Source organism: Furipterus horrens, unplaced genomic scaffold (genome assembly GCF_987537825.1).
Source record: "Furipterus horrens unplaced genomic scaffold, mFurHor1.1.pri manual_scaffold_6, whole genome shotgun sequence".
Classification (NCBI taxonomy): Eukaryota; Metazoa; Chordata; class Mammalia; order Chiroptera; family Furipteridae; genus Furipterus; species Furipterus horrens.
Genome location: NW_028327176.1, coordinates 170,001,994 through 170,146,172, shown reverse-complemented (window position 1 = coordinate 170,146,172; position 144,179 = coordinate 170,001,994). Strand labels below are relative to the sequence as shown.

The window sequence follows — 144,179 nt, the reverse complement described above, 5'->3', positions numbered from 1 at the left end:
AAAAATTATACTGACCAAAAAAACTTTCACTGCTGCTCTAGTTCTATTTAGCAAATACTTAATAAATGCCTCTAAATATAATGTACTGTGTTAATTATGGCAGGAGTACATGATTGTTGGAAATGAGCCTTGCTTAGTCTGTAGAGGCTTAAAATCCAGATTACCGTGTTGCCTACAGCCCCAGGTCCTTCACTTGCTAGCTGTGTGGACTTTGAGCCTTAACTTCTCTGTTATAGCTTCTTTATCTGTAAGATGAGATAAATAATGTTAGCTATCGCAAAATTTTTTAGAAGGATTAAAACAGTTATATGCAGTGTGCTTAGAATAGCATTTGGCATTTATTAAAGTGCTAATATGTGTTTATTAAGCAACATATAAATAGATACTCATATACAGGGTGGGCCAAAAGTAGGCTTACAGTTGTGGGTACATGAAACACAAAAGTCTATTCTTATAGTATTATTTATTGCATTATTTTCCATACGAACAACAGTAAACCTACTTTTGCCGCACCCTGTGTATATAAACAATCTAGTGGCTAATTATGCATTGTTGATAGTGTTCACTGAAGAACTAGTGGTCTACATCTTTGAATTTTGTACATGTGTAATTCCTTCTAGCCACACTCACATTTCTCTCAAGCAAGGTTCCTTTGCAAACATTGAACTAGCTTGTACCTTTTTACAGTATCCTCCACTTGATTACAGTATCTGAATAATAGGATGAGTGAAGTTACCAAACTCATCGGTTCACTGGTTAGGTTAAATGGTAAAAAAATATTTGAAAAACTTTTCTATTAAAAATATGTACTTATGTTAGTTTGGATCAGCCAGTTGTCTTTTCAGTAGCTTTCTTTAAATACAGAAGTTTAAGAGAAAAATAAAGGACTAAAAATCATAATTAGGATCAAATCTAGAATTGACTCTTACAACATTATAGTTCCTAAGTGTCTGAGAGCCTGTTTCTTTTTAATATATTCCAGATACACATGAAAATGTGAATTAATATTTTCTAAAATTTTAAAGAATTCTGTGAGAAGGTATCAGGGGTGAGTTTTATTTTTGTACTTTAGTATGCTTGAACATCAGCCTTTTAATGAGTTTGTGACATTATACAAAGTTCTGACTACATATACTACCTAGATTGGCAGGTACAAAGTATATATTAGTACACTTATAAAGTCAGAAAGGACAGGTCTATTTCATAAATAATAAAAGTTATTAAACAAACATGAAGAAACAGAGGAGTAGTGACTTGGTTAAGCACATGGTGTAAATTAGTAGCAGTGTTAATTAATTACTAAAATTCTTAGCAAAGTATTGTTTTCTGCCCACTGAGTCAAATAACATTGTTAAAGTACATATGCAAAAATACACACTTTCTCTCTCTGTTTGCTTTATTTTTCTATGGTTTCATTATAATTCAAAAAGATCACATTGAACAACAAATTATGATGTGCTAAGTACTATGGTGATGTGTAGAATTACAAAAGAGAGTAAGAACCACACACTCAGGAGATAATCTGGTCTTTGGAGGCTATGCTTTCATTTTTCTTTAGAGTATTTCAGGTTATTTCCTTATTTATAAATAATTAGGCATAAAAAAATTAAATTCCATTACTTAGTGCAGAGTTCAGTTGCATCCAATCTCCTATCAGATGAATTCACTCATTAGTGAACGTATGTGGTAGTGAGACTATCTGAAGTGGTTAGTATCTCAGAAGATTCTCAGCCTCAGGCCAGGCCATTTTCACTTACAATTTAACAGTAATCATGCACATGTCAAAACTCATTTACTATAAAACTGATATTGGTTTTGAAATAGGTTAATATTTGTTTAAGTAGAGGCATTGAAAATATTTCGTAGACTTTTCTCTCTCTTTGCTTTTCTTTACAGGCTCATTACTTAAAATACACTGGAATAGCATTTTTATAATATATCTTTAAAAATTCTGCTTTATAGCTAACGTGCTATTAAAAAAACATTTTTATTCTTTCCAGAAATGATCAAGAATAAAAATTCAAAATACATCCTGTATTACAAAAGTGTAACCAAGTCTCACATTAGATTTGAAAGACTCATACTATTTAATCTTATTTACATTAAACAATGGAATAAAAATCCAACAAAGCCTCAAGGGTTTCAAAAATTGTTTTTGGAAATTTAAAAAAAAAAAAAAGCTTAATTTAAGCAGTAAAGATAATTATCTCATGCTTAAAAAATAAGTTGCAGTGAATCACCAAGGACAATTTTACTATGAGTCATAATGATATGTGGTCAGAGTCTTTAGTAGGTGTACTTTTTTTTTTTTTAAGACTACCCTTTGGTGGTTTTCTTCTGATTTTGGAGTTTTCATAATTTGGCATTGCTTTCTGGGGCTGAGACTTTTCATGTCTAGAAGATTCACTACACTATAAATACAGTTTTTGTGGTTCACATGGTACAACAGAGTTGATCATACAGATGAGTCCCCTTCAGGGTCACCCACTCAGCTTCTTTCCACCCCATCCTGTCTCATGTGCAGAAACATAAAATGTTCACTTGATAAACAGGATGGTTTAAGGTGAAGGGTGAGAAGGAAAAAAGGATTCTATGAAGTTTTTTAGAGTATTATATTACATCTTTGTAACCCCCTCTTGTTACTAGCACAGTTACTCTGTCAATAATAAGACATCACATCAGTAAATATTTGTTGACAAACAGAATGAATGGATAAATGAGTAATCTTTGAGAATGGTTTGCAGCTTCTTTTACTGTAATTGAGAAAATATTATAAATAAGGACATTGTAATAATAAATAACATGTTAATAGTATATTATAAAACATATAAAACACTTTCACATATTATAATGTATCTTATTTAAACATCACAAAACTCTTAATAAGGAGGCAAGTGTTATTACAGATGGAAAATATAAAGTTCAGGATTAAAAGATGACAGACAGTGTTTTCCCTCAATATCTCACTAACAAAGTACCAACCTCTGGGAGTGTCTGTCTCTGGATAGTGTATCATTAGTTGTGGTCATTGTGGTGAGTAACAAACCATTCCAAAGATAGCATTATTCCAGTTTAGGGATGAAATAAGTAGTCCAACAAGTAGCCTTTATGTGTACATGGTGAGAATGGGATGGGACAGAAGCTTATAAACTAATATTATACAAACAGTAAACATGTAATGAAGACTTACTATGGGTCAGGCACTTTGATAGATCTATTGTCCTACATTTTCTTCATTTTGCAAATGAAAAAATGAAGCTCTTAGAATCTGAATGACTTTCCCAAGGCCATTCAGCAAATATGTGAGAGGCGTAGAATTCTAATATTCAAAAAGTATGATAAAGGTTCCTGTCTCGAAGTACTAGAAATTTGGTTGTAGGAAAAACCATGAGTTACACACAGCAACTAGGTAAACAGAAATATAGCACAAAACAGACACATGTTTAAATTACTGACTCAAACACTGGATACCTATGCTTTGAGCTAAATTTGTAAAGCTCTTTCTAGAGGTAGAAAAGTTGAGCTGACCCTTAAAAGGTGAGTAGAATTCAGACAGTTTACAGGTCAGGGAAAAGGGTTTCAGGCAAAATGAAATGCATCAGTAAGCCACCAATAAAGGGTGAACACGACAGAGTTAAGGGACAATAAATCACCAGGGAAGATCTTCAGATCATCACAACTGCCATGTTACATGATTTAGGGCATGGTGCCAGATAAGTCAGAAAATTCAGAGGCATTTGACATGTGATACAGGGGTCAGAGAGGGCAATCGAGGCCTGAGTTGGCCAAAGGTTTCATCGATAAGCTGGATTTTCAGCTTAATTCTATCAAATTCCTAGAACTTAGATATGCATAGGAGAGTAACAAGAGAATGCTCTCAGTAGACACAGTGGGTTTATGGTGTATCTGTGGAGAACAACATTGCTTTAAAAAGACATCTTTTTCTATTATCTTACACATCCCACACCAAGGGGTTTGTGCTTTTTCAGTCGAAATTTAGAGCCATTAAAAGTTTGGAGTTGCTTGTCAAGAGAGACAGAGAGATAAGACTTTGCATAACCAACAGAAGTAGAGAAACAGCAGCTAGAGTTAGAATCATTAGGAGGCTATGAAAATAATTAAGCTGCAGCATGCGGAGTGGGCGGTGAAAAAAGAAAAGATAGATGGAAAGATCTAAGTCCCTATTGGACAAGGATTGAGGAGGGAAAAGAGAGGAAAAAAAAAAGGCTGCTAAAGATTCCAATCTGGTAACTAGTGGTCTCAGGGCATCTTGATCATCTGCATGTTACTCTGTAATATTCACACGTCTCCATATTTATGATGTTATTTCACCCTTCGCCCTTTTTCTGAACCTGTAGAGTGGATGTCATTTTTCCTGTCTACAAAAGAGGAAACTGAGAGGTTCAACCAGGGACCCAGAGGCCAGGCAAGTAATGCCAGTGAGCACAGGAAGTTGGTGGTAGGGAGTGGTGGAGATTGTGAAGAAATGAAAAGCACAATTCCTATCATCTTAACATTTCTGAAGTTGGGGTGCATCTTACAATCCTACAATTTGAGGTGTCAATTGTAGCTGTCTTTGCCTGAGCATGCACAAACTTGTCATAGCTGTTTCTATTATGGATGACTCAATTTAATTACATGCATTGTTGACACTACATGTATATAAGATGTCTTTTAAAAGAGTATTATATTATTTGGCATTGGAAGTAAAGGTAAATCTGTCCCAAAAAAGGCATGTAAACTAAGCAGTGAGGCATGCATTTGATAATAGCTTTCTATTGCTTCTATAACAAATGTAAAGAAATTTAGTGGCTTAAAATAAGACAAATTTATTATCTTATGGTTCTGTAGATCAGAAAAGTCTGACACAGATTTCCCCAGGCTGAAATTAGTTGTTGGTAAGGCTGCATTTCCTTCTCGAGCCTCTAGAAGAAAATCTGCTTCCAGCTTCTAGGGCTGCTCCCATTCCTTGGGGCACAGGTCTCTTCCTCCATCTTCAAACCAGCAACGGTAGATTGACTCCTCAGATCACATTTCTCTAACCCTTCTTCCATATTCACATCTCCTTCTGACTCTGATCTCAGCTGGGAAGTGTTCTCTGCTTTTATGGACGCATGTGATTGCATTGGATCTACATGGATAATCCAGGATAAACCACCCATCTCAAGGTCCTTAACCTTAATCTTTACATCTTTATACCTTAGTCTTTACATCTGTAAAGTGCCTTTTTCCCCCCTTGTAAACTAAACACATTCACAGGTTCAGGAGATTAGAACTTGGACATCTATGGAGGCCATTAATCTGTTTTACCACAGTCTGTAACATAAATATTTATGTTTTGAGAAATGACCATAGCTCCAAATTTTCTTGCAAAACAACCACCAGCACGTTAGGGGACCCAAAGAAGGAAGTTATCACAAAGTAGATGCAACTATATTGTATTTGGTTACTGAGATATTTGCAGAAAATTTTATAAGCCAAGCAGTGAAACTAAGCGAAGGAAGAAGTGCCCGATACCTCAGAATGGATATAAAATATTTCAAAGTTGAGAGGCTATCCTGATGGAGATTTAGAATATCAGAAGGACGATAATTTTCCAGACTGTTTAAAATCTGAGCCACATAACTTCTCACTGTTGTAGTGTCTGCATTTGTTCAGCATTTTTTGCCCAGTTAAGTTCTAACATATTTCAACCTGACTTTATTAGAACTGTAAATTGTCCTCTCTCTGCCCCTTGACCTCTTACTATTATAAAAGAACCAGACAAACTTTACAAGTCAGTGTATGTGTTATTCCTGGGCAAGAGTACGTTAGTGACAATTTCCAGTGTGGGTGGATTTGAACTTCTGAAGGATGACTATTTTCCAGTTTGACTTTCTAGAGACATCAAAGGCTCTAGTGTCTTATCTGTCCTCATTTACAGCTTTAGTTTTGTACCTACTATATGTTCTCAACCTTAAGATCTTTTATAGAGGTCTTGTTTTATATATTTCAGTTTATAGTTAATCAAATGAAGGCTTTTTGAGCACATACCTGTGCTAGAGGCTTTAACATGTGTCAGTGTACAGCATTTACTCCTTAGAGGTGTCCACGAGGTTTATATCCCGTTATGGGGACCTGGATCTCATTTGTTCCCAGTAGTACCCACCAGGTTAATACTCATTTACTGTTATACCTGGCTACACATGATATTGGCTGTACTCAGTAATCAATCCTCTTCCAATGTCAAACTCAAAAATTTGCTTACATGGAGGTTATTGAAAGCTCCAAAACCTCCAGTAAATATTAGAAATATTGTAATACATATAGAGCCCCCCAAGATAACTGCTTTTAAGAAAACAATAGTCATTTAAATAATTGGCTTCCAGTGCTTTTATTTAGCAAAAACAATGTTAATTTTTAATCATATTGGTGTGAGAGTTGCAAATAATTAAAACAAACATTTTTAGATCTAAATCTCTAGCTCCTATAGATTCTCTCAACAAATATGATTGCTCAATAAATATTAGCATAGATACATGACTAAAAAGTAAAATACTAAGTGTTGCAAAAATCTAGAGAGGTCATTGGCTACATTGTGAAGAAAGAAATAAATAATAAATGTATAGCAGATAACCTGTTTATGCAAATTTCCAATTCCCCTTCCTGTACTTCTGCTTCCCTATACTGGGGCCCACTGAGCCCATTTCTGCTGGTTCTTATTCTCACTTGCATTGAAGATGTTGGCTGATAAAGGATGAAAGTGCCAGTATTTGGAGAGCTGGTTTATCAGCTCTCTATCGCCATGGGTAATTCCTATTTTCCAAAGAAAGAAATATGCACTATTCTTCAGTTAATACTTACTCACTTCATCTCAGCTGACCCCAAGCCAAGTCAGCTGAGCTATCACTTTAAGAGCATGTAAGATTGCAGGTAATATAAAGACCTGCCATTGTTAACAAATACATATTGAGTGCCTGCTCTACACCATGGGTACAGCGATGACCAAAGTCAGACAAAGTCCCTGCTCTCATGATGCTTAAACCTTGGTAGAGGAGATGGATGTTATTCAAAGAAGAACATAAATAAATGTAAAATTCAGCCTGGTGAGAGCCGGGAAGGAGAGATACACAGTACTACCAGCATGTGTAATAAATAGGAGGATTTCACCTGGCCGGGAAAGGAAGAAAAGGCCTTTCTAAGTGATGAGTCCCTGAGACTTAAAGAAAGAGCATGATTCAAACACACAAAACTGGAGAAGTACACAGTATCTGACACACAGTAGGTGCTCATTAAAATTAATGGTAGGTAAATTGTGTACTGCTTATGTACTGGAACCTCTGTTCAACTTGGATAGCAATTTTCTGGGAAACCTGGGTTTCTTCCAATTTCAAAAGCATCTCATTCTGGGACAAGAGTTAGAGGTATCTTTTTGACCCCTCTATGGTCTCTTTTAAAAACTGTTTTCAGGGTCCGTTAGCACCTGCTCACTGGAAGTACTCCAGCTCCGTGCAAGATCATGTGATAGGAGAGATATGGCCTTTAGCTACACACCAACCACACAAGTGGCTGTGGTTTGCCTAGTTTAAAAAAAAAAAACACAAAGAAACCCTACTTTAGAAGCCCAGAAACTGCCAGCCACTGGAGTTGTTGTGACGCTGTCTGTCTTCATGTCTGGCTGTTTGGCTCTTGGTTCCCATGTGTCCTGTGACTTGTGTCCTGTCTTGTCCCTTTGTCTTATGGTTTACAGAGGTAAAGTTTCCTTAAGAAAAAAAACAACCATCACCACATGAGCATTATTAAGGTAGTGGAACTTAGGATTTGAATGTAATTATATGTGGGATTCCAGAATATTTTGCTTAAAGAAATAAAACGTAATCATAATAAATAGTAAAGGTGTTTACTACTGTTAGTGAAAGGGCAGGAATATGTGGAAAGGAGGCAGGACACAAGTGTTATTAGGTGGAAGTCATTGGTAGATATGCCACCTGAGACCTGTTGTGGGAGATTGTAGCTGTCTCATGAATGAACAGGGCTCATGCAGAGAGCCACAGGTTCTCAGGTTTATGGGTTAGGAAGGGGAAGGAGATGGTTGTCCTCAACCATCTGTTCCAGTTGTGTAATTTAACCACCACTGCCCTGATGGTTAGCCCTCAGCACTCCCAGCTTCTTCTTTTTTTTATTGAGTCCCCCCAAAGGATAAGAAAGGTTTATGTCTTCATTCCCATGACCATGACATTGACATAGAACCCAAAGTCTTTCTACATAGTCTTCATCAATACTCTGGTCTGGTTCTCAATCACTGTCCATATCATGAGCAGAAAGAGGCCCTCCTCTTACTAATAGCACCCATATATTGAGTATATGCCTTAGGCCAAGTATTAGAGTTCACCCATCATGCTGTACTTCTCACAGCAATGCCTTGAAGAAGGTATCATCTCCATTTTATAGATAAGGAAACAGAAATGTAATGATATTAAAAAGCTTAACAAAATGAGCTTACCCAGGGATTTGTGTCTATATGTGGCCCTAAAGCCTGTATTCTTTCTACTGTGCTAAAACAGTATTTTTCTTTTTCTGGTTTTTTGTTTTTTGTTTTTTTAGTTGTTGTTTGTCTTTTGGTGGGGCAGAGCCTAGTCATTATGGATAAGAATTTGGAAATAAATTATTTAGCTGCTGTTTCCAAATTTCAGACCAATTTTCTCCAGTTTCAGCAATTAAGTAACCACTATAATATTTTAGTGATGCATTGAGAGTAAATTTCCTTATCCTCCTCCAAATATTGCTGAAATCACTAAAAACGAGTCATTTTTGGAACGCATCATTTAAATATAAAGATATTTAATGGTTTATGAGAACCTGGCATTTTCAAGTGAAAGTTATCTGTGCAGAGTTCCTTTTAAACAGAGCTGCTGACACTGACTTACCGTGATTATGTTTGAGGCTTTACAATCCAGAGTGGAGAACCACAAAATAGTAACAGACAAAAGGTGTGTAATATAGAAACACAAAATTGAGAGACTTTATCAAATTCATAATAAACTTACAACCCAATGAGTGTGGAGGAAATTGTTACATAAACAAACAAAATGCATTAAGAACACTAATGTGGAAAAGCAAAGTGAAAGCAGCTGAATTTGTCTTTCTATAGTATAATTACATGTGCAGAAACACATTAAAGCATCATGCTGAATTAGGCAACTTTGATCAGGTCATCCTTAGAGTCAGTCCATGGCAGCACACCAGTCTGTGTTTGTGGTCATGGATAACAGGGGTAAGAAATGTGCCAGCGATGTCCAATGGGCATATACCATCCCAGATCCCCTGCTGAGGGGCTCCCTGCTGGCCTCAAGGAGGATAAATCAGATCTTCTGAAATACACTAAGGACTGCCAGGCCTAAGCCAAGAGCTTAATTGGAAGTAATTTTAAAGCCTGGCTTATTTATTTGTGGAGAGCAGGGAGTTCCAAGTTTGACTCACAGACACATAACAATGTTGCTGTTTTAAAAAATGTGTTGTAATCATCATCCTCCACCTCTTATTTATCCTGGATAATCATTGCTTTTACAATCCAAAGCCAATAACATAGATTGTGTTCTTTTTTAGGGTTTTCATGGTAAAATATTTCCTATATATACTTTTTAGTAAAAGGCACCTCTAAGGTTATAGTGATTTTGCACCTGCTTATTTTGATGATCTTGACCAAATTTATGAGATTTTTCATTAATTTTGATTTTTTTTGAGGAGCCCATGCTTTAAATTTGCAGCATATATTGCATTCTCAACAAGTTGGGTAGAGTGAAGATTGAATTTCAGAAACTGCCATTCATTCATTCATTCATTCACTCATTCAAATTATGGTTTCCTCTATTTGATTACTATAAACACTACTTCTAATTAGGTTGTTTTCATGGCTATTCCATCATAGATAAAATATGTTAATTTTAAGTATTTGTTTGGGACTTTTCTTCTGAATCGGTGAAAGGTTAACCAGCTATAAATAAAACATACAAAATGTTGAAGAAAATATTCATTTTTTGCCATCATATTTACTGAAATTAGTTGGATATAATGATCAAATGTATGAAGACACTCAAAAATTGTTATTGTATACTTCCTTCATTGCAGGAATCATGCTGATATCTTCAGTGATTAGACTGAAAGGTTTCCTTGAGTGTTACCTCAATGAATAGTTCTAAGAATTTTGAGTCTTGGCTGGTGTGGCTCAGTGGATTGAGCGCCAGCCTGCGAACCAAAGGGTCACCAGTTCTTTTCCCAGTCAGGGCACATGCTAGGGTTGCAGATCAGGTCCCCAGTTGGGGGCGCATGAGAGGCAATCACACATTGATGTTTCTCTCCCTCTCTTTCTCCCTCCCTTCCCCTCTCTCTAAAAATAAATAAATAAAATCTTTAAAAAACAAGGATTTTGAGTACTTATAAGAACACCTAATAGTCTGGGATTGCTGAATTAGAAATTAGTTATCTCTGAAGAATGCACTTAGCATTAATTTTCAATTTATCCTTATATAAACTCTTTGGTTCATAGCAAAGCTGAGGAAATATCATATTTCTGAGAAATGAACACTAGAGCAGAATGAGCATATTTCAGGCAAGGAGTTATCAGTAAAATAAAAACTAAAAAGGAGTTTCATTATAATGATAAATTTTAAAATATTAGAAAAAGACATAATCCACTTGTTTTCACAGTCTATGCTCTGTGCCCCTCTCTAAGCCCCCATTTAAGGCATTTGTTACTGCTAACATCCCCTCTTCATCAGATGTTCCAAGTGACTTATTTATAAGAGAAAAAACCATATTCACTGCAGTTAATGACTATGCAAAAGTGACTTATTTTTTGAGTTTCTTTATGTCTTTGTGCTTTTTTCTCTCTCCTAGGTCTTCCAGATAGTAGTTGTTCTAAGAATGTGCTATAAATCAGTCTTCTCACATGTCAAGCCTTAGGAAGATAACTGTTACTACGCTGTTGGTGGCCTTGCAGATGATCTGACCAGAACACTTCTTTACTTTTATTTTTATTAGAGAGGTAATCATACATTTCTTCAAAGGGCAATAAAGTCAACAGAGCAATAAGAATAGGCTTTTGATATGATACCCAGTGATAAAATAGATAATTTCAGATTGCATCAAACAGTAAATGCATGCATGAAAGAATGTGATACAAGGAGGTATATGGCAATCATAGTCATCTTGTCACCTTTTGGAATAAAATTGCCTTTTTTTTTTTCCTTTTAAGGAAGTAATATTGGGAGAGAAATAGACACCAGAGTTTTTTAAAAAGTTAGTAATAGGTTAAATAGCTACATTGCTATATTTGAATAAATTCTATTGAATAAGTTATGAAAGTTTTCTGACAATATAGTAGCCATAGTTGCATGTCCACTATGAAAATTCAAAAGGAACAAACACTAATGTTGCACACTGTGGATACCTCTTCTCACAGCTTTAACAAATAAAAACAAAGCTTCAGAAAGAGTAAAGAAGTTTTCACTGGACAGTAATAGATATTTAGATTTTAAATTTTTCAGCAAATATACTATGAGATCTGGAAATAAAATATGATTGATGTACTATATATTCCTTTACTGAAATAGGTTTCTCCCATTAGTCTGAGAAACCCACTCATCTAGCTTAAACAAAGTGTAGATGTACCACCAACTCACCACTCACCAATTGGTTACATCCATTTTATTTTATGCTATTACAAATGAGAACTACAATCAACATCTTTGTACATCTCGCTTATACTGGTTATGAAATAGATTCCCGGAAGTGAGATTGCTGAACTAAAAAGTATGTATATTTTAATTTAAATCTTAATAGATGCTATCAAAATACTTTCCAAAAAGGTGTCAGTAATTCACATTTCCAAATACAATTAATTTCTCTGCATCCTCACCAGTAGTAAGCATTAGTACTTCCAAATTTTAGCCTTATCTGGCAGGATAAATGAAATCTCTTAAAACTACTAGAACTAATAAGGGAATTTATCAAGGTTGCAGAATATAAGGTCAGTATAAGAAAAATCAATTTTATACATTAGCAATAAACAAGTTGGAAACATACCAATTACAATAGCATGAAACACATAAGGGTAAGTTTAACAATATATATGAAAAATTTATGTAATAAAATTATAAAACAGTTCTACTCAAATTGTTCTATAAAGCCAATTAAATCCCAAACAAAATATTCACTTGGTGGTAGTGGCCATATTTGAATAACTAAAAGTAACTTTTCATAATCAGAGTATGTCAGAATGTTAAAACACAATGTTTAATTTGCCCTAGGAGTTAATATTCAAATATGAATACCAAGCAATATTTGATACAATATAAATTAAATTTATTATTCAAAATACCTAAACATTTCTCTTAAAAGTAATGTGATCTTATGTCCTGGTTAGACAGAGAGAGTTCCAATGTATACTGCTTGCCTTGACATAATTATTAATAATGTTCTCTGTCACTCTCAAAACTATTGGGTTGGCCAGAAAGTCCATTTAGTTTTTTGTATGAAATAAAAGACACGTTTTAAATTTTCACCAATAACTTTTTTGATCTGGATATTTTGAGTATGTTGGCTCTCTCCTGTGTGTTATAATGTTGATTGTTCTCAATTAATGTCTCAATTTGATCACTATCAACTTCAATTGGTCTATCTCACCGTGGAGCATCTTCCAGCAAGAAATCTCCAGCACAATATCACAAACCATATTTTTTAAGATTTTATTTATTTACTTTCAGAGAGAGGGAAATGAAGGGAGAAAGAGGGGAAGAGAAATATCCATGTGTGGTTGCCTCTCACACACCCCCAAGTGGGGGCCCAGCCTACAGCCCAGGCATGCGCCCCGACCGGGAACTGAACCGGTGACCCCTTGGATCACAGGACAGTGCTCAATGCACTAAGCCACCCCAGCCAGGTCATATCACAAATCATTTTTAACATGTTTAATCAGTCACAGTACCTTCTCCATACACTGCATAAATCTTTTTTTGTGTTTCAGTTGCATTTTTATCTTTGTTGAAATAATAAACACAATATGTCAAAAATGTTGCATATTTTCTTCCATCTTCAATATTAAAATGGCTACACAACTCACCAATTTTGATAAGTTTTTTTAAATGCACGCTGATATGACACAATACAATCTAAGGTGTCACAATACAATCTAACAAAATTGTTTCTAATGAAGTTAAAGACAACTAAACGCTACTAAAGCCATCATATGGAAAAAACCAAATGAACTTTTTGGTCAACCCAATACTTTGATTTTAATGAAAAATTACATAGTCATCTTACCTAATGGGAGTAATGTTTTAATTTCACCATATTAAGCCAAAAAGTTGAATTAAATTTAATCAAAATTACCTGTTTTATGTTAAATTTCTATAACTCATGTAACATTTTAATTCCCTTGCTGTGTGTATATACAAGGTGGGGTAAAATTCAGTTTACAGTTGAGAGTACATGAAACACAGAACTTATTCTTAAAAATTTTTTTTAATTCATTGATTATACATATATCTGAAATCAATGAATTTAAAATATATATATATATAGAGAGAGAGAGACATCAATTTGTTGTTCCACTTATTTATGTATTCATTGGTTGTTTCTTGTATGTTCCCTGATTGAGGATTAAACCTGCAACCTTAGCATATCAGGATGATGCTCTAAACAACTGAGTTACCTGGCCAGAGCTTTCAGAGTTTATTCTTGTATTATTATTTATTGATTGCCATATTATTTTTCATACAAACTGTAAAACTACTTTTGCACTACCCTGTATATGTGTTGTGTGCATTTGTTATTTTCTTAGTGCTTTCCCTGGAGATTATTATTAGCATGTAAATTTAAAACCATATTTTTGTATTAAGAGTGACTTAATTTCAATCATATACAAAAATTTTGCTTCAGTGTAGCTCTGTTCCCTCCACCTTCATTGTACTGTTATTGTGTTAGAAATGACATCTTTACAGATTATAAGTCCATCAGCATGGTTGTGTGATTGTTGTTTATACAGCTGTGTTTTAAATCAAATAGAAGAAAAAAGTTAACAAAAAAATGCACATATGCTGTCTTTTATATTTACCTATATATTTTCCTTTACTGGTGCTTTTATTGCTTCATGTGGCTTAGAATTATTGTCTAGTTTCTTTCATTTCAGTTCAATGGCCTACTTTTAGTTTTTCTTTTGTGTGTGTATTTTGTTTATTTTATAATTTCTTAATTTCTTCTTCATTTTTGAAGAACACTTTTGCTGGGTATAGAACTCCTGGTTGACAGTCTTTCTCTTTCCTCACCTTGAATATGTTATTACACTGCCTCCAGCACTCATAAGTCATGACTGGAAATCAGATGTTTTTCTGAGGAGCCCTTGTACATGTTGCTTTTCCCCTGTGCTTTCAAGATTCTTCTTTAATCTTTGACTTTTGACAGTTTGATAATGATTTACCTAGGTCTTGATCTTTTTGAGTTTATCCTACTTGAGATTTATTGAGATTTTTGAATGTGCAGTTTTCCATCAGATTTGGAAAGTTTATAACAATTATTTATTCAAATATTCCTTCTGCTACTTTCTCTGTCTCCATTCCTTCTGGAGCTTCCATTTTATTTATCTTGGTACAATTGATGTTGTCACACAAGCTACTAAGGCTTTGTTTAATTTTTTTTCATTCTTTTTTCCTCTCTGATCTTTAGGCTGGATAATCTCAATTGATTTATTTTCAAGCTCACTAATTCTTCCTTCTGCTAGTTCAAATCTGATATTGAGCCCTTCTCGTGAATTTTCATTTCATTTATTGTACTTTTCAACTCCAGAATTTCTACTTGGCTCATTTTTCATAATTTCGACTTCTTTATTGATATTCCTGATTTGATGAGACATCATTGTCATACTTCTTAAATTTTTAATGTGATTTCCTTTAGTTCTTTAAACATAGTTATAATATTTAAAGTCTGTCTAGGTAATCCAATATCTGTGCTCCCTCAGGGGTAGTTTTTATTGACTACTTATATCCTGTATATGAAACAAAAATTTCTATTTTATGTGTCTTGTAATTTTTTTATATTGAAAACAGAACATTTCAAATAATATTGTGGGGCAACTGTGGAAATCTTGGAAGCCGAGATTTTGTTGTTACTGTTTTTACTACTATTTGTGTATTTAGTGACTTTCCAAACTCATTCTATGAAGCCTATATATTTTGTTGTGTGGCCAATAAAGTTCCTGCTCAGTTAACTTGGTGGTCAGCAAGCAACTGGTTGCAGATTTTTAAGAAGCCTCAACTAAAAAATTTCTACCCTCTGCTGAGAGGCTGTGTGTGTGTGTGTGTGTGTGTGTGTGGTGAGGCATACTTGCAACACTCAGGCAGGGAGTTTTTATTATGTAAAAAAGGAATTACTTTTGTACCATATCATATACCTTCTGTGCTTTTGGTTAAAAGCAATGTAAAAATCCCTAAAACATTTTTAAATAACAAAACTCAATGCTACGTCTTTCTAGTCTATGCATTGGCTTTATTTTCTAATTAAAAAAAAAAAAAAGAAAAGACTCTCTTACTGTGTTCAGGCATTAAGGACCATGTGGCAATGCTTACAAACACCTTCTTTCTACAGAAAAATAATTGCTGTTCACAGAAATAAATGTGTTATGCTTACATTAGAATAGAGTGTAACAATTGAGCAGGCAAAAATCTTGAACAGATTGTTTGTTTAAATATCATTATTAGCATAAAAAATCTTACACGGAAACCATGCTTCCAACAATTCACTATAATACTGCAATATGCCCTCTGGCATATGGAATGGCGATGTTTCAGAATGTTTTTAAATGTTCTGTTGCATTTGATGTCTTTTTTGAATATACCCCAAAACATGATTAGACTTTAATGTTGTTTAAATTAATAAAAATTCTGAAGACACAAACTATGAAAAGCATCCATAAAGGCTTATTTTATCTAATTGAAATTTAAAAGATTTGCAGGGAAACTCGTGTTTAGAATTTGGTGGAACAGCTTCCATGTTCCTTTTTGGACATTTTAGCACACCATGTTTTACAGTAAAACACATGCTTATTGCATAGAAGCTGATGGCTTTTGCAGTTCCTTATGTGTGAGACTCAGTGGGAGAATGGCCTCCCCTAAAACAAGGCATATTGTAAGTACAAGAATGATATTATATTAGCTTCAATATTTGTGATTTTAATTTCCCATAATTAAAAATGTCTAATTTAATTATCACATATTTTAACTGAATCAAAATTTCGTACCAGGGATGTATATTATCAATGGGGACCTACAAAGGTTCCTGAATCTCATCCAAGAGTTTGTGCTTTAAAAATTATTTTTTATTTTAATCAACCTATTTAATAAATAAATATATTTTAGTCTTTATATTTTAGTCTTTATAAACGTTGAACTGCATCTATTCATTTGTTAATTTAAGAATTATTTATTGATCACTTTTTGGGCCTGTAAATGTGCAAGCTACAAGGGATATTGTAGCAAAAAAAATCAAGATGTTTTCTGCTTTTAATTTCTAATGATAGACATAATAAAATCGTTGGGTTTCATTATAAGGAAAAATTGTGAGTTTATAACTGGTATACCTAGCCAAGTTTATGGAGCTGGAGAAGATCTTTTTGAGGGTGATGTTTAATTGAAACCTGAAGGAGGAATAGGAACTAAACAAGTGATGAGAAGTGGGGTGGGGAAGTGGAGGAGGAAGTGGGGCAGTGTGAGTGAACTGGGAGGGACTCAAGAGAAAGGGGGGTGGAAAAGAATACTCCAGATAGAGAGCAGTTCATATTCATTGATACTATGTTTTCTCTAGATGACAGTCTCCTCATAGTTTTACAGTATTTTTCAGTTTGTATCTCCAGCTTCTACGGAAAAGCTTGTTATATAGTAGGTGTTCAATAAATGAATGAAAATAAATGAATGAATGTGTTTTCCCTTTTCCAAAAATATTGAAACTCACCGATATATATGTATTATTTGTGACCAAGATACCAACTACTAGGCCCTCACAGCTTTAGGTTTTGGCATTTGTGTTTTAGGAAGCCCAGTTTAAAATCCAGAGAGCTCACCCCCCTAAAAAGAAATAATATATTGAGTCATATTCAGTCAATAATAGAAAAATTTGAGACAATACTACCATTTTAGTATTTTCTGAGGCAATAGAGGTTTAGGACTTCAAAGATAAAATCAGATGTTGTCATCTTTTAGCTATATTTAAAACTTTCAAATATAAAGTATCGATATAATTTGCTCACTTCCCTAAAATGGAATTAGAAAACACTGCAGCTAATTCATTTAATATTTTTTATGATTGCTTTTTAAATGGACATAGTAATGGAAAGTTATTTATTAGTCTGTATGTGAACTTTTCTAAAAAATTTTAAAAATGTATAAGGTGAAATGTTATTAATTCTATGAATATAATAATAAAAATAACATGTGAACTCTTTCGCAGCTCCATACAATCAAATTGCTAACTAGACTAAACAATTATGCACAAGCAAACACTAACAAACTAAAAAAATATTAAAAAGCAAAACAAAACAAGTTCTTTAGTTAAATTTCTAACTTCTTAACTAGAGTAAGTAATGAAGAAGGAAGGAAGGAAGGAAGGAAGGAAGGAAGGGAGGGAGGAAGGAAAGAAGGAACAAAAGAACTTGGGAAGGAAAGATAACTTCACTTTCTGTTACCTAATATTGTGGTAAAATCAAATCAAGTTCAAGCAGATGTGAGAAAATTTCAGGTGAAGAGCAATTAATTATACATTTACAAAGTAAGGATAACAGCCTAATTTACTATAATTTAAAAAAAATGTAAGCCCCTGAAAATAGTACAGTACCCTGACCAATATATCAAATAATACTTGTGTTTGCCTGTGCCTGTGTGGATCTGGTTTCTGAGGTATTGAGAGGCTGGTTGAATTAATTAAGAAAAATGTGGCTTTGGGGAGCTGGACTTTGCAAACTTTTAAATATGTTCCTATCTTAGAATTATTTAATTAGCTTGCCAAGGAGCAGTTTCTTGAGTAAAATTGGACATAGCTAACTTAAAGTGTACTATTAAAGTATTAAAGATTATGTAAAAAATAACCTTCACTACCAATCACAGGCTTTTCGACTTGGTCAATGGTTTCTACAGGTAAAATTATATTAGAATGTATTCACAAATAACTAAAGATTCTGAGCAAGAAAATAGAATAAACTGAGGAAACATTGGGGAGAGAGAATACATTTTCTGCAAGTATAGAGACAGCTCTTCCTTCACACTAGTATACAAAATTGACTATAATGTTTGAAGCAAGGAACAGTTATATTCCTAATTTCAAAAATAATCATTTAAGAATGAGTCAGAACAATATGTATAACCTTAATTTTAAAATAATGTTAAAGGCCAAAGTAAATAAAACAGTCTTAAGTTTTACTAATTTTTCAGGCAAATTGACAGTTTGTCTCTTTGTACTCTTGTAATAAAGTCTTCAAAAAACGTATTAGACAATTTTTGCTTGGAAGTTTAAAAAAATGTTTCATTTCATCTTGTGGCTAATGTTTTCCTATTATCAAGACTTTGCATGTTTTAGCACCCACCCAGCCCCATCACATTATTTTTGGGGGGGTTGAGGTCTGAGTGACAAGTACATTGATACAACTGAATCATCCTTCTGCAGGCATGTCTTTGTTATCAGATTGGTTTTCAAGTAGATTTACATTTTAAAAGTGTATCCGTTGAACAAGATTAGTCTTAGCAAGATGTGACATTTATCCTAGCAATGGGTGATAGAATTTTATACTTTAGACATGTGAACCAAACTAGATAGTAAGCTGACATGTTTTTAAGTAGTTCCTTTCTTTCTGGTTATCAGATTAAACCACCAAAACGAAGCTGAAAGGGTGCTATCATGAAAGTTAATTGGATTAGGGCCAACTTTCCACCCTCCTAGGATGTGAGGATTTTCCAACAACCAAGCCAAGTTACATCTTGCCTTAATATAATAGAGAATTCAGAAAAACTGACAACTGAGATGTGGAGTAAAGAAGCGAGCAGAAGTTGATTGTTCTTGAATTTCTATGGTGAGCCTAAAAAGCATTCCAAGGGGAACCAAATAAAATACAAGGAAAGTTGAAAGTTGCTTTCTATCATTTTAGGAAAGAAGACACCTTGCTATATATAAAAATAATCATGTTAAAGTGTATTTCCTAATCATGATGCTCTATAAACAAATATTACTAACATAATAAAGATCCAAAATGTTATGGCTGGGGAAAAAGCTAACAAACTAACTCTAAGAGTATTTTGTGAGGACTATAAAGAGTCCACGCACTTTTAAACATCTAAGAATTACATTTTACTGCATAGTATGAACAACTCTAGACATATTTTATTAGCTTTTAAGGAAGTAAAAGGACTTCCTTTTTTAAGGAGTAAAGACTTCCTTCAGTTGAATAGCAGAGGATTTAGGCATGGAGAATAAAATTGTTTGACTTGAAATTTGACCAGGATGTGAGGGTGTTAGTACACCTTCCTCTTGATGTAGTGTGTAATCTTTAATAAATACAAATGTGTGAAGGGCTCAGATTTGACTTACTTCTTATTCACTTATTTAAGCATTTCTGTCTCCCCAGTTCAGAGGAGGTTCTCAAAAAATAAAAGATATGGTAGAACCCATATACTAATCTTAAGTATTTTCATGAAAAGTATTGCTTAGCTCATAATAATTATTACCAAATTCTTCATTAAATACAAAAGTATCAACTGCCATGATTAATACTGTTGGATTCTGTAGCTACCTTCCATACACTGGTGTTCTATACAGTCAATATTGTTGGTTTTGCTAGTGTTCAGTTTTAACAAACCACACTGCAGACACTTAAAAATACATGACAAATAAGTGACTTATCTTTGCTGCACTTGGAAGCTGTTCATTCTCTAGTAGTTATGGATGCTTGAGCAAGTAATTTGACTTATGAGGACCTCAGTTTCCTAAAATGTATATAGCAAGGGGTCCAGACAAGATTATTTTTGTCGTATTTATTTACTTATGTATTTATTTATTTGTCCATAAATCCCAATCCTTTCCTTTATTCTGTGATGACCACTTACTTTAAGACAATTCCAAGACATTTTTCCTATATGAATTCATTCCACCACAATCATCCCTTTAGTATTCTAACATTTTATATAAAGCTATATTGTACTTATAGAGTTAATACACATATCTTATTGCCTTAAGAGAGGGCTGATGTTTTTAATTTTATCATGAAGCATAAATGCACGTGAAAGATGCATATAGAAAGAATGTTGAAGATGCCAACAAATAAGAATTTAAAGTAGGTCTTCCAGAAATCTGAACTCACCCAAACTACAAATTCATCTGATGCCACCTGGTAGTATATGATGCCAGGTACATAACAAACTTTTAAAAATAATTCTTGAAAAAATTACACAAATGCAAAGGAGAGAAACAGGCAAATTTACCATGAAATTAATAAGATTAAGCTTCAGGACTCCTAAATTTCACAGGCTCCTTTCTACGCTTTGGGAGAGGCCCTATTAAGTCATTCACACTTTCATAGGTTTTTGTGAAATTTCAAAAGTGAAATTTAACCTAATTGGTTAAGGCCTCTGGCTCTCTCCACTTAGACTTTCCCTCCAACAGAGAGACTTAAAAAACCCATGTTTTTTTGTTTTTTTTTTCTTAATTCCTTTACCTTTTTCATGCGCCCCCTCAAACCTCCTCCTCTCTGACAGCTGTCAGTCTGTTCTCTGTATCTGTGAGTCTGTTTCTGTTTTGTTTGTTAGTTTATTTTGTTCATTAGATTCCACATGTAAGTGAGGTCATATGGTATTTTTCTTTCTCTGATTGGCTTATTTTACTTAGTATAATGTTCTCCAGGCTCATCCATGCTATCATAAAGGTTAGATTCCTTCTTTTTTATAGCTGAGTAGTATTCCATTGTGTAAATGTACCACGGCTGTTTTATCCACTTATCTATTGATGGGCACTTGGGCTGTCTCCAAATCTTGGCTATTGAAACTAATGCTGCAATGAACATAGGGGTGTATATATTCTTTCAAATTAGTGTTTTGGATTCCTGTGGATGTACTTCCAGAAGTGGAATGACTGGGTCATAAGGCAGTTCCATTTTTAAATTTTTTTGAGATAACTTCATACTGCTTTCTACAGTGGCTACACCAATCTACATTCCCACCCATAGGAATACAGAGGGTTTCTTTTTCTCCACATCCTCCCCAACACTCATTATTAGTTTGATTTATTGATGACAGGTGTGAGGTGATAGCTATCTCATTGTGGTTTTAATTTGCATTTCTCTGATGATTAGTGATGTTGAGCATCTTTTCATATGTCTATTGGCCATCTGTAGATACTCTTTGAGAAGTGTTTATTCAGGTCCTTTGTCCATCTTTTAATTGGATGGGTTTTTTTTTGTTTGTTTTTTTGTTTTTGTTTTGGTGTTGAGGTTTGTTTTTTTGGTGCTGAGTTGTATAATTTCTTTATAAATTTTGTATATTTACCCTTATCTGATGTATCATTAGCAAATATGTTCTCCCATTCAGTGGATTGTCTTTTCATTTTGTTGATAGTATCCTTTGCTGTCCAAAGACATTTTAGTTTAATGTAGTTCCATTTGTTTATTTTTTTTCCTTTTGTTTCACTTGCCGTAGGTGATATATCAGAAAGAGTATTGCTATGAGAAATGTCTGAGATTTTACTGCCTATGTTTTCTTCTAGGAGTTTTTATGGTTTTTGCTCATATGTCTAATATTCCCAACACCATTTATTGAATAGATTATCTTTAGTCCATTGTATGTTCTTGCATCCTTTGTCAAATATTAATTGACCATAGAGACATGGGTTTATTTCCAGGCTCTCTATTCCGTTCCATTGGCCTACATTTCTGTTTTTAAGCCAGTATCATGCTGTTTTGATTACTATGTCCTTGTAGTATAGTTTGATATCTGGCAGTGTGATTCCTCAAACTCTGTTCTTTCTCAAGATTGCTGTGGCTCTTTGGGGTCTTTCATGGTTCCATGTGAATTTTTGGAATATTTGTTCCAGTTCTGTAAAATGCACTACTTATATCTTGATATTAATTGAGTTCAATCAATAGATTGCTTTAGGTAGTATTACAGAGCGAAAGGGGGATGGGAGAAGGTAGAAGAAGGTAAATGGGGTATAAATAATGATGTAAGGAGACCTGACTTGGGGTGGTGATCACACAATATAATATGCAGATGATGTATTGTATTACAGGAGTGTAGGCCTGAAGCCTATATAATTTTATTAAGCAGTGTGACCCAGTGAGTTCAATAAAAAAGATAGGGTGGGGATCAGAGTTGAAGGTTCAATTGGGATTAGAGACCAGGCAACTGTAATGATTCTAATATGTTCCAGCTTTCTCCATTGACTGAGGCCATATACTCTGAGCATGAAGACAGTTGCCAATCATTGCAAATATTCCCGTGAAAATACGTTGAGAATATTTAAAGGGAGAGCACAAATGGTTGGTGTGAAGTCTAAGCTAAATAGGGAAGGAAGAGAAGGTCTTGAGCAAGGTTGATGGAGAAGAAGTAAAGGGTTAAAGGTAACAGGAGACCTCAGTGTGGTCAGAACAAGTGTACTATGAATGATTGCTGTAGCTGGAAGCAGATACAAAGGATAGGAAGATATGGAGAGTGGAACTTTTGAATTTAAAAATTTGCCTTCGGATATTTTGGAAAAAGATAAAATGTTAATTTCTATACATATAAATCAATGAAACTCTAAAAACTCCATGTAGACAAGGAACTGTATTATAGTCAATATTCAATATATATCTTGAGTCATTTCTCTTCTCTATCTCAATTAAAGCATTTTAAAGTTAAAATCCCCAGCTTTATGGATATATAATTAACATACTATATAATTCACCCATTTAAAGTGTACTATTTTTTAAAGTAGTTTTTGGCATATTTATAGTTTATAGAAATAGCATCATGATTTTAGAACATTTCCATCACTCCCCATAAAAACCCCCTGTCCATTAGCAGTCACTCTGTATTTGCCCCAACTATCCTAGCCCTATGAAACCACTGATCTATTGATACTTTCTGTCTCTACAGATTTACCACGCTTGACATTTTATATAAATGGAATCATGTAATATGTGTTTACTTTGTAATCAGCTTCTTTCACTTAGCATGTCTTAAAGTCTCATCCATATTGTAGCATATTATCAGTACTTCATTCCTTTTAATATTAAATGATATTCTAATTTATGGATAACCACATTTATCTATTCATCAGCTGATAGACATTACAGTTGTTCCTATCTTTTAAATATTATGAATAATGCTGCTATGACCATTTGTGTATAAGTTTACATGTGAATATATGTTTCATTTATTCTGGGTATATATAAAAGAGACCTTTGTAATCTAGATATTTCTACTCACAGCCTTTATTTCCACATTACCCACCCTTTCTCTCATTTCTTGCAGTTTCTTTCTCTAGAATCTTATTGATATTGATGTCTCCCTAGTCATAAAATTCTTCTACTTTACAAATATATTTATTTTACCTGTTATACATTTATTCAAGTCATTCAACAAAATGTATTTTATTTATTCTAATTTTGTACTAACAATTATATTGGATGCTGAAGATATAAGATAAACTTAAGAGTGTCCAGCTTTTAAGGAATTTATATCTAGTTGGAGAGGTGGAGAAGAATTTAAGCTAACAAATATTGTAGTAGAGACAGAGGATATTTTGAGGCCACAGATGGAGGTTGCTTATTTTGTCTGAGTCATGGAGGTGTCATTTGATGTGTGATACTATTGGGTCCCCTAAGCAATTTAAGAGGAGATGAAGATGGAGGGGCATGCTAGGGAGAAGGAATAGCATCCAGCTGTCTTGGGGCAGGAAGAACATGGCTGGTCTTGAAACCCTAAAAGCATAGAGTGCCTCAGGTAGGGTGGTGGAGTGGTGAAAGATGGGAAACTAAACAGCAGTGAAATCACAAGAGACTCCTCTGTCTTTCTAAGGATTTGGACTTACTTCTTAAGTAATGAGGCTCCACTGAAAGATTTTAAACTGGAACAACATGAACAAGGTGAACCTTTGAAAGTGAACCTTGCAAAGAACTCCTGGACTGTATTTATTTTATTATTATATTTCATAATAAAGTGCTTGACAGCCAAATAACCCTGGACTGGTGGTTAAAAGGACCTACCTGTGGAGGAAGAAGATTTTTCCCAGGTATTATTGCTTTGCTGGTATTTCCTATTTAGTAGTCATATCTATATAAAACTCTTGACTTCCTTTTTTTTTGTTCTTGAGAATCATTCTGAGTTATGAAGTTCATGACCTTACCATTGACTTTCCAAGGTTTTGTTATGTTCTGCATTAAGCTCTATAATACCACACAGAAATTAAAAATCACCCACTGAATCTCCTTTGAAGATCCTGTTTCAGCTTCCCTGAATACTGTCTTGTTTGTTTAGTTCTGCTGTCACTGCTTCTGTCAAGCATGGAATCCCTGGATGGCCTCAAGCCCTTTGGGAGCAAAGTTTTGTCTTGATGAAGGACCTATTCACTGGATCTTGCCAGTCTTCACTCAACTAAATTTCTGCCTTAAATAAAAGAAGAAGAAAGGAAAAAATAAATAATATGTGAAGAAATTCAAGGGAAATTCCATATAGGAGGGGAAGAATATCATTAGGTCAGAGTTATAGAACTAAGTTAGAAGATCAGCAAGAAAAGTAAGTCATCTCTTTATAGGTTTTACAGATATCTGGGAATAATAATCAGAATGAAAAGATTTGTTATGAATGTATAATCACAAGCACAGAACTCCTAAGGATCACAGAAGGATCCTTCTACACACCTATGTGGTTTTATAATTTGTAGTATAGGCCATAACTTCCTGGGCTTTTCATTAGAAAACTTTAGCACCTTTCTTGTATGAAGCGTTTAATGTCACAATTACAATTATCTTCCCTCCCTCCCTCTCTTCCTTTCCCCAATGATTAAGATCGATTTTGTTATGCTTTTTAAAAATCATTGAGGACAAAAGTCCCCATAATTTATTTACCAAAACTCCTATAAGTGTTTAAGTAGCTGCCAAGAGCAACAACAGAAAATTTTAAATTTAAGTCCAAATGGGTCAGTAATTGTTTAGTTTAAAACAGAAAATAAGGAATAGATTGCACTCTGGGAAATACTGATATATTGCTGAATGAATTCTAACCCAGTTATATAAAAGTTCTTAGCTTTTATTTATTTTTAGAACAGGACACTATGAAGGCATAGAGAAAACACTTGAAATATACATACTCATATATTTTCCCATTTAATTTTAATTGTAGTTTTTTCATTACCATTTACCCCCTTATACTCTTGTCCCCTTGCAATCACCACACTGTTGTATGAACAACATGAGTCCTCATACATATATTTTTGATATCAAAGATAGTTTGAAAATGCCATTGAAGGATTTTTTCATTTTCTTTTTATTTAGTATTTTTTAATGAGGTACAACATACACTTCAAGGTGCATAAGTCTTAAATATACAGAACAATGAAAATTTACATAGGTATAAAACCTCCCTTGTGGTTTTTCAATGCTATAGTTTCCTATTGAATGGGTTCAATTAATTTATTATTGATAAACATTTGGTTTGTTTATATTTGAGGGTTACTATGAATAATATTTCTATAAGCATTTTTGTACACAAGCACTAATTTTTGTTGGGTTTGCCCTTAGGACTGGCATTTTTGTTGTATCACACATACTTTTAGTATTGGGACATACTGCCAGAAGTTTTCAAAGTGGTTGGACCAATATGCACACGCACTAGTCATGTCTGAGGTTTCCAGTGGCTACACACCCCTGCCACCACTCACTATTGTCAATCCTTTTAATTTTGATCATGCTTGTTGGGGTATACTCATTATTATTTTAACTACATTTTTTTCAGTGGTAAGTGATGCTGAGGGCCTTTTCAAATGCTCAGTGCCCATGTGGATATTCTTTTTTGTGATATGTCTATTTGGGACTTTTACATATTAAAAAATATTTTTCATTTGATAAATATTTAGAGGGGGTGCATAAGCTCATTTGTATATTCTACATATGAGTTCTCTGTGAGATATACATGCTGCATATATCTTCTCCTGGGCTGCAACTTGCCCTTATACTTTCTTAATGCTGTCTTTTGATGAACAGAAGTAATATTTTAATTGAGATATAATTGACACATTATATTAGTTTCAGGTGTACAACATAATTTGATATTTGTATATATTGCTAAATCATTACAACAATAAATCTAGCTAATACTCATCACCGCACATTGTTACAATTTTGTTTTCCTGTGATGAAAACTTTTAATATCTATTCTCTTAGATCATTCTAAGATCTAACTTTCAAATATACAATACAGTATTATCACAGAAGTTCTTAATTTTAATGAAGTTCAATTTGTAGATTTTTTTTTTATGGTTAGTGCTTTTTGTGCCCTGCTTACCTCACGGTTGTACAGATATTCTCCTTTTTTCTCTCTTTAGATTCATAATCAAACAATTTATTGACAAGACTACCTTTTCTCCTCCTGGAGAACTGCAGAACTGCACTGGTGCTGTAGTAATAAACTGGGTGATCACATATGTGTGGATCTGTTTCTGAACTCTCCACATGTTTCATTGTTATATTTGTCTATCCTTGTATTGATATCACATTGTCTCACTACTGCATCAAAGCAAGTCTTAGTGATAGTGTAAGTTCTCTAACTTCATTCGTTTTTGACATTGTCTTAACCCTTCTAGGATTTTTGCTGCTCCATTTAAATTACAGAATCTGACCATCAATTTCCACCAAAACTGCTAAACTTTGACTAGGATAACATTGAACACAGATTAAATTGGGAGTAATTGACATCTCTTCCATTTAACATAATAATAGTGAGTCTTCCAATCCACTAACATAGTATATATCTCCATGTAATGTGGGTTTCTCTATTTTTCTCAGCAATGTTTTCTAGTTTTGGTTTAGGCTTGTACATATTTCTTTATATTTATCCTAGTATTTGATCATTTTTTAAATAACATAGCTAATTTATTTTTAACTTTTATGTTCCAAATGCTTGTCCCTGTTATATACAATTTTTTTGTGTATTATGGTACTAATTAACTTATTAATTTTAATAGTTTAATTATATACTTTGAAAATTTTTAAAATATTTACAATAGAATAAAAATATATGGATTTTGATATTTATGACGTTACAAGAATCAATACAAGAATCAGTTAATTCCTTCTTGTTGCTGAGTAGTATTTCTTGAGAGACATTCCCATTATGCCCAGTTTTTGTCTATTATGAATAAAGTGCTGTTCTTGTAAAAAAAAAATGGAATAATTATAATTAAATCTTTAGCACAAGACAGTCACTGAAAACTAGAAAGCATTATTAAGAGAAGTTAAAGAAAATATGTCAATGGCGAGATATATGATATGCATGTGTTGAAATACTGCATGTTTGTAGCAATTTTAAATGTCAGTTTTCCTACAGATTATCTATAGATTCAACAAAATACCAGTCAAACTTCCAATAGGAATATCTGTAGTAATTGATAACATTATTTTAAGATGTATATGGAAATTCCAATGACCTAAAATAGCTAAAAGAACTTTGAAAAATAACAAAATTGGAGGATTGATACTACCTCATTTTAAGATTTATGAAGCTACAATAATTATGACATCATGGTATCAGTGTCAAGCTAGGTCAATAAATCAATTGTTCGATGAAAGAGAATGGATAATCCAGAAATAGACCATACATGTATGGGCAACTTATTTTTGATATAGATGCAATTCAGTGGAGAAAGGACCTTCTTTTCAACAATGGTGCTGGGAAGTTGAATATATACATATGTAAAAATTAACTTGATTCAAACCTTATATACAAAAATCAACTGAAAGTGGATCATAAATCTAAATTAAAAACCCAACACTGTGAAAATATTTTTAAAAAGGAGAAAAATTTTGTGACCTTGGGATAGGCAAAGATTTCTTAGATACAGAATCAATAGCACGATCCCATATTTAAAAAATTTATAAACTGGAGTTCATCCAAACTAAAAATTTTTGCTATTTAAATGACACTATTAAAAATGAAAGGAACAGTTACAAACTGGGGAAAATATTTCTAAATTATATATCAGATAAAGAAATTATATCCAGAATATAAAAAGAACTTTCCAAAATTAAAAAAAAAAAAAGAAAACAAACACCCCATTAAAAAGTGACAAAAAGATTCAGACACCATACCAAGAAGACATAGAAATGTGAAATAAACATAATACCTTTAGACCATACCAAGTGATGGTGAGGTGGAGGAAGAGGAATTACACTGATGGTGGGAATATAAAATGTTACTGCCACTTTGGAAAAGTTTGGCAGTTTCTTAAAAATCTAAAGATAACTTGTCATGCTACACAGCCATCTTGCTCCTAGGTATTTACCCAGGATGAATTAAAGCTATGTTCATACAAAAAGTTGTGCATGAATGATCATAGCGGTCTTATTTATTGTAACTAAAACTGAAATTCTGAATATCTATCCATAGGTGAATGGAAAAACAAATTGTGGTATAGCTATACAATGGAATTCCCCTCTGCAATAAAAAGGAATGACTATTGATTAATGTACCTACATGAATAAATATAAAAATTATTATACTGAGTGAATGAAATCAGGTAAAAAGAATACATATTATGTGATTTCCTCTATATAACATTTTAGAAAATACAAACTAATCTATAGTAACACCTAACGTTATTACATCCATCGCTTTATTTACTTTTCACCAAATAGTAGCCATATCTTCATATATCCGTTTTACAGATGAAAAAATTGAGCCCAAAGAAGTTACCATACAGAATGTGGCAGAATGGTACTAAAATCCTGGTCTGTGTGACCCCAAAGTTATGGTACTTTCCATCAAACCACAATACAACACTTACAAGCACATCTAAATAGATCTGGGTGCACAGGATAAAATCCCTAAAACTTTTTGAGGAAATTGGTGAGGGCTTTGCTACTGAAATCTTAATGCTGGAGATGCAAAGGCTCTCGAGTAGTTAGAATTTTAAGGGCGGGTATTATTGATGACTCAGCGGCAAATTATATAGTATCTTCAGGTAGAAGTAATAGTTTCTTCATTTTTGCTCCTACAGTTCTGTTGGTGTGGTCAACGTATAACTCTTCTATTTCATATCTGTGAGTTATACTGAAGTTTGTATTTGACAATGACAGTGGTCTGGCGGTGCCATTTGTATTTTAATAACATCTGAAATTTTAAAGCACCTATATAAAATCATCTTACATAGGTAGATTTATTATTCATAACTTTACAAGTTATACACTATCTCTATTTTATTGATAGATTAATATAAAAATAACCTACAAGTGTAAAATAAACAAAACACTTAAGCCATATAAAATTAGAAACTACTTTTTTTTTTTGGTAAAATTTTGTATTGGAGCTACAGTAAACAACAATTATAGTTCAGGACAAATTTTTAGTAGTCAGACACATTCAAGTGAATGTATAAGTTACACTTCAAGCCACTTGTGAATTGAATTTGTATTTTTATTTCTTACTATTACGGATAATAAAAAGCTGATTAAGCTTTTAATTCATTTCTAGAATTTGAGAACTTATCTTTTATGTAAAGTATCACCATTTCAAAAAGTGTAGTTTGTTCAGTAAGATATTGAGATTTTTTTTTACATAGCATGATTCACTGTGTTCAAAGAAATGAGGACATTTACTAGCAGGTTGCAGATTAATTCATCAATATTCATCATTACCACAAGTGGCCTTACACTTGCTATATCTAAAAAGCTATATTTAATACTTCAGCATGTTACACAGGATTACGTGTTAAATGAAGGCTCAGTGAATCTTTTTTTATAATGCAGATAATCCTTTATTTAGACAGCCAATGACAGTTTACTTGAGGTATTAACGCAGGACTCATGTACATGAAACCATGAATTTCATGAAAGCCTGGTGATTTATTGTAGCCAGATTCTCAATTTTACTATATATACCCACTTAAAAAGAGTATATTTTTTCCCCGTCTAAAGTTTCGGCTAATTCGTTAAAAAGTATACACAAGTTTATTAGTGCTTATTATGGGCCTAAAGAAGCCTCAAAGATTAAAGTTGTAAAAGACATGTTGCTGGCTCTTATTCCACACACAGTCAGCTTTTCCCCTACATTATCAGAAACCAAACTTGGAAAATAACCTGGAACGCCGATGCAGGCCTAGGATACTCGCTAGTAACACTTGGTCCAAACCAACAAATCCTGAGCAGTGGAACTCCGCCTCTTTGGAACTCCAGTCAGTCAACCTGCGTGTAGGCGGGGCCACGCCAAAACAGACCACGCCCCGACTCCCGCAATCTGCACGAGTGCGCATGCGTTCCCAGGCAGGCGGTTGACCCTGAGAGGTTGCCGTCGCGCAGTGCGCAGACTATACGTTGGGCGTGCGCAGAGGCCTGCCGGAAGCTAAAATGGCGTTTAGGTGTTCTCCAGGCCGGAGTTGGCGCCTTATCAGTTTCTGAGCAGTTGTTTTGTAGAGGGCTGTGGCGACCGCCCTCTTCGCCGCCATGGCTCGACATCGGAATGTTCGAGGCTATAACTACGATGAAGGTAGGTGACAGGCTTATGCCGATGTCATTTTCTCCGTTCCAGCCGGGATCTCATCTTATTGGCTTCCTCTTCTGTGTGCGAGTTCCTCGTCAGTGGTGTCTACCTGGAATCCATAGCAGGCTCAGCTGGAGAAAATAATAGGCTCTCTGCGTGCCAGAGAATGGCGTTGTTTTATGTCGTGATTTCTGCTTTCTGGGACTGCTCTTATTTAGGGCGAAGGAGGTGCCATACGGCGTCATATGGGAAGGACTCTTGGCGAGGTTGGGACCCGGTGGTTTTTATGCGCGTAAGCATTGTCACGTCTCCATCGCTTTGTTTCCTCCCAGATTCGGTAAACACTGCCTACTTTTAGTTCCTTTTCCCGACCCCTTAACTCCTTTTCAAAAATGCTCTTGAAACGTTGCTTACTTGTAAGACACGGATTGACTTAGTGGTTCCATATTGAACAGTTTTGCTGCTACTGTTTTAGATATACATGGTAAAGCTTTTGTGTTTTCATACCTATTAAGTACAGAATCTGGCTTGAACCAACTGGTTAATTTTCTGAGTTTCAAGTTAAATTGGAAATTTAAGAGACGGTAGAAAAGATACATATTAAAAAGGCCCAAAGAACAAGTCGATTAGGTATTAGGTGGATACTTAATTCTTGATTGATAATTCTCAATATAAATGTATTTTGGAATGGAAAGAAAAGCAATACTAGAAGAAAGAGGGCTTCTTCATAAAGGACTTACTGATTTGAAAAAAATGAGAAAAGATGTGAACGTTTTCTAGGAGTTTAAAAGAAGTTAGAATTAGTTTAGAACAAGCACAACATCTCTGTGCAGTAAATAATTATGGACAACGCTAAGCCTCATACAAACTAAAATTATAGACAAATATGATCGCGTGCAAAAGAGGCATAAAGACCTATTGCTTTGTAAAGTTCAAAGCATGTAGTGTGCTTAATATGTTGGTGGTTATTATTGGCATTCCCAGCAGGGTACTGCAGGACATCAGAATGCTCTAACCATAGTGGAGGGTAGCTAATACCCTGTTCTACGTTTGGAGACTGTACCTGAACCAACCTGACATATGTTAGTTAGGGTCCTGGTGTTTCCTTCAGAATGGAGGTTGTTTTAAGTATTGCAGTGGATGTAAGTATTGGGTGTGGATCACTGTTACGTAGAAATGACTTTAGCCTGGGAGATATTTTTGCAGATATGCTATAGACATGAACAGGCCTAATTAATAAAGTAATTTGTTTCTTTAATAAATATCATTTCCTCCACAAGTATTAATTGAGTGCATATTCTTCATTAATTGAATCCCTGGAGTACAGATCTAAGCTTTGGGAGCGAAGTCTAAAGGGGGAGAGACACAAGTCATAGATGATTAGAGTATGAGATGCTTCAAGAAGTACAATTCTGTGGAAGCTAGGGACGTTCCAGCACCTTATTCAGAGTGGGTTTGAGTAGGAATTCTATGTGAGGGAAAGCGTCATGGAGAAGTGCTTGGCCTGAGGGAGGGAGTGCGAAGCACCTTCTTAGCAACCCCAGGTTAGGTTGTTAGGTTTCTTTGGAACAATTGATGACATCATAACCAAGCTCCTCCTGTAGCATCAGAGGCTCATGCCCTTTTCCTGCTTACAAAATTTCTACTCATTTTACGAGTTCAATTTATTTCTCTTCTGCCAAGTTAAGCATTCCCTTGTCTCTCAGAATAATTTAAAAATTCTCAAAACTAATATAACTTCATTGGAGAGAGTTTGTGATTTGGATAGCACTTTACATGACTGCCTTAACTACTAATTTAAAAGTGCCAGGAAGGCGAAGTTCATACTTGATATTTACTTCAGTAGCTGCCACATTAATTGCGTGAAGTAAATACTCCCAAATTTTTTTGAGAAAAAGAACCACTTTACAAAAATCCGAGGAAAGAATTCCCTGTCTTTTTTATATTGTGTTACTTTTAGGCTCAATTTAAGTATTGAGAAACTGATCTAGTAAAAAAGATGCTTGTTGGTTTTTATATCTAAAAATATTTTTTTGTCAGTGGCTCTTCATTTATTTGCTAATTATCATTAATTTGGGATTGTCATCTAATTTATTGAATTACACATTTTAATCCAGTAGTAGCATTTACCTAACTTCTCTTTGCCCTAGACATTTGCTTTCAGCCATTGAACATGCCTTCTTGCTGCATGAATACCCTCGGAAACTAGCTAACTGTCCTTTGGAATTCATTTAAATATCCCTGGGATCTTTCCCTAATTACCCCATTCCCAATTCTGTTTTTATTGTTCATATGTGTGTTCCCCAATAGCTCTGTATTTCTCATGTCAAACACTTGTCATATGCTTTTGTAATTGTCCATTTTCTTTACTGTTCCCTGTTAGATTTCAAGTTTGTAGAGATCTGGGAATGTGCCTGTCACTCACTGTTTTACTGCAAACGTCTCTAATAGTCCCTGACATAGTGTCAGTATTTGTCAGATGAATAAAAACTTTATGTGAACATTGATGTTCTTTGTGGGCTTTTAGTGTTAAATGGTTTGATTCATTAATTTATAATAAAACAAGTATTAATTTAGTGCCAAACATGTGCCAGGTAGTTGGCTAGACAGAGTCTTGTGCTAGAAGCTTATGGTCTCATGGAGTGAAATGGATATACGTAATGCTCTGAAGACTTTTGATTGGAAGAGTGTACTAGAGAGTAAAGATGGCGGGGGGGGTGGGGGGGGCGGGGGCTTCCTGCTTTTTACCCAGAGTGATCAGGGAAGACTTCTGCAAATAGGTGACGTCTGAGTGGGAACTTTAACCATGAGGAGGAAACAGCCTTAGAAAAATTTGGTTAAAAACATACTCTAGTCAGTAGGAAAAAAGACCAATTAGCCCAAGCACAATGACCTCAAGGGAGTTTCGAATAAGCTGGTTTTTATAGAGATTACCTTGTTCTGCATGAAGAAAAACTGCTTTCATGGTGATTATATACCCTGTGCTAGTTATTTGTAGGAAAAATAAATGCTTTGCTTATAGAGGGCATTTGGTGAAAAAAGTGGATGGATTTCATTTTGGATGTTTGTCAACACTGGAAAGACAATTCCAAGTATGTGATCTGTGGGATTTTATATTACTTTTGATCACATGAGGTGAAAAATTGGAATAACTTAATAAAACCCAATTAACTAAAAACTGAAGAACCACGTATGTCTCTATAAATATAAAGTCAGTAAATACCTACTTTGTAAGCAAAATTTTTAGACTTTTGGAAAAGTGGACATTCCAAGTTCTAATTCTTTTTTGAAGATTTTATTTATTTATTTGTAGAGAGAGGAGGAGGGAGGGAGAAAAAGAGAGAGAGAAACATCGATCAGTTGCCTCTTGTATACCTCCCCAGCCAGACACCAAACCCGTAACCCAGGCGTGTGCCCTGATCAGGAATGGAACCAGTGACCTTTCACTTTGCAAAACGAAGCTCAACCAACTGAGCCACACTGATTGGAGTCCAAGTTCCTTTAATTTTGATAACCAATTTAATATCTTTTGGAAAAAATTCAGATGCTTTCTTGTTAATTACAAAGAATATAAGAACTTGTAAATGAATTGATCTCTTGTGGTTTTATTTTAGATTTTGAAGATGATGATCTCTATGGCCAGTCTGTAGAGGATGATTATTGTATTTCACCATCAACAGGTGGGAAATAATTTGATTTTCATTATTTAGGTGTTTAAAAATGTTAAGTACATATTATTGTCATTCTAATACTACAGTGTTCCATAAGACCGTAATACTATGTAACATTTAAAAAGATAATTATATGTTTCCTTTTAAAGGTGTGAATAGAATTTAAAGTTTTGATTCCATCATTTAGCTTTAAACAATTTGAAAAAAACTCAGAAAACTGGCTTTTCCAATATTCATTCTAATATACAGCTTATCTAAATTGTACTAAAATGGTGATTCTTATCTAAAACTAAAACTTCTGAAAGCAGACAAGTTACTTATATAGTCTCAGGAATCTCCTGAACATTAGAAACATTGAAGTGTTGTGCACAGAATCCCTTTGTACAGTGTTTTACTCTATCTCTTGTTAAACAATTGGGTAAATAAATCAGCTACATGGAGTTCAGACTTCTGATGAAGCCATAGATTGATTTAGAGTTCAGATTCCTTTAGGATTCCACATCAGAGCTGCATCTTCTGTTGAATCTGCCAAGTTTTCTTTTTTGCCAGTGTATGAAGAAAACATTCATATGTTCTATCCAGCAAAGATTAAATCTTTGATTCCAACTTTTCTTTTACTAATTTCTCTAACAATACATCTATCTTCAAATTTCAATCTACTCTATAAACAATTAGTTAAAATGCCCTGCAAAATTTTACTATGTCATAAAAGAGAGGTACAATGAAATATAGTTAGGTACAGCATAAATGTAATTCATAAAACTCATTTTCCACAAGTTTAAAGGCTTAATGTGATTAACATTTTCATCAAAGTCTGCCTTTTCTTTAATACATTGTGGTCTGCTGAGCTGTCCTCTAAGCATGTACCATTTTAGACCAAATATGTCTCTTCTGACTTTTTAGAATTCCCATTTTCTTTATAAAGCCGTAGGCCCTCTGGAAGTTGTCTTAGTACTTCTGTTCTTTCCATCATCATTTTTTTCTTGTTAATGTGAAATACATGGACTTCCGGCCAAGATGGAGGCCTAGACTGACACGCTCTGTCTCCCTCCACAACTAAGAAGGAATACAACTACTGCAAAACCAGAAATAACCAGAAGTTCCAGAAAATAAAGCTACATGGAAGTTCAATGTATGAAGTTATAAAGAAGTGGTGCTTGTCTTGATGGGTAGGAGGGGCGAAGCCTGGGTGGAGAGGTCAAGCTGTGTTGGCGGTGGCAGCTGCAGCGACGGTGGTGGGACGATGGTCATCACAGACATCCATATTTAAAAGAGGCGAGGAACACCTGGTGAGCACCCCTGGCTGCAGACCAGACCTGTCAGCTCACGATTCTAATGCTGGGGAAGGCAGACCCCCATTGCCTCGGATTGTGAGGGCCAGAGAGGGTGGGGATGGAGGAGGAGGCTCCTGGTCTCTCAGCAGAGAGTGAATGACAGGAATCCATCGTGGACCCCCGCCCCCACACAGAGCACCACAGCGTGGTGAGAAGGGTTGCCTGGTAGTGATGAGTGCACGGGGCTCTGCCCCCTATAGCATAGGAGGTGTGATGGCCCTGCCCAGGAAGCAAAGGTAAACACAAAACTGTCGGGATGGCACAGATCATGGTAGAGATCCTGGTGACGCAGCTGACCAGGCAGCAAATATCTAATCTAACAAAGTAGCACATAGGGAATCTTTCTGAGGCAGGAAATCTTTCTGAGGCACAGTTCAGAGCTTTGGTTATAAAAATGCTTACAAACCTAACAGCAGATCTTAAATAAGATGGGGAAGGAATGAAGGCTGGCCCTGCTGAAATGAATGAAAACACATACAAAACTAATGGTGAGGGAAAGAAAACCAGGGATCAAATCAACAAATCGGAACATAGGGAAGGAACAAACAGTCAACCAGTGCAGAAAGAGGAAACGAGAAGTGAGGAAAATGAGGAGAGGCTCAGAAACCTATGAGATAGCTATAAGCGGGCTAACATCCAAATCATAGGGTTGCCAGAAGGTGAAGAAGAAGAACTAGAAATTGAAAAGTTATGTGAAAAAATAATGAAGCAGAACTTCCCTAACTTGGGGAAGGAAATAGACTTACAGGTCCAGGAAGCACAGAGTTCAAAAAAACTGGACCCAGGGAGAACCACACCAAGACACATTATAATCAAAATGTCAAAAATTAAGGCTAAAGAGAGAATCTTAAAAGCAGCAAGAGAGAAGAAGAGAATTATATAAAAAGGGGTCCTAATAAGACGATCAGCTGATTTCTTCAAAAGAAACTGCAGGCAAGAAGGGACTGGCAGGAAATATTCAAAGTAATGAAAAGCAAAAACCTACAACCACGATTACTCTATCCAGCAAAGCTGTCATTCAGAATAGAAGGGCAGAGAAAGTGCTTCCAGGACAAAGTAAAACAGAAGGAGTTCATCAGATCCAAATCACTGTTATATGAAATGTTAAAGAGGATCAAAGTATGAACATTAAAATGAAAACTATCACAACAACCAACAACAGAAGCTAGGGAACTGAAACAAAGGCAAACTAAGTAGGCAGTGAGAGTGGGAAAAGAACTATAGGTATGGGGAACATTTTGGGAGGAGGTCAGCAGGGAGGGCGATGGGGGGAAAGGGAGGGTGATGGTACAGGAATTAAGAAGCATAGTAGGAGGAAGTGGAGTAGACAGGAAGATGTTGAGAAGAACTATATGCACAACCATTGGGCATGGACTAAGGTGTGTGGGGGGGTGGACGACTAGAGGGAGGAGGGGGTCACTGGGTGGAGGGAAACCAAGGGAAAAGAAGTTGGGACAACCGTAACAGCATAATCAATAAAGCATATTAAAAAAAGAAATACATGTAGCTCTTTTTAAATACTTTCCTCATTTAGCATAACTAATTAGGGCCTTTCCACTTTTCCTTTAATATTACACTGTTTCCAGTCAGTATCCTGTTAGACAGAAATTGCATCAGTTATTTTTCCAGAGAATTTAATGTGAAAAGTTGTTAACTAGGTAGGTATTAGAGAACAAAAAATGCAAAAAGAACAACAAAAGTACCGAGGAGGTAGTAACTTCAGGAAGCATTTCCCATCCTATTTCCTAGTGGAACAAATGAATGAAGTTGAAACCAACCTTTTAGAAGCATATGAAGGGGCTCCTTGTTGCTGGGACTTAGACCTGCGTTGAGATCATTGTACTTTGTTCTCTGCCTTTGAAGTTCAAAAGAGAGACTGTAGAGTTGAGACTCAGACCTCTGAGGAGGGGGACACAGCATGGCTGGTACTGGTGTCTCCGAAGAGTACCTCTGAAACTGGTATTCAGTGTCTCCGAAGAGTACCTGTGAAGCTGGAATTCAGCCTTTGAAGAGGCAATTCTAGACAACTGGCTGATTATAGTGTCTGAGGATTGGGCGGAGGGTGGAGTACATTGAAGCTGGTTCTGGGAGTTCTGGAAAACTGCAAACTGATAATTAATTGCTGTTACTGGAACAAACTGCTTCTTTAAGATGAAGTGCTGCTGGGGTGACAGTTACTGGATAAGAAGCAAAAAGGGAAGGAGCATTTGGTTTTCATCCTCCAGCCTTCCAGTCTTCCTTTAGCATCTGCCTGTTGGCTGGTTCTAAAAGGAAGCCACCTGTCAAAGAAGAAATGTGCTTTACATGGCCTTCAACCCTAGCTTCATAAAACAGAGTAAAGAAGGCTGGTTAGAAGCTGGAGGTAGCTTTATCAGCATTTGTTTAAACTCATTCAGGGGTTCAAAAGATCACATTTTGTAGAGATTGAGGATAACCCTTTGGACTCTGACAATTCATTATCACAGTTGACTAGGTGATAGTGATGTCTCACAGCACTTATTTGATCACTCATAAGTATAGTAGAAAGCATGTCATGCTCATGAAACTGAGATGATGATGTCGCTGTGATAATTAGGAGATTTTAAAAAATTATTCTACATAGTAGTCTGGATTGAAGGTGGTACATAAGTATATGTAGGTAGATAGGAGAATATTACACTGATTTGGAAGACATGAAGATGTTTTAGAGCATGTTTTTAAAATGTGGTCCATGTACCTTTAGCATAATTCAGAATTTGTTAGAAAAGCAGTTCTTGACCTTATCCTGGAGTTAAAGTCTCTGAGGGCAGGGTGTAGCTACCCTTTTAATAAGACCTCCAGGGTATTCTTAGACTTGTTTTGAGAACCCTTTGTTTAGGACAAAGGTGAAAGCATTGGATTTGGAAATACGAGGTCTGTGCAGAAAAAGTTCAACCATTGTTAATATTAATGAGAACGGTTTGTGCGACCTTGATGTAACCTGGCAGCTGAGGAGAGTGGACTAGAATGAGCATGCGTGAACAATGATGACTTCACTGTATTAGTCAGTGGGGGTGGGAGAAGCCTTTGAGTGAGCATGTGTATAGTGTGGCTGTTGAATTCAAAATGGCAGAGTGAGTAGAGCAATGAATTTGCATCAGATTTTGCATTAAGCTTGAACATTCCTGCACGGAAGCTATTTGAGTGATTTAGAAGGCCACAGCAGTGGGCAACTGGTGATTCGCAGCTTCATCACAACACGCCTGCTCATGCGTCACGTCTCGTGCAGAGTTTTTTGGCAAAACATTAAATCAGCCAGGTGACTCAGCCTCCCTACAGCCCAGATTTGGCGCTCTGTGACATCTGGCTTTTCCCAAAACTAAAGTCACTTTTGAAAGGGAAGAGATTTAGGACTGTAAATAAGATTCAGGGAAATATGGGGTAGCTGATGGTGATTGGGCCAAGGTGCCTACTTTGAAGGGTACATCATTGTCCTGTGTACAGTGTTTCTTGTATCTTATATCTTCTTCAATAAATGTCTATTTTTCATAGCACATGGCTGGATACTTTCTGGACAGACGTTGTAGGTTCAAAGAGATAATTATAGGCCTCCAGGACTTGGGAGTTGGTTGAGTATGGCTTGCACAAGGGTGAAAACCTTCATAGAGAGAGGGACTACTGAAAAACATCTTACTATTTCAGGTTAACACATTCATTTATCTAGTCTTATGTGGAGAAGTCATGCTTAATCTTGAATAATGAGAGAAGTACACAAGGTTGGGCATTGTGAGAGTGTTTTTCTGACATTTGCATTTGTGGCCTAGTTTTCTTGGGGTCAGAATTTACCCTTGTCTCTCCCAGTTCTTGATGTGTGTCTTGTGTGTGGTTCACGTCCAGGACAGTCTGACTCTGAGAGTTACTTTTGTACACACGAAGATGTCAAGCAGCTTTATCAAAGCAAGAGATAAATGGTGTTGAGTTTCTTCTATGACAAACTGATATTTTTAAAGCATGTGGTTTTTGGTTTTTTAGATTTTTCGAAACACATACATAATAATGTTTCAGTCAATGACAGACCACATATATGAAGTTGGTATACCAGATAGCTTAGGTGTGTAATAGGCTAGCTATATAATCTAAGTTTGTGTAAGTACATTACGATGCTTGCAGAACGACAGAATCTAATGATGCAATTTTCAGAATGTATTCCTGTTGTAAAGCAGCACCTGTCTGACTATATAAAATAGCAATATAATATCAGAAACTCTTCTTTTTTAGGGCATATTTTCCAAGTGATTTTTAATGGAAAATTAGTAGTTTTAGAAGGATATATTCTTATAGAAGCAGGTAATGCCATTGAAGAGATGATTACATTTTTGGTCTAATAAATTTTGATAATTAAGTGATTTTATCAATAGGAATTTCTAAAATTCATCAGCAAATGTATATATTTTTTAACTCTCTTAAGCAGTTTTCCTGTTGAGATGGTGATTTCTAAATGTTAAGCTTTTTTCCCTTTTAGTAGGATTGACTGTGATACTGAATATTGAATATACATCCTGGAGCTTGGGATAGCAGAAAGAGGCTATATATATAAAGCTTTATTTGAATGGTTCTGAATTTGTTTCAACTAATGCAATTAGAGGTGTCAAAAGATAAAGTAAGGCATATTAATTTTTTTAAGAGTTTTTTGGAGCAGACAATTTGAATTAGGCAACTCCAAACTGCAAGTGGTCAGGAGTGCTCCACTATAGGAGATGGGAGCAAGGTTTTTATAGAGAAGACACAAAGTAAAGCAAGGAAGTTAATTTGCTTGTCTGTAGCTTAAGTGGTTATAGGATATGTGGACGAACTGAGCCAAAGGAAGAATGTGGGGCTATCTGGTATTACAGTATAATCACAATTATAGAATAATAATCTGTGGTTGGTGTTCTTGGACTTTGTACCTGGTGTTGTTATGCAGTGATGTAAAACATTGATGTATTGGGAAAATCTCATAAACCAAAGCAACTTGAGTATTATCCCTTCATATTCTCCTGTTTTCATTTGGTATGAGCTCATTTGATTAAGGAAATGTGTATTATAGCAGAATAAATTGAATTCTCTAACCAGTTCTTTAGTTCTCTTATTTTGTTCTTGTCTAAGATGTCTTCCACCTCTTCAGTTTTTCTGATGTTCTTACCTCCTTGTTATAACTGCCCCAGTCTTCAGTGATTACTTAATCTTTTGTGCTTCTATAACACGTCATCTGTACAAGTTATTGGCTTTTAAAATACGTCATTACATTTTTTTTTCCCTTCCTGCTAATCTCTTTGGCCATCATTTATTTATCCTGTGAATAGATAGCACTTAACGTCATGCCATTCTGAGTATAGGTTTTACACATAAGTCATAGTATTATTGGTTGATATATGCATTATCTATAAATTTTGAATGTAGTTTTCCTTACTTTCATAAGTAGTGACTTCCTGAAGACCTTCACAAAAGTCTAATGTGGGAATGCTAAGCAATAGGCTTAGGGGTCACAAGTTCTTCCAGAAAGTTAAATCATATAAAACCCCTAATAACACCTCACCTTTAGAATACTGTATTGATATTTTTATCTTTCTAAACATATTCTTTAATATTATTCCTTCACAATTGAATATAGTCTCCAGGAATTGAGTTGAATGGGCAACGAGTTGAGGCAGAGGAGTCAACACTTCGGGCATGCATGAGGATTTTCTTCTTTGCTCACTTGTATTTTGTATATGATACGCAAGCATATATTGGCACTTTCATATTTTGTCTTTCCTCCTTTTAATGAAATTTATAATACCCAATTACATATCGAGTGGTAACACTGTATCAGTACTGTGGAGTAGCACAGACTGGTGTCCAAAAGTTAAAGTTAGATGTATGACATTAGTATACAGAGTCAGTGTATGGTTGAAGGTGAGATGTTCAAAAGTGAAGACCTATGATTTTGGTCAACTCTTGGGTTTGGGCAAATCAGCAATTCTTGGAAATTGAAGGCTAGTCTGTGTTTTCTTAATTACACCAAAAAGCAAGTTTGATATGAGGTTTGGAATATTTGTACCAAAGAAAAGATGATTTTAAGGGAGATAGATTAATAGACAAATGATGTATTATGAAAGGTAGTTTTGAAAACTGTAGAGAAAGTAAGCTCAGAGGAATGGTTTTGGAGATAGGAAGAAAGAAGGAAAAAGGGAAAGTAAGAGGCTAATGAATAGTTAGGACATTTGAGAAGGATTTAAGATATGATATTTTGTCTTTGTTTCTATTCATTATTTTAGAATTTAGATAAATGACTATAGGTAGTAGATCAGAATCCCTAATTTTTACTTTAACTTTGTTTAAAAAGTTAATGAGAAGTGGATGTACAAAAGCATTCTTCAATCATTTTCTTCCATCATTGATATTCTAGCTGCTCAGTTTATTTACTCACGACGTGACAAACCTGTTGTGGAGCCTGTAGAAGAATATGATTATGAAGATCTGAAGGAATCCTCCAATTCTCTTTTGAACAGTCAGCTAAGTGGATTTGATCAAGGTATGGTCTGTATTTCTTGTTTGAAAATAATTAATAATGAATATAGTAGAATTTACCATTTTATTGTGATTGTTCATGATAGTGATTGTGGGTAGTAAAAGTACAAATGCATCTTATTATATTTTCAAAGATAATTTACATTTTATTAAATGTATTTTGTAACCAAAATATATGGTTAACTGTTTATTTGAAAACTGATTGTGTGGCTATTATTTAGTAGCTGGAATTTTTTTGTTGAAATCTTGATCTGATCTTAGGAGAGAAACTTCAGTGATCTATTGTCTTTTAATTATTATTGTTTCATAAGCCCTATGTAGAGATTATGATTAGATTACAAAAGTTCATTTCTTTACAAAGCGTTAGGTTCCAGAAGGCTGTTTTTCTTTTTTCTCTTTTAAAATATTTTAGGTCCAGAGTAACACTATATAAGTGTCTTGATGGGTCAAGTCCATGTAAATTAAGTTTCAAGATAGAACTTGTACATGGTAATGATAATGGTTCTGAATTTGCATCTTTTCCATTCTCTTAAACATTCTAACAAAGATATTTGTATTTCGACTTGGTCTCTTATAAGTAAAATTCAAACGTGACATTGTTTCAAACATATCACTCAAGCCATAGGTAGATGAACAGTATAGCAGAACTAAAATGGCCAGGTATGACAGTGAAACCGTCTCTTGGTAGTGAGCAGGGTTGAGCTGATTTGCACTTTTTCTAGAGTGTGAATTTTTCTCTATGAGTGTTGATAAATTGAAAATTAGTAACAATTACTTTGAAAAAAAAAATTAAGAATCTGAAAGCTGAGCATTGAATAAGTCAGTAAAATAACCATATCAAGAAAAATGGAGACAAAGCACAAATACATGAAATCAGAAAGGGAAACATTGTCATGGTGATGTCACTAAGTGATAGAGTTTAAAAAATTTCTTTATCAACTGCAAATATATTTAACAATATGGATAGAAGCTTATAGAGAAGCTGCTATATAAACTATTAGTATTTGATTGTATATTTGAAGAAAATGTTACAGTTGTGGGGTGAGAGAGTGGGAATAGAGTAGCAGTCTTATATTTTTTCTGCTGTGCCTCAGGCTGATTAAGAAAGTATGAAATTCAACGTTATGTTTGAGAATAAAAGTTAATCATTCCCATCTGACATAATTACATGATAACGATAATGATGATGTTAGCTGACCTTTACTAAACGCTTTCCAGGAACTGTTCTAAATATATTCCGGTATTAATGTGTTTAATCTTCACAGCAACCTTCAGAGATAGGCCAGTTAATTGTCCTCATATTAGAGGTGAGAAAAATGAGACACATTGTACCAGCTAGTAAGTGGCATTAGGATATGAATCAAGACAGTTTGAGTTCATATTTCTACTCCTTGTGTATGTGTAGAAAATAGTTGCTATAATGACACAGGTATGGTATAATTTTCCAAGTATACATTATTGTTCTAAAATTAATGTTGGACTATAGCAAAGCAGAATTACTCAGATATTTGAGGAATTTATTTTTAACACAGTCATGTACCCCTAAACAACAGGTTACGTTCTGAGAAAGGTGTTGTTAGGTGACTTCATTGGTGTGCGAACATCACAGAGTGCACTTACACAGACCTAATAGTATGGCATGTTGTACACCCAGTCTGTATTGTATGCCCACTGCTGTTAGTCTGCAAGCCTTTTAGCACGTTACTGTGTAAAGCGCGATGAAATGAAGACTCGGTGAATAAGGCGTATGAGGCGGCTGTGGTGTAACACGGCATACTGTTTTAGAGCACATTTTTTAGTAAGGGAAAGAGTACACTCTACAGCAGCAATTTTCAGCCTGTTTTTTTAATCTCTTGGTGCACGTAAACTAATTACTAAAAACAAAAATATATAGTTTGCTGATCTGACAAAAAAATAAATGTAATTTTGACTCATTCACACCAGATGGCTACTGTTGTGTTGCCTAGTGTCCTTTGTTATTTGACAGTCTAGGGGAAAAGAGGTCAATGCCCCTGCTAAATCGTCAGATATCGCATGTTTGGCACACGGGTTGAAAATCGCTACTTTAAAGTAATGATAAAACATACTAAATATGTAAACCAGTAACAGTCATTTATTATCATTACCAAGTGTCAAGTACTTCACTTTGTTATTTGTGCTATTTTATTATGTGACAGGCAGCTCAGTGGGTTTGTTTACTCCAGCATTACCACAAACATGTCAGTACGCATTGCTCTAGGATATTATGATGGTGATGCCACTAAGTCATAGGAATTTCTCGGCTCCATTATAATCTTATGGGACCGCCATGGTACATTAGTTCATCGTTGACCAAAATGTCATTATGTGGTGCATGACTAATTAAAATAGAAAGTAATGGAAAAAGTACCAAATATTGTTTTTATTTTTAACAAAGGTAAGGTATTGTTAGTAGATTCCTGTTCAACATGTAAGCATATAAAATGCAATGTAAGTTGCATTTTATGAAATGGTTTTATGGAGTCTGCAAACCTCAGATCTGTTTAAAACTCCTCAGACCTGTTTACAACTCCTCAGAGCTGTTTACAACTCCTCAATAGTACTTGATTGAATTTTTAAAGAAAGCGTGATTGTTGTCATTGTGGGGTGTAATTCCATGATATTCAGTCATATTAATGAATTAGAATTTGCCTGATATGTGTAAGTTATAGTTATTGTGAGGACTACAAAATATATAACCTATTTTGAAAACTGTCAAATGCTATACAAATAAAATTAATATATTCATCCATTTTTATTCAGTGACCTCTGCCAGGTCCTATTTTAGGATCCAGGGATATAATCCTCATGGAATTTACATCATTAATGAATATTATTAGCAGTTAACTTTTTATAAGTAATTAATATTGTCACCAGAAAATAAAAATTCTTAAAAGATTTAGACTTTAAGAATAAAATTTTTATTTTTATAAAGAACGTTCATTCTCTTCATCTGCTGGACTTCCTTATTTTTATGACATTTTAATATTAGGTTATCTTGCCCATTTTTTTCAGTTATTAAGGGTGATTTTAGTGGGCTGGAGAAAACTGAAGCTAGCTTAAAAGAAAACTTAAGGTAATAGAAATTTAATAAATTTTAAGAATTATAGTTATTTCTTGATTAATGAAATTTTTCCTTTGATAAGGGGAGATAGTATGTTGTGGATAAAAATATAACTATTATAAATAAGTTGTGGAGGAAAAAGGTGAGTTGAATATCCTATTATAGTTTCAAATTCTTTTTTCAATTTTGAAGACTGAGTTTTCTTTTCATGACACCATTTATTATGGCTTTTAATTATTGTTGTCTGTTTTAGCTCGTCTTTATTCATGCCTTGATCACATGAGAGAGGTATTTGGAAATGCTGTGCCAGATGACATATTGATTGAAGCAGTTCTGAAAAACAAGTTTGATGTCCAGAAGGCTTTGTCAATGGTTCTGGAACGAGATGAAATGCAGAATTTGAAGGTCAAGAGTGAGGGAGCAATATCTACAGGAAAGAGAGCAAAAGGTATGCTTTTACTTGTTCTCTTTTAGTTGTTTTACAGTTAGTGCTTTAAAAGGGGCTTTAATTTGCTTGAGCCGTTATGGAAAATGGGCTGAAAATTTTGCATGTTACCATAACTCTATCATCAACTGATTTTCTAGTTTGCGAATGTTTAGGTTGAGTGCTCTGTGTTCCCTCTTAAATCCTTTTTTTTCCCCCCTACTTGTTTTCATAAATAACAGGGTACAGGAGAAATAAAATCCTATCAAAAACAAGACAAGACACTTTTGCTTTTTGTTAGTAGCTTAGAGAGCTTCTAAATTATTGTTGTTTTTTTAACTCTAATGGGTCAGGTGATGGAAATTAACACAACAATGTCAAGAAATCCCTTTATGATTATAGTATTTATAAATGTAATTTAGTTTTATTTAAATATTGTAAGTATCATAATTATACTACACTTGCATTTTATAGCCAGATGTTGAATTTTAAGTTTGTAGAGTTTGGGGTTAAATTTGGAATTTAGTTGACATAAGAAGGGAACTGAGATACCTTTATAGTAATTGGCATGAGATCTGTTAGTAGGAACATGATGACTTGTTAACTGGGTTAATAATTCCTATAAGTTGAGGACGAGATTTTTGCCACAACAAAGTTACATGCAGTCTGCTACCATGAAATAAGAGTGGCTTTTATTTTCTGTTAAAATTAAAAAAAAAAATTAGGGTGGGGGTGTGTACGTACTTTAAACTGACCAATGTAAAAATGAGTCTGTAATATGTCATCTGTATCAATAGTTTATCCCAGATTACTGCAGAAATTAAATTATAGGGTGGTGTTTGCTTGTTTTTAATACATTAAAAATACAGAAGTTAAACTTAGTTTTTTGGACGTCTTGAATTTGAGACAATCTTGACTATAATTTTAAGTATGTTAAAATCTCACGTTAAAAAATATTTGTGGAAATTAGAACATTGATCAACTTGGTACTTATATTTGTATTTATCAATGAAAAAGTATAAATGTCACTTTAGATGGTTAAAGAAAGACAAAATTCCTTTATTGATTTTTAGAGTATTCACTTTTTTATCAAATAATGACCAGGTATCAGTTTATTTATGTTATAATCAAAAGAAACATTTAGTAATTAAATGCCTCATTTCATGTTTCCTTTTGGTTGCTGTGACTGTCTTCTGCATATGTGAACCTATTCATCTGAAAATTAATGGCTCTTGTAAGGTAAGGAGTCTTATTATCTTACTCTGAAATTTCAGCTGATAATGTTCAAAGCTCTTGTCCTCAGTCTGCAAACCATTTGGATTGCTGTAGCAAGCCATTTGATTTTTCTGGTCCAGTAGCAAAATATGGATTATATCATAACTCCTCAGTTGTACCAAGTCACTTTTTACTTCATAAAAAAAAGAAGCTTGACAGGCCTAAAAGTGAAAAGAAACTAGAATCATGTAAGTTAACAAAAGAGCTGTCACTAGCTGAACTAATTGATGATATGCCAAGAGATTCTTGTGAAAGTCAGCCATTGGTCAGATTATCGCCCACAGATAGTCCGGAAAGTCTAATTTCAAAGAGTCTAGATGCTGATTTGTTAAGTCCTCATGCATCTGAATGTGTTTCCAAAGATGATTCTGTGTTCAAAGGAATACCAGATTTAAAATCCTTAATGATAAAGAACATGACACCAAATAACTCTTTGCAAAACATTTCAGTGCAAAGCAGTTTAGAAAGTTTAAATAATCCTTTGCTCCTAACTAGCTCACTGGAAAATATGGCTCTTGATAATTTAAATGCTCATAAAATGACTGAAGTTGGAAATGTTTCTTCAGTTGAACAAAGTGTGAAGAATTGCATTTTGAAAAATGAAAATATGCAATTTTCTCGATGTGGAAGTCCATCTCTAGCTGAACTGTTTCAGGACCACAAGGAAAAGAATTCAAGTAAATGCTGTACTTTATCTGATCTTTGTAACCAGCCATCTGCCAGTTACTCGAATCTAAATTTGGGATCCTTTCCCCTATCACAACTAGCAAATCGGTGTCAGTCTTCGACTGGAGTATCAGAATTAACAGGATCTCTGTCATCTTTGGCATTTCATAAAACTTCTCCTACAAGAGACTTTGAGAATTTGTCACTTTCTGATTTGATTGCGGAAACGATTGATATAGACAACTCTCGGATTAAGGAAGATTCCTTTAAGCTCAGTTTATCTGAAGTGAGGTCACCTAAAATAGATCCGAATATTGATCTTAGCATTCTTATAAAAAACCCAGATTTTGTTCCAAAACCAGTAGTAGACCAATCAATTGCTCCAACACCGGGAACTAAAGTTTTGAGTTCGAAGCTAGGGAAAAGTTCTATTTCTGTTAAGGATAATAAGAAAAACAATAAAGGCTCTCTGGCTAGGAAACCACCTTTTTCTCTGTCTTGGACCAAGGCCCTTGCTGCTAGACCTTCAGCTTTTGCTTCAACACTGTGTCTTCGTTACCCATTGAAAAGCTGCAAGCGACGCACCCTTGACCTTTATAAGACTTTTCTTTATAGTAGGCAAGTTAAAGACATAAAAGACAAAGAAATAAGTCCTCTTATAGCAATAACACCATTTGACTTCAAATCAGCATCTCCTGATGACATTGTAAAAGCTAATCAAAAGAAAGTTTTTACTAGAGAATAGTAACAAAAGGAAAACTTGATAACTGTTAGAGCTTTTTATTTTAAAGTGATTTAAAGTCTTTATAGAATGACTTTATATTATGAATTTAAGTTGTGATTTTATATAAAAATTGTCTTAAGTCAGTTGATAACTTTAGTTGATATGTATTTTTGCACTGAAATTTCATTTTTACTCTTTTTTAGTGATAATTGGCTTTAACTTGATAGCCTATAATGGGTGTATGTTTACAAATTGCATATGAAAACTTGATATTGTGAAATCAAACCTCAGATACAGTATTTTTGTTTGAAGCATTGAAGTTTTTTACAATGAAACATTTTCTTTTATAAAATATCTTTTGTGCTTTGTTCTTAAACAAAATGCTACCACTTAGGATTATTATAGTTATGAAGATATTTTTAAATCACTAAATATAAGCATAGCTGAGCTATAATTATATTTTAAAACATTCAGAATATCATTCCTACCTTCATTAATTTTCTGTAAGTGAATCCTAAAATTTTTCTATTGGAGAAACCTTTAAATTCCTGACTTTGAAGAATACTGTGGAGGTTGTTGAAATACATTTTTTGATAAGAATAAAATGAAAATCCTTTAAGGGACCCTGTAAATATTGAAGTTGAATTAATAGATTAATACATAAATTATTTTTATACATTTTCAAAATCATTTTTGCTAAATGCATACTTTAAAATAAATATATAGAAAGTGTTTTCAAGTCTGGCTGCATATTCCTTGAATAGGTAATTTTATCGTATCTCTTTAATTTTTTTTACTGTAAGTAATGAAATCTGGAGTTTCCCTCTTTGCTACTGGCAGCTACAATTGCTAAGTTTCAGCAATGGCAGACCAAATAAGAGCTCTTTTAGTCAGTAGAACAAGTATGCAATTCTTCCCTTCAGGCAGTTTCTTCACCTAGCAGTCAGAATCATCAGTGGAAATTTTCAGATACTGTGGCTTCACTTGAGACATGGTGAACCAATCTTTGAGGGTTGGCATTTGGGAATGTGTGTTTTCAAAATAGTCCCTTATGTGATTCTGTATGTTACTTCTACTGGAGAACTACTGCCTTAGAGAAAGAAGTCAGTGGAATGAAGGGAATTACTAATGCTTAGAATAATATTTGACCAACCTGAATTTATAATTCGTATTTTCTGGTAATTAGGAATACAAAAGAATTACTAAATAGAAATTATGGTCTTGTATATAAGGGGATGTTGATATTATAGTGTTTCTTGCAGAAAAACATAGTATCTAAAATATTATTTCTTAATGAAAATGAAATAGTTCACCTTTTACCAATAAAAGAATATTTTTCTCTGGCAGCTACTTCACTATACTTTTGATAAACTTCTTTTGTATTTCTATTTTCTGTTTAGTAGCAGAATGACATTCCAGTCTTTTATATTATATTCACTGTTTTGGTAGGAAAAGTTAAGCCAGCATTATGTCTTTATTGTTTTGGACCAAATGCTTTCTTACGATGTCTTCAGGTTTTATTTTTAATTGACTATTTCAGTGAACATCTTACTGATGCTTAGGTCATATAAATAACATATTTCATGATTAATTTTAAAGTTTGAATGACCTCAACTGTAGATTTTGTTTTTCTAGATGAAGCAGCTTAGTTATTTTGAACTTTTAGTGTATGACTCATCACTTAGATTTATATATAGGCGGTCTCCAACTTAGAAGTGAATTGTGTTCTTTTTGGAACTGACAGTAATTCTTGATAGAGTAAGTGCTACATGTGTGGTCCACTTTGCATGTGATGCACACAAATCCACAAATACTTATTTAACCCATACTGAAGTTGAACTGTATCATACCTTCTTTTAAAAAAACCAGTTTTCAAGTGGAAACACAATACTTTTAAGTCACATAGTGAATCTTGCACCGTGAACTGAATTCCCTTTGTTGGCAGATTAGGATTATAACTACCATTTATGAAATTATTTTAGGAGAAAAAGGCCTATATTACAGGGTGATAAGGAAGGCAATGATTTTTGAATGTCTCCCTATTTTTTCCTTGTCGTGGCTCCTGGTCTGTCAGGCATGTACATGGTGTGCACTTGCCCTGTTGACTAAGGAGGTGTCACAATCGTGTGATTCAGAGGGTGGAATCTAGACGACCCCTTGCCCCTTCCACCCTTGGCCGTTAGCCCTCGGCAAAGAGACAAGTCGTGGATATACTCCTAGTGATAACAGTTGCTTTCACTAAGTGCATGTTCTGCACCAACTGCTGTTTATTGTCTCGGTAGCTCAGATATGCTAAGTGCTTTTGGTTCACTTTCCAGTTCAAATATCAGTTTTGAGGTGCAAAGCAATTTTTTTTTTTTTTTTTTTTTTTTTGCATTATCAAGTGCATCATATTTTACCCTAGGAATAGAAATAATATTGTAATTACATTCTAAATGATATAAAATACAAAAGCATTAAACATTACCATTTTACTCTTAATTTTTTTTTGTTGTTGTTGTCTTTTAAAAGATCTAATATTCATAGATGTTTTGTCTTTTTACGTTCAAAAGTCTTTGGATGGCTTTTTGGTTATGGTTCTTACCATTGATTGCCAAGAACAAGTGTTTCACTTCCATACAGAACACTTTGCTTAACTTTTCTGCCTTTTTTGTTTTACATTTTTCTTACTTCTTAGTTACTAAAGTGGCATTTTAACCTTTCTCCCTTTGGCTTTGAATCCTTTCTTGAACATTTCCTTTACCCTTTTTCTTATCATATATGTTGTAATAACTATTCCCAGTGTTTAATATGTTTAATATAGTGCTTTTCTTTGTATGTAAAATGAAGCACTGTTAGGATAAACAAGGAGAAGAATAGTGGATTCCATATGATTATTTGCCTTTTAAATTGACCCTGCAAATAAACAAGTACACAATTATATATTCAGAAGAACTATAATATATCAAATTTTCTGTTTTGTGTTCACACAAATAAATATTTGGTTATAAAAACAGTTTTGTAGTAGCCTAGAAATTGTTTTCTGTTACATATATAAACAAAGATAATGTTAACTAGACAGGGATTGAGTGAATATCTTTGTTAGTTTTTTAAATTATAATAATGTAAAGCTCAGTTATATATTATAATTTTTAAGGTATAGAAAGACTTGTTGAGTGTATGTGTACATTTTTGTAAAAACTGCATTAAAATAAATGATAATTCTGAGGTTTTCTTGAATCAAGTGTGAAAATGCCACAATTCATTAGGATTTTTTTATATAAGCTTGTTATTTCAGAATGATTTATGCTGATGGTACTGCTTTATGTTCCTGTAAACAAATTAAAAAAACAACTCCTTGGTTATGCAGAATTTCTTGTAAGTCATTTAGACTCTTGCTTTCAAAAAAAAAGGAAAATTATACATATTTTTACTTTTTAGGACTCACATAGAAACACTATTATAGGTTGTGGTGAATATGTGTGATGTACTTGTAAAGATGGCAGTGGAAGGTAAAAGAATTGATAAAATGCACATTTCTGGTGTTGAGATGCCTGGTTTATATTACAGTACATGACTTAAAGCATCACTTAGTTGCAGAAGATATAGCAAGATGAACAAAAATACAGTTCTTAACTTTCAAAGGGCAGGGGATTTGAGTGCTAAACACATAATTGTATTTATTGCAGTGTGGCGTACATAACATGACACTCCTCAAAGCTGATGTCTTTGCCTTCCTGATCCAAGTTGCCACCACCTTCTCGATTTCCCATCTTTATTAGTAGTATCACCATCTTCCAGTTGCTTAAGCCAGAAACCAAACTAGCATAACCTTTGATTTTTCTTTCATTTACTTGTAGCTCATTACCAGTCCTTTTTGCTTTACAAATAAATAAATATGCAGTTGCTTGTTCCTTGTGGTAGTTATATTTTATAGTCATATATTAGTGAACACTGAATGTCGGCAGCCGTCCGTCTCGAGAGACGATGGTGTAGCTTCTTAAGAGTCTATCTGCACCGCCGAGAATGGCTGTGCAGTCCGACTCGGGAGTGACATGGTATCTGTCTCCTCTCGTGTTGAATCGACATCTTGCGATGACGCTGAAGCTACAGAGCCTGGGCAGGGTAATATGGAGGGTCTGCTGTTGCCCATGCATCAGACCCCCCCTCTCTTCGCAGCTGAAGGGTCCAAGGGAAAGACGGAGTCGATACAGCTTGGGTTCAGGTGCGCCGCAGGAGTTGCCGGTGTTGACTACAACATCAAACCGCCTTAGGGACTCCGGCTCCGGATTTTCTGTCGGGGTTTACTCCCTTAGCCTTTCCCCTGAAGAGGTATGCCGCAAGGCAGCGGAGGTTTTTTGGAGTCAGAGTTTTCCTTCTCTAGTGAACACTGAATGAAACGTGTGAATACTGAGCCATAGCTCCTATAATAGAAGGTTAGGTTCCTCGGTTACTCTGGTCACAACATTTTTGTCAAGCAATTTTAATACATGACCTTACATTACGTATTTGTCTAAAGTTACTTTATTTAATGTATATTGTTTATGTATTATTGACTCATTAACATTGAACTCATGGTCGGTGGCACTGTAACTCATGCCTGAACAAAGATTATCTAACACATCTTATTCGTAAGGCGCATAACAGCTGCCTTGTTCTTGGGAACACTAAATAGCGCTTCAGCATTACTCTTGGAGGCCATTTTAAACAGCAAAACTACAGACTTAAATCACAGTGCAGAATATGTGGTACTAAGCAGGTCATGAAAAGGACACTTGTGTACAGTATGAGAGCTGAAACACGACGGGGTGCTGCCTTACTCAACCTCAGCTGGGAATGTCAAATACTTTGCTCCTCTGCACTTGTCTGTGAGGGACTGTGGAAGTGCCGCAAGTGATTTGGTGGTTACAAATTTTAGCGAATGGGTGAATCAGCTAATTTGGAATCTGTGAATAATGAGGATTTACTGTATGTTTATTGACTTACTACTTTGTCCTTATTACTATGTCTTCTCATAAAGCTCCTTAGCTTTGGGCAAAGGTATTGAAACGTTTAACTCGTTTTCTTCTCAGTTTATTTCTTCCAGAACACTTTCTACACTTCCCAAGATACAGCTCTAATTTTCTGTTTCCTTATATAAACCCTTTAAATTATTTTATAAGACCTTTTATGAACTGGTTTCTGTTTGTGTACCTCCCTATCCAAACCCACCCGAGAATACCGACCTGAATTTACTCTGCTTTGCTCCTCCCTCCCCAACCATCAGTTCTCTCCTTGGCTAATTGCTGTTTAGGTTGTAGTGTATTTATCACTTTACTCCCATTCTTGTCACAGGGAAACCTTCGCATGCACCAGTATTTCACAGTATTCCTTTTAATACCACGCTATGTAAAAATCATACCTACCCCATACAGAGAATCCCTTTTCTTTGTAACCCTGCTTTATTGTTTCTCACAGCACTTACATCATCTGACATTGTGTGTGTACACAGTTTTGTTTATTATCTGTCTGCTATTCCTCCATGTAATTGCTGCAAAAGCAAGGATTTTATGTGTTTACTGCTGTATCCCCAGATTGGAATATGCCCACATAAATGTAAAAAAGGATTTAAAGTAAAAAGGTAGTCTTCTTAATACAGTTCCACAGTCTTGGTCCCCATAGGAAGTTATAAATAAATCTGTAAGCATATTGTCTCTTTAGTTTTCTAGAAACTTGCGTATTGTACATATATAAATGTACATATATATCTTTACACAAATGAGAGGATATTAGACACTTGTATATCTGTATCACTTATATTTTGCAAGTCTCTTTTTACCAGCCTATAGAGATCAATGTCATTGTTTTTAAAAGCTGTGTAGAATTCCATAATATGTTTGTACATTAAAAAGGCACTGTTGATAAACATTTTAAGTGTTCTTAGTTACTGTTGCTAATGACCCCAAAATGAACATCCTACATTTCTAGAAATTGAGTTTCTAGGCCAAAAAGTATAACTTTGAAATTTTTGATAGCTACTACATTAATTGTCCTTAATAGAGATACTGTAGTACTAATTTCCTTCCCACAAGTTTATGAGTGTCTCCTTAAATTCTCACAGATATGGTTATTGTTTTTTGGTATTATGCCAGCCTGATAATTAGAAAACTTTTTTTTCATTTACTTATATGTCTTTAATGAGTGAGTCTGACTGCTTTATCATATACTTATAGATTATTTGTATTTCTTTTTCTTGGAATTATCTGTTCCTAACTTTGCCCATTTTTCTGCTGGTTATATTTCATAATGACTTTTAAGAATGTGTGTGTATGTGTATTTAATACATAAATACTAAGCAAATTAGTCTTGTGATATACATGGAAAGTAAATTTTCTGATTGCCATTTTTAAGGTTATTAGAAGACAAATTGTTAATTTTAATATATTTGAACTTATCAATCTTATATGGGTTTTTGTTTCAAAGTTCTGCTCCAATGCAAGATAAGTTTTTAAAAATTACTCGTTTCTTCTAATGTGTTTGACAGGTTCACTTTTTGTTTTTAAAATATTTTAGTCTTTGATCCAGCTGCTGTTAGGGAGTAATAAGTTAGGAATTCAGTTTCTCTGCTAACATCCTTCCTCTTTCCAATAGCTGGATTTTTCATATTATCTTTTGTTGAATGAATTATACATTCTTTTCCCTTTTTAATCTGATTTGAAATGCCATCTTTGACATACTAAATCCCTCTCTGTTCATCTGTTTGTCTATTTGAGACTGTGTTTCTTTGTTTTGTTCTATGCCAATACCACACTTTTAATTACTGTAGCTTTTTATTACTGTTAGATTTTTAAATATTTGTAGGCTATCTTGTTTTTTTCTCATTTTAAAATAGTTTTCCTGAGTTATCTCACATAGATGTTTTTGCACATGAGCTTTAAAAACAACTTATCCGGATACTGAAAATTTTCCAGTTGTAATTTTTATTGAGATGTTTAATGTTATCAAACGATTTTTGGAGAAAAAATAGTCTTCATAGATGAAAAAGGCTTTAGACATTACTACACTTTTAAACATTATATTATTATTTTAATAGATTTCTAGTATTTTTTTTTAAATTAATTAATTTATTTTTTAGAGAGAGGGGAAGGGAGAAAGAGAGGAAGAGAAAGATCACTGTGTGGTTGCCTCTCACTCGCACCCGTAACTGGGGACCTGACGTGCAACCTAGTCATGTGCCCTGACAGGGAATCGAACCAGCGACACTTGGCTCGCAGGCCGATGCTCAATCCACTGAGCCACAGCAGCCAGGGCTAGATTTCTAGTATTGATACAGTCTTGTAACATTGGAACAATTTTGATTGGTCATGATGGGTTATTCTTTTAACTTGATGGATTTTATGTGCTGTAAAACAAACAAAAAAATTTTTGTTAACTGCCATGGCTGAAAGTCTTTTATATAAAAAAAGGTTTTATTAGACCCTTGCTAGCAAATAAAGAAGACCTGTCTTGGGGCATAGAGTCTACACCACCAGCAGCATATCTAGGTAGGGAAGACGGCATGTCCATCATCCCAGAGTTTTGCAGTGTTTCAAACATCAAGTAGCTGGGAGAACAATGGAAGTTATTCTGAAAATATTTATATTAGCTGTGGATAAGGGGAATGGGATAAGGAAAAGTGGTGCCAGTTCTAGGATAGGCCCAGCAAAGCCCAGAAGGAAGAAGTGCCAGCTGGCTGGCTGCTGTAATTTTAATTTAAAACATCTCAGATTTTTTTCCTTGCCATTGCTAATATTTTATTTAAGATTATTTGATTTTAAGATTATTTATCTTAAGATTATTTATAAAATAAATTTATAGTTATGTGTATGTTTTTTGTCAGGTTTTATTTTCCCTTGTGATGCTTTTATAGAACATTTAGAAAGATTTTCTTTTTCTTAAATAATTTAAAGGGCATTGAAATTATTTGTTTTGTGATAGGATTTGTTCTCAGTGTTGTGCGGTCAGTTTGGAAATTTTAATTTTCTTAAAAAAACTATACATTTTGTACAGGTTGACAGATGTATTTGTTTAGCATTGTAGTGTGGGAGCTAATAATCCTCCCACCTTCTAAGTTTTAGGTGGGCTAATAATTCAGATACGTACAACAGATTAACAGGTGAAAAATCAAATTTTAATATGTGTACATGGGAATTCACATAGCATGGAAATTTCCAAAGACAATGAGCTAAAATTAGGTATATATGTTATCTTGGGCAAAAGGGGGAGCAGGGTTCTGAGATTTCAAAGAAAATAGGCAATTTACAGGTTGTGAGGAAGAGCAGAACACACATGGCAGGCACATGCTTGCTTCAGTGTGACACAGAGGGTGGTCTAGCCTCCAGGACCCTGTCCATAGCCCTTCCTTCCATCACACTCAGTTCAAAGTAGGCTAAGGTGAACATGCTAAGATTTCCCTTTTTGGAATAGGCCTTATCATTGACTCTTAGGTAGGAAAGTGGGGGGATCAGTGGTTCTTTCTGAGTCTTGTTTCCTAATAACCAGCTTAAAAGCAGTATCCTAAAAATGGTCCACTGTAGTTTTATAATGGTTTCATAGCAGCTTGTCAAGATATGGATTCTGTCAGAAGAATACAAAATATTATATATTTTTTTAAAATTGAATTTATTGGGGTGACATTGCTTTACAAAACTATACAGGTTTCAAGTGTAGAGCTCAACAGATCATCTTCTGCAAACTGTACCATGTGTTGCCCAAGGAAAATTCTCTTTTTGTCCTAGTTATTTACCTTTAAACTGTTAAAGAGTTCAGTATTCTTCATGTAAGTTCTGTTTCCTTGATTGGTTATAGGCAGAGGTAAGTTAAAATGTAATATCCTGACTTTTATTTCATTTTATTACTTACAGATTTTACACTATACATTTTGATATGTGAAGATACCTAATGTTTCTATGGATTTGAATTTTTCATTAATGTGAAGTTTGTCTTGTTTTGTTTATTTTTTTGCCTTATATTCAATTTATTTAACATTAATATAATGACTTTCTTTCTCTTTTATTTTTGTATCCTTTTGCTTTCAGTGTTTTGATTCACTTTGGTTTAGTTTTATTTCCTGTAAAATTGGGTTTGTCAAAGTCTGGTTTAATAGCTAGCTTTTCCCCATTTATGGGATTGATAATATAGATATATACCTTCTGTAAAAATATATTTATATATTTTGATATATCGTCTGTGTTTGTTTTGACTTTGTATATACTCTGATAACTGGGAAAATTTGTAGTTTATAATATACTTTAATATTTTAAAAAATTTTGCCAACTTTAAACAGTATGTGTTGATTTCTCGTGAAAGATGAAGAAATTAACATATTTATACTTTACCTCTCCTTCATTTCTCTTAATTTTTGTTAATATTTTTAGTTCTTAGATAAAGTATTCCCCTTTATACCTTTTATAACATATTTAAACTTCTGTTAACTGAATTAATAACTTTAAAGTTATTTAATGAATCCTGGCTTTAAAAGTTGAGCTCATCACAGTTATACTTTCTCATACCTGACCTCTTGTTTCTTTTTTTTCTCCTGATATTTTGTCATGTTATTTATTTATTTTCAAGATTATAGCATCTTCATTTTATTCTGTACTCAAAATTTCTTGAGTTTTAAACCAACTATAGTTATTTTAAAATTGAGTCTCATGATTAGACTTCTATTTGTCTCTCATTTGACATCTGGTTCAACCTTTCACTTTCCCCTCCTTCTAAAATATACATGTTTGAAATATTTTCAAGTTGTTAAATCTATGACAGTGATTCTGTGGCCTATATTTGCATGACAGATGAAAAAATAATAGTCTTTGGTCCCGCTTTCCTTCCTGGGGAGCTTTGCAGACATTGCAGTACCATTTTCTATTACTATGTTGCTAGCTAGTCCTATTCTGTTTCTGGTGTGGTTTTTATTTCTGTAGAAACCTCCCCTTCCCCTCCCCCCTTATTTCTCAAGAGCTCTGCTGGCATACTTTTGAACTCTTTTTTTTTTTCCCCTGTTTTTATCAGGTTTTCTTTTATTCTCTTTTTATTGGGAGAAAAATGGGATAGAAACATATTTACTTTGTCTCTGTAACTGGATATCTTTTTCTCTAGTATACTTCATAAGATTAAACCCCTTTTTCACTTGTGAAACTAGATTGATTCGAGAGGCTTGTAATTTCTGTCTACACATGTGATATGGCAGACATTGTCCCAGAGGTTTAGATGCTTACGTGTAACGATTCCACTATTCATATCAACCTGACTTTGTCATGACATTCTACTGAACAGTCTAGAAGGAAATTTCTTTTATTGCTAGTTTAGAGAATTTTTCAATATTTGTATAATTTTAGATTTTGGAATGAGAACTTAAATACCATACTTCTATGAAAATTAGCCCTTTATCGTGGTAATAAGAACTCTAATTTCTAAAATAATATATTGTGTTGGTATGTCTCCTTAACTTAGATTACATTTTGGTTCATTTTGTTAATAATATCAAAAGTCACCAATAGCAAATACAAGTAAACTTAGAATGGGTTATCATATAGGTTTGTGATATATTTGTATGAATGCACGGCTAAACAAGTGAATATTTAGGGAGTAAAAGTGTGGGACAATCTTTCAGTTTTCTGATGGTATTTTCCTTTCCATCTTAAACCAACCGAAAGGGAAAACACTCCCAAAACTATAAAACTGAGTAACAGTGTTATTTGTTATTGTCAGAACATGGAGGCAGCTAGAATGCCCACCTGGACTTTTGACATATGCAAACCAACCTGGTCCTAGCCCACTTCCAGAGGAAATGTTAATGAACCTAGCCCGATATGTTAACTAACCTGGTGGGGGAAAAGCAATAAGATGTAAATAACCTACTGAATATGTTGATAAGCAAACACCCTCACGGAAATGTATGTTAGACAGGTACAAAGAGGCGCCTGCAGAAGTCCAGGCAGGCGATTCCTACAGGCCCACGAGGCGGACCAGGAGTCCCCATTCCTGATCCCCATTCCCCTTGCTCGCTGCTCCCCATTCCCTATTCCCCATTCCCCTTGCTCCTATGGGCCCTTGAGTCCGTCTGGGAGTTGCCTCTTCCCTCCCCTCTTTTCCCCCTTTTTCTTCAATAAAACTGGTGCCTGATCCCACAGTGGTCTCTGGGTGATTTCTCAGAGCAAGGCTGCCCTGACAGCTCTTCCACAAAAAACCCAGAGTTTCAAATACGCATACAATGTTGTTGTTTGAAATGAACAGTTTTTGTGTAAAAAACAAACAAAAAAACTTAACACTGTTTATGATAAGTGTAAAACTTTATATTTAGTCAACAGAAGTTGGAAGAAAAATAGCTTCAACAAAATGAATATTGTGAGAAATGAGATTTAACTTTTGATTGCTGTTGAGCCTTTTTCAAACATTGGGTTTATTTTGATTCTTTTTGAAAAGCAGTTGGTTTTTATAGAAATAAGCATTAAGAAAAAATAGTCTACAGATAAGCAAAGGAATCATGTAACTTAAATTTAACATTTTATAAGGTTCTTAAAATTGTTTCCATTTCTCACAAATAAAGTAGCCAATAAATGTATTATTCAGACCATTAAGAGAATTGGTTGTTTATTTTAGTGCTGGAATCTTTGGGGAAATATATTTTAATACTGTACCATACAATTGATTTGTTTTGAAAAGGTTTGCCTTAGCAATACTGGTTTGCTCGGAATGTTTAGAAACCTATTGTGCCTCAATTTCCCTTCCCTTTGAATTTCATCTGATTTTCCCTTCAAGTCAAGTTTCAGTTGGAAAACAAGGCCTAATTTTACAAAATGAAGATATAGCTACTTGCTAGAATTGTTTTTCTGGTTTTGTAGTGTCAATAGTGTACTAAACAAACTTCATATAGTATATTTGTATACTACTACTTGAATATCTAGAATATATCTATACTCAGATGTTTAGATATTTTTGAGCCTTGATGGCAGGCTTTCTATAAAAAATGCAAGAAATTAAGAAAGAAACAGCAGAACTGTAAACACTTCCAACAAGATCTTTTTTTCCTACTTCTTTATTGTTCTGTCTCTTTCTTCGATGTTACCTAATTAAATAAACAGAAGAGAGAGTGACATTAAATTTTCAGGAGGAGATGTAACTTCTTCCTCCTTTTTCAGGTCAAATTATTATAAATCCTCTGATTAATTTGGAAAGTCTATTACAAATAAATTATTAATATGGATGTTAAGAGTGCTTCTACATCTGTATGAACTCTTTAGTGATGTATTTGTACATTTCATTTTAGTAAAAGCATTCTTTTTTGTAGGCATATTTAACTGCAATTTTTAACGTTCCCTTTTAAATATGTTTTTCTTAGATAAATTGGTGGAAAAAATTTCACTAATTTTGTTCAAGCAATTAAAATAATTTTGTACTTGTACAGAAAACTTCAGAATCAATTGACTTCTACTTTAAAATTATGTGGGCTTTGAAAGGAAGTGGTTTATTTGAGTAAAAAACCTAGTTCAGAATGTTCTCATACATGTCTTAAGATTCTTTTTGTATATACACCTACACTGGAAAAATTGAAACACGAATTGCTTAATTTAAAAATGATTTGCTACAAACTCAAAACACCTTATCTTCATGAATAGCCAGAACCATATAAGAAACACATGAATGTTAAATGCAACTTTCTTTTAATCTTAATTATGTTTTGTTACCATAAAAATTATAATCAGATTACATGTATTTGTGTGTGCTTTCTTGTTTCATCCCAAGGCGATCGTAAATCCTTTTAATATTTTTTGAGTGTTTGATAAGTATTTTAACAAGGGATAGAAAGGAGGGCCAGGCCAGAATTCAGTTTAGCCAGCATTTATTACATGTTCACTTTTTATCAGAAAAATGTGGTAGCCATTGGGGACATAGGTTTAAGTCACGGAGTTTTTCCTAGAGCTTTATAGTAGTGTTTCAGAGGCTAAGTCTGATTTAAGAGCAGCACCAAAGATAGAAAATATAGGGGTTTTCTTCTGAACGTGTTATCTGTTTCTTTGTATTAGGTATGTTTAAAGTATTCTGTTCAGGGAGCTGCTACATCTCAAGGGAAGATAGGGAAGTGAATTAATATGCTCAGTGTAAACTGTCCGTTAGGCTCTGTATATTGTATATATCTTATGGGTCATTATGAGAATCAGGTAGATTGAAAAAACTGAGATTTATATAGATAATTTGCCTCATTCCATCTGACTACTAAGAGGCAAATTGTAACTCCAACTGAGCTCTTTTGAACTTCAACGACCATTTTGTTATATATTACTTGCAACAAAATTTTATATTGTAATAATTTTACTTTGATCTTCGTTGGTAATTATCTTAAGCATAAAAGCTGGTTTGTTAGGGAAACCAACTTTATCATTAGTGAGGTATTTAAAAATTACGTTCAGTTATATTTTTTTCCACTAGTATTACTTAGGAGACTTTGACATTCATATATAGAGAATGGGTAACAGTTTCTAAATATTTACAAATTAACAGTTCTAGGAAATGAAGTCCTTTTCTGGGTTATTTAATTTTAAATCAATTTTTGGTCTTTGATTCCTTAAGCAACAATTCTGTTTGATTTAAAATTTTATTTTATTTATTTATTTTTTTTACAGTTGCTAGTGTGGTGTCATTTTTAGGCACAAGCTTCAATAAATAATATTTTTATATTTTTGAGTATATATATTGTGTAAAACTAGAAAACTCAAGTGAGCTAGTGGTAGAAAAGCATGACTAATTTCACTATGCAGAATTTAGAAACATTAGCAGTTTGATTTACTTAAGCAATAATAGTAGGTAATACTAGTGAATACTTGACTACACACCAAATATTCTATTCAGCTTTTATATCTGTTATTTAATAATCACAATAATCAGAGTAAAGATTATTTTCATCCTAGTTTTAAAGCTGGAGCCTCTGAAGCTCAAAAATGGGTAAAACCTCTTGTCAAAGGCTTCAAGATAGTAAATAGAACCAATATTCAGAATAAGATGCTTCTAATAATCAAAGCCCTATTCTGTTTAATACTTTGTATATGTGTTTCTACATATAGCGAATATTAGTTCTTTTTTAAAGATATGGGGACACTTTAAATCTCTTAATCATATGTTTTAGATCTACTTATACATCTTTTTAAGAACTTGGTTAAATTTTATTTTTAATTGTGGTAGAATACACATAACATATTTTACCATGTTAACCATTTTTAAGCATACAGTGTAGCAGTCTTATGTATATTCACATGTTGTGCAACCAACCTGCAGAACTTTTTCTTCTTGCAAAACTGAAACTATAGTCATTCAACAACTGCTTTTTCCCCTTCTCCGGTCCCTAGCAACCACCCATAGATCTTTTTTCTGTATACCAATAACTAGATTTCTTAGTACTGTATTCTATTATTTCATTTAACCACTTATTATAGGAACTTACGTTTTTCAATCTATTATTACAGAATAAACAGTAAACATTTTTTTGTACATTTGTGCTTGGTTTTTTCAAAATGGCAATAATGCATACTTCAAAGATGCTTTTTTTTTTTTTTTTTTTTAAACTGCAAAGTTTATGGCTGCTTTTTCTTTAACCCAGCATATCTACTGTATAGTAGTCTCTTAAAACAATGTTAGTAAAATTCATTACATTCATTATTATGGAGTTATTTCTGTGTATAAAATTATTCTGTATTACCAAGTTTTAAACTTTAGGAATGACTCTGGATCCCATATATGAATCCAACATGATGGCTAGAGATTGTGTGTGACTTATTATCTTTTTAAAACTTAAGTATGTTTAGGATTATTCAAGTACAATAGCCTCTTCCTATGTTTAAGGTCAAGTTCTTGAAAATCCCAAAGACAGAACTTCGGAAAGAAATTCAGAACTAGGTTGAGATAAGGGTTAGATTGAATCTGTGTAGGCCTTTGTATGCATATATGTGTATTTTATAGTCATTAAAATAACAGTGTAAATGACACCTAAATAATGAGACAATGAAATTTAATACCTTTTAATTTGATTAATACAGTTTAATTTTTATTTGTCATTTGTTGCTAGTTGGACCCCTGTCTTAAAAATTTTTTGACATTCTTGTAAACTTTTTTCCTTATTTTAGCTCATATGCATACTATGAGACTTACTTCCCCTGTACCTTTTGCTTTGTCCAAATATTCTGTTTTTCTGATTTTATGACTAGAAGTTGATGATTCTCACTGCTAGTTTCCATAGTAATTTGGAAGAACACTGGTACTTGTGTAGATTTGGGGGATTTATATTCTGGCTGAACCACTTAACAAATTACTTAAAACCCTGTGTTATAGTTTTCTCATTTGTAAAATTAGGATAATAATAGTTCTTTTTTAGAGTAGTTGTGATGTTAAATGAAGTATATATTAAGCCATTTTAGCATTTCTTGACACATAGTAGGAGTTCATTAAGTTTAGATTATTTTGTATTGTTGCATAGGTTATTTCTCAAATACACATTCTTAGCTTTGCCCATAATAACACCATTCCTAAATTTAAGGCATGAAGGATTAACGTGATTTGTTAGGGAGATGCTTAAAGGTAGATAATTTCAAGGGTGGGGAGGATATAGATGAAATCTCTCAGGGAGAGAGTATAGTAAGTGGAACAGAAGGTCAGAGGGAGAATTGTGAGGAACACTGATGTATTTGTGTAGTATTTTTGGAAGGGTTTTGGTTTGTATAGTTTCATTCCGTAAAATAAAAAGGCTTTGTTTTGTAGGCTATCCTCTTTCTGGCCTAATAACATTTTTATCTCAGCATTAAATATTTACAAATAAGATGCAAAGGGTTTCTCCTTTTTTTTAAGAAAAATTATTAGTAATACAATATTACCTTTATTCTTTAACTCTTGAGGTAGCAAGAATTTCTTTTGATTTAGAATGGTCATAATATAACTTTATTGCATACATTAGATTATAAATTGTGTATATAGTACCTCAAGGTATGTAATGCAGTCTAATACACAGGTTGAGATCTGTTCATCCAAAGTTTATTAATTTTTAAAAGTTCAGTTATATTTACAGAAATTTGAGCTCTGACCCCTATGAGTCTTCGGGGGTAAAAAGTATTTTTCTTCTGTATGATAGGAGATGGATGCTGCGTGATGGATTTGATGAGGCAAGTTATGCAATAAAGGGTGTTTTAAAGTGAAAAAATAATTCATACTGAATAAATCACAGTGCAGCTGTATTGTTGAAGGAAGTGGTTTATTCTCTTAGCCTGTTGGTGTACTTTCTGAATGTTCATGTGATAACTAGAATTCAGATATATATTCAGGTTCAGTGAAATGATTTCACATTTGAAGTCATTTTTCACTGAAAATTTAACAGTGATTCTGAAATTTTGAGAATCTTATTTTTCTTAGCATGTCAATATGTAGTAGCATATTGAAACATAGGAACAATATGGTTGATAAGTGAACTTAGCTGGAAAACTTGTTTTTTCTTTTTCTGAATAATTTAAAATGTTTTTAAAGTTCAAGTTATTTTGATATGAGTGACTTTAAATTGTGAATTTGTTTTACATTGAGTTTATTGTACTTTATAGTGAATATTTCTCTTAACCATATAAATATAAAATGTTATTTCCTTCTTTGAAATCTTTCAAATCACCTATTAACTTACTATTTTCCTCAATGTCAAGGCAATACATTATGTAGAAAAAGAGGAAAAAGTTATTCATAATTTTCTTACCCAAAGACAATAATATTGTGTTTTGCCATATTTTCTTTCATTTTTTCTATACATTTTAATTTTTTCTGTTATTAAGGTTTATACATATAATTTTATATCCTACATGTTTCTTCTTTTTATTTATATGTATGTCTATATCTATCTGCTAGTCTGCACACATATTTTAAATGTGGAATCACTTTTTAGATCCCATTTTGATTCAGAGAATACTTCTAATACTTTGATTAAGAAATTATAGAAGACATTTTTAATTTAAAACAAAAACTAGTGTTCTGAATTAGTATTTTCACATCTTTATTGGTACTGTTCAAATTTGAAATTACTTAATGCTGTCAGGTAAGAAAGCTTACTTTTAAAAGTTGTCTCTAGTAATATTTCTCATGTTTATTTATGAATTTTATATAAACACTCCAAGCCTTGTTGTTTTTTATTGGATTTGAGAATATTATTTCCTCAACAACAGTTTTCATTAACTAATAACCTATTTGATGTAGGTGATATTATTAAATAAATATTCAAAAAATTTTCGGTTGTTGTCATTTAGTGATTAATGATACCTATGTGTGGGGAGGGGCGGGGAAGAGATTCTCAATGAATAGGCTAAGTAGTTATTTTTCTAAAATAGGATTATGAGAACAGGAACCTTAAAAGGTCATCTGAACTAGTTTCCTGATTTGTGGCATATCTTCAAATGTCTTTTAGTTATGAACTTAAAACCAGTTATCAAGTAGTAGGTACTTATAATTTGCAAAGAATGTTAAACTGGGTTGAACAAATTGTATAACTTACACAAACTTCACCTCTTCTTCTATGATATTAGTTTTATACCAGATAAGTCATTCTCGATCATTGTTTCTCTCCCAGGACACCTGAGAGATTTAACACTTTCTTGTCAGCATTAGTATCTGCCAGTGATGATGATTTTCAAGGGGAGAGAGGCAAGGATGTCTTCGTTTTATGTTCTTATCCAGCTTCTCCCAAGCTGAGAATCACTGGCTAAGAGAATATATTACATTTTCATATATCAAATTATATAATATTACCAAACATTTGAGTGTCTAATATGTGCCTGGCACTGGATTGGATATTGTGGAATATAACAAAAGTACCCTTCTGGTGCCCAGAGGTTTGTTGGAGAGGTAAGGCACATTCTTTTTAGTGATGTTTATAATGCAGACAGGAAAATGCTACGTGAGGATATACAATAAAGGTTTTTGATTTCAAGGCATAGCATTTTTGGACTGGAGTTATTTTCAAGAGTTTGAGATTATGTGTGATTGCAAATTGATAGAATTAATGCTAGATGCATGCTTTAGAGCATAAATGTTCCTTTCCCTACCTAAAATCAGCATAAGCAAAAGGTGAAAAGAGTATGCAGGTGTTTATTAGGAACACTATTATAGCTTTTTGGTTTCCTACTGGAAATTTAAATTGTATTAGAAACTTTATTAAGCAGAGAATGATTTAACAGCTAGTCTGTTCTTAGGAGATTTTGAAATGCAAATATTAAATCAGAATTACTGATTTTACTATTCACTATTATCAGAAGTATCTGATATGATAATTATGAGCCTCACCAAAATCACAAAATCATAATCTGGACAAAGAATTAACATTTTATAGAGATACTTGATTAAGTAGTTTTTATATACATTTAACTTCACAATAAACCTGGTTCAGATGGAAAACTCACTTGCATGAGAAGGTACAACCAGAAACAGAGTGAGAAGGGGACGGTGGGTGCCTTGGAAGCAGCCTGGAGAAAGCAAGAGCAACATTTACTGATGAGGCATGTGATCTTTAGAAATGTACTTAAATTTCCATCCATAAATAATGGATTGAACCAAATGACCTCTTAAAAATATATAGCCTACAATATTGCACGACTGTATGAACCTAAATTCATGTAAGGACTTTACAAGGACTTTGAATACGTGTTTTCTGCCTGCCTCTTAGAAGCCTTCACTGGCTGGGTTCTCCCCTTTCCTCTTCTGTAGGCTCTCATCTGTTCCCAGGTCTTAAGTTGCTTTATGGGTTTAATAGTGCTCTCATTTCTTCTGCTTTGCAAACTTGATTATCCAAGTTTCTAACCAACTTTCTTTTGTCTTGAAAGAATCTCAAATCCAATGTGTTTTATATTCATATCTAATTTAGAGTCCTAGGAATTTAGATATCATTTTTTTGCCTCCCTGACATTTGTTACTATTACTTATTAATGCCTGCCCCTCTTATTCATTTTCTGTGCTCTTGTACTTGCTCAGCTGCAATCATAGCACTTGTGGTCTTCTGCAAAATTTTATTTTCCTTGTCAGTATTCTCTTTCAGTCTTGACTATCTCCATGTTTATCGTATCTAGAAAGAAAACTACCTGAAAGAAAAGAGATGATTACTCATCTTTGGATCCTCAGTGCCAAGAACATGTTATAATTTAACTTGAAATATATAAAGACTTGAGATAGAATCTAGGCAGTATTTTTAAAAAATCAGTCTTTGGTGGCAGTGCCCATTTATTTAGTGGGAAGCATTTCCTATGTGGACTGCGGTAATTTTGCACTTCAGGAAACGACCATCTACATGGAGTAAGCTCCTGACCAACAGACTTCTCTTAGCTCTCTGGAGTGTATTCTCCATTTGGAGATGACAACCATCCTCTTTCTTCCTCACTAGAAAACTCTGGGAACTGTCCTTTCTGTCACCTCCCTTCATATGTCAAGGGGCCAAGTGTTTCTAGTTTTACCTTGTAATAGCCTTTAGATATCCCTTCCTCCATTGATCTTCCATCGGTCCGTAGCGTTTCTTAACACGTATTAGTACAACTTACTAACTGCTCTTCCTTCAGTCTTGCCTCCACAATCCATTTTTCACACTATGGTCAGAATAAGTTTTCAAAGTATAGTGTGATACTCCAATGCTTAAATACTTGGAGGGGCTCTTGTGTTTTGATCAAGTGCCTAAAAGTTGTTCGTGGCTCTGAGTTGCCTGATTTTCTATCCATATGTCTTACTACTTACTTTCCCTGTGTCTCAGCCATGCTGTTTGTGTTGTGTTCCCTGACCCCCTTTCCCTTATTGTTTTGTTCCAAGATTCATTAGGAATCTTTTGAAGGAAACCTTGCCTATTTTTTTCTATGTGGATGGGTTAGTACTTTTTATATGCACTCTCATTGTGCCAGCATTATAGCAGTTCACATTATAATAATATGCTTGTGTTGTATCTCTATTACAGTTTTGTTTCTTGAGGATAGGAATCATATCTTATTCTTTCATCTGTTTATCCCAGTACCTAGTAAAGTGTCACATATGACATTTCCTTCTTTTCCATTATGAATTAATATGTGATTGCTAGAGAGTAATTTTTGTCTGTAGATTTCATGGTGTCAAATGAGGAACAGAAAGTTGATATTTTGGTGATATCAGAGTCCCACAGATTATGTTGCTTTCTGTCATGGTATGAAGCGTTGAGTACTTAATACATACTAGGCATTGCTCTAAGCACTTCACATATATTGACTTATTTAATTCTTCTGCATCACTATTAGGCAGATTCTATAATTGTTAGTTTATAGATAGGAAACTAGGTACAGAGAGAAGTTAAAAGATTCTCTTGAATTCACCTAAGTAACAGCCTGGATTCAACCCAGGCTATCTGGCAGCAGAGTCCATGTCTTACCTACTTTACCAGACTCTAAATAACCTATGAATTGAAGGGTTTTGACATGTAGTGGTTATTGGGACTCTCTCCTATGGGAGCATAAAAGTATGCAAGGAAATTTACATATACTTTATTAGTATTTCTACCTTATAGGCTTGGTAAACCTTGTGGGATTAATCCAAGAGTCTTTGGTTATGCAGTGGTGAGGTCGGCCTCTGTGATTCATGCATTAATCAAGAAGCCTTGGCTTCCTTGTATTACTGATTTTCATGAAAATAATGGTATTTGCATGAACATGGAAATAACATGGACATGGCCACGGACGTGAAATGACCAAGTGTTTATGCCAGAGAATCCCGATTGCTTATGCTTATGGGAGTAGTTAAGGAAGAGATGAGTCTTGAAAAGTAAATTGGGGTAATGTTTCGAAGAACTATATAAAAGTAGATTTTCTTTTTTCAGTCTAGTGCCACTGAATATATTTTAGCCAGTGAGTAGAATGATGAAAATCTAGTGACATCATAGGACGTGGTTTCATAAGTAAGACAGAAAGCAAGAGAGTATCTCACACTGCAGGCGTGAGAGCCTAAGCGCCTGGCCTCCATAGATAGGAAAGGAAATGACAAACCTGATAAATGTTTATGAGGGAAAAGTTAATAGAATTAGTATTAATTGGATAGAGAGGTTTCGAGAGAAAGGGGAATCAGAAATCAATGACTGAGGTTTCAAGCTTGGCTGGATGGAAAAAGACTTCAGAATTGCTCATTTTGTTGACAAGAGAATATTTGAGATGGTGAGTGTATGTAGGCTTTGTAATATGTATTTAAGTGTTCTGCTAATAACTCTTTAGAGTAGTTCTGAAATGGAGGTGATTTGGCCCCACAAAGGGACATTTGGCTGTGTCCAGACACATATTTGGGATGCTGCTAAACATCTTACAATGCAGAGGACACCCGCCCCACCTCCACCACCCCGCAGCATAGAAAAATATCCTGCCCAGAATGTCAGTACTCCCAAGGCTGAGAAATCCTACTGAGAATCCAAGAAGGGCAGGATGGATTTTACCATGATTTTTTTTTTTTTTAACCTAGTAAAAATACTTGTGCAACAAGTCACATTTATAATTACCTTTCTTTTTTCACTTCATTTCTTTAGGGATTTATCAGAGCTTTGGAAGAGATAACAGGAAATGATTTAATTTGTACTGTGTATCAGATACTTGGGTCCTGGAAATAAAGAAATTCAAAAGATGCCGTCCCTGCTGTCATGCAGCCACAGAGTCTAAACAAGGGGATTGATTACTTAACACAAAAGACAGAATTGTTTAGAGCATTGCTTTCAGCCTTACTAGAACACTCTGAATATAAAGTTCATTGAATGATTAACTGGATGAACTTTGTAGCTTTATTTCAAAACATGAACTTTCCAGTGGATATTTCAGTATTATGCTGTAATCAGGATCATTGAAGGAAATTTGGGTTGTGGTACACGAAATTCCAAGTGTTATTGGTAAATAGGTTTTAATAGTCTAAGAAAAATCAAGACAGAACCCATTTCCAGAAGAATACTGTACATCGTAATGATTTTTTATTTTATCACATTCTCCCTGCCAAAGGTGTACCAGGCTGTGCTCTAGCCAACAGTGTTGGCCCTCTTCTCCCCACTTCCTTTGGCAACGCTAGAGGTTAATAAAAAAGTAAAAGTGCTTTTATTTATTCCTCCCCGTTCTCTCTCCCTCTTTACCGCTCTTCCACTACCTCTTCTTTTCAGTCCTCCCGTCCTTCTGCTCCCTCTCCTCCTTTTTTTCTGCCACACCTTTCTTCGAGTTGTGTATTTTGACCTGGTCTATTTATTGCTCACTTTTTCTGAGTTTTTTTCTTATTGGTTTGTAGGAGCTCTTTTATTATATATATTAACCCCTTGTATATATTTGCTCACACATTTTATGTTCATTTGTGGTATCCTTAATCAGGGAGAAACTTTTTTAAATTTTATATAAGATTCATCAGTATTACCTGAATATTATACATTTTTTAATAATTTTCTTTATGTTAATATCATTAATCAACAAGAAATTTATATGATACTCCATAGACATGATAGAGCCTTTTCCTCTAATGACTAGCCAATATTCCCAACAAAATATTGCATAACCCTCTTTCCACTGATGTGAAATACCTGTTTGCAAATAGTTAATTCTCTTTATAAATGTATATAATAACATATTCCCTATATATTTTTTCATACGTTCAAGTAAGATTTCTGTGTATAACAAATAAAAATATATTCCTATTAATTAGTCCATTTGTAGATACTCTATTCCAATTCATCAAGCTATTCTTGTGCCTTACCACATATTAATTTACTTCAGCTTTATAGGAGGTCTTGATATCTGGTAGTTCAGTTTTCCTATCATTATTCTTAATTTAAAATTTTATTGCTCCTCCTCTCACATTTACTCTTCCAGATGAACTTCAACATCAACTTGGCTTGATTTCTCCCCAAGTAGTCCCATTGATTAGATTTTGCACTACTAGGTCATTCTTTTTTTTTCTTTTCTTTTTTTTTTTTTTTTTTGCATGACACTTAAGTAAAACAAAACAAAACAAAACAAAAAAAATAAAAACTAGGTTCAAGCCAAGCTATGGCAGACTTTTTGTGTTACTGTCTATGACTAGGTGCATCTAGCATTTGTTCATCCCATAATCACCTAAAATCACTTTAAAAAGATTATTGGATGCAGTAGTATTCAAACTAAAAATAATTGCAGGAAACATGTACTGACCATGAACTTCAGCGATTATTTTTGATATAAGAATTCTCTGGCAACGATATTACATGACCAGTGATGAGATAATTCCATAGAAGGAAGGTTTTGTTTGAGAATATTTTTTAAATTAATAATTGAATGCTTTCACATATATAATATTTGTTACAACATCTTTATGAGAGATGATGTAGGTGGTGATATCCTCATTTTACAATGGGATAAACTCAGTCTTTGGAATACTTGATGACTAGATCAAGGCTCATGTTTTGGAATTTTCTGGTGGCAGAGCCTTAGATTTCTAGCCATACTAGACTGATTAGAATTGAGTATTTCAGGGTAGACAGCAGCTGCTCAATATAAATAGCATCCTAAGACTGAAGCTTGGGGGTGCCTCATTAGTGGCTTGGGAAAAGTAAAGGAATTATAGAATGATGAGACATGGTAGCGTAATTTATGAACAAGTCATAAGTTTCTATGGTTTTTCTTTTACTTAATCGAATTTGGCCTTCTCCATTTCTAAACAGTCTCAGTAATTATCTTTCCTAATTTAATTTAGAATAATACTACTTCTTTATACTTTTTTACTTCTTATATGAGAAAAGCAATCCTTAAAAACAAGTCTATGAAAGATTTTTTTTAAGGCCTTTCATTCAAAGCCTCAATTATATAGCCTTACTATAAAAGTTAATGGTTCATTGCCCAGTTTGTTTTCAGAATTTTGCCTCATTGACACTTAAAAATGCCTTTTCTCATGTTATTTTAGTCTCCTCTTCATTTTTTGGAGTCAGGTTAAATCTGATTTCATTTAAGTCTTCCATAATCATGCAGGTACATACTTTGAATTCTCTTGCTTATTATCTCTATAACTCATCTCCACACTTTTATGATTATCTCTCAATAGTGTGTAATGATATTATTGTTGATAACAGCCATCATATGATTCATACCTTTTTAAAAAAATCTGGCTATGTCACAGGTTGTATGGCCTGCAGCAAATCTAAAGTAGGAATAAAAACCTATCCTTATGGTTGTTACGAAGGCAGCATGTAGAGCACCTGGTGGAAGAGTGCAGGAAAGTGCCTATAGCAAGTGCCCAAGTTGGCTTTCTAGAACCAAGATCTCTACACATTAGGAGGTAACTGGTATTAAGAGCAAGAAGTAGGTAGAACTGGTAAACTGAGGATGTTATTGTCCCAGGAAGAGATCTAAGATAACTTGCGAAAGCAATAGAGATCAACTCATGGTTTCAAAATTTAAACCATTAGGGATGAATCGTTAATTCTTTATTGAATGCTGGTCAGCAGAGCACTGTGCCATAGTCTATGGACTAGGTGAATAAGTGTAACTGTAAGGCAGTTTCTGTCCTCCAAGAACTAGCTGTCGAATATTGAGTGTGCTTAAAGACCAAAGAAATGAGTCTGAGAGGCTAAATTATGTGGATGTGTAAACAGAGGGTTTCATTGAAATTCAACAAGCATCTGAAATAAAAGGCTTAAGACGCACTCTTTAGTGGGTGATATTCAGATCCATAATAGTACATTTTTTTCCTCTAAAAAAATACTTGTACTTACATAACCAAGTGTTTGAAAACAATACATAACCAAATGTTTGAAATAGTACATGTTTGGTTTGATGTCCTATAAATAAGAATCATCAGGAATGGAAACTATATTTATTGTATCCCCAGAAATATTACATAATCATGTTATGATTTCTGTCTATGCCTAGAGACCTTTTATGTTATGTTATAATTCATTACTTTTTTTAAAGTCAGAATTACAGTCTTTCAATGTACTTAATGTGTAAGTGGGTCTAGAAATTTCCTCATGCAAAATGGTTGGAAGATATCAGAATGAATCCGTGGAAAGTGTGAGTTAGTCTTGTGTAGCCTGGATTGAGACATTTTTGTGTTTTATAGTTCTTTTCCCCTATTGGTTTAACAGAAGCCAAAATTCACCTTGCCTCTTTTTCATGTCTTAGTCAGGGTGTTCCACTCCCACCCTCACTCCCCAAACACACATGAAACATCAGGATAATACTATTTCCTCCTCCTAAACCCTCATTCAGCTTTCCCTTTGCTATAACTCCAGGAACTACCTTTTTCATGAAAGGCAAATCCCTCTATAATTTTCAATGTTTTCTTAGTATTTTTTTCCCCTACTTGTTTGCCTTCATTTATATCCTCTCAAACCTCAGGGTCCATCTGGAAGGTCAACTTTGTTCTCTTTACTGACGTTTCCAACATTGCTATTGCTCCATCCTTTTTATTTTCTTTACATCTCTGCTCCCTTCAAGTTCCTGTCTTTTTTGCCTGAATCAGCCTTTGAGTAGTCCTCACTGCAGTCATCTACTGAACAAACTCATGGCTACTTTTTCATATTCATTGAAGACTTTGTAAGCTGGCTTACAATTTTCTTCTCCAACCTAAGCTCTTCATGACCATAGCTTACTTGTGCACTGAATGTGGGAAAACACCAAGTTAGGCACCCTGGACTTTCAGTTCCTTGATCACCTCATTTCTAGTGACCTTCATCTTTTATCAGCGATTTGCTAATGTCCCCTCCTTCAAAATTATAAATTTACACATTTTATTCTGACCACAACCACCTGGTTTTGCTTCTCTTGTCATGACCTTTTCTTGACCTATGGACCTCTCTACTTTCTCCCAGTGCATCAGTACTCATATTTTATTTTTTAAATCTAGTTTAGAGTTTATAATTTCAACCTCCTCCCTCTGTTACTACCTCCAACTACCTTGTTTTTCTGCTTTCTTCTTGCACCTTGGGTAGAAACTTAACCCTGGATGAAGCATTTGATGTCTTCTCAGTGCCTCTTCCTGAATTGTTGAACATTGCTAGAGGAAGTCACATAGAAATGTAGGTTGATTTCATTATAAGTTCATTATTACAAATCTTAAGTGGGCTCTCAATATTATCCAACAATTCTCCTAATTTTTTTTTTGTTCAAATCATTTTCCTTTGTGCATAGATTACTGAAAACTTATTTGCTTCACCAGCTTTTTACTTTCCTCATTCACCCTGAGTCTCAGCAGGCAACTGGCTGCTTGTATGTTATGGAGATAATAGAAGCTAACCATTAGAAATTTTAATCTTCTAGCTCCTCAACATACAAATCTGCCTTCTATTACAATATTAAGAGCCTGTGTTTTACCTCAATTCAGTTTCTACCTGTGCTTTGGATCCCATCTCTTTCTACCTTCTCAGAAATTCTAAATATCTAAAATCTTTACTCATTTTAGTACTTTCAAACAGCCCCTTTTATTTTTGTCTTTTCCATCAGCTGATCCCACATCACCCTTTTGCTGCCATTCGACCACGTTTCCTCCCTTTCCAGGCAGACTTTTAAAAAGTCATTTATGTACATGCATAATCTCTTGTGTTAAGCTTGTGAGGCCATAATTGATTCAGAATTTTTTGGATTTAGAAAAGCATTAATATGCACATTGCATTTATAGGGTGAGCCCTGTAGTCATCACGTCTGTTCCACACTAAAATTTACAGCTTTTCACTGTTAGTGGGATAAAAACAAGAGCTATGAATAGGCCTCATGTCAGTCCAGGTCAGGTTTTGCTTCCAACAGAGTTATTATTAAATTAAAAAAATAAAAAAACTTAATTTTTCAGAGATTTCGGCTTTTGAAATAATGGATAAGAGATCATGGGCATATATTGCTACCTCTGTTTTCTCACCTCCCTCATATATTTTTTTAAATCAGTTCTGGCTTTTACTTCCCTCGCTTCTCTCAAATGGTTCTTGCTAAAACTACCAATGACCTTTATCTAAAATGATCACGTCACTAGGTGTTTGCGTGTTTTCAGCCCTTATTTCACTTCACTGGTGACAGCAGCCCATCAAGCACTCTCTTTTCTTAGCTTCTTTGGCACTATCCTCTCCTGGCTCTCCCCTGTCACCTTTTCACAGGTTCGTTGTCCTCTATGATCTTTTCATTTACATGCTGGATTATTCCAAGGCTTTGTTTAAGACCATTCCTCTTCTTACTCTACATTCGGTGCCTTGCTGATCTCACTCATGTCTGTGCTTTCAACTACCAATTATGTGCATATAAATCATAAATACATGCTCTAGCTCAGACCTTTCCTTTGACCCTGACCCTTTATCCTGTCATTCCCCCCTTCACTCATTTGTATACATCATTTTGGTGACTTTCAATAGTTTTTGAACAAACATTAGGATCTTGGGTATGGCCCTAAGGTCCTGCATTGCCTGGCTACTGCCACTTCCTCCCATTTAACTATGCTCCCTCTCCCCTTCTTTTACTCCCTCTGAAATACCATGCTGTCTCCTACACCAGGGCCAGTATACAAGCTACTCCCTCTGGTCAGAATGCTCTTTCTTTTTATGTAGTTAATTCTTATTCATTTTTGGCATCTTCGCTCAACTCTCACTTTTCTACAGAAGTGCTCTAATTCAGGTGCTCTATCACAAAATCTTATGGCACTCTGTGCACATTATAATACTAATAATAGTTTTGATTTTCCTTTTATTTTTTGAGATAACTTAATACCTTTCCCTCACTAGACTATGAGCTCTCTCAGCGCAAGAATTATGTCTTCTTTTTTTCCCTTTTGTATTTCCAGCATAGTGCTTGGCATATGGTAGGCAAATAGCAAACATTTTGAATGAATGCTGTACATTAATTTGTCTTTTCTAATTTTAAAAAATAAGTTCAGTGTGTGTGTATGTATTTACCAGTGTAGCTATGCAGTTTTTGTAGTTCTTTGTGGACCCAATCCTGATGGCATTCTTTTTGAAAATTACAAAGATACATTCTAAAGAATTATGTGAATTACATATATATATATATATATATATATATATATATATATATATTTAAAGGATCCAGTGCATTAAATCTTACTTTGTTCTAGCTCATAATTTATTCTTTACTGTGTTCTTAATTCACTTTTCTACTTTGACCTCTTTCCCCGTATTTTTTATAAATAGCAAATATCTTACTAAGTCTAGTGTTGTGTGCAAGTAAAATAAGTGCAGTGTTCAGCACAATTCAGCAGACTCTCAACTTTCTCATCAGTTTATAGGTATCACTGGATTAAAAATAGTTTAGCCATCTGTTAACTGACCAGACAATTTTAGTATTGTGAAAGGGTGTGGTGGGAGAGGGAGATAGAGCTCTATGTGTATTGTCAGAATAAGGCTTAGTGCTGAAACCGCCTTGTGACCTCTTAATAATGAAACTTAAGAGTCAATTCAAAATTAGGAAGAGATTTGGTGGAGGTTAAGCATAACAAAGACCTGATATAGGGGGTTTTCCAGACTAGAGTTAACAGGAGAATTTTTTTCAGCTTTTTAATATTTCACTACAAATTTTTAGAGAAAAGAATATGTATTTGTAAAGACATGAATTCTGTGAAATATAGTTGCATAATATATATTTATGTGACATATAATATGTAATATATGTTTCTAGAAATGGACTTTAATTAGGCTTTTATATTTTACTCTTTAATTAGGAAAATCAATAGATATCCAGTCATCTCGAAGTGAATCTGAAATTGTGCCAAAAGTTGCTAAAATGACTGTATCTGGAAGGAAGCAAACCATGGGATTTGAAGTGCCTGGGTAAGGTTTTATAATCCTCCCCACCTTTTTTTGAAATTAGTTTGTCTCCTATTAGACTGTGAGAAAAATACATCATTAATATTGAACTCTCGTAAGGCTTCAGTATGTCATAATACAAAGAGAAGGGGGTGAGAAATTAGGCTTAATTCTAGACTTATTTATGTATGTTATTTAATCTATCTCACTATCCATTTCCTTATGTAAATTAAATTATAGCTACTTTAACCAAAAAACCTATGATTTTGTGAAATCTTAACACTGTGAGATAGGGACTACTTGTGCCACTAGATGGCGTAGGTAAGCAGCATTTGGGAATTAGATGTGCTGTAGTTTGTCAATCACGGAATCATTGATTTTTTATTGCTAATTATTATCTTTAAACTCTTTCAGATTTTCATATTGAGTAAAATTTATCAGTGTAACAAATTCATAAAATATAAAATGAAACATACCTCAAATTTCAAGTATCTAGTGAAAAATGATCATAGGTCATACATTAGTAACAGTTATTTGTTCCTTCTCATCTGTCTGTAGAATTCCCCCAGGAGTTTTGATAGACAGGGGAAGGGGATTGTTTTGAGGCTTAACACCGCAGCTTGAAAAAACTAACTTTTAGCCTCTTTAAAATGTTTTAGATTTTAAATCATTCCCTAAATTTTTACTTAAATATATTTTCTCTGCCAGTTGGATAAGAAGCACGATTATTAAATATAAACAATAGGATTTTTTTTTTTTTTTTTAACTTCCAGGAACTATAAACTCAGTGTACTTTTTTTTTCTTCCTTACAACATTCTTGTAAGTCAGTGGATGTATCATACCTCTTGGTTAGGAAGAATCAATTATCAGATTTAGAGGGAAAGAACTCCCTATCTAGAACATAGTAGATGTTCAATGTATGTTAGTTGAATGATTAGATGAATGAAAAAGTTAATTTTTAATTTGGATATCTTTAGCCTGTTAAAATAATTTTGAAACCTGATTCAGTCTCAAAAGCTTAATGTATGTCTTTTCTCCCTGAATTGGGATTGGGTTGTCAGAATCATAAATGCCTTTTTTACCCTGATGTCTTGAATGCCATTTAATTCTATTAATAGGATTATTTCCATTGAGAGATAAATCAGTCAATCAATCAATCACACAATTTCTCGCTCTAAGGATTTCATGATCATCATGCAAAAGGTTTCAGAAGTCTTAGAAAGCAACATGCAAATAAGCTTTCCAGTGTCATTTAAAAAACTCAAGAAGAAAGATTAAGCCTCTAGATGCACATTCCCACTTTTGGAAAGATAGTGTAGAAACAAAACAGACTAGTAATTTTATAATAATAATTAAAATTACAAAGGTATATCAAAAAGCACCTGAATAAACAAGCATTCAACCAATTTACTCTCTTTTTTTTCATATCAGTCAGTAATTATAGTCTTAAACCAAGAATGGTCATTTTTAGACTTCATGTTAGAGATTTTTCAAGGTTTTAAAACATTAACTTTTATTTGATAATATGCAGAACTTTTCTAAAGTAAAGACTTAAACCAGAATGCTTTTCTAATTACTTTGGTCACTTCTCTTTAACTGTATATAATTTAGTGAATTAATTTTCTGTTTACCTCAAATCTACTTGAAAAGGAATGTTATCATGAAAGTGAGGAAAAGGCAGACTTTTCATTTTACTGAATTGTAAATGAAATAAGTCAGACCCATGTTTTGTGACGTCCTTCCTATCCTGAGCAGCCCCTGCCTGGATTGGTTGGTGAGCTGTGCTTCAGGCCTCTACCTACTCTGTCATCCATAGCCATTCTGCCTTCACCTGGTTTCCATGTTGGAGTCAGCTTAAGTGTTTGGAAAAGTTCTGTAACTAAAACCAGAAAGATGTGAAGCCAAAGATTGTGATTTCTCCCAGGTCTGATTAGAACCAAATCCTCGTGTTACCAAGCAGATCTCTCTGTATCACATATGTAGTCATTCTGGTTGAGGTCTTTTATTGTAATCTGTAGTTTCAAAGTGTGTGTGTTTCTTTTTTTACACCCCTAAATGCAGAGTTGTCATGTTTTGGTTTTAAAGCTAGCTCTGGGCATTCAGGTAAATATTTGCAAATTATAATCTTAAGTTTGATTTCACTTAATTTGGCCTGTTGGAATCCTTTAAAAGAATGGGAATATTTTTCACATTAGTAAAATATTCTTTTAGTTGAAGATGAAGCTAGTCTGTCCAGGCATTGTTTAAAAGTAAGCACCAAAATTGGCTAATGGAGATTTGCAAAGCAAAATAAAATGGAAATGGATATGAGGTTTTTAGCAATGTTGCAAATGTAACTTACCTGTCTCTTTCACAAGGTGTAGGATTAAGAGTCAGTGTCCAGCATATAAAAATGCCCTGAGAGGGAAAAATTAGTCTTTTTTGGTACAGTGGGTAAGAAGAAAGTATAGATTTACTATTCTTACACATTTCTATTATACTGTAATCTTAAGTGATTTTTATAAACTACTTTTTGTATGTAGTTCTTTGCCAGTTCCACATTAAATTGGATATGATAGGCTTCATTCTTAATAACTTGCAATTTAACCTGTTCTTTGTCTAATTCTATTTACTGTTGTCAGTGAGGGAAATGTAAATCATTGCAATCTGGTGGGTTAGATCACATTCTTTATAGCTATCCACAGGGTAGCATTGCTGTAGGTTCTCTAAAGAATAGTCAAAGAGTTGATGAAGAACTGAGATCAGTATTTATTTTTGGAGACATCTTCATTGTCAAGGAGAGAGTAAATTAAGCTAGGTGGTCTTGCTTTGTGTATCTGAGCCCCTCACTGGATTATAAGCTTTTGGGAGTAGTGGATAACTTTCTCATTTCTATATGTTCTTTTCTTCTCAATACCAGTGCTTAGTATATGTTGTGTGTTTTAGTAAATCAAATATTTTTGAATTAATGAATTGAAGCTTCTTTACCAACAGTGTTAAGAATATGTAGACATTTAGAAATAGCTCCTTTAAAGATAGTGTTGGAGCAAAAGAGATAAGTCTCTCTTTTGTTAAAAGAATGTGTTAGAAATAAAACTATTTTTTTAATACTAAATTTATCTCCAGGAACACATTTGGTGTCAGTTTTTTAAAAATGTCTTCTTTATACCGTATGTTTTGATAGGATTATATGGCTAAGTCTATGGGCTCAAACTTTGAATTTCACTTATTTTACAGGATATTTTATTCTTATTGTAGTTTTGGTAGACTGTTTTTCTCCTGGGATCTTCCAAGTCTGTATTTGTGTTGTGTGTGTCTAGCTACTTATCGTTTCTACCTTAACAGACTAACCACCTAGCAGAGGTTGTTTAAGGTTTACAGGTGTAAGGAAAGTGAAGAGAGAACTTCTCTGCCCCTTTGACATTATAGGACGTCAGTGGAATTGGTTTAAACACTTTTTTCCAATCTCTGCTTTCTTTAGAGTAACTGCTGAAGAAAATGGTCTTAGTTTCCACATACCTCAAAAAGGACATCCCAGTGAAGATACCAGCATTGCTGCTTCTGATGTCCTTGAGGCCGTTTCTAAATCAGCTCTTCCATCCCACACCCTTCAAGCATCAGAAGAGCAGAGTTCAGCACAAACACCAGTGAAGAAATCTAGCAAGCTGAGGCAACAAATAGATATCAAAGCAGAGCTGGAGAAGCGGCAAGGAGGGAAGCAACTCCTCAACTTAGTGGTCATCGGTAATGTCCTTTGCTCCTCTGGACTCTCAGCTCTGCTTTAGCTTGACAACCTTCTGGTTGCAGCATGGAAACTCTTGTTCCACTCTGAGTTTCTCCGTGGGTGTAATGGACATAAAGCAAGGGGGTATTGCATCATAATGCTTTCTAGTCACCGTGGATGAAATAATGTCAAGTGACCGAGGTCATTAGACTTTGTTGTGATATTTTCATTTTGTGAACATTTTGAAATGTCATGTCTTGTTGACAATTTAAATTTCCAAATATCAGGGAAAGGCCTCTCCTCTCTAAAAAGACATGTTCTTTCCCCTCCATTTAGATGTTTTAAATATCATTTAATAAAAATTGTTATTTATTACTCTAAACACTGATGTGAACTATTGAATTATATATTCATGCAATGCCTCAATGTGAACAACTTCTGGAAAATGTACCTAGTATTAATCCTGAATCAATTTTTCTTAGGTCATGTTGATGCTGGGAAAAGTACTCTGATGGGCCATATGCTTTATCTTCTGGGTAATGTAAACAAAAGAACTATGCATAAGTATGAACAAGAGGCTAAAAAGGCTGGCAAAGCTTCGTTTGCATATGCATGGGTCTTGGATGAGACTGGAGAAGAAAGGGAAAGGTAGTCACTATATTTCGAAATTTTCAGTTTGAAATGATATACAGTTTTTTAATTAAGTATGTAAATTGTGTTGAATATGTGTGAAACATACAATGAAATATTTTAGACTATTTTTAGAAAAAGCTTTCACTTATTTTGGAAATATTTTTATTGTAGTTTTCATTACTACATACATAATGAATCTACACATGTTTTTTACTCTTCCAAATTCTATGAGAATAATTTAAGAGAATGTTTACTAAAACAAATTTTTTAAAAAGCAATGAAAACACTTAGCTAATTATTCAGTGGGAGAAGTTGCTGTTGTTACTTCCCTAAGTAAATGTGAAATTGCCTTGATTTTAAATTAAAATTATAAGTAAGACTCTTAATTGTATATCAGGTTATAAAGGAAAGGTAACTTTTTATAGTAAACTATCTTCTTTCTGGAATCAAAATGACCAGTAAATACAAATGACCAGACTTAATTCATTTTATAATTTTTGTACTACGTTTTTGTGAGACAAAAGTCAAGTGATTACATTTATCTCCTACCATATAGATTTAATCCAGTCAGTTACTTCTTTTATATCTGTTATGTGTTCAGTGCTAATAGCAGGAGAATGCAGCTCTGGCCAAAGAACAGTACTTCTTTTGAAGTCTTTTTAGAATGGTGAAATATGAGGTCTGTCTGAAAAAAGTCAAGCCATTGTTAATATAATGAGAATGGTTCATGTGACATCGATGTAACCTGGCAGCCCAGGAGAGGGGACTGGAATGCACATGCACGAACAATGATGACTTCACTGTACTAGTCAATGGGAGCGGTAGATGCCATTGAGTGAGCACGTGTACTGTGTGGCCATTGCATTCAAAATGACTGAGTGAGTAGAGCAACGAATCTGCATCAGATTTTGTGTTAAGTTTGAACATTCCTCCACGGATGATTCAGAAGGCCGCAGCTATGGGCAACTGGTGATTGGCAGCTTCATCACAGCAATGTGCCCGCACATATATCATGTCTCCTGGAGAGTTTTTTTGCAAAACACCAAATCACCCAGGTGACTCAGCCCTCCTACAGCCCAGATTTGGTGCCCTGCAACTTCTGGCTTTTCCCCAAACTAAAATCACCTTTGAAAGGGAAGAGATTTCAGACCATCGATGAGATTCAGGAAAATACAACGGAGCAGCTGATGGGAGAACTATGTGAGGTCCCAGGTACCTGCTTTGAAGGAGATGGATGTATCATTGCCCTATGTGCAATGTTTCTTATATCTTGTATCTTCTTCAATAAATGTCTCTATTTTTCATGTTACATGGCTGGATACCTTCTGGACAGACCTCTTATATCACCTTAGAGCTCTTAGGGGTCGGGGAGGCAGTGGCACCTGTGTGAGGGAAGGAAGTGAAATGGCAGATATTTTAACTGTGTCAAAATGATTAAAGACTCTGAAGTCCTCTGAAAGTTCTAAATCAACGAAGAGGTTATTCTTTGTTCCCTGATGTCTTCATTCTGAATATGATTAGAGAATATATTTGGATTTTCATACTTTTTATAAGTGTGTATTTTTATTGGAGTCTTGGATAGTATACATTATAATATATAAGGTAATTCTCAATGAAGGGGTCACATTATTCCTTACCTCTTCTGATAAATAGGAATTTTCTTATAATTGTCATCTTTAGTCTATATATAGTGTCACAAGCTTGTTTTCCAACCTTGTAAGAAAAGTTAGTGGAATAGTTGCAATTTTTTAGAAAACTTACAGTGGAAAACAGTGGAATTTTGTGTGATGTCATATTAGAAGATTAAATAATTTTCATATATCAGTTTATCACTCAGATTATTAAAGTATATGACTTTCCTTTGTATAATCTGTTAGTAGATAAATAGATTGAGAAGACTAAGTTAGAATGACTTGAATTTACATATGTGATTTGAGCTGGCAAGTAAGATAATAATAATCTCTTCCCAGAATAATAATGTTAGTGGTTTTTTAAAATAATACACCTGCTGGCTATCTGTCATATTTTGGCTGCTGCTAGTTCTCTATTGTCCAGCATGGTGCAGTTTTTAGAATATTCCTTCATTCTGTAGATAGGAGAAGCTTCCAGATACATAATGGGAGTTTTAACTCACTACTACATGTTCCTTAATAACAATTCAAAAATATAATGTGTTGCTTATCCCAGCATGTTAAATATTTGTAAATCCTCTGTACTGCTTGTATGTTGAACAGAAATTAGTAAAATAAGTGACGTTTACATATCCTTAGGCTTATAAATCCAATCCAGAGCTGGGTCAAAGGAGTATATTATGGTCAAAGAAGTCTAGGGAGGAGCTTGGAATGAGTCTTGGTTCATTACTAATCTAAAAGCAGTTCTTTGGGGATTATTAAAGAGAACAAAGCATCACTTGTCAGAAGCTCAAATGGCCCATAGTTTCAGATTAAACTAGAGTGACTGAAGTAAGGAGACCCACAGTAACCTTACTGTTAGGGTGAACATGTAATTTATAATTGTTGGGATATTGGGTAGTTAAAGGGAGTGCTCATTCATTACTCTGGATTATCCTGGGCAAACCAGATGAATAATCACCTAATTCATTGCCCACCTGATTTCTCTTCTAAATTCTTGAAGTCTAGAATGGTACCTTTGTAGACCCTTCCTGGGCTTTCTTATCATCTGAATCTATTGTATATATTTGTGGCTATGGTTCCCAAGAAGGATGAAATGGGAGATGAAACAAACTACTGTTTACTGTTCATCTTTGTTAATTTTTCAAAAATGGGCATCTCCTTTGATATTTTCTGTTTTCTAAATGTGTAGCACACTGACTAATCTCACAAATGAAAGTTTTATAAGTTTATTTCTATAATTAGTGAAGCATAAGCATAAGAAGATGAGGGAAGCTACCTCCTGATAGTGGTCATTCTTCATTTTACTTTTTCTCATGTGCAGTATTTACTATTCCCTTTTTTGGAGATATCCCCATATATCTTTCTTTGTTTGCAATCTACATTGCTTACCCTACTCCCCCCGACCCCCCCAAAAAAGGAAATGAGAAATATCTATTACTTTGTTTGAATTCTTGCTATATCCACAAGTTTGTTTTAAAGTTATATTGATTTAATATTGTTGCAGCAGAAATTCAAGCCAAAAATGATAGCTTAATTTCTCAAAGGAGTAAACTATTAAATAAAATAAAATTCCCATTATTACTTAAGAATTTAGACTGTCATTTAACTTATATTATGAAATAACTTAATCTGTAACACTGATTCTATAGTACATTCTAACCATTTAATTTTTTTCTTCAAGGGGAGTAACAATGGATGTTGGTATGACAAAGTTTGAGACCACAACCAAAGTTATTACCTTAATGGATGCTCCAGGCCATAAGGATTTCATTCCAAATATGATTACAGGAGCGGCCCAGGTAACACATATTTTCTTTTTTTTTTTTTCAGATTTAATGTGTTTTATTGATTAAAATATTACATTTGTGCCAATTTCCCTTCCCTCTGCTCCTCTCCACCCGGTGGCCCCCCTCCCTCCAGTTGTCCCCCCCTTTTAGATTATGTCCATTAGTTGTGCATACAGTTCCTCCCAACCTCTCTCCGTCTATTCCATTCCCTCCTACCTTGATCCCCAATTCCTATATCATCTCCCTCCCTTTCCCCATTCCCCCTCCCTGTTGACCTCCCCCCAATATGCTTCCCGTACCCACAGTTCCTTTTCCACTCTCGTTGCCTGTTTAGTTTGCCTTTGTTTCATCTCCTTAGCTTCTGTTTTTTAAACCAGTCCCTTTAACATCTCATATAACAGTGGTTTGGATCTAATGAACTCTTTCAGTTTTATTTTGTCCTGGAAACACTTTCTCTGTCCTTCTATTCTGAATGACAATTTCGCTGGATAGAGTATTCGTGGTTGTAGGTTTTGGATTTTCATTACTTTGAATATTTCTTGCCAGTCCCTTCTTGCCTGTAGGGTTTCCCTTGAGAAGTCTGCTGATAGTCTAATTGGGACCCCTTTGTACATAATTCTTTTCTTCTCTCTTGCTGCTTTTAAGATTCTCTCTTTATCTTTAATTTTTGACATTTTGATTATAATGTGTCTTGGAGTGGTTCTCCCTGGGTCCAGTCTCTTGGGAACTCTCCTTGCTTCCTGGACCTGCAAGTCTATTCCCTTCCCCAATTCTGGGAAGTTCTCCTTTATTATATTTTCACTCAATTTTTCAAGTTCTAGTTCATCTTCCTCATTCTCTGGCAAACCAATGATTCTTATGTTGGGCCTTTTATAGCTGTCCCAGAGGTTTCTGATCCTCTCATTGCTGCTTCCCATTTCCTCTCGCTGCATTGGTTGACTGCTTGTTCCTTCTCCATATTCCAGTTTGTTGAAATGAACTCTGGATTTTTTTTCCTCACCATCTGTCTCGTATGCAGTTTTGTTCCTTTCGTTATGAAAGTTTTTCGCTTCTTTCTTATCTTTTTCCTGCTCTTTTGTGAATTCTGTAAGCCACCTGATAACAATGGCCCAGAACTGAGCCTCTGACAGGTTTCTTATCTGTTCATCTGTCAGGTTCTCTATCTGCTGCCTGGTGAGCTGTGTCACCGGTATTTCTATAGTTGTCTGCCACATTTTGACAGATGCGTTTTGTTTTCTTGGGCCGGCTGTCGGGGGCAGTGCCTGTGTGCTCATAATAACCCAGCGACCGGCGCCGTTTGGCGTCACAAGTCAGCGCCCGGCGCCTGTCTGCGACCTATTTCGCAGCCCTGTGGTGCTTTCTTTCTTTGGGGGCGGGGGTCCAAAATGGATTCACACAGTTATTCAGCTAGGAGACCGGGATCCGTCCTCCCGCCCCCCTGGGCCTCACTGTTCAAGGCGATGTGGTGGCTGCTCTCCCCAGCGCTGGGGTCGCGCACTGCCAGGGGCTTGACTGCCTCCGGGATTTTTCGCCGCCCCGCCGCTCCGCCGCTCCGCAAACAGCTTTGCCCTCTTTAACTCTTACCTGCCCGAATGGCACCGCTGGTTTATAACTTCATATGTTGGGCTTCCGTGTAGTTTTATTTTCTGGAATTTCTAGTTATCCTTTGTTTTGAAGTAGTTGTATTCCCCTCTAGTTGTAGAGGGAGACTTAGCGTGTCCGTCTAAGCCTCCATCTTGGCCGGAAGTCCACATATTTTCTTAACTCGTTCGTTCGTTCGGCAGCTGTCCGTCTCGAGAGAGTCGGATAGCTTCTTAAGAGTCTATCTGCACCGCCGAAAATGGCTGTGCAGTCCGACTCGGGAGTGACACGGTATCTGTCTCCTCCCGTGTTGAATCGACATCTTGCGATGACGCTGGAGTGTCCTCTCCAGTGAAGCTGAAGCTACAGAGCCTGGGCAGGGTGATATGGAGGGTCTGCTGTTGCCCATGCAGCAGACCCCCCCTCTCTTCGCAGCTGAAGGGTCCAAGGGAAAGACGGAGTCAATACAGCTTGGCTTCAGGTGCGCCGCAGGAGTTGCCGGTGTTGACTACAACGTCAAACCGCCTTAGGGACTCCGGCTCCGGATTTTCTGTCGGGGTTTACTCCCTTAGCCTTTCCCCTGAAGAGGTATGCCGCAAGGCAGCGGAGGTTTTTTGGAGTCAGAGTTTTCCTTCTCTGATGTGCCCTGACTGGAAGATCGAACCAGCGACACTTAGCTCGCAGGCCGAGGCTCAATCCACTGAGCCAAACCAGCCAGGAAATATTTTCTTAACTATCCTGCACTAATTGTACATAAAATTTCCTAATGCTGAGGATAATTCTAGGATTATAACCTTTTAAATGTTTGAAAATTTTAACTTTTAAAAAAATATGAAAAAATAGTGAAATTTTCACAATCTCTTAATCAGTACTTTAGAAAACCTTTTCTAACTTATTACAGAAAAAATATGCAAAAACTATGACTTTATTTATAGTAAAATAATGGTAAAATGCTTAATGAGATACTTGTAGCCTTATATTTCATTTATTAAGTTGGAGCGACTTTCATTTTAACATCTGCCTTTTTACTATATTTATATTCAGGTCATATATATTTATTAAGAGTTAATTTGTACAGAAATAATGAAGCTTGGGAGTTTCCTATTGTGGTTTATTTAATTTTTTTATAGGGTTAAAAAACAAAGTTTGTAAACTTACATGATACTTAATGAAAATACTGGAAAAAAAATCAAAGTAATTAGAACAATGAAAGTAATACTGCACATATAGGACACTGATTTCTTTTGTAATAGATGATTATTGGAAAACATGGGAGAGTTCAGAAACTTGCCTGTGTCACTTAGCAAAAGTGTGACTTCAGCAATTGAACGTTTTCTGAGTTCTGCCACCCATTAAAAGGGAATGTTAATATGAGTGTTTGTCAACCTAAAAAAGATGTATGAATAAATTAAAATGCATTTGAAGATAAATGAGAAAATATTTTAGAAAGTTGATATATAATTACAGAGTATTAATTCAAGGTTCATGGACTGAGTGAAATAATGAAGATTAAAAAACAAATCACTCTTGATTTGAGTACCTGTATGGGCAAGCAGTACACAACTTTTTTTGGTATGCATTCGGTTTAATCCTTATAACAACTCTGTGAAGTACAAATTATCCCCATTTTAAATTAGTATATTCTCATTGCATTTACCAAAGGATACAACATATTTTTCTCGTTTCTTATACATATGTATGTGTATGTGTATATATACATATGTATGTATGTATATATGTATTTTTTTTCTTTGTTTAATAAATACTTATTGAATACCCACTATGTTCCAAGTACTGTGGTAGAAAGTGTGGGATATGATGGACTACAAAGCACATTTTAATAGTTTAATGGGCGAGGCAAACACCAGAACAAGTATTTATAGTAAAATGTTTTTGAATTCTAGAACCAGAGTAATCTTAAAGGTCGTTTATTCCACATTCCTATGGAATTAGGATAGGAAGGGTTTTAGAGACTATCTAATTGAATGCTATTACGTGACAAATGAAGAAATAGACTCAAAGCTATTGAGTCATTTCCCCAGTGTGCAGAATACTGTGGTAGGCTTTGGGGACACAAAGAAGCATACAGGCCATACCACTTCTTCTCAAGGAAATCACAGTGTAGGAAGGGAAGACATGTGAAGACAAAGGGTAGCACAAATGTACTGTGAAAAGAACATATGCAGTATACATGATGAGGAGAGAGAGCTTTATAATACTTAAAAAGGCTGTCCTGAAAATCTGTAGGAATTTGAGTGTTCAAAGATTAGCCGTTGCACAGAAAGTCTAGGTAAATTGACCAGTAATTTTTTGGAAAAGGTAATAGGAAAGAGGGTTAAGAAGAATACTGTGGCCTTAGGTATCTTAATACTAAATCAGCAAATTTCAGTTTTAACCTCAGAAAGTAAATATAATTTGACAGTTGTCAGCAAAACCTGATGAGAGAGATTTACAATTTGGATTTGAATTTGGAGGTCAGAGCTGGGTGTTTTATATAAACTGGACTAAACCTCCCCCCATCCAGGGTTTCCATGAAGTGAGTAAATGATACCCAGAGAGATGACACAATCTGCCTGACATGTGTTACCTGCTAGTGACATCAGTGAAAGAGCCAGCTTCCAAGTTGATTGCTCCAGTTTGTGCTCTTAACTAACAATCCCTGACCAAAAGAACTGGATCTCATTAAAGAAATTAGAGTTCACCATTTAAGTTATGAAGGAATGGGAATGTATGCTGCACTACAGAGTAGAAGTAAAGCAGAAGGAATATTTAGGTAAGAATAAAAGGAAAAAGAAATTGAAATAATAGTGTAAATTGTCCTACTGAAGTGTGTGGATGATACTCTTAAATTACAAAGTTGTATTCACAGCAAAGTATCTGATAAAGTCTGCTTACTTTATGAACATCCTAAGGATTATATGATAATATATGTGAAATGCTTTAAGAACTGGATAGCACAGACCTAAGTGCCGTTGAGGAAACAATGAAGAGAAAAGCTATTGTGGACACTGCTCTGACCAGAAGGCCAGGCAACTTGATGTGGACGGAATGTAAGATTGAGGTAGGGTGACTATCCTGTAACTTTCTGAGACAGCCAAAGAGGGACTGCCAGATTTAGTCACTGTGTCCTAGATTACAGAAAAGCAGGTTTCCGTGAGAACAGATATGCATCAAGGCAAGAGCTGCAAAAGGGAAAAATGAAAGTGTTCTTTTAAAAATGCCCTGACAATGCATTGACAAATAATTGATGAGAATGAAAATGGGGAACATCTATGGTTGCACAAGCTTTACTGCAAATTTTCAAAGGCTGCGTCCACATGATGCAGGTGGAATCAGGGAAGGAAGTGTCACACACAAGAGTGGGGGGAACCCCTACAACTAGTATCAATAAAGGCTAATGAGGAAAATGAGCTACGGTTAAGGCTTGCCTTTTTTTTTTTTTCTTTTGGGTAAATTGTGTATGAGAAGAGAGGTGTCTTTCATCAATTCTCAAAATGGTCCACAAAGGTTATTTGTTAGTCAAGGTTCTTTTTCAGTAGTTGTCAAGAGTGAATATGCTATTTTTTGATAACTCATTTATTCAGTTTTTCATTAGTATAAGCAATACTGTGACATATATCTTTGTAGATCCACTGTTACTTATCTGGGGTAAGTTCCCAGTGGTGAAGCTGATGGGAAGCAAAAGATATATACTTTACGGCTCTTGAAACTTCTTGTGAAAATGCCCTCCAGAGGTGTGCACTTAAGAGTCCCATAGGCGAGATACAAGAACTCCCTTCTCTTTCCATCCTTACTTAGAGTGAATGATCTTGTCTTTTAAATCTTAGCCAATGTAATTTGTAAAAGTGGAAAAAGGGAGGAATATGTTATATTTCTGATGCCTTTTTCTGGTTTCTAATGAATTTGAATTTTTTCATGTTTATTGACCATTTTGTTTCTTAGCAAATTGTTTGTGTCCTTCAACTAGTTTTTTACAGCTATGTCTTTTTTCCCTTTCTTTTGGTACTTATTTGATTATAACTTTTACCTTATATTTTACAAGTATTTGTCCCTGTTTACTTATGTTTTCATTTTGTTTATGTTCTTCCTCCTTTACCTAGATATTTTAATTGTTATGTAACCAAATATGGAAATTATTTATTCTTTGTCTTTTTTTCTGAATGCTAGTACTTTTTTAATGTAAAAATTTTAATCCATCTGTGTAATTCTTTTATTAGATTTGCTTTGGAGTTTGGTGGCAGGTTAGAGTCTGCATTTTGAGTCTGACTAACACAATTAATTGAATAATCTGTCCTTTGAATTAAAATGCTGCGACATTATTTCTAGTTTTGATTGTGTTTTTCTTCCTTAGGCGGATGTCGCTGTTTTAGTTGTAGACGCCAGCAGGGGAGAGTTTGAAGCTGGGTTTGAGACGGGGGGACAAACACGAGAACATGGCCTCTTGGTTCGTTCTCTCGGAGTAACACAGCTGGCAGTGGCAGTCAATAAAATGGATCAGGTATTTAAAGGCTTTATGAGAATTCGTGTTAGGTGCTAATTAAGATGGTATTCTGCCATGTTGATGACTTCAGATGTGACTATGTACTTTATTAGTCCAGCTGCCATATTTTAAAATTGAATTCATGATTCTGACATAAAATAAAGAAGATATGAGGAATTTCTAAGCCAAAAAAAAAAAAAAAACCTATTCTTATATTCAAAATTAATGAAAATGTCTTAAAATTGCTTTTATTTTTAAAATAATACACATTTATTTTAGTGTAAAGAAAACCTAAAATAACCTATGTTTCTAACAATCTTTTCTCCCCCCAAAATTTCATACTTTTCACTTTGTACATTCATACAATTTGTTTTTATAGATAAGAATCTTTATCTTTATGACACTGAGTTACAAACTGTTTCATTATCTACTTTTTCAAAAAATTGACAATATTCTTATACATGTTTCCAGGTAATAATAATTTTTGTATTGATATAAAGAGGTTGTTTTTATAGCTTTATTCTAGCAGGTAATAATAATTTTTGTATTGATATAAAGAGGTTGTTTTTATAGCTTTATTCTAGTCTATTTTAAGGATAAATTTTATTCAGACAATCTCCTACTTATGAATATTTCCAGTATAGTGTGTATTTGTGTGTATTTAGAAATAGTTTATTCTGTGGCAACTTCCAGGCCCAATGGAATATACATATTTAAGACTTGCTGTATGTGATCAAAACGCCTTCCAGAAAAGTAGTTATTGCCTCTTGGCATATATGGTGTGGTAACTTTACCAGACTGTTATCAGCCCTGTCATTTGTAAAGGACTGTTTTCCAATTAGATATAAAACATGATATTTCTTTTTTCAATTTACTTTTCAATATTTACTATAATATGTAAATATCCTTTGTATATTTATTGACCACTTGTATTTTTTCTTTTGTAATTATTTATAAATTTGCAATTTTTTGAAAAATTCCTTATCAATTTATAAGCATTATTTATTAAAGATATTCTTTTACCTTGTCTTAGATATTTTTACCAATTTATTGTTTTACTTTTTTTTTGTGGTGTGATTTTGACATATATTCAAACTTACAAATATATGTATATTTTATTTTCTTTATGCTTAGGTATTTCCTTACCCTGGAATCAGATACATATTCTACGTTTTTTTACATAGGTCTTCTGTGATATCATTATACACACACACACACACACGCACACCTTTTATCTTTTGTCAGTGTTTTAGTATGAAAATTTTCAAATATAAAGAAAAGTTGAAAGAATTTTAAAGTAAACACCCATATTATACCCACTACTTAAGACTGTACTACTCGCTTGATCATTTTTGTCTTATCTACCCCTCTATTTATCCATAATCCATTTAATTTTAATTTGAATTTTCAAGTAAATCACAGACTTTGCTACACTTACCCCTAAATACTACAGCATGCATAATGTTGTCTAGAGTTTATATTACATAAATATTTTTAGTCTTTTTGACTTTATTTTATTTGTTTTTTTCTCCCCAAATTTGAAATCACTTTTAGCATGTACAAAAACTTCTATGTGTGTTGTAGTTTGTTTCTAGGCTTTCTGTTGTAGAAGTTACTTTTAGATCATATTGATTTAGATCTTAAGTTCTGAATTTTAACTTTAAAGGATTTTATATATAATAGATTTTATATTTATATTTTATGGTCTTGATTATTTACATTTTATTGCATAAATTAAAATTTTATATATAGCATGGTGTGATGCATAGTTTTGACAATAAACTGGATTTTTATCAGGTAAATTGGCAACAAGAAAGGTTTCAAGAGATTACTGGAAAACTTGGGCACTTTCTTAAGCAAGGGGGTTTTAAGGTAAGATAATTTTAAATTTATTTGGTTACTTTTCTTAAGTCTCATTGTGTTGTCATGAGAGAAAAAACTAATACTTTACTGTTCTTGTTAAGTATTTTTAATTCTTTTTGTTTTTTTATGTCCCCAGTATTGTGTATCTTTTGGTTTAGTTCTTGGGATTACTTCAACCTTAAATTGCATATATTTTCTAAACTGGCTTGGATTTAATATAAATAGAAGACTTTTTCTACCTTTTAAATTCAGTATACAGTAGTCCCTCTCTATATCACGGTTCACTTATCGCAGCTTCACTGTATCGCAGGATTTTTTAAAATATTATATTTAATTATTTATTGCAGATTTTTTTCTATATCACGGGATTTTGCGGTACTGTATACATATGTTGTTAAAGTTACGTAGGTTTAAGAGTGTAGAATGTGTTTAAGAACATAAGTCGTCGTCGTCGGCAGCCGTCCGTCTTGAGAGACGATGGTGTAGCTTCTTAAGAGTCTATCTGCACCGCCGAAAATGGCTGTGCAGTCCGACTCGGGAGTGACATGGTATCTGTCTCCTCCCGTGTTGAATCGACATCTTGTGATGACGCTGAAGCTACAGAGCCTGGGCAGGGTAATATGGAGGGTCTGCTGTTGCCCATGCAGCAGACCCCCCCTCTCTTCGCAGCTGAAGGGTCCAAGGGAAAGACGGAGTCGATACAGCTTGGGTTCAGGTGCGCCGCAGGAGTTGCCGGTGTTGACTACAACGTCAAACCGCCTTAGGGACTCTGGCTCCGGATTTTCTGTCGGGGTTTACTCCCTTAGCCTTTCCCCTGAAGAGGTATGCCGCAAGGCAGCGGAGGTTTTTTGGAGTCAGAGTTTTCCTTCTCTGATGTACCCTGACTGGAAGATCGAACCAGCGACACTTAGCTCGCAGGCCAACGCTCAATCCACTGAGCTAAACCAGCCAGGGCATTTATACTTATAAACATAAGTATTGTTTATAAAAGTGTGGGAAAGGTTAATAAAGGACTGGGAATGGCTTATAACTGTGTGAGAAGGGTTTATAAAGCCTTAAAACATACAGTATATAAATGCCAAAATAAATGTAAGATTCTTACTTGGCTGATTTTCACGTATCTCAGGTGTCTAGAACGTAATACCCGCGATAAGTGAGGGAATACTCACTTAGGAGATCACAGAGAAAAGTGGAAACTAGTGCAGAGGAATTTCTCCAGCAGAACTATGTCTATGATACTAGAGAAAAATGCTTGTATGTTTTGGAACATATTTACAAATTTCCCACAAAATCAAAAAAGGTGCCACTGTTAGATGAGATAACTTCAGGATTGTAATTTTATGATTATTACTTCTTTGAAAGTACATTGTTGTTGCTTCTGCTAATTTGGTGCAATTAGGCTAATGATCAGCCTTTGAACTTATTAAAAACAATCTTGTATTAAGTTTCATATCTTTAACCTTTCTTTTTTAATAGGAAAGTGATGTTGCTTTTATCCCTACAAGTGGTCTCAGTGGTGAAAATCTAATTACGAGATCTCAGTTGAGTGAACTTACAAAATGGTATACAGGACTATGTTTATTAGAACAAATTGGTAAGAATACTGCCTCACGAATTATTATTATTTTATTTTATTTTTTTTTTGCTTTTATTCTTTTAGAGAGAGGGGAAGGGAGGGACAAAGAGAAGGAGAGAAACATTGATGTGCGAGAAACATCAATCCGTTGCCTCTCACACATAACTGGGGACCTGGCCCACAACCCAGGCATGTGCTCTGACTGGGAATTGAATCAGTGACCTCGTGGTTTGCAGGATGATGCTCAACCCACTGAGCCACACCAGTCAGGGCTGCCTCACTAATTAATGCACTACAAACTTGAAATTAGTTATTGTTTAGAGTTCTTTGTCGTAGACAGTGACATATATGCAAAAGCATAGGATTTGTAGTCAGAGGAGCTAAGTTTTCACTTTTGAAATCACATGTAATATTTAAGCTAATACTTAATTTTCCCTATTTAATTAATGAGGCTCATACCTACCTTACCCAGTAGTGTATGAATGACATTCAATTTGCTATTAATTTTTATGTTTATAAAAAATTATTTTCTAAGACATATGGGGCATTAATGGGCTCTTTGGACACAAGTCAAAAGTTACATTTAAATTAAACCTTGCTTTTTTGCCATTTTTTTCCAGATTCCTTCAAGCCTCCTCAAAGATCTATCGATAAGCCTTTTAGGTTATGTGTATCTGATGTTTTCAAAGGTAAGTACTACCTCTACAGTACCTTTCAGTATGACCCTGCCTTTCCATTCTCTCCTTACCTCTCTTCTTGGACAAACTAATTATATAGTCCTTCCGATTCTCCCTTCTTTATGCCAGTATGAAGACCATTGCCAAATTAATCTTAAAGGGCACAGTTTAGTTACTTAACTCCGCTGCCCAGAAAAATCTTCAATTTACTCACCATTTCACCATCTCATACTTATCTGTGAGGTATGAAAATACCTTATCCTTTATCTTTGTTTCTCATAGATTTTTTTTCTTCCATCAGATCCCCTTAGTTTCCGTATTCTTCAACCAAACTGGATCATTCACTATCTGTTAAACACACAGGAGGGTCTTTATTGCCACTGTCTACCCGTGTTTTGCACTTGTCTTTATTCATTTCCTACCCATCTGTAGGAGTCTGGGTTCAATCAAGGATGTAGATAGCACACATAGGTGACATGGGAAGTTTAATATAAAGAATTATTAATATGATAAAGGAGTAACGGTAAGATATAAGGAAACCAGGTAGCACCCTAGGGCCGAGGAAGAGTGCCCAAACATAGAAGGGCTACAGACCTTGCTGGAGGAGGTGTTACATTAAATACCTAAGAATAAATCTCACTTAATGAGTACAAGACACTATACAGAAAACTATAAAATGGAAATGGAATAAAATATCTCAGTTAGTAGAAGGATATAACATTTATATATTAGAATAATTAGTGCAGTAAAGACGTCAGTTATCCCTCAAATGTCCATTATTCACAGAGGAGGCAGTAAAGAGTGGATTTGGATGAGACACCATAAATTGATAACTGGCGAGTTCACCAAACACATAGTCTGAAGTGCTCCTCTGTGTTCTCTGTGTCCCCTGTCATTGCGTTTTTCATGCAGAATTATAACTTTAGTGCTTTCTACTTCACTAAGGTTGTAAACTCCCTTGAGAGCAAGTACTGTCTTTTCTGTTATCTGCAGGACCTGGCTCCGTGTCTGGCACCTAAAACATGCTTAATAAATGTTTAATAAATGAATGAATGAAGGTGCCTCACAAAATAATCTAAAAAAACTGAAATTTATCATTATTATTAGCTTCTAGAGGAAATATGGTAATGTTTTCCAAATCACTGTTATCTATTTAAAATACAAGAGGTGCTTAGTTTTCTTTTTTGATTAGCCATGTTTGCTACCTCTACTTTTTCATCTCCCATTCTGTCTTCGGGCTGCTTCCTGACTTCTACCTGTACGGCTCCCCTCAGTAGGTTCCCACTGAGGTTACCAAACGTCCTTTTGGTTGCCGGCTTTTCAGTTCACTCTTACTTCCATCTTACTTGAATTTTGCATTACTTCTGAGGCCAATAGTCACATCTGCCCTAAAACTTATTCCCTTGGTTTCTGGACCCACGTTCTCCTGCTCTCCTGTCTGTGTCTTTGACCGCTCTGTGTCTTCTCTGGGGATTCCTCTTCTCTGTCTCTTAACTGGTGTTCTGTTGCTTCAGTCCTCTGATCTGCTTGCCCCCTTTTTACAGACCTCCATGAGTTCACCTACCTCCTGCATTGTGATGCTTTTCACATCTGCATCTCCAACCTACACCTGTTCAGATTCTCCAAATATGTGTGCCAACTGCCATGAACATCCCCACAGGCACTGTGCTCCCAGGGTCCCATGCTCATGGAATTTGGTGTGATGGGTGTCCCTGGAATGCACCCTCTCCACCTGTATGTCTTATAGACACTTCAAATTTCCCAAGGCCAAAATGGATCTTTTTTTTTTTCATTTTCTGTCTCACAGTTAATGCCTTATCATCTCAGATTTCTCCCTTTTTGCCATTATCCCCCACTTACCTTATCAACCTTAATTTATTATACCTTCTTCCTAAATTCTTGCGTTTATTCCCTTTGCAGTCAGTGTGTGCATTTTAATCAAACTTCCTCCTTCTCTGACATGAAAATGCCATCATGTCCCTTCTCTGTTCAGTTTTTAACAGGCTTCCATACTTAACTGAGGATGAAATTCAAGCCCTAAGCATGGCTTACAAGGTCCTTTTATTATTTGTCCCTTGCCTTCCCTCATTATTTCATGTGGTCCCATATAAATTCCATATAAATGACTAATGAGTCTAGCACACCCCACATGTGGTTCTAACTCTGTGACTTTGCACACACAGTTTCCTGGGTCAGCAGTGTTTTCCTTCTTCCCCTCCCCCACAAGGTCCCTGGTAATCACCTGATCCTTCTCCTGAGGGCCCAGCTAAAGTGTAATCATTCCCCCTCAACATGGATTCTTCTGGGCACCTTTTCTGTTTCTAGTGTACATTATACATAACATTTGTCTCTGAACATTGTCATTGTTTTTATCTTTCTCTTCATTAGTGTATTCTCTTATGGGTAGGTGCTTATATTTTCTTTTTTTTTTTTTTTTTTAATCCCTAGAGTGCATGGTAATTAGTAAACACTCAATAAATATATGAAAAAGAAATGAATTCCAACTCTTTGTCATATGAATATTTTTATTTGTAAGAAAATCAAGAGTAGAATGTGATATGCCATATTTAGTAGATATGTTAAAAATTCTAAGATGATCATTGATGTTTGTTGAACTATAGTTGGATATAGTACTAGGGCACCAAATAGAGCTAATGGTATTAATTGTTAGATAACATTGCTATGAATCATTATAAGATTTGGGCATGTTTTGCAGATCAAGGATCTGGATTTTGCGTAACTGGTAAAATTGAAGCTGGTTATATCCAGACTGGTGATCGACTGCTAGCAATGCCTCCCAATGAAACTTGTACTGCAAAAGGTATTCCTCTGCAAGATTCTCTTGCTAAACAACCTTTAACTTGAGACAGCAGATTTTTTAAAGTAGTAGTTATTAAACTCCACAATATATAACCTCTTACTGAAATTGTAACTGACTGTCAAAATGATACTAACTGTTGAAGATAAAAATGTGAAAACATTAAACGATTTTCTACTGTTGTGACTATGTGTGTATATATGTACTTAGAGCATTCTAACTGTGGTAGCACCTTTTTTTTTTTTTTTTCTTGACACTGATTGAGAAGTCTGGTTAGGATTTAACCAGATGTATAGACACCTGACAGGTACATTTAAAATAGCATTCAGTAGCAGAAATTAAACCCAGCCCCAGCGGGCACTAAACAGTCAGTGGCAAAGCAGACTGCTACAGTCTGTTGTTTTGAAATGTGTATTTCAGAATTACTATACGTTAACAGCTTTGATCATGTTTATAATTAAATATATATATATATTACAGGAAGACCTAAGAAATTAGATGTAAATGAAGAGAATCTTAATGTTGAAAAGGGAAATTGTGAGCTAGTTTAAAATGCCACAATTAATTGGCTTTACACATAATTTAATATATGACTTTCATGATGACTGATAACTGTTTTCATCTACTAATGATTTGCTCTTACATGTATGCATGTTATTTTTTTCTGAATACTGCTTGAAAGTTTATAGTTTTATACCTTAAGATTAAGTCTTCTAACTAAGCCTCTGACTTAAACATAAAACTAAGATCCATTTTATACTATAAAGTTATATTATTTGTAACAGTTTTAAGCTTAAGTATAATCTGGGGATGTTAAAATTTTAAAAAATTTCAGTGCTTCTCCTTCTGTTGCTCTTATTTATAATTTATATCCAGAGTTGTACTGACTAGTTTAGAAATTTGAATATACATTTAAAAAATTAATTTGCTTACTTTAAAAGATGATTTCTTAAAGATTATAAGAAATTAATGAATATTGAATATTTGTTTAGGTAACAGAGTTTAGCCTAAATTTCAAGATGAGTAAGGGGTTGAAAGCCAAAATTATTTCCATTTTACCTTTTTCTTTCTGCTTGCTTAGGAATTATGAAAATTCTGTTTAGATAAAAAGTAATTATGCTTTTTAAAAAAAGAATCATTTTATATAGATATATTGTTTGCAAGTTCAGATCTCTGTTATTGTTTTATAAAGTGACCAAGAGCTACAGTACTTTTGAAATACTAATTTATGTTAACAAACTTTTTTGAGAATAAAAAGTTTTGTTTTGTTTTGTTTTTTCAATAATCAGTAGACATTAATTAAAACCATGGTTTTAAAATTATCCATGAACCTTACAGATTGACTTCTTTGTGACAACTTGGTCACTTCTGAAAGTCCCACGTTCTTTCCCTCCCTCCTTCCTGTCACTTCCCTTGCAGGAAAGCTCTGTCCATTTATCTTTAATCCAGTGGTTCTTACAGGGAAGAGAGCCCCGCGCCACTCCCTGACAGCTGTGCTTCTAACCCAGCTTGGAGGCGCTCAGTTCTCAATTTCGGTCCCTGTTGCTTTGCTTCATTTACTTGGTTGTTTAATGCACACGTCTGTCTAAACACTTTAGGTGCTACTGGGGCTCACTAACCAGTAGTGTCTTAAAAGAGGGAAGTGACTAAATCTGCAACCAACAAATGAAATTCTTAATTATATTTTTACTTTATTAACGTATCAAGTTCATGGAGTGTTGAAAAAAAAAGTGTGTGTGTGTAACGCCTGTCCATTGAAGAAGGTCCTTACGAAGACTGATACCATTTATAGGACAGTGTAACATGTTTGGGGCAAGCAAATGAGATTTAGATTATTTTTAGATTTTATTATATTGTTAATTGAACTTCTAGTATGAATGCTCTTCAACCCTCAATTAAGGCAATCTCTGTTATATGTTAAGTAGCTAACTCCTGTCTTCAGTCCATATTTCACAGCAAAATCAGATATGGTCATTTAAAATCTACATTTAAAAACTAAATTTAATTAGTTGAAAATTTAACAAACATTCTTTAATATCATACTTGTTAACAATTTTGGAGTCAAGAGCCTCTTTGATACCATGATGAAAGTTATGGCCCCTCTTCTTAGAGTAATTCAGATGTGCACCTAAATGAAATTTTGAATAAAATTGTAAGTCATCTCAGAGCCCTTAATGCTCTGCTTCAGTTTTCAAAAAGTCTTAAAGAAACTCACTGAAGTCTGTGCTACATGGGAAAATAAGTATTTTCAGAAATATGAGGGTAAATTACAATTTACTAGAAATGTGTCATTCAAGAATTATTCCACAGTTGTTGGCCTACACACTGTCTTTGTAACAAGGCTAAAGTTCAAGTGAAAAAGGACTTACCACATAAACGTACCCTATAGGATCATAAAATATGAGATTTATTTTAAGTCTTTGCATAAGGCAGCTGAATATTGCTCTTTGCAATTGTTCTCTAAGATTCTCCCTGTGTAATAAAGGTATACGAGTATAGCAGCACCTGGGATCATTTTTAAATTAAAAATATTTTATACAAATAATCTCTTTTCATATGACCACTTGTCACTGTGCATCTCTCTTTTCCTCTGTCTCTGTCTCTCTCTCTCTGGAAAGCAGTTCTTTTCAGGAATTAGTGAAAGGGCCTGCCAAGGGCACATCTCACTGAACACTGAAGCCCTGTGGGCTACCGGAGATCATAGCGATCATTTAGGTGGTTGTCTAATTAAAAGTAAAACTGCCTTCCCCAGTCCCATTTTTTATGTTATTAAAAATAATTTGAACTGTATTTTTATGCCTGCATCCATTAATATGAGAAATATTTGAATGGGGCCTGTTTAATGAATATCCTCAGTTGTGTAAATGAGTTTAAAATTCTTGATTTAAAAAGCAGAAATCAGCCTTTTATGGACAAATACAAGTCACTTTATGTTTAGGGTGGTGTTCCAGAAGAGTCAAGCCTAGAGGAAGTGTGTTTTCCTCAGCGTTCAGTTACCCTTCTCACTCTCAACCCATTCATACTGAAAATGATGAGTAGTGACTGATGAGGCACAAATCAGCCTGACTCTCTTGGTTGTTATGGTTCAATATTGAGGTGTTTCACTGTATTCTTTGGTTCTTACTCATTTCCAGGAATCACTCTGCATGATGAACCTGTTGATTGGGCAGCAGCAGGCGATCATGTTAGTCTTACGTTGGTTGGGATGGATATCATCAAAATCAAGTGAGTGAGAAAGGGATTTGAAGCAACCGTTGTTTTGAATATAGGACCTCAAACCATACACGCTTTGCAATTGACCAGTTCAAATGAAAGAATGACTATTAATTCTGAATCCCATTTGGCCAAAAATTGTCACTGTGGAAGGATAAGGATGATAGCCAAACCCACTTAAAGTTGAAATTGAATACATGTCAGTGCACATACTTGTCCTTTGAGTGAAAGATGTTATATGTGAAAATGATGTAAGATTAATAATGGTATAAAGCCAGGCTTTACCCCAGAAGGGAATATTTAGAAAAAGTCCCTAATTTGCTTGATTGTTTTACTTTGTAACTGGTTTTAGAGGTATTCCTATCAGATGTGTATTTGTTTGACCCACAACCACCTCTCTCTCTCTCTCTCTTTTTGGTACAGGGTTGGCTGCATATTTTGTGGCCCCAGAGAACCCATCAAAGCTTGCACTCATTTCAGAGCCCGAATCCTCATCTTTAATATTGAAATTCCTATCACTAAGGGATTTCCTGTAAGTTTAAAAATGTTTAATTGTTACTCTTTTTATAAATTCAAAGTCGTTTATGCTAAAAAGTAATAATTTTTTTACAAGTGATGGTGCTATGGTTATTTTCAGCTAGTAGCTTATTACTCTAATCCAGGAGAACATGAAATTAGAATTTGAAAATCATTTTTATTTTGACCCTTGAGTCTGAATATTTTTTTAATGAGTCATTGAGTAGAAATTTCATAATCACAAACTTCATAATAATAAAATTTATTTAGGGAAATTAGCAGATACTTTTCTTGCTGTGTTCTGAAGGTTACCTGACTAATCTTTCTGATTTTTGTTTTGATATGCTTATTTGTAGTTTTTCTGACTAAAAAAGTGATACATAATTATAGAAAATTTTGGAAAACACAAAATAAAGTTAGTAATAATCTAGAATTGCATAATCCATAAATGTGTACTCTTTACACTTGTGTATTTTTTTTGTGTTCATGTTGTCCACACATTGGTATTTATGGGTATATTCTAGGGATGCTTGCCATGGGGTACACTTACCTGTACTAAAGCAACACCTTCAGACCCTGCATGCTGTGAGGTTGGTTTGCAGGTTATCATTGACCAGCATGATTAGAACATACACATTTATGGGAAGAGGGTGATTTTATGCTGTAATGTTACTTACCCAGAAAAGATACTGCCACTCATGCACAGCATGGGTTTCTTGTTTTAGGTGTAATTTTTTACAGATATTTGGGGCCATAGTCTGTTCATAGGTTGGTACCTTGTTCTTGCCACTTAACAAATGAGCATTTTTCCATTAGGCTTTTTTATTTTTCTCAATTAGCTTATATAATAGTACAGATTCTGCACAACAGTAAAAAATGTGTCTCAATGGAACTAAAGGACTTGCCTTTGAAAACATAAACAGATTATTTCACCATTTGATGTATCTTTGCAATAAAAATGAAACAATAGTTATTGACCTTTAAACTTAATATTTAAGTTGGTGATAGTGGAAATACATTTATTTTAGCTCATTTAAATTTACTTTATACTTACACGCTTTTATTTGAGATAATCATGTGCTTTCCTTATAATTTTTTGTAATTCTGTGTAAATTTGATCATATAAAATTATGTTTATAAGATACCGTTTAAGTATTTTAGTTTTATAATTATATTCTCTCCAAAAAATACTTATAATTGAAAATATTTAATCTTTAAACATTCAAAATTCATGTATTGATAGGCAAGAAACTACAGCTGCATTGCTATGAAGAAATGGCACTCATTCTTAGAAAGCAGCATGTCCAATGGAGAGAGGCTGGAGGGTTGGTTACGGCATGTTTTCACTCATGCAGTGATAATTTTTGCCAATGGAGGGGTAGAGAGGTCAGGAGGTCAGTAGTTACTTTGAATAGTAATACTGCTTTCCTGTCTACTGCAGTTTCTTAAAAATAAGTATGAATTGAAAGTATTTCAGCACTGCTTTATGGGATTGCACTCATATATTTATTCACGAATGCAGGATGAAATTTGTTTCAGAACAAATGGTCATCTTTTGTCATTGTCCATTTCCTGTGGGAAGAAAGCTTCAAAAATATATTTCTTAACCAAGAAAAGGCTCCCTAAGTAATTAAAATTTAGGTACTAATTCCTTAATGCTTCATAAATACAGGATGGGGCAAAAGTAGGTTTACAGTTGCGAGTATGCAAAACAGTGTATTCTTATATTATTTTCCACATGAACAAGTGGAAGCCTACTTTCGCTCTACCCAGTATATTTGTTTCCTTTGATTTATGTGGTAAACTATGTGTGTATTTAAGAAGAAGAAAATAGAATAATTTAATTTGTTTGTGTTTTCATTGTGGTAAAACATAACAAAACTTACCATTTTAACCATTTTTAAAATGTACAGTTCAGTGGCATAAAGTACACTCATGCTGGTATGCATTCATCAGCACCACCTACATATTTCCAGAACCTTTTCCTTCTCCCAAACTGAAAATCTACCCATTAAACATCAACTCCCCATCCCCTGGTAACCACTATTCCACCTTCTGTCTCTGAATTTGACTATTCTGGGTACCTCATATTATAGAGAGAATCAAATACTATTTGACCTTTTACGCCTTGCTTACTTTACTTCGTGTAATATTTCAAGATTCATTCATGTTGTAGCATGTATCAGAATTTCTCTCATTTTTAGGTCTGAATAATATTCCATTGTATAGATATGCCACATTTTGATAATCCTCTGAACTCTTAACTCCTTCTTTGGGAAATAATAGTCCTTTAATTTTCCTTTAAGAAATTACCTCTTCTTATTGACTTATTCTGCCACCTAACAGATTATGTAGCCCGTTATAGTTTATAAAACACAAGATAATTTGATTCTTACAACCCTCCAGTAAGTACAGAGTCCCAGCCCTTATCTGAAACTCTTCATGTTAGTGTACTTCAAAATTCAGAAATGTTCAGATTTTAGAAAGGTGATATTAAGCATGCATGTTACATAAAACCCTTAACAGAGAATGGAGCAACACCCTGTAATCGAACATTTTTGTACCCCAACTTATTAATATTAATGCTAAGTGAAATAAATAAGGACTTTCAATTGTACTACTTTAATACAAGTCCAATTTTACTGCTTCAATGCATTTATAACAGAATTAGGACCAACAGGCTTTCAGTGTTTTGGGATTTTGAAATTGCAGACCGTGGACTTGTATTAGTATTGTACCCATTTACAGGTGAGGCATTAGAGACAGTAGAGGTTGTGACTCTCTGAATAATAAGTGATTAAGCCATGACTCATGCCCAGCACTTCTCACTTTGAAATTCATTACTTTTTCAATTTTCTTTCACATTATGCTGTGGATCACTTTGAATTACAGGTGTCTTTGGTAATATATAATATGAATTAAAATGTTTAGATAGTATAGTCATACCTCGGTACTCGTCAGGTTCAGAACTCATCAAACCCTGTACCTGACACATTTTGATGAGAAAAAATGTCTCAGCACTTGGCACCTGCTCGCTACTCGGAGCCCGTCTCTCGCGATGAAGCAGAGGTCCTCTCATTGGTCTCACGGTAGCTCGCAAACAGTTTGGTACTCGTTGGTTTGGCACTTGTCACAAGTTCCAGAACAAATTAACCACGAGTACTGAGATACCACTGTATATAATTTATTTACATGTAGATTTACATGTTTATTTACATGTACATTTTATCACTTGTGTTCTACAAGTATTTTGTTTGAGCTACTATCTGTAAGATGCTGTGGAGATAGACAAAGCCTAACCCCCCTACTGCCACAACCCATTCTTTATCCACCCTGATTTTTACCCTGTAACTCAGCAGTCCCTAACCTCTTTGGCACTGGGACCAGTTTCATGGAAGCAAGTTTTCCACGGACTGAGAGGGGAGGAGGGGGATGGCCTTATAGCCCTTCACCAGATGCAGCTTAATTGTCACTTGCCACTCACTGTTAGGGTTTTGATATGAGTCTGCAAACGATTTATTATGTCTCTGTGCAGTCAAGCCTCTCTGCTAATGGTGATGTGTTTGCAGCCACTCCCCAGTGCTAGCATCACCACCTCAGGTCCACCTCAGCTCCACCTCAGATGATCAGGCATTGGATTCTCATAAGGAGCGTGCAACATAGATCCCTCGCATGTGCAGTTCACAGTAGGGTTCCACTCCTATGAGAACCTAATGCCCCTGCTTATCTGACAGGGGGCAGAGCTCAGGTGGTAACGCGAGCAATGGGGAGCAGCTGGAAATACAGACGAAGCTTCGCTAGCTTATTAGTCTGGTGCCCACCTCCTGCTGTGCAGCCCACGTCCTAACAGGCCATGGTCCTGCACCAGTCTGGCCCAGCGCTGGGGACCTCTGCTGTAACTCACCCATTGCTCCCAAAGGGTAGAAGGAACTTAAGTTTATGTGCCTCTGTTTTTTCAAATTTGGCAAACCATGGTGACCAGTACCAATTGTTTAACTACATCTGAGCCCAGTGCAGGGGAATCCTGCTTGTTGTTTAGCTGATTGTTGTAAAAGAAATGCTTGTTAGTTATGTTGACCTACGTTTATGTTACATTGGTGCTGTTTGATACCTGAAACTAAAGAATGTATAAGCAGGGCTGTCACCACATTACTTAGCATGCATTGTGGGAGGTTTCTTTTTCTCCTAAGAGTCTGTTGTTAATTTTTTCTAGAATCTTTCCAATTTATAATGGTCAAATGGTATTGAAAATAAAGCTAACTTGCCTTTGTAGAGTAATGACAATTCAGCTGCACCTTTAAAAAAAACCCAAAACCCTTGTGACTGATTTTCTCCATGTGTTTTAGGTGTTCTTTATTCCTCCATTATTACATTCATTTCATAAATATTTACTGAGTGCCAATTAAATGTCTGGCACTGGTATAAATACTTCCTTTTCTCACAGAGTTCATATTTGCATGGTGTGACATACAGTCAAACTAGCAATACAGTAAACTGAGATGTTATGTAGTGTTATGCTGTGTACTAGATTATTGGACATAGAGGAAGGGTATCTAGCTTAGACTAGGGTTCAGGCTTCTTGCAGGAAGTGATGCACTGTTGGTACCAGGATGAGTAGGAGTTAGCTAAATGCACTGCAGGGATGGGCTAGTGTGGTACCTGTAAAGCTTAAATGTTAGAAAGGGCTTGACGCATGAAGGAAATGAAAGCTCTATATGTCCGAAGCATAGAAGGGAGAGAGGATGGAGAAAGATGAGACTGGAGAGGTTAGCAAGGGGCGGACTGAGAAGGGCCTTGATGCCTTGTAGTGGAATTCAGGTTTCCATGGTTTTAAATAATAAGGACATCTCATTAAATTTTATTGAGATCAGCCTCATAGATGTGAAGAATGGGGTATATAAGGACAGGAGGGGTAGCAGAGAGACCAGAAGGAGCCTGCTCTAATGCACATGAGAGGTGATTCTCCTGGGCTGCTTTAGTAGCTGAGGCAGGAGAGAGGTAGACAACTAGAAAACAAAGTGCTGATTGAGTGACTGAGGTTTTAGAAAGTTCCTGAGTCCAAGAATGTGCGTGTACAAGTTCCTCTTGCACTTATTTCTGCTTTCTGAATGTGCAAACTCTTTTAGCCAGGGAACTTCAGAGCAACGGTATCAGTGTTTCTTCAAGAAAACAGCATAAAAGTGCATTTACATTCCAATTAAATGTTGATAGCTTTGCCACTTTCTGGGTATTTGATCTTTCCAGTAACCCAGGCTATAACCCTTATTTGAAGGGAGGAGAGTCAGTGTAACTCGGATTCCGGTTGACCTCAGCAAAAATTTGTCTCTGACACGTATCACCACAACCGCATTGTTACTTAACTTTTGTGCTATTAAATTTTCTTAAATACAAAACATGAACAATAATAGCTGATGTGTGAGGCCACCAATTAACTGAGTGTTTATCATTTTAAAGTGGCTAGGCACCACTTGAAAAAAGCATCTGATTTTCCTCATTTTAGAGATGAGGATCCTGAGGCTGGGAATATTGGGTGTAAAGGGCAGTTAAAGGACTTGCCCCAAATTGTAAGAGCTGGAAAGTGTGGAGTCAGGATTTGAACTCAGATCTGTCTGACTTCAAAGCCTGTCTAAACTCCCAGGTAATATTTTTTTCTCATTATCCAACAACAAATGCATTAATTCCTGCTGAATATCATGATTTCCCTTCCCTCATTTTCATGATGAACCAGTTCTCATTTGTTGAGCATCTTCTGTACCAGGCACTGTCTCTGATTTTCTTACTTCTCATCACCACCCTGTAAGGAAGGTTCTGCAATTCACTCAAGTTTACACAGGAAGTGGTGAAGGAAATACTTGAACTGCCTCCCATGACCTTTTTCCCTCATAAGTTAAGGAACAACCTGATTAGAGTGGTGAGACTTAGAGGCGGCAACTGGAGATCCTGCAAGACTCCAGGCAGGAGTGCTGCGTGCAATATAATTCAATGTGAGCACCCGGATAATAGGACAGAGATACTATCATAAGCATCTTTTTAGTGTTACAATTTTTGTTTTAGGTACTGTTACACTACCAAACTGTCAGTGAACCTGCTGTTATTAAACGATTGATTAGCGTCTTAAACAAAAGCACGGGTGAAGTCACCAAGAAGAAACCCAAGTAAGTGTTTTACTGCATAAATAATAACAACATAATTTAAGCAAATTCCTTACAGTTTAATTTGTTTATGTAATATTTTGGGGGGTAGTAAGTGAAGTCTATTTTACTTGCTCCAGAAATCACTTTCTAAGGACCACATTAAAACAGATACAAAGTGAAATACTTAAGCTCCTATATGGGTATGAATACTATAGATACAATTTCTGTTCTGTATTGTGGTGGTGGTGGGATGTGAATTGTAAATGAAATGGAAATTAAATTTATATGTATGTATCAAGCAATATAAAATTAAAGGCATTTAAAAATCAGTTCTACATTTTTAAAGATGAACTGAATTATGCCTACCACTGGGTCCGGGTTCCAGCTGAGTGTTCTTAACTTCCTTGTCATCTCCTTATGAGAGCCATTCCCCACCCTACGGGCACCTCAGAAAGAAAGTGAACTACACACTCAGTAGCTCCTAGTTTTTCCCACCTACAAAGTATTCTCCTTCCACTTGACAACCACCTGGAACCTTAAGCTGAGCTAATCACCACCATGTTGGTCCCTTCTTCTTAACCATGAATATCGAGGCCTAGGTATACCATGAATACCACCGGCCTTTGGCTCGGACAAGGTGAAGATTTTTCAAAGGAAGTGCTTCCTGAGAAACTTGAATTTCTTACCCTAATTCAAGTAAAGGCTAACCACAGTTTGGCTTGGCTGCTTCAGCTTTGGGGTTTTCCTCATTTCAACTCTATGGGGAATCCCACCCAAAATCCCCTTTTTTCAGCCCTTGCGGGCTCCTCCTCATATGCACCTGTGTAAGAGGCCAGAGGTGGTTAGTGGGTTAATGGGTTGGCTGCAAGTGGAAGAGAGAATCTTCACACTGCTCTAAATGCATGCCTGTTTCTCTATTAGTTAAGAAGAAAGGGCTACTTAATCTCTTAAAGATAGTTCTTTATTTTTAACCTCAGCCTTTGGCTTTTTGCATGAGTGTCTGCCATCATGTTCTGAGATGTGATATAACTAATGACTAGCATTTCTTGAGGACCACTATATTCTCGTCATGAGTGCTTTCCCATGGTTTATATTCTCAGGAACCATATTAAGCAGGTACTATTATCTTTCCCATTTTTCAGATGAGGAAACTGAGGCTCAGAGAGGTTGTATGACATGTTTAAGGTCATAAAGCGAGTTAGCAGATCCAGGATTCTAACACAGTCAGTTGATACACATAAACTATATTTTTTGACAGGAGCCAGGTTGTTTGACCCAGGCAAGTGATTTGGAGAATTCTTAACCTGAAATTGGCTCATCAGATTGAATCCTGAATTTTCTCCTTCCTGCTATAAAGTCCTAGCTCTGTGATATTAGGTGTTAATGTAGTCTCATGTTAGTTTTTCCTGTCATCTTACTTATAACATCATCCTTCTCTCTTACTTTGCACCAACACCATTTGTCCTTGCCTTTTCACGTCCACTACAGGCACTTTGTAGACTCAGTTGCTTTATGTGGAATGGAATTGACCTTTCTAGAGACTAAGTGCACATCATAAATATATTAGATCCTCTCCTTCCTAAGGAATGAGACTTTGGGCTGAAATTGTCTAAAACCAGTATCTGGAAATTTTGCAATACTATTTTAGAAACTTGTTTGGTTTATTCCGTCAGTCTGTCCCTGAACTGGTTTTTCAGCAGGTGAGTTTATGGTTGTGCCCTTCTTGAGCACATCAAAATTAAAGTAGAGAACAAATTCAAAATGTCCCCTTTGGGGTTCTTTTCTTGGTAAGTGTGGGCGTTGTGCCCATGTACAGGGATTTTTGTTTGTTTGCTTCTCTGTGTGACTGTTTACACTCAGGCCCATGCACCACCCCCTTCAATTTCCTACACAAATCCTGTTGTGGAGAAGTCGTCTTATGTTATTTTGTCCTGAAGCTCTGTTAAAGAACTACAATTTCTATGTGAAAAACAGAGAGAGGAGGGAGGGGGAGAGAGAGAGTAGTCTGTTGGCACTAGGAGATTACCCTCTTTATATATAATTTCCTAACACATAATCCACCAGTCAGAATCTTACTAGGGAAGACATAGGGCACTGCATTCCTCTTTGAAAATGCAAGTGCCTCACTTTCTTTATTAGATAACAGCACCTCTCATTTCATTAAGGGAAGGACAGGGAAGGCTTTGGTGGAAGGGCCTTGGGCATACTTTAGGTTATAGCGTCCTTCAAAGGATAGTTACATTTGAAAGATTGCATATATATATATACACACACACACATACACACACACGTATATATATATATATATATATATATATATAGAGAGAGAGAGAGAGAGAGAGAGAGAGAGAGAGAGAGAGAGAGAGAGATGAACTAGCTAATATTTCTTATATATATATATGAACTAGCTAGTTTTTATTAAATCTAGAATTTGTTTTTTTCAACTAACCTAGAAAAATTTGAAGGATGCATTTTCATTTTAAGGAAATTTTTTTTCTTTTTAAATTTTTGAAAGACCTAAGTTAATTGTTCATTGTGAAATATATTTATTTTCAGGTTGTTACTATATTTATTCACCTCTTTTGGATATTTGTTTGCTCCTTTTTAAACATTTTTCGTAGATTGTTGACTAAAGGCCAGAATGCATTGGTGGAGCTACAGACACAAAGACCCGTCGCTCTGGAGCTGTACAAAGACTTTAAGGAGCTGGGGAGGTTCATGCTGCGCTACAGTGGTTCTACAATAGCTGCCGGTGTTGTCACTGAGGTATTTCAGAGTGACTGACTGTGTGTCCGTGGTTCTGGTGTCTTTTCCTGCTTTTTAGAATGATTACTGAGACTTTATGGCTTAAGGGGAGCACAGTTATGGTATTAAAACAATTTTAAAATTTATATTAGAAAAATTAAAAAGAAAGATGGGAAGAAAATGTTTGGTCTTAGAACTTCCCTTAGCAAGACTGCCAAAGTGTTTTCTCTACCAGTAACATTGCTCAAAATTAAAAGAAATCCAGTGAAAAATCTGTAAGTGTGCAATCCAAATTGTGAGAATGCAAACTTTAAAAGTCAAATGAATTGGGGGTAGTCATTTTATTTAATAGAGGAGCACTTATTAAAATTTTTTTTAAGTTACTGGCTTTCAGGGTATTTGAAATAATTTGTTCAAAAAGTTCAATTAAGATATTAATAATGTTTCTGAAACAAACCTATTATATAATGTGAGGTTCAGTTAGGTTTTGAAGAAAATAGCCAAAATGGACCAGAAAATTTCAGTAGTTTAAATTTCCTTCTACATTATCATGATTAATATAAATCTTATGAACATTATATTTTTAAGGGGGGATTTTTTTTCATTTATGTAATTATTTTTTGCGTAAAACTTATTCAGGTCATCTAATTGGATGTATACTTTGGACATAAGGCTCCAGGTTGTATCAAAATTCAGTTATAAGTGTACAATGTAAAAGGCTTTGGAGTTAGAAACTGCCCAGGTTCATGTTCCTGCTCCCATGATTCCTAGCAGCACAAGAACAACATTTCTTCTTTGATTTATTCTTCTATAAAAACAAGTAATAGAATCTACCTCCTGGAGTTGTGAATGTGAAATGAAATGATCAGTAGAAAGACTTGGCACAGTAATTGACACATACAAAGTATTCGATAAATGTCATGTAATATCACTGTCGTCAACATCACATTTAATCTGCCAAAGCACTCTTTATAAAAGAGCATTCTGAAAATAAGATACAGTTTCTTATGGAATATAATGGAGAGATTATAATTAATCTCAGAAATAGTATGACTAGGGAAGAGAAAATGGTTGGGAAAGGAAAATGTTTCGTTTTGATATCATGATTTTACTGCCATTTGCCATCTGTTGTTTGTTCTTTTAATATGATGGATTAAATTTTAGCAAATATGTTTTTCTCCTTTACAGATAAAAGAATGATGGGTCAGAATTTCTACCACGCTTTCAAATGCAAGGAAAAAAACTAACCTATGTTTTTAAAAAATCCAGTTATTTAGTTAAAGGAAAAATGTGCAATTGGTATTTTTTTAAATGAGAGAAAATTAAAGCTATAATCAGCTGCAAAGAAGTATTAATGATCACTCCTGAAGAAGTTTCAAGTTGCCAAGCTGGTTCTAAACACCAGCTTTCCTTTGAAATGTTAGTAAATGAATTTACTTCTCTGAGATTTATGGAAACTATCGGAAATATATATTAGAAGACGTTTACTCATCATGAAGTGAACTCTACTTCCAGCCAAACCACAGAATGTTTACAGTTTTCTCTTGGTTTTCAACTCTATACATTTTAAAGAAAAAATACTAAATTAGGTGGCCGAGGTAGTGAATATTTGACCAGAGCAATTTTTTTTGTTTTGTTAACTCTAAGATTTGCTGAAGATTATAATAAAGGTATTTTGTGTTAAGCATAAAAATGTTCTTCCTCCAAGTAAACTTGAAAGATTAGGTTTGAATTAGTGGAAACTATTTCTTTGTTACATAAGGTATTATTTAAGGTATAAAATCAACTAATAAAATATCTTAGTTTGAGCATAACAGCAAAATGTGTTTTGTTTCTTAAATGTATATGAGATTCTCTGCCACTGTCACTAAATATGACTTCGGGGTGTTATGGATCTTTTTCACCAAAGAGTTTCCCAATGCTTTCACATGAATTCTTGCTTTTTATCTTGCTAGCAGACCAAATTTAGTCTCATTCATTTTTAGTCATAACTTTATTTTTCCTATTCTCACTTTGAGAACTATATGTATGATGATTTCATCTTTATTTTACATACCTTAAAGACTTAAGTCACCTGGGAGTAAGAGTCATATTTTTCTTAAAAATGTAACAACAAATAAATTCCAAGGTATATTGAAATAACAGGTATTGTTGGGCTGCCGTCTTCGGTACAGGTTGCTTTAGAGTAGATTTTGCCCTCAGTTGAGCCTGGAATTCTGATCTGCTGGACCATATGTCAAACTTTTAAAATTGGGAAATGGTGTGATTTGCATGTCGATGGCTTACCGTACACAACAGCATTTTTTCCTTCTTAATTGAAGATTATCATCCATGGCAAAGCGCACAGAGCATAAATGTGCTGCTTGGTGAGGGATCACAAAGTGAACATACCCATATAATACATTTCTTCACTAAGAAGTATTTGTGTAGTTGTCACTTTAGGTAGGAGGAAGGTGTTTTCTTTCTATGTTCACTGGGAATTTAATAGGAAGCTAATTTAAAATGACTTAAGCAGCAAAGAAAGAGTAGCGGTAGCCCTGGCTTTGGATCAGTCTAGCCGGAGCAGCTCACAATGTCAGCGAGGACTCACCAGCACTCTGCCTTCTCTAGCGTTGGTGTCGCCTTCAGGCTCCGTACAGAACCTCCTGAGAATCTGCATTTAGATCCTCAGAGCCTCATCCAGCACAAGGACAGGCGAAAAGCGCATGTCTTTCCAGAAGCCCTAGAAGCTGTCATCATTGACTAAAACTGAGTTTAATTTATTTCTTTGGGGCATTCTTGGGGTTGGATTTGAAGTGAATATCACACAAAACACATATCTGAGAATTGTGGAAGGGTTGGGAATTCAGGGTATTATTAGGAAGGGGAAATGGATTGGCCAGGATGGTGGCAAAAACAAGAAACATCTCTACAAGGCCATGATATAATTAAGAATAATTATTATTTTTTAATATGTTTTTATTGATTGTGCTATTACAGTTGTCCCAGTTTTTTCCCCCTTTGCTCCCTCCACCTGGTATTCCCATTCCCTTCAGCAATCCCACTCCGTAGTTCATGTCCATGGGTCATACATATAAGTTTTTTGTTTGGCTGCTCCATTACCTATACTATTCTTAACATCCCCCTGTCTACTTTGTAAAATAAGCATTATTTAAGTAGCTATAAGAGGAAATGCTCTGTGAAGCTTGAGAACAGGTAAGTGTCAAAGGGTAGTAAATAAAACACTGAGTTCTGAGAAATGAGAGAATTGAGCTATGGCTCTGCTGGAAACTGGGCTACCATGAAATCCTACTTTCTGTTAAGTGTGGGCCTTTTCATTCATGAGAACTTGAGGAATGTTAGTGAGCTGAGAAAGATATACTGTATTTTTCACTCTATAAGACACACTTGTTTTTCCCTGAGTGTGGGGAAATATCTGTGTGTCTCATAGAGCAAATGTTGCGTCACAGACTGTGATGTGTATTACCTGACCTCTCAGTGATGGTGACAGCTCGTAGAAGAGGAAGCAGTGGGTCCACGTGAAACCCCTGGGGATACTTAAATGTCCCACTTTACTGCTGAATCTCAGGGTGTCTGGTCAGTTGCTGTCCACCTCTGCCCATCACCTGGTACCTGGGAGAGTGCAGAGAGCGGCCTGACAGTCCCAGCTACAACTGCTGATCTGCCGAATCAGCTGAAGCTAATAAGGGGTATGAGGCACAGTGCCAATTGCCAATTGTCTTTGACACTAGGCTGGGCCTATGTCAGTAGAACTGCCTCCAATCACCAATCACTGTGTCTTACTCTCTGCCAATCATGAGAGGCAGATGGGTGGAGCTGAAGTAACATGTTCTTGGCTGGCTACTGGCTCTGTTAGATGCTACAGCTGTCTTGTCTACCTCCATACTGTTTCCAGTGCACACCAGATTTCTGTGTGAGGAGGCCAGCAATAACTGGGTGAGAAGCCCTAAATGCTGAAGTTTGTAGTATATTAAGGGAGTTACGGTGGGGCCACTATTCTAGTAGTAACACAGGCACTGAGGGGATTAAGGGGTGTCACTAGCCATAACAAGCACTGGTGGTAGCCTGCCTGAATCTGTAACTAGGGTAGTGATACCTCTTAACTCCCTCAATGCCTGCTATTAAAGGCCCCCATAAATTCTGACACTAGTGATGATGAGTTCTGGGGGTTCCCAGAAAACTAGACGAGTACTTGAACCTTAAAGTCTCTCATTTGTTAATGACAGTGATGATGGTTCTTAATACCACTGTTGACTGCTGTTCACAACATGAAATATTATTCTATTTTATTAAATATTTTAGTACAACATTTGGTTCAGAATATTTTTTTTCTTGTTTTCCTCCTCTAAACCTAGGTGTGTCTTATGGTCAGGTGCGTCTTATAGTGCGAAAAATATGGTAGTAAGTTGTGAGTGAAGAAAATTAGAAGCATTGAAGGAAAGCCATGACGGCATGTTTCATTGCTTCAGCAGTCTATTACTAATTATCTCATCTGCTTTAGAGGCTCACTTAGGCCTAAGAAAAGCTTTGATGTAGTTTGACTCCATGGCCAGGTTGCAGGGCAAATGGAAGAAATTACCTTCATTCTGAGGGGCTCATTGGCTCCACTCAATGTCAGGTAGAAGTCAGAGTTGTGCCTTTTGTCAAAGAAGAGCTTGGACCAGACTCCCTGGACGACAATGTCCAAGGAATACAGAGTGTGGCCACAACTCATTGGTGTGGCCAGATTGGCATTGGTGGGCAACATATCCCCCTAGGTATATGCCAGCTTTCAGATGACAGAGTCATCTGTGATTGTGTTTGGAAGGTGCTCTTGTTGCTCCACAGGGACTTGTCACATTTTCTGGGAATGGTGTCAAAGGCTTTATCATAGTTCTCTAGGGCCACACATCACTGGATGTCCTGTGGCTCTGACACTTCCAGATAGAGCATCTTCATTAACTGAGGAACGTCCCTTTCTGTGTCTGCTCCCATTTCTTCTGAACTTCAGTCTCATGGATTTTCTTAAGTTCGGTCCTATATGTGTCTTACTCCAAATTGATTCCAGAATTGATTCCGTGGGCATGTGTGTTCACTCTCTCTCTACTTGGTGCTCTTAGGCAGCGCCTACAGGTTCAACTGTGTCCTGTTCCTTGGTTATTTGTCTCATCAGAGTTCTGCTGTGAAAATATCATCTGATTCTGCTGGTAGATGGTCTTCTGGATGCGTGCTGTGTCCACAGCTGGAAACACCTTCATTCTCCTTGTGGACATAAATATACTTTCCACCACCGGGCTGAGGGGTACTACTGTGTGTCCCTTGTATTTTGAGATGTGGCACATGTTCAGTCTGCACACTTGGTCAGCTGGGATCTCCTTTGCTGAATGGCTCGTAGGACATATCCTAAAAGTGCTCAGGAATCCCATAGGAAGCCCACCCATCCTGAAGGGTTCTCTTGGATCAAGGGTGTCATAAACTTTGCAATCTCAGCTGGCCAGGATAGTGAGAGATGAGACAGCCCTCAGCTCCTACTGCAGTCTTGTATTCTGCGTGTATTGTTTGGGGTGTTTGTCTGCAAGTCCACTCCTGGAGTCCGCTGAGGAAACGCAGGATCCCGGCCCTGGAGTGTCTCATATGATTAAGAATTATGAATAACAATTTAGCATAAAATGCATAGTAGTAACAGTAATAGAAATACATGAGTTTATTTCTTCCCCCTTAAATTGTGATAAAATGCAGTCTTTTTGTGCACATTATGTTTACAATCAGTTGTTGTGGAAGGTAGTGGTGACTTTAGAAAATTTGGAAAATACAGAAAAGTAGAGGGAAAATAAAATTCACCCATAGTTCCGTTGTCTAAATATTACTGCTGCTAACATTTTGGTGTATTTCTTTTCTGCCTCTCCAGTGCATATTTATTTTTTTTAACATAGTTTTGATCATTAGTTAAGATTTTTTCATTTTAATGTAGTCAAGATTTTTCAGTGGAAATATTTGTAGCTTTTTAAGATCATGTACACAAAATACAGACCCTGATGAGTAGGAATGTCAAGATTAGGAGCAAATAAAAATACTTTCAAGAAGGCCCAGTAAAAACTGTTGGGTCATCATCCTCCAATTTTCCTCTAAAGCATCCATGGAAACACATGAATAGAAAAACTCCTTTCTCCCTAAACATGAACCGACCATGTTCCAGGCACAGGAGAGAGCTCAGAAGCGCGGGGCTTTGTGGGGCTGACAGTCCAGCCAGAGGGCAGTTTCAACCATCAACTACAAGTGAGAAGTAGTAGCACAACACATGCAGGAGGGATGTATTCTAAAGACAACACAGAGGGACTAGGTGGTGAGTGGGAGCCATTAATCTTGAAGTAAAATTTCACTTATAGAAAAGATTCTCTTGAGTCCAAGAACCTCAACCTGTAATCACAACCTCTCTCCAGCCAATTTAGAAAGTAGTCCCTAGCGCATCTGGTTGTTAAATGGATGAAAGAATTAATGCTGGCTGTAGCATTATGGATGGTTTTAATTTCTTCCTGTCTGTATATCTGAAGGTTACAAGTTATTATTTTCATTACAATGCAGTGTGTGAAGGGGCCTTTATACAGTGAAGGAGAAAAACAAACTTGTTATAAGCAAACTTGAGAACTGCTTCTCTCTGTCCCCTTGTCGGTGGGCCACAGCCCCAGTCTGGGGTTTTTCCTGAACTGGGGTGAGTTTCTTGAGCCTGAGGATTCAAATGCACTTGTATGTTAGAAAGGGAAACTGCAATCAACTGGCTGCCAGAGATTCTAGCCCTCAAGTGGACTGTGAGGTGGCTGAGCGTAGTTGATACATTCTTACTTTCCAACAGTGGGCTTGGATCTATTTCTTTTAATTTAAAGGTGGTTTTAAAATATAGTAACAGGCCTGTGGAAACATTTGCAGTACATGAACAGTAGTTTTCTCAACACGTGGAGGCAAAAACCTTTCATGTGTATGGCAGGAAATAAGTTTTCTCTAAGTGCTGCATGGCATCTGTGCATGTTAAGATAGGGTTGTAGGGTTGAGAAAAGAATTAGTGTAGGTCAGAAGTGACTACCTGGGAACCTAAATCATAAGACCAAATTTCAAGTGTTCATTAATTAATAATCACGGAAAGTGTAATTGATGATATAGAAGTTGTCCTTGGGAACCAAACCTAGAATTCAGATAGATTAGAATGAACTGGAAGAGTCCAGGGTGGTACAGGAAGATAGCACACTTATTTTATGTAAAAATCACAAAGGGATGACAGCCACTTTTTCTGTTAAAACATTTAACATGTTAAGATTAAAACAAAGCTTGGATACTTACCTGGCAGGGGAGACAGCATGATCACAAAGACGGCTTTCCCAGGGCGAGGCTTATCCATCGCCCTCTGGGTGTGCTGACCCCTGCGATTTCCCCAAATGTGAGAAACTTAAGTGCATAATTTGTGGTAGTGGAGGAAGGCGTTGGGAACGAAACAAATTCCAAAAAGTTATCTTCAAGGAAACAAGAAATTAGCCTCAGTCTCTTCTGCGGCACCAAGTTCCAAAAGACGAAGGGGTATAGGAGCTAAATATATAGAACTTTAAGTTATAGAGGTTGTAAACCACAGATTTGGTACTCAGCTATGGCATTGTTCATAGGTGAAGGGAAGGCCTCAGAAGATGTTCTGGGAGAGAGATGAAGGGAGTCGGGAGGCAGAATTGAAAATGCTAATTATAAATAGATACTTCAAAGCTTTAAGATGGGGGGTGTCATGGTAGAAAATTCTGCAGCAAGCATATCATTTGTTGTTATCTTTAGTTAAAGGCTACCAAGACACAACTGTAGTCAAAATTATTTTTATTGAGGCTGTTGCAGCAACAGAGACCACAACCCTTTGTACTTCTCAGTAAGAAGGTGTAAGGAGAGGTTTGTTAAAGAACTTGAGCATGTGTAGGTAATTTTCAGGAGGGCTCCCTGAGCAAGGGTCTCTTCTGGATTGGATGCTGTCAGAAGGTGGAAGTAATTCCTCAACTGTATCAATTTTCATCTCGGAGGTAGCAATGAAACAAGGTAACGCAAGCAGCAGCAGTTGCTCATGCTAGCCATGAGAGGGGGTTGCCTCGTCATTTTTAAGGTTTGTACATTGTCTTTTGATCCATCTTACTTCAAGATCACAGTGACCTTCTTTGTCCGACATAGATCTGGGAATTGCCAATGTTCAGTAGGAGAACACCATGGCCAAGCCGCAAGTGCCAGACCAGCTTTCAGTTCTCAGAAACCCCTGTTTCTTTCTCATGTTGAAGCTACTTAAATATGCAGAAGTTAATTAATAGTATAAAACAAAATAATGAAGTAAGTCAATTAAATTATACATCAGATATGGGGACATGAAGTAGGGGAAGAAAAAGGCAGAATCAAACTGCAAAGCTAATGATATGCTATTTACAAAATATATTCCTAAAATAAAACCAGAGATTGCAAGAAAATCAGGCACAGATATATCAGAAAAGTAAAAATAACTACCATGGGCTGGGTGTCTACCATATGCCAGGCAATTTCACACAATAGTTTATTTAATATGAGATTTTTACAATTACATGAGGCAAGCATTATTAACTGCTGCCTATAGATAAGAAAACTGAAGTTCGGAGAGATTAGTAAAAAACTAATAAAGGAGTTACAGAGCCATTATTTAAATTCGTATTTAAATCTGACTGGAAAGCATATTCACTGTGCTACCTGCTTCTCCAGAAATCAGGAATAACTATTAATACTGGACTAAGAATTTAAAGCAAGCAAACAAAAAAACCTTAACTGTGATAAGGAGAACCATTTAATATTGACAAGAGCTACAATCATGAGTACAAAAATAAAAAGTACCAAAAAGCATCAAAATGCATAATGAAAATTTACTAGAAATTTAAAAAAGGACACAACTACAATTATTAAGGGAGTCCCAACATCACTGCCTTATAGATCATGAAAACAGAAAAAAAAGTCATAGAGGACTTGAGTGACATAATAAAGGCGAAAGAATGAACATATATGCAGAGTGAATACAGTTATAAGCCATTTCCCTCAAGAATTTGATAATGAGGTAAATACTACTACTCTTGGAACGTCATGTTACAAAGGCAACTCACTGGCTCAGACCATAGATACGGAGTTATCTTTCAGCTTCAGGAAGTCTTGAACAGATGAAGCTTCCTTCCTGTACAACAGATTTGGAGTTATTGATAATGGAATATAAAATAACTGGGTGAAATATTTAAATCTTTAATATTTAAATAAGCAAAAAGTAGAAATGTGAATAAGCAAGAATAGACTATAAAAAATGACCAGTTAAGCCCTGGCTGCTGTGGCCCAGTGGATTGAGCATTGGCTTGCGAACCAAGTATCGCTGGTTCAATTCCCAGTCAGGGCACATGACTAGGTTTCACGTCAGGTCCCCAGTTAGGGGTGCGAGTGAGAGGCAACCACACAGTGATGTTTCTCTCCCTCTCTTTCTCCTTTCCCCTCTCTCTACAAATAAACAAATAAATTATTTTTTAAAAATGAACAGACAAGTTTAAAATCAGCCACATATAAGTGTTAAAGGTGAAAAATATAAAACTGAAACCCAAACCAGTATTTCGATTAAACAGATTAGTTAAAACTAAAAAAGAATTAGTGACATAAATATATAGTATATGCACATATATATAATATAAAGTGGAACCAGTAGAGCCTTAAATATTTTTATTATCAACATATATAAAAATTAATTAGCTAAACATGTAACTAAAAAGACTAGAAAAGATAAACTGTCCACCTGGGGGGTCCAGAGCTTATTTTTTCTGTTGGGTTGTCATTTCTCTTACCAAGTTGTAGAAATTCTCACATACATGATGGATATGAATTTCTTGTATGTTACATCTCACACATATTTCTGGTTTATTATCTTCACCTTCCTGGCACACCCGGATGGATGGGGCTGCCTCTGCCGCCCTGGTTTCAGGATGGCAGGGACGTTTAGGGAGAAGGCATCCAGGGCAGAGAAACCAGTGAGCAGTAGAAAGAGAGCCTGTCTGTCTGCGGTCACCTCTGCAGGGTGAGGGCAGAGATGCATTGAGGAAAAAGCACTTGGTTCAGACACAAAAGGATTTAGGGTTGACTAACTGTGCATGTGATCATGGACATATTAACCTCTCTCTGAGGCTCAGTTTCTTTTACAAAATTGAGGAGGTAATGACACTTACTTTATAGAAGATTGTTGTGTGGAATAAAAGAGTAAATACACATCCAGGACTTGCTTCAGGGCCTGGCACTCAATCAACATTTGAGCAATGTAGTGTTTACGGCATAAGCCCAATAATGCACTATACACAGAGGCCTTCTGAGAATTTTAAAGAACTGTGAACACATAAGCTGATACTAGTTTAATATATTATCCATTTCTCATAATGTACTACAAGTCTGTGAAATACTTGAGAACCCTCTTCACTCAGAGGTTGGAGTCTGGAATATTCTCCGAGTGTCAGGTCACCTCCCCCCTTTCACTGATTGGCAAATGAAGGCGTTGGGGCTGGAAAAGAGAAGGAGACCAACTCAGGAGTAGAGAAAAGTGGGGAGAACGTAACTGGACAACTGTCAAGGGGAACGTCAAGAGTTTTCTTACTATGGCCGGAACAAAGACACTTTTGACGCTGGAAAACTTCATAGATGGAAAATTTTCACCTTGTCACTCGTACATAGATTCTTATGATCCATCTACAGGAGAGGTGTACTGCAGAGTCCCGAATAGTGGAAAAGAAGAGGTGAGTACCTTCACGTAGAGAAGACTGAAATATGTCGGGGAATTATGTGTAACTTAATTTTCTAGAAGCAAAGTGGGGCTGGGAAAAGGTGTAGACTTGTTAAATGTTAGCAGAAGGCAGATCTTAGTTCTAGGAAGGTTTGCTTTGTAATTGGACAGATACGGTGCAATGAACAAATCACAGGTTATTGTAGAAGCAAGTCATTAATCTAGGCAGCCTAAGATACAGACACAATTTGCAGACATTTCTTAATAGGTGTCTAGGAAAATGTACTGTTTATAAGAATTATCAGTTTTAAGTGCATCCTCTTCTCTACCAAGTGTTGCCTAAACTTGCCATTGTATCCATGGACTTTTAAAGCCGGTACTACTTTACTAAAACACAAAATTAAAAAACCCAGGCATTTATTTTTTATTATTCTCTAATAATTCTTCACTTTTTCAAAATACCCAGACCAATAAAACTGATCATTTCAATGGTGAAATTCAAATCAAACTTCCATAGATTTTTGAGTTTAGCAGCATCCTTTTTCTTAGTCGAGTGCTTAATGTCACACACATTTTAAAAATTTTAGTGATGTAGAATTAATTTTATTTGAAGAATTTTGTAAAATATTTGAATCAGTTATTGCACTGAGAATGTAAATATATCTGGGGTGATCAGTGTGGCTGATTTATGTAAAGTCATGTAATGCCTAATGGATTTTAATTTTTTAAAGTACATAGAACTAGATTAGTTAAAAGATAATTGTAGCCTTAATATATAATGAAGTATTATATGCAAGTTGTTTTGGAGAACTAGCTGTTATTTTTTTATGCTAATAGTATTTTAAATCTGTCTTGCATTAAAAAGAACTTTGCCTTGTGGATTAAAGGTTGCAAACATTGGCTAATGTTGGTTAAACTGTACCCACACTTCTGTTTGTTTTACATGACATTGGATAGATGTGGGAAATTCATCTCTGTGTTTTCCAGTCCTTCTTATCTCAGAGTGTTTTCCAAAGTGAAGTTAAAATGAAAAATAAGACAAATTCAGTTGAAAATTTTTTTGCAGCTAATGTCTTACGCATTTTTGAGTTATGGATGCACCTGCTAGTAGAGGATTAAATGCTTTGGATTTCCTAGCAATCTAACTTGCAAATATTCTCTTTGATCCCATGAGCCCTATTTTTTCCTGGTTTGAAAAATATGGTCACCATATAAACTATATGCCCAATTTCCCCCAAAAGTCACTCACAGGAAGGGCAGCTAGTGCTGCTCACAGGGGTTCCCATTTAATCAGTTTTGTTGTGTGCTTCACAGACACTTAACTCCTTGACATAAAATTTCCCAAATATGAGTGATAACCTACAAATTGAACTCTGTCATCATCCTTATTTACAGAGGACAATGTGCTACCACTCTGATCTCTGATGCTTAGGCTTGGATCAATGGCCTCTCTCTCTCTGTTTCTCTGTCTCTCTGTCTTTCTTTCTCTCTGTCTCTCTCTCTCTCACACACACGCACACACACACACACACGCACTTGTGGTAACATTTGCATTAGAGTGTTGCAGTCAGAAGCACAGACTAGAGTCAGACAGCCTGGCTTAAAAGACCACCTGCACCACTTAATATCTGTGGTCTTGACCTAGAGCTGAATCTCCTTGTGCCTCGGTCTCTTTATCTATGAAATGGGGCTAATTCTATCTACTTCATAGTGTTGTTCTGAGGATTAAACAGACCAAGTTGCATAAAACCTTTAGTATCTGGCATACAGTAAGTTTCCTAAGTATTATCTTTTGCTAATACTGTATGTATTTGTATATGATATTTTATAGTGAATTAATATGTATTCTATATTAAATAGACATAAGACATAAAGCAATTCCGAAAATATGAATGAAACTGAGTTTTCTGCTTATCAAAAAGATTAGATTTTACATTGATAACTATACGAAGATCAGATTTTTACACTGACAACTATAGGAGGATTAGGTTTTTACATTAACTACTGTAGGGAGATCAGATTTTTACATTGACAACTGTAGGAAGATTAGGGTTTTGTATTGGCTAGTGTAGGAAGATTGGAGTTTTGCATTGACTACTGTAGAAAGAACACTTTTCCTAGGGACCGGCAGCAGGGTGTCCACAATTCCGCATTTCGTGGTGGAGATCTCTAAGGTCCACGTGTCTTCTTTCATCCTCTGCAGGCCCATAGTAGAGATTCAGTTTTTGAGGTGAAACCATCATCTTTCCAGCAATTTCTAATTAAGGCAAGAATCATTTTATAACTTACTTCAGCTCTCTGAAAGTGACTTTGTTCGCGAAAATAAAACAGGGGAGAAGTGTAGATCAGATGTTGGATAAGAGGCCTAGCTCAGGATCTGGTGGCTGAATTGTCTGGTCACGTGACACAAGAAATAAGCTGTGGCTGCCTGAACAACCTGTGGAAAAGGATTCTGGGGCTGAGCCTGTGGGCTCAGTGGTAGAAAAAGCTGTGATTATAAATGTTTGTCATGCATGTGAGAGAGAAGGGGTGGAACAGTCTATGGATTGGCTCTCTCTAGAAAAGGCATTGCTTAGGCATGGCCTAAGAGGGAAGGGCATCAGATGAACTGCACATTTATTCTGCCTGTGTTAATTGGTCTTGCACATAACTTCCCATATATTATTTCCTTTTGGATTTAGCTCTAACACTGGATCCCCAAACTACCTCTTCAGCCCCAGAGACTCTTCTCTCCACCAGAGGCCTCTTCCATTGGGCACAGATAGGGAGCAAGGAGCAGGGACTGTGATTATGCCAGAGCGGGCCAGCTTGTGGTCTTGGCAGCCACAAAGATCAGGGTTTGAATTCTGATTCTGCCAGTTACTGGCTGTGTGACCTCTGGCAAGTGGCTTGAGCTCTCTGTGCTTCAGTATTTTGTTTTTTGTTTTCATCTGTAAATGGGTAAAGCAATACTCAAGTTACAGAATTTTAAAAGGGGTGAAATGAAATAACTTGTGTAAAGCATTTAGCATATTTCCTTATATATAAAAATTAGTAAATGACCAATGTGACTGGTCATTTCAAATAAGATGACAGTGATTTCAAACAAAATTTTAGACTTTATCCAATATGTCAGAGCTGGATTAAGAGTTTAGAGATTCTATCCATCTCAACTAAGTTTCCTCTCTTATATCATAATTTTTAAAGTCTTTATTTTGAAATGATTGAAAATGTACATCTGTTAAAATTCAAATAGCTCCTTTCTAATTACCTGACTCCACATTCTGGATACGTTGGTCCAAATGGAGCACTTTTCTTTGTTTTTGAGGTGCCTCCTGCCTTGCTGGTCATGTCAATACCAACTTGCGGGTAAGTCAGCACTGGGAAGTGTTGAATATTTGAAATTAGGCAGAAATTTAAAAAAGGCCTGTATGAATTCTAGATTCATGCAACCCCTTGGGAGCATCAGTTTTAAGGTGACCCTGTCCGACCCTCTCCCATTTGCTCCTCGAAGGTAGAGGCTGCGGTGGAGGCTGCCAGAGCCGCCTTCCCTGGCTGGTCATCCCGCAGCTTGCAGGAGCGCTCGCAGGTGCTGCGCCGGCTGGCAGACCTGCTGGAACAGTCCCTGGAGGAGCTGGCTCAGGCCGAATCCAAGGACCAAGGTGAGCGCCCAGCACCGCAGAGCTGTCTCTGCTGGGCCCTTTCTGTCTTTGGGCTTCTCTCTAGCAGAGCCAGGTGGCTGAGTGCTGCTGTCTCTTACTGAATGCTTTACGGAAATTACAATCAATCCATCACTCAGATGACAGGGATTCATCCCCTCTTTCCAGTTTGTCAGTGATCTTTTGCCTCGGGGGCAAAAGGGATGGAACGGGACACTTTCTTCATGTTACCCATCCTGGGACCACCAGGAAGTGTGCATGCTTCTCAGGCAGGGGGAAACGTGGGAAGCTGTGGGTGCACACCCCAGGTTGATGAAAACTCTCTGCCCTGCAGAGGTTTCGGGATCGTGGATGAGGAGAAATGAGTTGACCCGAACACTGATTTCTGTCTGGGAGCAAGAGAGGTGGCAGTTCTCTCTAGAGGAGAAAAGCCCCAAACTCTCTTTTCCTTGCCTTTTATTGAGAAAGGTATGTATGGGAGCACACATTCAGAATACGTAAATCACGGATCAACTCCAAATGCTTGGATCAACAACTACGGATTATAGATAACAATGCAAGGAACATGGTGAACATTCTAGATCAGTGGTCAGTAAACATTCTGGTGTCAGATGACTACCAGGTGCAGGATTTTATATGTTTTCTGGGCTTTGATCTTGGATATTCTGTTTATGTTAAGCAACTGATAAGAAAAGCAGAGCAAATGTCAAAGCATAGTACACATTCTTTGAGTCCAATTCCCATGGGAACCCTCGGAGTAGTTATTGGGTCATGCCTGCCTTCTAGCCTTCCTGGTTTCCTGGTCAAGACTTACAGGCCTCTTTCAAGACTTGGCTTGTTGTGAGGCTGCAGTTCCTGATACCACACAAGCGGTCCCCTACAGGAAGCAAAGCTACTCAAGGCCTCTGAAGGCTGAGTGGCCAAAGCAAGTCACCACTGAAACCAAGTTCAAGGGTCAGGGAAATAAATACACTCTGTTTGGTGGAAAGAACTGGAAAGATGTGTGTCTAAGGGCATGGATCTGGGGAGAGAGGAAGAACTAGGATTGATCATGCAATCTTCCACCAATTCTAAGTGGAGAATTTCAAAGCAAAGATAATTTGGAGAGTGGCTAAATAGTCACATGACTCAGAAAGATATCTGAGATATCACTATTTACTTTCAACACAATTTCCCCTTTTTTTAAAACTCCTTCCTGGAAGTTAGGGTAATGGAGTAAATGTCTGTAAATCCTTGCAATAATATCTGTTAGAAAAAGCCAAGATTGTTTAAAATTATATGCCTGCTGCAAACCAGCCTACGGTTAGGAAGCAGACCGCCTCACGCCGCCCACCCCAAGCCCTTAAGAAGAAAATGTTTACTGCTGGAGCTGCTGACACTGCTGTTTCCCTGCGTCACTCAGGGTTATTAAGTAACAAGCCAGGTCAGCTTAGGTTTTTCTTTTTGTTCAGTCCAGGAGCTAGATGCACGTGGGACGCATGATGGGTGATCAAGTGCCACATAACATCCTATGCTGGGGGTCCCCATTGTTGTTCTGCCACATGTCCATCTTAATGACTCCACCATGTGTTGAGGGGACATGTAACATAAATCACGTGTTTGTCAAAGTGGTTTTTTGTGAAGTGCAAATACAGCTGTCTTTACACCCACGATTCCAACCTCTTTGTTGTATGTACAAAGCTTGTGATTTTGAAATGAAAGAGCTGGTATGGGTGAAGTGGTCACATCTGGCAAATTCATGATGATGGCCATGGATTGCTCAGTCCACAAAGCAACAATCATTTGACTCCACTTTACGCCCCCCCCCACCTCGTCTTATAACCACATACCTAATTATTGCATGGTTTTATCAAACTATGATCAATGCTTTATATATTCTATGAATGTCCATTTCAGGTGGGAAGGACTGGAGGCGACTTCGGTGTGATTGTGTCTCCGCTGTCCATGGTGAAATACAGTGACTATGCTTTCTGTTGTTGACTTCTTACAGGGAAAACCATAACAATGGCAAGAACCGTGGACATTCCCCGGTCTGTACAGAACTTCCGGTTCTTTGCATCCTCCATCCTGCACCACACATCAGAGTGCACCCAGATGGACCACATGGGCTGTCTGCACTATACCGTGCGGGCTCCTGTGGGGATTGGTAGGTGCTGTTCCATGAGAGGGTGGACAACAATTGCACATAGAGATGCTCCGTCTGTTCTGTAGAATTGATCTAAAAGAACAGATTAAGGAAAAGGAAGGAGGTGATTTCTCCTACTTTGACTGAAACACAATTGGCCTTAAAAATTGATTTCTAGCTTATTTTCTTTGTGTGAAATTTCCTACTTATTTCCTACTTATTCCCGGAAGATTGTTCTTGGACAATCACAGGGAAAAGAATGGTGCTGAGAGTAAATTCACACACCAATATTTTTCCTCCGTGAGAGCGTGGCTTCTGGGTATGTGTGGGACAAGTTACATAACTTTTGTGTATCTGAAAAACTGAGATAATAGTTTAATTTTGTCTTTTTTATATTTTTATACAAATTAAGTAAATTATTAAGTGGAAAACACTTAGAATAGTGCCAGGTACGTGATATAAAAGCCTTGACTGAATTATCTACTTTCCTCATTCATGTCTTTGCTTCCTGCCCTTTGAGGACCGATAAATATCTGCAGTGACTCAAAATATCCACTAGATGTCACTGTTTCCTCTGAAAAAACCCCAAGAGTTCATATTTTACTGGTTACATTTCATGATAGGATTAACGAATATAAGTTAAAAGGAAATAAAAGGGGGCATTTTACCACTTTGATTATTTGAACCCTTCAGAAATGATATTTTCAAGGCATTATGAAAAACTCAGACATCTTCCTAAGAAGTATGCTGATATTATCATGCTTCAAAAGTATTATTATCCCTTAAAGAAAAGGTTTTTCAATAGAAAATTTAATAATATAAAATTTGTTAACCTTTATAGCACAGACTTGAAGGCAGATTATAAAATAGGGTGAATCCATTCACTTATTTATAAGGTAGATTTTTATTTTTACTTGTTTGATGATTGGGAGGCTGGACAGTTTCATACTATTACATGGAGACACATTTTAGTCATTTCTGTTACCCAGAAAACCTGTCCGATCAAGATGCAGGTGAGCACCTAGAGAGAATTTTTGTTATGCAAAAATACTCTGGCTAGCTAAACTAGAGTTCATAGTCTCAGAACCTATTTGCTCTTATTTTACAAGTAATTCTTAAAAGCTTGAGATTTTATGTCTCAATCCATAACAGACTAGAAACAGAGATGAAGAAACTTGAAAGAAATAGTAGCTGCACAGTTTAATGAAGAGGAGGGAGAAGTTTAAATACACGTAAAGGTCAGTCCATAAATCTCAAAACCCATCACATTATGCAACTATTTAGTGACAGGTAGACAGCCTTTTAGCCCCCAAACTTACTGTTGTTCATAAATATAATTGTCAGTCATCAAGAGTGAACTGTATGGATTTATAGTTTTAAGAGGCACAGTGGTTTGTAATACATTTTAGATGATTTCCCTGAAGTTGGCTACAAATAAGCAACATTTGGGGTTTTAGGGGCTAAAGTTCCATGCAGCATGAAGAAGTTCCCCATTAGTAAACCTTGTGGGGCTGGTCTGCTTTGAGGGCCATGTGATTGGCAATTTCTCTGCTCTCTGTTAGCTGGTCTGATCAGTCCCTGGAATTTGCCACTCTACCTGCTGACCTGGAAGATTGCTCCGGCGATTGCTGCCGGCAATACAGTGATAGCCAAGCCCAGCGAGCTGACCTCCGTGACTGCATGGATGATGTGCAAACTCCTGCAGAAAGCAGGTAATATTCAGCTTGCGGGAGGATTCGCTTTGGGGCTATACGTTTTGTAGGCTTCAGGCCCTGGAGGGTCACTGACTTTGGAAAAGTTGTTTCGGAAAGAAATCTGCTCAGCAGCAACACAGATTCCACTGACACTTTCGGGTTTTATCTCCCTGTTCCTTTTCTGAGAAATCCCCTTCACCCATGGGGTTTGCTAACAGGGCTTCCTCTACGCAACCCCAGACTGTGCTATGGCAGGACCAGTCCTCCCTGCAGGGCTTGGCTGGCAGCAATGGAAACAGGATAGGAACACAACACAGGCTTAAGGAGCCCAAGAAACCAGACCGCAGCCTCCTCCAGAGAGCGTCTTTGATAGTCAATTTAGATCTCATGTTGGAACCACGCATTAATCTCGCTGAAAATAAGGGTATTACTGGTTTTGTATAACTATAGAATACCTGATAGAAATAGCCCATTTTCAAGAGATTTGAAAAGGATTCCTCAGTTTTCTCTGCATTTGGAATCACTACTCAGGCGCTGATACAATATGGCTTCTTGTCCTCTTTCTGATAATGTTGTAATGGCCGCACTCAGGATGTCTCCTTGGTTTAGTTCTGGGGTGTTCAGCCTGACACTGCACCAGGGTTGGAAGGAAGCAGGCAGGAGGCCTGTCCTGTACCCCACGAGAAAACCCCTCACTGTGAGGGTGCCCCGCTTGAGTTTCCACAGCCTGAGTAGAAAGGGTGGCAGGGAAGGGGCTGTCTTTTTCGTTCTTTTGGTCTCTGCTGTGCCCGCCTCCTTCAAGCCCACAGAGAAGACGCTGCTGGGCAGCACCCCCCATCCCCCAGGTTCACTGAGTGGGCGTTTGGGAAGAGCCCGCCTCTCTCTCTCCGTCTCTCCCAGATACCTTTCCTCTCAAAGAAAAAGCACATGCATAGGCTTCCAGAAAAGTTGAGCCAGTTCTTTAAGGTTTTGATGGCAGGTTAAACCATGCCTGTTTAGGGAGAAGCATAGGGCCTCATGACCATTTCCCAGGGGAATGTGGCCTCCCATTGCTCTGTGAGATCACGTATGGGGATGCCCCAGGACTCTGCAGGGTGTACGGTAGGAATGTGCCTCCCTCTCTCATGTTCCAGAATGTGCCATCCCTCTGCTACCCAAGGGATCGTGTTCTGATCCCAGTCTTTACCACATTGAGACTGTAGTCTCTGCAAAGGTCCAAGGCATTGCTTTCCTGCCTTTTGACTGTAGGTTGATTCCTTCGCATGAGACGGGAGAGCCCAACCTCTGCTTTGATCCACGCCCGGGAGGGAGGGTGCTGGGCAGGTGGGAAGGGGCTGCCATGCTGTGTCCCAGACGCCTTTGGTTTCTGAACTCAACCACCCCTTCATTTAGGGTGACTGCTCTTCCCTAACCACTCTCCCCGGTCCTATAGTCCAGGACCTGGCCTGGAGGAGAGCTGTATCTTTCCATCTGTTTGCACAGCATTGCTCCTACTCTTACAAATGACTAAGCTTCTGATACCAAGACAGTCCCACCCTCCCTCCCTCTGTCCCCAGGCTGGCTTGGCTAAACTTTCCACTTTTAACAGACATTGAGAACGGGACGCTCAACTTGCACCTGTCTAGGCCCTCCGTTTCTGCATTGGGATTGGAGGAGGCATGAGTCACATCTACACAGTCCTTCTTCAGAGCATTGCGAGAGAAACTTACTAGTGCAGGGAGAGGAAAGCTAAGGTCACCTCCCGGTGCATTCAGGGTGCTTATAGAGCCAGCTCCTCCAGTCCCAGGTGCCCAGAGAGACGCGATGGATGACCTTCCTCTGAAATAAAATCATTTTAAAAAGTGCACCGTGAATACCTTTTTTGGGAGTCCTAGGATAGTCATTGTTTTTCTTGGGGGCACCAAATGTTTGCCTTCGTTTCTGGAGTGTCCACTGATGAGGTTTTCTGGGTCCTTCCCATCGGTTTTTGTTCTGATCACTTCAAGCTTCAGCTTCTTCCTGTTGCCACCCTGCCACATCCTAGCATTGGAGGGGGTGTGTTCCCTTCCTGTCTGCTAGCACCCACCCTGAGTTTTACCACATTGTTATTTGCACATTAAACTGCCTTCCTTCTCTTATCAATAGAAGCTCTTAATAGTAGAGCTCAGATAGCCCTAAATTTTTTTTTTCATCAATGTCTCAATCAAATGGCAACATAGTACTGAGAAATAATGGTCAATAGGTGGCTTTAACATCAGAGCTCAAGAAAGCGTAATCCAAATGTTAGTGCTGGCTGAAATCAGCTCGTTATCCTGTGGTGATAAATATGAGGTGTTTCTATGTTTCCTCTCACCCTGCGTTAAAATGCTGCTGTGAACATTATAAGTGATTCGACCCATTTTTTGCCTTCAGGATTTATAAAACCCAAGAGTCCACCTTCTCATGCCACCCCCCTCCCCACAGCTAAATATCTGACAAATATCCAAAGCCTGATTCTGATGGAGATGCAGGGTCCCAGCTAGCCAGTGCCGTGAACTTGTTCCTGTTTTCCTCCCATCAGCCACTGGGAGGACCTCTCCCCGCAGCATCTTCTTTGCCCCAACCCTGGGCCCAGCTGCTTCATGGGGTGCCCGGCTCTGGGCCAGCGCCCATCCGGCAGTGACGTATGATCCAGAAAACCAACCCAAACTAGATGTTAAGCAGAGTGCACAGTGAGTGTAGAGGTGACATCACTGGAAGTGAGCTTTTCCCAGACGTCACCACGGCTCCCTGAAACTTCCCACCTGTCTCCTTGGGGGCTCACCTGAATGGGACCTTGGCTGTGCCCTCAAGGTGGTCAGGCTAAGGTTGTGGCTCTGTGGGAAGGTGTTTTGGATGATAATGGATCATCAGTGTAAAATTATTATTTGTGCTTCCAAAGCATAGTTTTGAAGAGAATGTTTTACTCCAAGAGAGTATGTTTCTGTCGAGAGAACATCTAACCTGGAGCAAGGGAAAAATACTAGGATCAGGGGAGTAGTTCAAAATCCTTGTGCATGGGAGGGTTTCTACCCCTGCTGGACTTCAAGCCTGAAGGAACAGAGGGAATAAACTCATTCACCTCCAGGCAAACCCTGAGAAGTTTCAGGACATGACACAGTTGCACATAGGTTTTTTTTTTCCTGGACACTTGAAGTTTTCCAAAGTCGAGAACCATTTCTAATTTGGATAAAGTACATAAAGTATCCATTCATCCATTTACTTAACAATTATTTCTTGACCTACACCCAGTTTTGCCTCTTACTGGCTGTTATTTAACTTCGCTTTGCCTCAATTTTCTCATGGATAAAGTGAGGATGTTCATACTACCTACCTAATAAAGGGGGTAGGAAGTCTAAAGGGGGTAAATCACAGTGCATTAGCATTTACTGCTTCAAATCTCTGTGGCAAACTAGGCTGTGTGCAGGGCCCCATACAAAGGTGAGTGAAAAAAACAAAAACAGATGCTATTTCTGCCCTTTGCTTGTGTACCTTCTGATGGTGGATCGGTAACAAACAGGTAATTCTAAAAAACATGTAAGTAAATACACACGACACAGGGAAGTAGGGTCTGATGATAGAAAAGACTAAGTCACCAACCTTTGGGTGTCCTTCATACTGGAAGTGAGTCCTCAGGTGTAATGGTGTACCTCTCTCATGGGGCACAGTCCCTTCAACTCAAAACTTACCTTCCTAGGCTGGAGGCCTCCTTCACTGCCCTGGGTCAAGATAGTCAATTTCTTCTCTGGATTTTGCAGCATTTTCACTCCTTTCTACTAACATATTTACAGTGAATTGTGACTCCCAGATGCCAAGTTGGAGCAAGGCTCTCCTCCCTCACAGGGCTTGACCTACCTGAGGACATCTGCGCATCCTCAGCCCCTAAGGCTTGTCACTTTTATGGAGTGAATAGTGTAGAATGTTGTACCATATCCTGCATTTTTCTAGGGCAAAGCACCCGGAGAAATTCCACCTAGGGTGTATGCTAGGCAGAGAGGTTCCTGTTGTTTTTGCTTTACTAGTAAACTAGAGATAGCCATGAGTTCACTCCTACCTATTGGACTTTCAAGAAGAGTCTTCAAGGAACCCAAAGTCCTCGACGTACTGAGAGGAATTTCTGTAACTGGTACTGTTTCCCATGCAGGTGTCCCACCAGGTGTGGTAAATATTGTGTTTGGAACGGGACCCAGGGTAGGCGAGGCCCTGGTGTCCCACCCAGAGGTGCCCCTCATCTCCTTCACGGGGAGCCAGCCCACGGCTGAGCGGATCACACAGCTGAGTGCTCCCCACTGCAAGAAGCTCTCCCTGGAGCTGGGAGGCAAGAACCCTGCCATCATCTTTGAGGATGCCGACCTGGAGGAGTGTATCCCCACCACCGTCAGATCCAGCTTTGCCAACCAGGTGTGTCCTCTGGGTTGTTTGTTTGTTTGTTTGTTTTAACTCTGTTGCCCTGTCAAGCAGGCTCTGTTTCAGCACAGTGCAAAGCCAGGAGTGAGTCAGTCAATCTAGTGCTATTTCAGTGAAAGGAGAATTGTTACTTTGAGTTCTTCCATCTGTTCAATCTCAATGCCAATCCATGGCCTTGTAGAGTCCGAGCTTCTGTTCAATGAACTTCTTTTCTTGAGTTACACAACTTCTATCTGGAAGCCGCCATGGGCAAAATGATTGCTGTTTGCCCCTCCAGGTGTCTCCATCCTTGTATTCATAGAGCTGCCCCCAGGCTCTTCTTGCTGTCTAGATGTCCTACTTCCAGTCAACCTTATTCTCCATCCCAAAGCATCCCAAACGCACGCTCAAATATGAAAATAAATACAGGAACCAGGCTAGAACTGGTTTCTTATCTCAGAGTCACAGATGAACTTCAGGGCAACTTTGCCGCTCCTAAATCCGTGCTATAGATGTTGTCCTGGGGTCCATAGTTCTCATCAGAGTCTTCAAGGCCATAGCACTGCAAAGGGTGAAGGACATGGCTGCATCTGTGCAGCACACTAACTAGCCTTGGAGCCCAGGGCAGTGCCAAGGATGGAGCGGGTGAGTGTAAACACCAACACCTTTCTCCAAAGGGTGTGTTTGTTAAAAATTCTATCAAAAAACAAAAACTTAAGCCACAGAGTTAGAACTTCCAAAGTAGGAAAGATGGGTGGAATGCGATATACCTTTATTTAACCTAACTTGAATAATTTGCATAACCTTTTGAAACTTCCTTTCTTTACCAGTAAATTACGGAACTAGCACTAATAATGTCTTCCAATAGGGTTTTGGTGAGTCTAGGATGAAAAACATTCCTTCCAATAATTATTTTCATGATCAGTATGATTGTAATTATTTTTCTCACAGAAATCCCTAGAGCAAGTGGCTTAGAAATATATATATATTTCAGAGTGCAGTGTGACCTGCCCACGAAGTAGTGTGTCCTCCATTTGTGCCCTTTTCCTCCTGTGTCATTCTTGGCAGGGTGAAATCTGCCTCTGCACCAGCAGGATCTTTGTTCAGAAGAGCATCTACAGTGAATTTTTAAAGAGGTTCGTAGATGCTACCAGAATGTGGAAAGTAGGCGTTCCCTCTGACCCGTCGGCCAGCATGGGAGCTCTGATAAGTAAAGCTCATTTGGAAAAGGTAAGCAAGTCTCTGCCGTGGAAGCTACAGAAAGAGTTCTCATTGGACAGAAGCTCAGTGCAAGGCATAGCACACATCCACGCTTTAAAACACTGTCAGTGACTACTTTATTTTTGAACAATTATGACCTGGGGGGAATTGCCTCTGGATACAGAGTCTAAAAATGTTGGATATGAATAGTCCAGATTTAAAACAGCTTCCATGTGAAATGGATGCTCTTGAGAAGTCAGCATGGAGATGCCGCCAGAAGAGTGAAAAAAGGTGATGTTTGAAGCACAAAGGTCAGAATGATGGGGGTTAAGAGTGGCAAGAACTCCCATAAGCAAATGTTCCCAGCAGAAAGGGACCTGCCTCTGGCTTACAGCAGGTGGCGTGCCATAAGTGCCAGGGCTCACGGTCCAAATTATGTGGCCTTTAGTTAGTGGAGTGACTAGGGATGGCCTGCGTGGGAGAAGCCATTGATGGTCTTTGGGCGACTTATGGAATTTAGGTCTCTAAGGTCATTTTATTACCTGATGTGATTTCTCCCAGAATAAGTCACAGATTTATGTACTAGGAGGATCTTGTCTCCAGCTGCAGTAACTAAGGCTCACAAGGAAAATATGCCTCCACTCATCAGCCTGGAAGGGACAGAGCTTCCTTAAGCCTCTAGACATCTCTAACACTGCACCGATTTGGCAGACTCATCACATTTTGACTTTGATCTTCACAATATTGTGAAGCACAGGTGCTCAAAGGTGGGAAGGTAATAGAGCTTGATGGCATCTTCTTATTTATTTATTTTTTTCATTTTCTCAGGGAAGCAGGTGAGGAGGAGAGAAGGTGTTGGAGGTTTCAGGAAGGAGGAAAAGGTGTAATATAGTCTGACAGGAGATCACAAGAAAGAATGGATTTTGAAATGACTGTGTGGTCGGCAGGACAGCTCCCAGGGCTCCTTGAGGCTTGTGGTCACTTATTTAACATGAGGCTAGCCAGTGTGGTTCTGTGTTCCTCCAGTAAAATTCCCCCGTGAGGTTGCAGGTGCATAGGCGACAGTCCCCAGAGTGCCCATGGGATCTACAGTTGTGGATGCTCCCCCTCACGAAGTGAGGAATCACCAGATGCAAGAGGCTTCTTTGTCCTCTCTTGTCTGACTGTTCCAGACACCAGATCTCCATGCTTGCCTACCCATGCATGCAAATAACTGATGAAAACAGCTTAAGCACATGCCCAGTGCTTCCTATGCAACAGAAGTTAACTTCCAGAAGCATCTTGCAGTCTGGAGTCCCCTTTGCAATTCACTATTCACCTGAGGTTCAAAGGTCTCTTTATATCAAATCAGCAGAGAAACTATTTTTCTGTCATAGGCCATAATCACTATTTAATTTACCCAATGAAGGAGATATATCAGTGAAGCGAATCAAAGTATGGGATATTTCTGTGGGCTTTCATATAATAGTTTTGATGCTTAGCGTGATCCTACTTGCCCACAGTGGCCCTCGCTTTAGCCTGCCTCCCTGTCCTTCTGAGCTCCACCCAAGGCCCTCTGTGGGCATCTCTGCTCTCTGACAACAAGTGGCCTCAGCCATCTGAGTTGCTCTTCCCCACATGGGCAGTAAGACCTCTCAGAAAGTGGAGAAGAGTAATCAAGGCCAGCATCTGACCCTGTGGGTGCCCGTTAGATGCCCCATGATGATGATGGCATTCAGGGCGAGGCAGCTTAAAACATGGTTGTGCTGAGCTCACCTGCTGCCCTTTTGAGAGGGTCCTGTGTCCATGCTGATATTTCCAGATTAGCCAAGTTACTTTCTAAGCTCACTTTAGTATCATAGTTATTTGACGCATCTGGCTGTGATGTATCATGTTATGTAGGGTCCTGCCTCATCTTGCTTAGTCAAGCCTGAGTCTTTAGAATGACCCAGGAGATTGTCTCCTGATACCTCTGTCCTCTGTTACCTCTGTCACCCTTGCCCTCCGTCAGTCTGCTGCTGCATGCTGGCCTCCCTACTGTTCCTCAAAAATATCACCCCACTCATTTTTTTTTTTTTTTTTTGGCCTTTGCTCTTGCTTCCCATGCCCCCTGGAATGTCCTTCCTTCAGAGATTTTCTTGGCTCTCTCCTTAGATCAAATGTTACCATCCCAATGAGCGCTTGCCTGCTCACCCTATATAAAATAACCTCCCCTCCCAGAACTCCCTCTAGCTCTTTGCTGCTTTATTTTTCTCCATGACTCTTACTACCGCCTGACAAACACACACACACACACACACACACACTAAATGTATATATACACTATTCCGTCGGCAGCCGTCCGTCTCGAGAGACGATGGTGTAGCTTCTTAAGAGTCTTATCTGCACTGCCGAGAATGGCTGTGCAGTCCGACTCGGGAGTGACAGTGTCTCCTCCCGTGTTGAATCGACATCTTGCGATGACGCTGGAGTGTCCTCTCCAGTGGAGCTGAAGCTACAGAGCCTGGGCAGGGTGATATGGAGGGTCTGCTGTTGCCCATGCAGCAGACCCCCCCTCTCTTCGTAGCTGAAGGGTCCAAGGGAAAGACGGAGTCAATACAGCTTGGCTTCAGGTGCGCCGCAGGAGTTGCCGGTGTTGACTACAACATCAAACTGCCTTAGGGACTCCGGCTCCGGATTTTCTGTCGGGGTTTACTCCCTTAGCCTTTCCCCTGAAGAGGTATGCCGCAAGGCAGCGGAGGTTTTTTGGAGTCAGAGTTTTCCTTCTCTGATGTGCCCTGACTGGAAGATCGAACCAGCAACACTTAGCTCGCAGGCCGACGCTCAATCCACTGAGCCAAACCAGCCAGGGGGATATACACTATTATCATATATATAATATAATATATATGCTATAGTATGTATATAATATATACACCAAATATTATTTATTTATTCTTTTATTGACTATCTTTCCTTGTCTAAAATGCTGGCTCTATGGTCAGTTTTATTCATGGCTAGATCCTAATTAATTAATTAATTATTTTAACAATAAAAAATAACAGTCCCTCCCTCTCAGACTTAAGACCCTTTATAATCTTATAAAGGACAATGGGCAAAGGTCTCAATCTCCTCTAGCTGCTTCAAGCTGGGCATGGTTGTCATCCTACCTACCCTTGGGTCCAGAAATCCCTAATAAGAGTGGAGGTGCGGGGGGGAGGGTGGCCTTCCTGCATGGGGAAGGATCGTGCAAACTCCAGGTCAGTTGGCTGTCCCCGGACCACGGTGTGCTTGGTTTAACAGGCTGGCATCCTTGTTGTATTCTGGGGGCAACAGATTTGGCAACAGGGTTAAAAGACATCATTCAATTCATAACCACTAGATGACAAAAGGCAGGGATTAAGTTTTCAATGTCCCACATTAGGGAAAAAAATGGGCTTCTTTGGAGGAAGGTGTGCCTGGCACGTCACACCTGTCCAAAACCCTTTTGCCCATTATACTTAGTTTGGGCTAAGGGGAATATTTTAGGTTTCCCCTCTCTCAAACCTCTAGGCTTTCTGTCCAAGCCATTCGGATAGAAAAGAGAAACCAGTTTTAAAGTGAAGCCCACAGACCACCCCATTCTTCACCAACCCAGCCACTTAGTTCAACCAAACCGTTAAGTCTCAGGAGGCAGTGATGCAGACAGGATTAAGTGAGGCCTATATGTACAATCACTCAGGTAATGAGATAATAGGCTTATGCCCTTTGAAAACAGAAAACACATGTAAATTTATGCAACATAACCCACAAACAAGTCTCTAAATCTGTAAGACTGTCTTATTGGAAAGATATTCAGTTGCAAGGCATTTGACATTCTTCTTGCCTGTAAATTAAACATCTCAGATGATACCACAGACATAGTTGAACTTTCAAATGAAAACAAATTTTAAATAAAATTTAAAAATCCAACTTTTTAAATGCCAATTCAGAATTTCAAAAAATAGAGACTTCCGTTCAAGATGGCAGCACAGGTAAGCATGGCTTGCCCCCTCATACAATCACTTCAAAATTACAACTAAACTACAGGAAACAATTATTCAGAACCACCAAAAATAGAGCTGAATGGATATCCTACAGTTATGGAATTAGAAGAAATCACATCAAGACTGGAATAAACATTTTTTAATTCTCTGAAAAAAAATTTCAAAAAATATGGTTATCTTATTTCTAAATTCATTAGAGATTTTTACAACATTACTACAAATGGCAAGTGGAACATTATCTCTGGGTCCACATTTTCCTGCAATGCTCTTGTCTTCTCAAGAATCAACATAAAAAGGTATCAAAAGATTTCAATTATAACACATTTTAGTTGACAACAACATATTCCTCCAAACTACCAAACTTTTGTTTTGTTATTGGTGATGCCCAGTAGTTTTAATTACCCTTAAAATGGACACAGAGAATTTACCAAGTTGTAGTATCAAAATATTTTAGCATAAAATTTCCAAATTTCTTTTCGAGAGTAAATTATGTATCTTAAACTTAGCATCTTTGAGTGACTCCACAGAGAAGACCCAAATCATCCTCTTCTTAGTAGGTTGATGGTAGGGATCTAATGACACTTTTCCCTGGGCACGCACACAGTGTGCTGGTGGATCCTGAAGACTCCCCTACGGCAGACTGAGACTGTACCGAAGGCACAGGTGGGAGCTGAGGCCTCCTTTAGCACGTGTGCATCCCCTTAGCACCTGTGCACAGACAGGAAAAAGGCACCATCTGAAGGTTCTGGGTAGCCCCAACCCCAGGCCCATCTCCTTCCGCCTCAGCGCAGCTCCCCATGTGGGTTCTGCCAAGTGAGCTAGTTCTCATCTGAGTCCAGGCTAAGATAGGCAGTGAGACCCTGGTTTCCCCCTCAGCCCCTCGTCTTGGCCTTTCCAGATTGTGACTCTTTTCAGTTCAGTCTGCCAAACCATCTGGGGACACGGAGGCAGTGGACGTCTTTCCTCATCTTTCGCCAGGAGGCTTCGGGGGCTGTGTGCCGAGGAAGGTCCATCTGCCATCCTAGCCCCCCTTGTTTCCTCTTCTGCAGTGTGTCTGTGTTTTCTCCACACCACGTTAGCCCTGCACAGTCTGGGGTCTTTGTGTGCCTCCTACTTCTGTGTGATTGTCACAGTAGCTGGTGATGCAGTGATAGAAGAATCCACGTAGGATATGTAAATCTTGTTTGGCAATGACCCAGCGCTCGGGAACTCACAGAGATATAGCACACTCCTGAGAGGGCCTGTCACTTCCCAGCTTCCTAATGACTGCCGGGGGTGCACAGTAAATTGCAGGTGATTCTGTCCTCCAGGAATGAAGGCAAGCCTCCCTGGCCTATTGCAGAGACTTGCTTTTTGTTTTTCTTTTTACCCTCCTGAATCTTTCTCCACTTGGCTGTCTGGAGAATGTGGCTATATGCCTGCCTTCCCACAGATGCAAGTAACTAGTGAGATAGAATCCTTGAGTGTTTACAATGAGGCTGGAGGAAGAGCACAGGTGCCTCCCCAGTAGGACCAGGCTATAAGGTCCACTCTTGCAGTTCTTATCTCCGTTGTCAGCTAAACAAATTGACACACAAAGTGGGGCACACCTCTGAAGTCTCTTAGCTACATTATCATCTTCATCTACAGCAACAGCAGCCACTGACATTCAAAAGACTTGCCAGGTACCAGGTGTTATGGTAAACGTTTCCATATTTCATTTAATCCTGTGAATAGGTGGAAGTGTTAATCCTATTTTTCAGATGATGAAACCAAGGCACATAGCATTTAAAATCCCTTACTAGTGAGTAATTTGGACATAGATGGGCTTACGTACTAACTATTCTCTGCTCAAAAAAATTTTTTATAATAATAATTCATTACCTTGTATAGCATATTATCAGTTACAGGGTTTTATTATTTTTTTTCCTTCAGATTTAACTGAAAATCTCAGTTCCTGAGCTGTTGCTAGTGTAGCTATTATTCTATTTTCCAATGATGCTTTCTCTAGAAAATAAACTCAGTTCAGTAAGAGTCACCTTGTACATTAAATACTTTGATAAATTCACCATGTGAAACTGACACTTCTCTTCATATTTGATTATCCCAAGAGTTTCTAGGAGATAATCATGTACTTCTGTGTAGGTGATAATGGAAAGCTGGAACACTCCTTGAACTGTTGGAATTGTGGCAATCTGGCGACCCTGGCCTAGACTTCCTTTGCTCACCCAGGATGTTGCCTTTGGCATCTTTTAATTAATGTGCGTGGGTTGTTTCAAAAGGAGCAAGGGAGTAGGGGAAAGAGAAGTCTAAATCTATTTTAATCTCTACCCACCCACTAGCCTGGGGTTTTTTCTGGGAAAGCTTTGAGATCATTGTGCATGTCAGTGGGGAGGTGTAGCAGACGGGAACACAAAGCTGTACCAAATATTCTGTTTTTAAAAAGTCTGACTTCATGGCTTACTAAGTGTTCTACAAATTGAAGCAAATTTAATAATAAAATAACATTACCTTTTTTATTTTTACATGGCAAACATATAGCTCTATATTGAACACAGTTCTGCAATGGAGAACTAATTTACTACTAGGGCAGAATCCTCAGATAATAACTGATAAGGAAGAATCCAAAATGCCATTTCAAAATGTACCCTGCCTTTGATGTATTACTTGACTCTTGTTCTATACTTTTAATTGGGGGGATTATTTTTTTTATTTCTCCCATGCTTATAACACCCCTCCCAGGCAGAATCATTAATCATTGTGACTTAAACAACATTTTCATATATAAATGTGTATATCATTATTATAACAAATCATTTCTATAACCATTATTAATAAATATCTGTCATTATCTCTGAGTCACTGGGTTAACTTATTGCCTAATTTATTTCCCATTACAGTTAGCTATACTATATTACCTCTCAGTAATGAGACTAGAAATTAGGAATTATCTGTTCTGGAAGCTCAGATATTTGAAGGGCATCCTGGCCTTTAATTAAATCTTGTATACTATTCAACTTCACATTTTCTGCAATGGACATAGCCCCCCAAAGAGGAAGAAAATATTCCTTTGTGTATTTATCTACTGAATATGCCTAAATTCGAAATTTCCTATTTATTAGTTTCATGAAATGTTTACCCTTTCTGAGGTTCAATTCTATCATCAGCAAGTAGGGGATAATAATACATAGCTAATAGACTCCTGAGAAAATTAAGCAAGAATATATAAAAAGCACTTATCTTGAGTGACTGGCGCTTAGACATTAAACAAATGATTTGCTCCTTTTCAGTTTGAGGAATGAATGCCCAAGTGATAGAGCACTTCTGCCTCTCAGTCTTAGCAGCTGAGTGATAGATAACCTTAGATTTTTCGGCAATGACCTCATACGTCTTTCCTGGATGATTGCAAAATACCGAATTTTTTGTTGCTTTGTGTGAAGACCAATGGTAAAGATGTTGCTAATCATGGTTTTTACCCACCCAGGTCAGAAGTTACATTAAGAGAGCTGGCGCGGAAGGGGCCCGTATTCTGTGCGGTGAGGGAGTGGATACGTTGAGTCTGCCCCCGGGGAATCAGGGAGGCTATTTTATGCTTCCCACCGTGATAACAGACATTAAGGATGAGTCACGCTGCATGAAGGAAGAGATATTTGGTCCAGTGACGTGTGTTGTCCCCTTTGAGAGTGAAGAGGAAGTGATTCAAAGAGCCAACGGTGTTAAATATGGGCTGGCAGCTACGGTGTGGTCTCGCAATGTGGGGCGTGTCCACCGGGTGGCTAAGAAGCTGCAGTCAGGCTTGGTCTGGACCAACTGCTGGCTCATCAGAGAGCTGAACCTTCCTTTCGGGGGGATGAAGAGTTCTGGAGTAGGCAGAGAGGGAGCCAAGGACTCTTATGAATTCTTCACTGAAGTCAAAACCATCACCGTTAAACACTGACCTTGTCCGTGGAGAAATTGTTATCGTCAATACCTGGCTACAGATAGTGGTCCAATGTGACGAATGAAAATACTGGTATCAATTTCAGCCAGGCCTTGTCTCAGCACAAAGTTGTTTCTAGCTTATCTTTCGTAGGTAGTGTTTCTGCCTGCTGGTGAAGGGATACCATCTATTTTCAAGGTGAAAGCGAAGAAGAGAACACTTCTGAATAGGAAGATACAAAAAGGAAGCCAGACAATTGTCAGGCTCCTCCTGTGCTGTGTCCTCATAGGATTTAAAAATAATTTTAATTGGATTCTTGGAAATTCACACATGATCAGATTATTTTTCTTCATTTGCACATGAGTGGTTAAAAAAAATCTACCACACCAAAAAGAAACAAGTCACCATAATTTCCTACTTTTGGGGAGATTGTCAAGAGGGTCCCTGTCCATCAGCCAGCAGCACGGCTAATTGCAATTGACTATACCTCATTATGCAAGGAGACCGTGAATGTCAATGATAAACACAGCATGAATTTGTTAGAGAAGGCATATATAGTAGCTTCCAATAAATGTATCTGTATAGCACAAAGAAAAATAAATATTACTTTTGGAAGAAACTTATAACATGAAGAATTTGATCCATTCCTACTGTGGAGTCTAATCAATTCCAACTCTTAGTGTGTACCTAATGAAACTTACAATTTACTAATCCTAAAGAAAGCAATAAATGTTAAGCAATTTTAGTAACCAGTATGGCCTATACCTTCTTTTTGAATTGTCTTTTATTCCTCCTCCTCTCTATCCTCTTAGGAGTATAAACTTATACTAAGTAATAAAGGTATTTCTAGTGCTTTTTTTTCCTAGAATCCCTGATGACCAGAGGAGAAACTGATGTTTATAGAGATTAAATAGCATGCTCAAGATCACACAAAAGGTATGAGGCAGAGGTAGGTCTGGACCCAGTGCTCAAAATGAGTTTTGGAAATGGAACCAGGTCTTTCTGGAGTTCTAGGGTATTTGTTGATACTATTTGGGAGAGATGGGGTGGGGGGGACAGATTAATCTTTATAATTTTGAATAGGATTTTGGATATGTTGACTCATTCATGAATGCTGAAAAATATTAAGCCCCCTTGAAGTCAAGTGATTGTGTTGGATCATATCTGGTTCTTAGCTTCTATCTTCCCAACCCCTTCCTTTCCTTGCCTTCCTTCTTCCCCTGATGAGGCCCCTTGACCTTGATTAATGAAGCCTAAGACCAATTATGAGTATCAGCAGGAGAAATTTCAGGAGCTTCATTCTCTAAGAATCTTCATCTTCATTCTTATAACTGGTTTGACCCAAGTTCATCCTTATTTCTCAGACCTAAAAGCCATATCTTGATGCCAAATTCTGGCAGCTGAACCTCTTCGCTGCCTGTGGCTGGACACTCACCTCCCACCCCACTTGTTTTCTGCCTAGGAGACTTTTCCTTTAGGACTTGGAGTCAGCCTCAGTCTTATCACTTCTCGTCCAGGCTCTGGATCCTGCCCTGTGAATGGGCTTGCTTCCTGATGACAGACATTCTGGATGCCATTTCCCCACTCCTATGTCTCTTTGAATCTGCAGATGTTCCTCCTGGGCTCACATGTGATTAACATATATGTGACCAAATGCTGTTCTCCTTGTGCCAATACTATATCAGTCCTCAGTCGGTAAGACCAGTAGCTGTTGTGTCTTAGCAGCTCAGCTGGACCTTTTCTCATTTTTTAAAAAAACTCATCCAAGTGGGTGAATGTAGTTCCAAGACCTCTCCTGTCCCAGTCATCCCATACTGTCTCAAGTCCCACACCAGCTAAAGGTGCCATGTAGGTCTGTGCCTACACCTGGACACAGTTCCTCTGGAGGGGCGCCCCCACAGCTGTGGGGCTGCTGGGGCCCCTGCCTTGCTGTGCTCAGAACTAAAATGAACAATCAGGGGGAAGGGCCACAAGAGTTTCGATTCTATTTTT

General features: G+C 36.4%; 2 protein-coding genes and 1 non-coding gene across 5 annotated transcripts; all 3 read left to right on the top strand.

Annotated features, from left to right (window-relative positions):
- The first annotated feature begins 30,582 nt into the window (after positions 1-30,582).
- On the top strand, positions 30,583-112,324 carry HBS1L (HBS1 like translational GTPase). Of its 3 annotated transcripts, XM_090279876.1 has the most exons (18): positions 30,583-30,740; positions 34,349-34,414; positions 42,125-42,250; positions 45,582-45,776; positions 77,068-77,176; positions 80,614-80,876; positions 81,339-81,504; positions 84,805-84,922; positions 90,843-90,989; positions 92,769-92,843; positions 94,311-94,428; positions 95,031-95,099; positions 97,804-97,908; positions 101,040-101,130; positions 101,542-101,650; positions 107,689-107,789; positions 110,390-110,534; positions 111,702-112,324. In XM_090279876.1, exons 1-18 carry the CDS (start codon positions 30,698-30,700, stop codon positions 111,711-111,713), a joined length of 2,058 nt encoding a protein of 685 aa, XP_090136002.1. In that variant the 5' UTR covers positions 30,583-30,697; the 3' UTR covers positions 111,714-112,324. The 3 variants fall into 3 exon arrangements, with proteins under 3 accessions (XP_090136002.1, XP_090136003.1, XP_090136005.1); XM_090279879.1 differs by lacking the exons at positions 30,583-30,740; positions 34,349-34,414; positions 42,125-42,250; ... (2 more) ...; positions 80,614-80,876; positions 81,339-81,504 and adding an exon at positions 82,097-82,701; XM_090279877.1 differs by lacking the exons at positions 77,068-77,176; positions 80,614-80,876; positions 81,339-81,504; ... (9 more) ...; positions 110,390-110,534; positions 111,702-112,324 and adding an exon at positions 46,997-48,463.
- A 5,492-nt stretch (positions 112,325-117,816) lies between these two features.
- Positions 117,817-117,986, top strand: LOC150007816 (U1 spliceosomal RNA). Its single transcript, XR_016512221.1, has one exon. It is a non-coding gene; the product is annotated as a U1 spliceosomal RNA (small nuclear RNA).
- A 2,987-nt stretch (positions 117,987-120,973) lies between these two features.
- On the top strand, positions 120,974-142,939 carry ALDH8A1 (aldehyde dehydrogenase 8 family member A1). Its single transcript, XM_090280664.1, has 7 exons — positions 120,974-121,279; positions 124,760-124,907; positions 126,895-127,050; positions 128,592-128,741; positions 132,865-133,121; positions 134,175-134,336; positions 141,753-142,939. Exons 1-7 carry the CDS (start codon positions 121,142-121,144, stop codon positions 142,203-142,205), a joined length of 1,464 nt encoding a protein of 487 aa, XP_090136790.1. The 5' UTR covers positions 120,974-121,141; the 3' UTR covers positions 142,206-142,939.
- The last annotated feature ends 1,240 nt before the right edge of the window (positions 142,940-144,179 follow it).

Coding starts and splice junctions, on each gene's coding strand:
- HBS1L (XM_090279876.1), top strand. CDS start 30,698: ATGGCTCGACATCGGAATGTTCGAGGCTATAACTACGATGAAG. Junction 30,741..34,348: donor AGGCTATAACTACGATGAAG/GTAGGTGACAGG, acceptor GTTTTATTTTAG/ATTTTGAAGATGATGATCTC. Junction 101,651..107,688: donor CTATCACTAAGGGATTTCCT/GTAAGTTTAAAA, acceptor TTTTTGTTTTAG/GTACTGTTACACTACCAAAC.
- ALDH8A1 (XM_090280664.1), top strand. CDS start 121,142: ATGGCCGGAACAAAGACACTTTTGACGCTGGAAAACTTCATAGATGGA. Junction 127,051..128,591: donor GCGGGCTCCTGTGGGGATTG/GTAGGTGCTGTT, acceptor GCTCTCTGTTAG/CTGGTCTGATCAGTCCCTGG. Junction 134,337..141,752: donor GTAAAGCTCATTTGGAAAAG/GTAAGCAAGTCT, acceptor TTACCCACCCAG/GTCAGAAGTTACATTAAGAG.